The sequence below is a fragment of the Hemicordylus capensis genome, chromosome 5 (assembly GCF_027244095.1).
Source record: "Hemicordylus capensis ecotype Gifberg chromosome 5, rHemCap1.1.pri, whole genome shotgun sequence".
Lineage (NCBI taxonomy): Eukaryota > Metazoa > Chordata > Lepidosauria > Squamata > Cordylidae > Hemicordylus > Hemicordylus capensis.
In genome coordinates this window covers 121,875,855-121,986,118 of record NC_069661.1, presented here as the reverse complement: position 1 = coordinate 121,986,118, position 110,264 = coordinate 121,875,855, and the positions used below count along the sequence as shown (strand labels likewise).

Below are 110,264 nucleotides of genomic sequence, written 5' to 3'. Positions count from 1 at the left end.
CTAGATGGTGCAGGATCATACAGTGATCGAGAGTAGAGAGGCCTGTTCTAAAGCCTGCTTGTTCAATCCCAAGAATTTGATTTTCTGAAATCCATGCCTCAAGCTTATCCAAAACATACAGAGCATATAATTTGCCAACCACTGACAACAAACTAATGGGTCGATAATTGGATGGATCTGAATGGGAACCATTTTTTAATATGGGAACAACTATTGCTGTTTTCCATTACTCTGGTGCAACACCTAAACTATTAATAGATGTAAATAAATTAGCTAGAACTAAAGCCCACCATTCTATATTGGCTTTTAATAGTTCAGGAAGAAGAAGATCAGGACCAGGAGCTTTTCCATTTTTAAGGCGACCTATTAAATCCATTATTTCAGCAGGAGTAACAGGAGGCCAATGGGGCAACTCCCCAGAGGGGGAACAAAGATCTGGCTAGGCTGGGCATCATTATAGACAGCAAAAAAGTGAGATTCCCACGATCTAGCCGGAATTCTACAAGGCATATTAACCCGGCCGGTTGCCAAAACCAATCTCCAAAAAGTGTGGCTATCTTTATTAGTAGTAGCCATAATAAGCTTGTTCCAGACATTTCGTAATGCTGGTTGTTTAGCATATTTAAGACTACTTTTGTATGCCTTTTTAATCTGATAGTAGATTGGTGGGACTATTTGTTCTTTACCCAATCTATATTCTCTATAGATACTCAGCAGTTGTTTGCATAATGCCCTGCAACACAGAACAAACCAGTTAGCATCTGACATCCACTGCAGGGGGCATGATCATATGTGGAAATGGGGCCATATGGCCCCATTCACAAAGCGCTTCAGCCAGCACTGGGTTTGTAGCCTAGCTGGGAGCACCTTTACCTGCCTCGAAAGGCAGAGAGACATGTTCCCAGTCAGTCTGGGAACCTAATGCTTGCTGAAGCATCTCACAAACATAGCCACGCGACCCCATTTGTGAGAAGCTTCAGCCAGTGCTGGGATACCAACCTGGGTGGGAATGCATCTCTCTGCCTTGAAAGGCAGGGAAAGGTACCCCCAGCCAGGCTGTAAACCTAGCACTGACTGAAGTGCCTTGTGAATGGGGCTGTGTAGCCCTGTTTCCACATATGGCCATTCTCCGTCCCCAGTGTCTGACATCAGACACAGAAGGTGTGGCTAGGGCACCTAGGGGTAGGGTTACCAACATTGTGTTGACTGAATTTGGGACACAAGTGGAGGGGGTGTCTTGGGGGTGGGGTCATCTAGGGGGCAGGGCTTAGCCCCATGCAGGAACTCTGCATAGATGAGTTCTGCCTCCTGTAGGAAGGGAGACCGCTGGGTCTCTTCCTGCCCCAACCCCACCCCCCGTGGCAAGCTAGTTTGCTTGCTATGGCTCTCATAAACAGCAGTCGCAGGAGAGGGATGGCATTTAAGCTGAGCCCCTGGTGTGGACCTGTTGGGGTGCCACCATCCCTCCTGCCTCTGCCCCAGTGACACAACCCAGTGACACAACTCCTCCCCCCACTGCCCACCCCACCTGGCAGGCTGCAGAAGACCGTCCCACCAGCTCAGAATCTGGGCCAGCAGCACCCTGCAGGAAGGCCAGACAGGGACTCGGTGAGGGAGAAAGGGAGCAGGGAGGTGAAGAGAAAATGGAGATCACTGTGGGGCACCTGGGCACCTCCACGGGGGCACCTCCCTCCCTCTCACCAAGAGGCTCTTCCTACCATTCCTGCCCCTAATCGGCTAGCCTCCTTGCCCATCAGCCTGCTCGCCCACCCACCCTCATAGGGCACAAGTCAAAATGCAGGAGAAATGGAGTCTCAGATGGGATGACCATTTCCGCCCCCCCCCCCCCGGAAAAAGGGACATCCCATGTAATGTGGTACTGTTGGCATTGCTGGCAGGTTGCACCCATGCCACCGCCAGCTTCCTATGCACCTGGCTGTAAGTGATGTTCTTTCTAATAAAGAGGATTGTCCATCACTTCCATCAGCCTTGTCTGTGAGGTCAAGGCAAGATCAAGTTTCTCTCTGGAGATCAGACTCCCTTCCCTCTTTTCTCTTAGTATGCATGCAGGAAAGTCTCGAACTGTTTCATTTATTTCCAGCATTCAGTATGACAGAATCTCCTCAGATTCTGATTGTTTGTTTTGGTCCAGAATATTGGGAACATCCCTTTCTCACTTTATAAAGGCAGCCGTACTTAAAGTCCGCCACCTGAAATGTTTGCTGTTTTGCACAATTTGTATTTTTGTTGTTCTCCCTTACCCCATCACAAATCTCTGAATCCTCAGAGTGAGATGGCATGGAAAGCCCTATCAATTGTTGCCATTGGCTATGCTTGGTGGTACCTTCGTTCGATAAGCAAATAGTTTTTCATGGATTGCCTCTTTCCAGGGTTGCTGCATAGTAGCCACTTGTAAACTTTCTTTCACTAATCTGTTCATTCTTCCCACTAGGCCATTCCGGGATGTAGCAAAGTTGGAGTGGGCCCAGAGAAAAGGTTTTAAAATGCCGCCCCCCCCCCCACAAGCTCAGCTCATGAAGTAAAGAAATCTTGAATGAGGCTGAATAGTGGTTAACAAAACATAGTAAAATTCATAGATAGATAGATATACAGATACACACACACACCCCTTTGCCAAAATAGAACATCATCCTAAATTATTTTTTAAAAGGTTTTGTAAATTGTGGACAATGCAAGTCATTTAATGGTACTAGAGAAAGACATGCTGTTCTGGTAGCTCCAGGTCTTAACACTCACATCAATTTTGGAGGATGAATACAACTGAAGGAAGCCCGGGCGGGTGCGCGGGTGCCTCTGGGGGGCCCCACAAGGCAGTGGGCCTCCAGACAACTGTCTCCCCTTGCCCTATTATAGTTACGCCCCTGAAGCCATTCTCTCAGGGATGGTACAAGGAAGGAGTCTTGTGTTTGATCCCATGGTTATAAAAGTACTGTTCCATTTCAAATGAGGTAAGCTGTGTCCCATTGTTAGTCATTAGTTTTTAGGGAAACCTTCTCTCACAAAAACTGCAGCCATGAAATGGATCACCTTGTTTGTAATAATGTTGTCAGCAAATGAAACTTTTGGCCACCTGGAATAGTAAACCACCATCACTATAACAAATCTTTGTTTAGTGGGTTGGTTATCAAAAGGCCACATTATATCCAGAGCAAGCTTTTCCATTGAGATACTCTATTGGAGTCAAGGGAGTGGTAAAAGTTGTCTGCGATTCATCAGATACAGCACAAGCCATACAGTGCCAAATTACGTTTTCAATGTGTTTAACAATACCTGGCCACCAAAAACTTCCTCTGATTTGCCTTTTAGTCAAGCACATGCCCAGGTGGCCTTCATGGGCAATCTTGATCACTTTTGTTTGTAAGGAGGTTGGCACCACCAAATGATCAGTCCTCTGAAGCAGCTCATTGAGAAAAGGCAGCTCACTCACTACGTGCATGTATGGTTGAAGATGTTCAGGTAACTTGTTTTTACATGGCCAACCATTAGTTATTGTTTAAGTTCAGTAAGCACTTGATCAGCACTGAGGGCCATAAGTCTGGAGATCCATTTGGCTATTCTTAGGGTTGTGCGACTTGATCCCCGAGTACTAAATAAAGCAGATCGGGGTTTATGGTCTGACCTAGGGATGTGCATAAAACCGGTTCTCCCGGTTCGGTTCGGGTCCGAACCGGGTCCGGACCGGACCGGGGTGGTTCGGTTTTGGTTTTGCCAGACCACCCCCCCGGTCCGGTTCGGTTTCGAACCGGTTCGGATCCGAACCGAACCGGTTCGGATCACAAAAAGTGGCTGGTTTTGAAGGGGACATTGTGTTCTACCTGCCACCCAAATTTCAAGTCGATTGGACCTTCCTCTGATTTTTTACAAATTTTTTTCAAAAAATAAATTTTTGCCCATAACTCACAATGTGGAGCCCTTAGGGGCAAAAAAGCTGGGGTGGGTGGTAGCCACCCATGGGTGTCCTCCACCCCAAAAATCCCAAGGCAATTGGTGGCTCCTAGTATTATTGGTGAATTTCTGAAGAAAATTTTTTTCCCATTGGCTAGAATGGGGGTTCGGGGCTGCCCCAGACCCACCTCTGTGGGGTGGCAGCACCCCCAAAGTGGGTCCGGGGCCATGGCAAAAATGCCCTCAGTCCCTCCCAGCAATCCCCGTAGAGATAGGAGTGATGGTTCTGTTGTTTTTCTGAGGTATTCTGAGTGTAGATTCTATGATAGCTTATGAGATTTCCAATGAGACACCATGAATCCACTCTCATTTGCTATCACAGAATCCACACTCACTCAGAACACCTCAGAAAAACAACAGAACCATCACTCCTATCTCTACGGGGATTGCTGGGAGGGACTGAGGGCATTTTTGCCATGGCCCCGGACCCACTTTGGCGGTGCTGCCACCCCACAGAGGCGGGTCTGGGGCAGCCCCGAACCCCCATTCTAGCCAATGGAAAAAAAGTTTTTCTTCAGAAATTCACCAATAATACTAGGAGCAACCCAACAATTGCCACCCCATCTTTTTGGCCCCTCTCTCTGGGCGCCCTAACACGTAACACCTAGTCAGTCCATCTTAATGCCTACCTACTACCACCACTCCTATCCAAGCAAGTAAGAGGAGGACACTCAGAGAGACAACACCCACTCTCTGATCTAACAAAAAGGCCACTGCTGTGCTGCCTGCCAGCACAGCAGCAGCAGCGGAGCAGCACACTAAGCACAAGAGCAGCACACACAGAGAAGAAGCAGGAGGCGGAGCAGCAGAGCAGCAGACCTGCCGCTCTGCATGATGGGTGACGTGATGCCCAAAGGAACCACCGCCTCACTCAGTGCCTGCCACTGACTAGGCCCGACAGACAGAAGCCAGCCAACCTGCTCTGCTCTGCTCTGATGCTCCCCATGGATGATGCACACACACCCTACATCTGCATCCCAATGACCAGACCAGACCAGACCAAGTGCGCAGAGTCAGCACAGGCCAGCAGCCACCAGCCCAGCAACAACAACAGCTACTACTGCTACCACCACAACCAGTGTTGCCGCTACAATAACATTCCCAGTCCAGTCACGCGCGCCACAGCCTGAGCCTAGCACACAGCCAACAGCTGCTGCCAGCCAGTGCCTGGCAAGCCCAGCCAACATGAGGAGGAGAGAGCTAACAAGTAGACGGCGCACGCACATCACCAACCCATCACGACGGCGCAACTGCAAGGGGAGAGGGCACAATTACAGGCAGGAGGAGGAGGAGGAGGAGGAGGCGGGCGAGGCAATCCTAGCACAGATTTGAAAGTTTAAAATCCACCAGGACATCTTCTAGAATCTAGACTTCTGTTTTTTCTACCACCAGCTGTAGTGTCTAGTTAGTCAGTGTGCTGTGCAGCTGAGCTGAGCTGAGCTGAGCTGCATGTGAGGAAGGGTGATTGTAGCTAGTTCTTTAGTTTCAGCAGACTGAGCATTGAGCATGGGCAGTGGCCTTGGGAAGCAACACAATTACACGACACTCACCTGCTGCTGCTGGTTCTAGAAGTTGCCTCTTCTCGTCTTCACCTCTTCGTGTGTGTGTGTGTGTGTGTGCAGTGAGTGCATGCCTTTTGCCTTGCTGGAAAGAAATGCTTCTCTGGTCCACCACCACATATCTGCTCAAGGACACAGAGGCCCAAGGCAGAGGTGGTGGTGGCACCAGTGTGAGTGCATGTGTGCTGGTGGTGTTTGCCACCACAGGTGTTTTGTGTGTGTATGTGTGCGCTGCTAGCTAGGAGGGGGGAGGGAGGCAGGGAGGGAGGCTGGGAGGCAGGGGGGAGGAAAGGGGAGGGGGAGAGGGATGTAGAGGGGATTGAAGGGGGGAGGGTCCGGCTCAGAGTTGGTCAGCCACATATTTGTGCACACACGTGCTCACGTGTGTGCTTCGGTGGGAGAGACCAGACTCTCATCATCTGCCAGACCGGGGTTGGGGGCAGGTGAGGCGGTGGTGGGCTGGAAGGGAGGGAGGATGGAAGGTGGTGAAGAGGAAGGGGAGAGGATGAGAGGGGAAGGATGGAGGGAGGCATGGGGGGGAGGAAAAAAAACATGTAGACAGACACACACCACACTACACACAGAAAGCATCCACACACAGAGACAGTGCTAGGCATCCATTCACACAGACAGACAGACAGACAGACAGACACACAACAGGAAGAGACAGACTGAGCCTGCACCACACACACACACACAGACCCAATTCCCCCCCTGCACAGTTATCAATCAATATGTTGTGTTGGCAGCCAGTTCATTGCTATTCTGATGGTTTTGGGTTTTTTGCCATCAGCCAACATCAACAGTGACCACAATCAAGATGAACATAAGATGATAATAATTCATTCGTTTCATTTCAAAAAATCACCCAATCATCTTCTCCATGTAAACCAAGCCCCCCACACATGATTTCTGGTGACATTTTCAATAAAATCAATTCATTTGGCATTCATCATTTTGTTCTCCCTTTGTCACCTTTTTTTCTTTCTTTTGCATAATTTTGAGGCTTGATTTTGACATGGGGTTTTTTAAGAAAAAATTATTTACATGTTTATTTACATACAGTATTTACATATCTACACTGCATTTTTGAACGTATACCCGCCGCTGCCGCTAAGTCTAGTACTCCGTGGGCTGTGCTACTTTGGGGGGGTGTGCCGTGCCCACGCCAGGTCCCCAAATGCTGACAGGTGGATAGATAAAGGGCCTGTGCTGGTCAGCATTGGGTTTCTTTTTAGGTGGGCGTGGGCATTGTAAACATCTGGCCAGTCGCAGCACTACAACTACTACTACAACTGCATCTCTGTGTGGGCACACTACACGCTGCGACTGGCTGGCACGGCTCAGCATCTGTCACGTCAGCTCAGCTAGAGGTGGAAGGGGGGAGGGTAGGGATAAGCACAGAGTTCGAGCCAGGCAGGTGACCAACCATGGGGCAACCCACGGTAATCACTCGCCCGTCTCAAACTGCAGCTTGGGGTAGCCCAACAGGGGGAGGTTCACCTTAAGGAAGACCAGCTGCTCCACCAGACCAGGGTCCAAGCGGGAGCGAGAGGGTGTCACCACGTCCCCGGCACGTGAAAACACCCGCTCGCTCTGGACACTGGTTGGGGGGCAGGAGAGGAGGCGCATAGCCACCACCGCCAGGTCCGGCCAGACTTGGCGGCGGCTCGCCCAGAACTGTGCGCAGTCCACGCCGTCTCCCTCCACAGGCTCCTCCAAGTACTGCGCAACGCATTGCTCAGCACTGGAGGGGGGCCTGGCAGGTCGAGCCTCCCGCATACCAGGCATGGCGCCATAGCAGAACCGCTGAAACCACTGGGCGGATCTCGAGTCGGTAGCAAATGGCTGCTGTGATGGCGCCGCCTGGGATGCCGCGCTGCTGGACTGGGAAGAGGGAGGGGAAGGGGAAGCTGACGCCGGCTGGCCGCCCATGCTGCTGCTGGGTGCGGGTTGGGCCGCGAGGGCTGCCCCCGCACCACTACCAACACCCTGGTCTCTGCGGGCCCTAGCGGCCTCCTCCTCCCTAACCTTCTCGACCAGGATGCCCTTCCACCTGGGCAAGTCGTCGGCACTCACGGCATTGCCCTTGAGGGCTGGGTGACAGAGACAAGCGAGGACATACTCCTCCCTGTCTCCCAGCACATCAACGAGCCGCTTGTCAACCCCAGACCTCAGCCTCCCAGCCAGAGCACGACCCTCTGGCGTGGTCAGAGAGATATGGAGTCCACCCATCAGCTTCTCGAGACCAACAGCTGTGGGCAGCGCCTGGCTCAAGGGAGTGGTGTCGCCACACAAGCCCTTCGTGGCAAGCTGGAAGGGCTCGAGTGCCGACACCGCCTCGGACATCTGCTTCCACTCTGCGTTCGAGAAGTCGCAGACATCCAAGGACTCGTCCCTCGCCAGGGCGACAAGGGCTCTCTCCTGCTCCAACAGGCGCTGGAACAGGAGGAAGGTGGAGTTCCACCGCGTCTCCACATCCGTAGGGATGAGATGGCGAGGAAGGCCAAGGTCATCCTGCTTCTGGCGAAGCAGTCTCCTGGACTTCTCGCTGCGGTGGAAGTGGGCGGCCAGCTTGCGGGACTTATCCACAAGCGTAGCCGTGGCAGCAACAGCACCTGCGATGGGGCGGGCCCCCTTCTCCTGGGACGCCCTCAGCTCCTTAAGGCCAAGGGCGTCCCTGACGGTCAGATGGAGCGTGTGTGCCATACACCGTATGTTCACACAGTCCATGACTGTCTCGACAGCGGCGGTAACGTTGGCTCCATTGTCGGTGACAATGAAGCCGCGGGAGAGGTGTGGACACCCGCCAATCCACTCCTCTATCTGGCGGTCGAGTACGGCCGCCACCTCCTCCGCGGTGTGCCTCGTGTCCATCGTCTCCACGTGCAGGACGGCCCACCTGTGCCGTAGTGCATCGGGAGCCGCGCCGGACCCGGAAGCATCGCCCGCGGAGGTCCCCTCACTCTCCGGTCCCCACCAGTGGGCAGTGAGGGCCAGGAAAGAAGCGTGCATCCCACTGACACTGGTCCAGAGGTCAGTCGTGAAATGCACGCTTGTCCCGGCCGGAGCTGCACGCAGCTCGGCCGACACGAGCTCCCTGCACCGGCGGTACAGGGAGGGGACCACGTTCCGGCTGAACGTCGTCCTTGAGGGGATGACGTATTCGGGAGCCAGGTATTGGAGAATACGGCGGAAGCCGTTGTTCTCAACCACCTGAAACGGCTGGTCATCGGTGGAAATCATCTCCCCTATGAGGCGGGTGAGGTGATGATGGTCCACGCGAACAATACGCTGGCTGCCCGAGGACTGCGTCCACCGCTGGACGGGCAGTGTAGCCTGCCTGCTGGCTGGCACACTGCCGCTGCCCGCCCTAGTGGCAGATGCACAAGGCGCACTAGCGCTGCCAGCCTGTCCCCTGAGACCTGGGTGGTGACGCTCTAGGTGTCTCCACATAGGCGTCGTACCCAGGTGCGCAGGGTCCCTTCCACGGCTGACAAGCATCCTGCAGTGGACACAGCGGGCGTGGAATGGGGCATCTTGAGGGACCTCAAAATGCACCCATGCACCACTGCCCTTGGCCTCCTGCGCCCTGGGCGCCGTCCTAGGCCGTTTCTCGCAGGGTGGCTGCAGTCCTGGGGGGGGGCGGCCGCCGCTGCCTGCCCACTGCTGCCACCCAACCCACCCCTTCCGCCCTCCACAGCGGAGGAAGGGCCCGGCTCAACTGGCATCGGAGAGGCAGGCCTCTCCTCCACCACCTCGCCAGACCGCTCCCCACCAGAGTGTCGGGCTTCACGAGGGGGGGCCCCACTGAGCGGCGAAAGGATAGGGGGAAGGGGCCCCAGAGGGAGGGAGAACCTGGCTGCATCGCTGCCAGCCGCACGGTCCTCACCGCCCTCTACCTGCTCTTCCAACTCCACAGTCTCCTCCACCTCAACAACTGGCGGTAGCTCAGCAGCACCTGGTGCCGCCGGCGAGGAGGGACCCGCCACAGCCCTAACAGTGCCTCTGCCTCTGCCGCGATTGGCGGCAGCAGGCGTGGGGAACTGAATCCTGCGCACCAAAGATGGGGCCGGAGCAAAGAATTCTCCAATGGGGAGAACTGGGGTGTCCTCAGGCTCCCCGCGTCCTCTCCCTCCCCATGCCGCAGGCGCACCCCGCACCTGGCCTCTCCCACCTCTGCCTGCCAGCCTTGAGCGAGCCCTGCCCGCCACACGGCGCTCAGACATGCTGCTAGGTCAGAAGGAGGGAGACTTTAGGAGGAAGGCCAGACAGGGTCAAAAAAATAATTTGGAGGGGCTTAGGGGCCAAAAAAAAGGCAGCTGATTTGGAGGCGGCGGGGGGGAAGTTTGTTTTCAAAAAAGGAAGCCAATTGGGGGGAAAGGAAGACTTTTTGATATGGGGGGGAAGCCAATCGAAGTGAGGGGGAGGGTGTCCTTTTTGAATTTGGGAGTCAACCACCAAGCCAATTGGGGAGATGGGTCTGGGAGGGTTTTTTTTTAGAAAAATAGGGGGTTAAAGGGTGGAACCCCGGTGTGGGAGGGTGGCACGGGCAGTTGGGTGGAGTAGTTGTGGTGTGGGTGGCAAGTTTTTAGCTTTTTTTGGGGGGGAGAGTGGATGGGGGGAGGGCACAGCACCTACCGGGGGTGGGGGAGGGATGCAGTCAACGCTTGGGAACCTGCAGATCAAAGGAGGAAACCCTTATTTAGTGAACTGGAACACAAAGTGTGGGTTCTGGGGGGTGGTTCTCAAGTAATGCTCCTGTGGGGGGAGCATCAAACTCAATGCAGCCTATTTAGTGACTCTAAATTGCACACAACCAAAACCAGAACCCAGTCACACCAACACAGAGGTTGAACCCACCCACTCTGTGACTCTGCCTGCCCAATGCCATGGCAAGCAAGCAGCAGCAAACACTTGATGGCAGCCTCATGGATTGAACATCATGATCATCATCATACGTGTGTATTGGCCCAGCATGTAGTGGCAGCATCAGAGCCCAGCCAGGACCCCACTCAGACTGCCCCAGAGGCAAGGAAGCACTCTGGCATGGCATGGGCCCAGCATGTAGTGGCAGCATCAGAGCCCAGCCAGGACCCCACTCAGACTGCCCCAGAGGCAAGGAAGCACTCTGGCATGGCATGGGCCCAGCATGTAGTGGCAGCATCGCATCAGAACCCTGGACCCCACTCAGACTGCCCCAGAGGCAAGGAAGCACTCTGGAAGGCACCTGTTCAAAAACCAACTGCAAGACGCATGCAATGCAACGCAACACACAGCAGCAATTTCTTTACTGGGCATGGGCATGAAGACACAAGTTTTACAACAGTACATCTCCTCTCCAAGGTTCCCTCCCTCCTCCCCACACCCAAATGCATTTCAGAATAGGGGTGTCCCTATTTAAAACCGCCAGCTAGGGAGAGAAAGGGGCAACAAAAGGTGCACAATCGCACACGCACTAACCCCTCTTCTTCCGGTCCTTCTCCTGCCACTCACTGCTGGTCACGGATTCGCCGCCGCCAGCCAGCCACCCTGGGCTGAGACACAGCAGGGCGGCCGCACGAGGCACACAGGCAACCGGGGTAGTTCAACAACGATGGAGGGGCAGAAGTGAGGAGACAACACTATTTGTGTCGCTCAACTCACCCCCAAGCAGAGACAAAATCAACCAAAAACTATAAAAAGAAAAAAAAACCCGATGGCAGCCGCCAGGTGGGTAGGCTACTGTGTGCGGCTGCAGCTGTGGGAGAGGAGGTGGAAAGTGAAGGGGAGCAGAGAGAGAAAAGACTAAGAGAGAGAGAAAAGAGAGGGGGGGCAGGGACAAAGAGAAAGAGAGGAGAGAGAGAGAAAAGAAAGAGAGAGAGAGGAGAAAGAGAGATGATAGAGAGAAAGAGGAGAGAGGAGAAGCGCAGCGCAGCAGGGAGGGGGGATTCAGGTGTGGGGGGAGGACACAGCAGTAGCAGCGGTCCAAAGAGGTGGGGGGAGCAGAGAGGGTGTGTGTGGTTGGGGGCTAGTGTGTGGCAGGGGGCCTGGGGTAAGTGGAGAGAGTCGGGGGCAAGGAGGAAAAGAGGTGGGGTGGGGGGAGCAGAGAGGGTGTGTGTGGTTGGGGGCTAGTGTGTGGCAGGGGGCCTGGGGTAAGTGGAGAGAGTCGGGGGCAAGGAGAAAAAGAGGTGGGGTGGGGGGAGCAGAGAGGGTGTGTGTGGTTGGGGGCTAGTGTGTGGCAGGGGGCCTGGGGTAAGTGGAGAGAGTCGGGGGCAAGGAGGAAAAGAGGTGGGGTGGGGGGAGCAGAGAGGGTGTGTGTGGTTGGGGGCTAGTGTGTGGCAGGGGGCCTGGGGTAAGTGGAGAGAGTCGGGGGCAAGGAGAAAAAGAGGTGGGGTGGGGGGAGCAGAGAGGGTGTGTGTGGTTGGGGGCTAGTGTGTGGCAGGGGGCCTGGGGTAAGTGGAGAGAGTCGGGGGCAAGGAGAAAAAGAGGTGGGGTGGGGGGAGCAGAGAGGGTGTGTGTGGTTGGGGCTAGTGTGTGGCAGGGGGCCTGGGGTAAGTGGAGAGAGTCGGGGGCAAGGAGGAAAAGAGGTGGGGTGGGGGGAGCAGAGAGGGTGTGTGTGGTTGGGGGCTAGTGTGTGGCAGGGGGCCTGGGGTAAGTGGAGAGAGTCGGGGGCAAGGAGAAAAAGAGGTGGGGTGGGGGGAGCAGAGAGGGTGTGTGTGGTTGGGGGCTAGTGTGTGGCAGAGGGGTGTTGGGGGGAAGGGGAGGGGGCAACAACAAACAGCAAAGGAGAAACTGGAACAACTCGGGCAGCAGCAGCGATTAGGCTGGATGGGGTGGTTGGGGGAGGAGCTGGGCCTGGGCTAGGGTAGGGTCTGGGAGGAGGGAGGGGGGGGCAGGCAGGGGGGGGAGGAGGAGGAGGAGGGTAGCAAAATATATAAAGCAATATATATCAAGAGAACACAAGCCAGAAGTTTAAAAAAAAAATTAAAAGAAAGACTATAACCAGCAGAAAAAACTTGGGGGTGGGGGTGTGGGGAGGGGGAACCAAACACAGACTCTGAGGGGGGCCACTAAGTGAACAGAGACAATGAAACCACAATTGCTGCAAATTAATAATAGCAAATGAATAAGTGGAACCAAGCAAAGAAAACTGGACTCGGTTTGGCAGCAGCAAACTTGGGAGAAGGCTGGATGGGGTGGGGTTGGGGTGGGGTGTGGTTGGACTTGGAGGGGCAAGTTTGGAGCAGGGAACCAAAACTGATTATATGGGACAACAAGAAACAACAACAGAATCCTCTGGGGGTGGGGGGGAGGGATTCAGGGAACCAACTCGCAGGGCAGCAGCAGTCAGCAGAAACAAACAAAATGGTACAATTTAAGCAAAACCAGCAAGCAATATATAACTGAAACCAATGGAATGCAATGTGAAAATCAAAAAGTTGGACAACAACAAGGCAGGACAAAGAGCAATAATTAATGGAAGAAGATTTAAAGCAATGAGGATGCAGTGGGTGGGAGTGGGGGAGGGGGAGGGTAGGCCCAAAGGATGAGAAGGGAAAGGGGGGGGAGGGGGGGAGAAAAGCAGACAGACAAGGAACAGGGAAAATTGGGGGAAATTAAGAAGAAAGTAAAGTGAAGTAACACACAGTATACAGACAAGAGACAGACAGAGAGAGGAGACACACAGAGAGTCACAAAGGGCAGGTGGACAAAGGATTAGACAGAGCACACACAGAGAGACACAGGACACAGTCAGGACTCACAGAGACACCAGAGCAGCCAGCAAAGGGCAAGCAGGTCTCAGAGATGATCCCACAACTGCAGCCAAGAGAAGTTTCCAGAGAAGAGGCTTGGGTTTATATAGGTTTGAAATTCCCTCCTTTGGGAGCCCCCACCTTTGCACTCCCCCCACGGCCAACAGGGTGCCAGCTCTCAACAGTGCAACAGCCAAGCAGCCTACCAGACCAAAGGACTCATTCTGGCCAATCAAGGATCAATAGCGCAGCCAATACAATGCCTGGAAATAGCATCACAAAATGGATGCAAGGAGGAGCAAAAGTTTCGGGAAGGAGACACAAAATGGAGGACACACTTTAAAGAGACACTGAGTGAGACTCAATTTCATTCCCGAACCGGTTCGGGAAACCCGAGCCGGTTCGGTACCGAACCGGCTCGAATTCGGTCCGGCTCGGTCCCCGGGAGGGCCCGATTCGGTCCGGGATCGAGCCGCCGGATCCGGACCGGTTCGGACGAACCGGTCCGGATCCGAACCGAACCGCACATCCCTAGTCTGACCATAGAATTTTCTGCCTCACAAATAAGTCTTGAAGTACCTCACTGCCCAGAAACAGGCTAGAATTTCTTTTTCAGTGCCACAATAAATCTCTGCCCCACTTTTTTGAACCTGTCGCAAGTGACCTTCCATGCAGGGCATGTAGAAAATTGGCTTTGTGGGTAGAGTGTCCACATTGGTAGCTCCTCCTTTCCTGTGCTGCCACTTCCTGGGGCAGTGCCATATGAGAAGATTGGGATAGGAAGGATTTAGACTGAACAGCCTGGATTTCAGGAGGCTGGGTTCGGAGTACCAAAGAGAGCAATTTGGCACAGTGAAAAGCATTTTCTAGACTCCTAGCCATCTCTAGAACTTGATCCAAGATAAGTTTCTGCTCCAGCAGCAGTTTTTCATGCAGTTTGGAGCAGTTTGTTTTCATGTCATTGGTAAAGTTGGCAAATTTACAGGTTACACTTAAGGGATGCAATGCTGTGACATACTGATCAATAGATTCACCAGGTAGTTGGGATTTAGAAGAGAACTTGCAATGTTCAGCAATCACATTCAAAGTTGGGTTGAAATGATCATCTAAGGCTTGAAAAACAGCTTCATAAAAATTGGCATCCCCTTCCAAGTTGGCAGGAAAGTGTGCGGTGCGTGCCCATGCGTTTTGGCCTTCAGGGCCCAGGCAGTGAAGCAATATAGCCTTTTGCTTTGCTGGAGTAAAAGCAGGGGTCTGTATGATGAGGTAATTGTAGAAACAGGAACTTAGGGAAGAGCTTGTCCTTGGGTGGACAAGAAAAAAGGTGGCGGTGGGATTTGAGCCATATTACAGTGAGCCTCCTGTGAACAAGAGGCCAGGACTGAGAAGGAAAAAGTACCTTCAGGGGTTATGCAGAACAGGAAGCTGGAGAAACAATCAGCAGTAGTGATAGGAAAGCAGTGTAGGAATGTAGGCCCAGTAATGCAGTGAAATACGGTTGCAGGAACACGCACAAACTTTATAGGCTCACACGCTTAGCTGGTTCAAAATCTCATTGCCAAATGTTTTCCAGCAGCTTTCCTCATCAACACAAAGTAATCTTATGTAGATTTAACTAAGGGTTTGTTTAGAACTCCTTTTTCTCCTTTCTTTCCCTTTTCCTTTCTGATTCTACCCCACACACTCTCTGACAGGATCCCCACTGGGACAAATTTAACAGCAAAACATAAAATATTACTAGATAGAATTCAACAGTCATGAAAGGGCTTTTACAACTTAGCCCCCAAGGACAGTTGAAGGAATCCTTGGTGCCCTACTCTGACCAGTCTGTAAAGCACTTTGCAGATAAAATTGTTCAAATTCATTCTGAATTGGGCTCCACCTATATAAGGTCAGTCTATCTATGGCACCCTCTTGTCATGTTTATATAGATATTTTTCAGTTTCCTGCTGCGGAGTGCCACTGCAGCAGGACACTGAGGCAAGTGGCAGATGAGGAGGTATGGATTTGCTCTCCTCCATTTTAAAAGGGTGCCGGGGCTATGCTACAAATCACTGACTGAATAGGTTTTGTGCGCATCTCTACTTGTAGGCTGCCACAAGTGTTCCTCTTGTTTCCCATGGTTTTTTGTCTCTCAATGAAATTGCTGGGTCAGGTCATCTGGAAATTTGAGTTGAGATATGTTGAGTATATCTCAACTGACTATGTTGATGACATCCAGGTTTTCCATCAGATCCTAGGGAGACGGTGGAGATACTTAACTGATATCTGAAATCAGTGATGGATGTGGGTGAACCAAGTTCTGTTGACGGGGGGTGGGGGATCAGTTCAGGGTTAAATGTAGAGCCTGTTTAGGACAGTTATGTACTTCATTCTCAGGTACATTTAAACTTAGGCCATCTGCCAAAGATTTCCCCTGCCTCAGCTCTGTCTCTGTATAATATTTCTGCCAGTGGGCACCAACAGCAGTACACTGGGTGGCTAAACAAAATTGGACAGGAAAACTATCCTGCTAGGGTCTTTTTTGGGCAGTTTTTCTAAACTTCACTTTCGAACTAATTTGCAAGGTCTTCAAGTGGAATATGGTACAGTTGGAAGAACTTGGGTAGACATTTGGATCCTTGGCCATTTGGCAGATACACGATACCATCCTCCTTCCACCATGGTGCTCACTGGATGACCTTGGGCCAGTCACACACTCTCAGCCTAACCAGACTTACAGGATTGTTGTGAGGATAAAATGGCAGGAGAAGAGAAGCATGTACCTTGCAGTAGGTCTATGGCGGAAGGGTGGAATATAAATTTAATAAATACATAAAGGTGATTTTTTTTTAGTTCTTTATTCTAAAATTCACCATTGTACAAATAAAGTGGTGCAAAATATAAAAATGGTGTATTTTTTAAATATAAAAATAGACATCTAGATAAACAAATTTACAAATTGCACTGTTAACGTTTTAAATATTTTACACAGATAAGTATCATCTTGTTGCCTGAGCCACTTACTGGTACTGTTAACTTCTTGCTAGGTACTCTTAGCCTCACTGTACCATTCCACTACCCTAATAAGAAGTGCCCTTTTCTAAATATTATCAATCTTTGAGAGCTTCCAATTATGAAAAGAAAAATGAAATTCTTACCTGGTGCACTTTTTGTAGTAGATAGAGCATCAGTTAGGTTCCATCTTCTAGGGTTTCTGGAAAGGCAAAACTAAAGACCTTTCCTGGGGAGAGGGACCTTTCCCTAGAATCCCAGATTGGCAACAAAGGTTTAAATAACTGGTCATAAATGAGAGCAAAAGTCAATAGGAAAAAGCAGCCAGGATACTCCTTACAAACAGCAGGGAAGGGACAGAACCCGGACAGTTCAACAAGAGAAGAAAACAAAAACAAAACCATAAAGGGAGACAGCTCTTGAAGATTCACAATGCTACATAGGGTAGGCAGAATAGTATCCTATCCACTAGAATTTAGGCCTGCTAAATTTAGCCCCCGTTCTAGCCCTGCACTAGAACGGAAATTCACTAGGTGTTTTAGATTGTGGCCCTTTACGGATAGGGAAGCAATTTTATTATTTTTTTCTATATACCGCTTTGAGAATTTTGTTGAAAAGTGGTATATAAATACTACTAGTACATAGTAGTAGTTGGTAAGAATTTCATCTCCCTTTCTAGACATCCTTATAGATAGACTATAATTCAATATCAGGATGTTAAAAAGCAGTACATCCTAGGAGACACAAATATTCTCTTGCCTAAATACCCTGGTGGGGATGGAATCCTAGATTTGGGCCCTGCACCAAAAAGGGCCTCAGCAGATGCAAATGTATCAATTTTGTAATACTTCCTAAAGTGTTCTGTATTATTGTTCTGCAAATCCTTTCAGGGGAGCGCTCTCAGAAAGCTGCAAGAGGAGCTGTCGCTCCAACACGATGAACCAAAATGCTCTCAGAAACTGACAAATTGGAGAAGTAGGAGGTTAGGGCTATCTTTTCATTATGCTATCTAGGATGTGTGGCAGTGGCCATGTTTGGACCCAAAACAGTGGTGGAAAGAAGCAGACTGTTATGCTGCCTGTGAGGTTTAGTATGGTCTACTCAGAATTTAAGAGCTTGGCAGACATGTAGGGAATGCCACTCTAGTGAGGGGTCTAGCCAGATAACTCTATTTCTGAAAAATACAAACCTCTCAATCCACAGCAGGTCAAACTTTGAAATATTTTGTGTAGTTATTATGCCTATGAGAAACAGATTCTTTCGAGTTAAAGCCCTTAAAGATATCACTGCCAAAGTCTCAAAGGAGAAGTGAGGCACACCACACTCAGAATCCATGAAGGAACTCAGTGAATAGACGCAACATGAAAAAGCCCTGGGGGATTCTCCAAAGAGAGGATGAGTGGAGAGTGTGTGACCTTCTCTGTTAAAAGGGCCTAAGCACGCTGAAACTTTTCTTTACAGTGTTAGGTCTAAGGCTAGAGTCCAAGCCATCTTGCAGAAATAATAGAATGTCCTGAATGGTAGCTTCAAGGACAACATAACTCAAATATTAGCACCACAAAACAAAGCCTTCCTTGTCGTGTTATAAACTCAAAATGGAAGACTTACATAAAGGTAGGAGGGTGGAGATCAGTGATTATCTTTGCATTCTAGTCAGTCAGAACAGCCAAGGCTGCTGTGTGTCCTCAGGGTTGTGAAGTGCAGCTCATTTTGCTATGTAAACCACTTTGAGATAATTGTATTGGTTAAAAACTATTACATAAACAAAAATATCTGTTGTGAGCACAACTTTGTATGGTCCCATGATAAGAGAGCTTTGAGTATTGGTCCCCAGACAAGTCCACAACATTAGAGACTGGAGAAGCCTTTAGGGAAGCCTAGATTGAGGGATTTAATCTCATGGCTATCTGGTGTTACAACAAAAGCAATGAGATCCGCAGAAGCCTAGAGTGTTACCATGCTCAAAGAAAGTACCCCATGCTGGAGCAGACTGGCAAAAGAATGAAAGCATGAGGACCTGTTCCCCATGACTGGTCTATACTAGGGATGTGATAACCTTCAAGAGGATGAACTCTGTCTGCCAGAATATCTATGGAACTCCCAGATGCAGGGTGGGTTTCAGAGCACTTTTTTGAAAATGGATTCTGGACTGCAGTTTTCACATCCTAAGACTCTGATTGAAGGTGAGTGAGTGGGCTAGCAGGGCATACAGGCGGCAGCAGACAGAAACCTGTTGAGCCTCTTGAGATCCAAGATTGTTCTGGTGTTGCCCATCTTCTTCAGAGGGCTGATGACAACAGAAAACATTCCTCAGAAATGTATTCTGCTTGGAGTGTACTCTCTACTGTTTTGTCTTAACTCTTTCTTTTCTTCTTCTGCTGCTGCTGTTGGTCTGTAGAGCTCAACAGCAAATCATGCATCTCAGAAACAAGACAGGAAGACGACAAGGATTCTAAGAGAAGATCCCTGCTCCTAGAAAAGATATTTCATCCTATCCTCTGGTCTAAGCAGATGGGTCCTAACTCAATGTTGACTGAAACTTGCCTACATGGGAAGAGCACAAAAAAACTCTATGAGAGGAGAGAATTGCTAGTTAGATTACAGATATTAACACTTTTTGAGAACTGGAGCCTGGCTACATGTTACATTCATCATGTAACAAATAGTCACATGTAAGCCAGACTCTGGCTGCTGAGAATTCTGAAGGCTCCTCCAGAAATAGGCAGAGAAATCTGACCAGCTTTCTTTATCAACCTCTGCTGCTTTCTCCATTAGCAGCTAATTGTCCCTAGGGATTAAGAGGCAGAGGAACAGGAAGAATATATTGATAAAGGAGAGATGTGCAGAAGGAGCACACGCCCGCGAGCACAGTTCTACAATTCCCTGCAGCTTGCTGCGCCTGCCGGGTTTAAGCAGTCAGCGCCCGGCACATGCAGCTACATTTGCCCTGATGAATGTAATCTGTAACTGAGCTCTTGGGCAATCTGGCATTACCTAGGCAATTCCAAGATATTTTGGAATCTGAAGCAAAAAATCCAAATGGCACTTTCCACACACAAAGGGCACAATCCAACAGGAAGTTCTTCTGTGCAAAGCCTCATTGAAATGAACAGGAGTTGCACACAAGCACTATTGTGTTCTCGGTGGATTTTGCCCCATGGATTAGATCTGCATGTCTCCTGCACCGTTGCCCAACATCTGCAGCTTGACCTAGATCAGGAAGTCCCCATTTGGAATCTCACCTCTGCCATGAACTCACTAGACAGGCCCTCTCTCTCAGCTGGTCACCCATCTGGAATATGGAAATAATATTGATCTACCTTAGCAAATAATTGTAAGGACTGCAAGCTATGTGAAGCACTTTGAATACTTTGAAATGCAATATAGATGTTCATTATTTATTACTATTATCCTTATTGAAACATCTCTGTCAAGTACAACCTTCCTAAAAGCTAACAAAACAGTACTTCTCACTGGCCCAACTCACTCTCATTCTGTAAAGTCTTCATAGCTAATCCCCAGAGGGTCACACTGGAGAAGAATGGCCCTTCATTATTTCTGTATTCAGCAGAAGATCCGCGACTGCTCAGTTCGCCACTACAATTGCTGCCCAGTGTGGTTGCGGAGGAGCGAATCATGGGAATCCCATCAGACTGCAGAGGCTCTTCTGCAAGTGATGTCTCTGCTTCTCTATAAGGGCGTGGTCGATTAGGTCTTTGCTGAGATTTGCAGAGTTTAACAGGATCCAAACTCAATTTCTTTTGATTTGTACCATCATTCTGTTGCACTGTCGGCTGCACCTTGCGAAATGTTGCCCCAGGACCGTCAAATTCACTGCTTGGGTTTCCAGTTGAGTGGATGGGAAACTTCACAGACACCGGTAATAAAGTTACTGATATTTCTTGGGCAAATGAATCTGAACCCTGGGATTTTTCAAGGTCAGGGATTTCCACTGCCTGGGTAAACTCATCTAGAGTATTTGTACCTTCAATATCAGCTTTACAATGGATTTTTTTGTGTCGGCGTAAAACAGCAGAACGGCTGAAGCATTTATTACAGGTCTCACAGGTATATGGCTTTTCCCCAGTATGAGTCCGAATGTGTCTTCGTAAGTCACCAGACCCTGCAAAGCATTTTTCTATAACAAGAAAAGAAGATATCTAGATATTGTTTCTTTCAACAAAAACCAGCTGATTGCACACGGGTTTTGGATAAGTAATTACCAGTCAAATATGTAACTGCTAGTTTTTGTTCGAGTTTGCTGACATCTATGGGAAATATTCATTGCCACTGGAAAGTGATGAAGAGTACCTATTCTCTATGTCTAACAAGACAAAATTTCAGTTTGTCTAGGCCTTATACTAAACTTAATGAAACCCTTTTACAAGCTGTTTGAAAGCAGTGAAAGTTGCTATAATAGGCATTTTCTAAAACAAAGCAATATTATACAGAAGAAACTCGTTAATTGCGGACCTAGTATTCACAACTTTACATATCTGCAGCCAGGTAATTGCCACCCGATCTCAGTATACACTGAGCTATTATTTATTTATTTATTTGATTTTATATACTGCCTGACTCCAAAGGCTCTAGGCGGTTCACAAAAATAAATACAATAAAAATATTTTTAAAACATTCAGAGAGTACTAAAAGCCTGGCTTAAAAAATGTGTCTTAGGGGCTCTTTTGGAGGCTGGTGAAGATGTTAAACCACGAATGTCTATAGGGAGTGCATTCCATAGCCCAGGAGCGACTACAGAGAAGGGTAGCTCCTGAGTCACTGCAGACAAGCTGGCGGCCTACGGAGATGGACCTCTCTCAATTATCTTAATGAGCAGTGGGGATTATGCAGAAGGCAGGACTTGGGTAACGTGGTCCTAAGCTGTTTAGGGCTTTAAAGGTAATTACCGGCACTTTGTATTTTGCCAAGAAAATTATTGGTGGCCTATGCAATTGCTTTTAAACAGGCATAATATGGTCTCTCCAAGACACCCCAGAGACCAGTCTAGCTGCTGCATTCTGAACCAACTGAGGTTTCTGAACTACATACAAAGGCAGCCTCCTGTAGAGCACACTGCAGTATTCAAGTCTAGAGAACAGCCCTGCTGGATCAGGCACAAGGCCCATCTAGTCCAGCATCCTGTTTCACACACTGGCCCACCAGATGCCTCTGGGAAGCCCACAGGCAAGAGGTATGTGCATGCCCTCTCTCTTGCTGTTGCTCCCCTGCAACTGGTATTGAGAGGCATCATGCCTCTGACGCTGGAGATCGCCCACAGCCATCAGACTAGTAGCCATTGATAGACCTGTCCACCATGAATCTGTCTAAACCCCTTTTAAAGCCATCGAAGCTGGTGGCCATCACCACATCCCATGGCAAGGAATTCCATAGATTAATTATGTGCTGTGTGAAAAAGTACTTCCACTTGTCGATCCTAAATTTCCCAACCTCCAGTTTCATGGGGTGACCCCTGGTTTTAGTGTTGTGAGAAAGGGAGAAAAATTTATCTCTGTCTACCCTCTCCACGCCATGCATAATTTTATACACTTCGATCATGTCTCCCCTTAGTCACCTCTTTTCCAAGGTAAAGTGACCAAGATGCTGTAGCCTAGCCTCATAAGGAAGGTGTTCCAGGCCCCTGATCATTTTGGTTGCCCTCTTCTGCATCTTTTCCAGTTCTACAATATCCTTCTTAAGATACAGTGACCAAAGCTGTACGCAGTACTCCAGATGTGGCAGCACCATATATTTGTATAAGGATATTATAATGTTAGCATTTTTATTTTCAATCCCCCTCCTAATGATTCCTAGCATGGAATTAGCTTTTTTCACAGCTGCCGCACACTGAGACAACACTTTAAATTAGCTGTCTACCATGACCCCAAGATCTCTCTCCAGGTCAGTCACCGACAGCTCAGATCCCATCAGCATATATGTGAAGTTGGCGTTTTTTGCCCCAATGTGCATCACTTTACACTTGGTTACAGAGGTTACCAGATAATGCACCACAGTTCTGTGATCACTATCTTCAAGGAACATACACAGCTGTCATATCAACCCAAGTAGATAGAAAGTGCTTCTGGCCTTAGCCTCAGCCTGAGAAATCAGTGAGGCCTAGGTCCAGGAGCACTCTCAAGCGACGTACATGTTCCTTTGTGGGGAGTGCAACCCCATCCAGAACAGGAAGATCCATCATGTCCCTCAAAGTATGACTCCTTACCATGAGTACCTTCTGTCATGCTTGGATTCGGTTTCAATTTATTATCCCTCATCTAGTCCATTACTGCCTGTACACAGGCATTTGGTGGGGCTCACCAGCATATTGATAACACCCTGCTCCAAATCTCATGATGATATCACCCAGTGTTTTCATGTAAATGTTAAAAGCATCTGAGATAGGATGGAACCCTGAGGAACACCATACAATAGCTCTCATTTCAGAGAGCAACTATCTCTGAACAATACCATCTGGAATCCACCAGAGAGATAGGAATGCAAAGCAGTGCCACCTATTCCCAAATTCCACAGGCAATCCGGAAAGATATCATGGTTGATAGTATTGAAAGCCGTGGAAAGGTCCAAAAAAACTAACAGAGTCACACCCTCTGTCCATTCCTGGGCAGAGATCATCCATCAGAACAACCAAGGCTGTCTCTACTCCATAGCCTGCCCTAAAGCCAGTTTGAAACTGATCTAGATAATCAGTATCATCCAAAACTGCCTGGCACTTTAAAGCATTTAATGGGTTAGGCATTTAAGGGGTTAAGACTCGTATATCCGCAGGTTGGGGATGGGTGGAAATGATCTATGAGGTCATTTCCACCCGCCATTTTGTGCTTTAAAAAAAATTCCTGGACAGCTGGGGACACACCAAGCACAGTAGGAAATTCCTCCAATGTTCCCCATTTCCAGTCTATTTTTCATCCTGTTTTCACCAGCCCCTTTGCACCGTTTTTGCCAGCCCTTTTGCCCTGCTGCCTCAGGAACTTAACCCCCAATTCCCATTGCCCTAAGGCCCCATTATCCGTGGATAGTTTCACTATCTGTGCCCCCACCCCCGGTGGAATGCAACCCCCACAGATAACAGGGTTCTCCTGTACAATCTTCTCTCTCAAATACAGCAGCCACAGGACCAATGAAATTATTTTTAACTGGTTTTAATTTTGCTTTAATGGGCGATTTACTTGCTTTTATCTGTTTTTATATTTGTGAACTGTCTAGAGCCATCTTGGTGAGGTGGTATAAAAATCTATTAAATAAATGATGGTTTCAGGTTTTAATCTTATTTATTAATTATTTCTCTATGTAAACCACTTTGGAAACTTTTGTAGAAATGTGGTATATAAATATTTGTTGTTGTTAATCAGCATGGACAGTGGCTGAACATTTTAGGCTAGATGAGTTTTTGTGCTAAACTTCAACCTAAACAGAACATCTGCTTGACTGTGCCACCCATAGGCTAAGCTTAAACAGAAAGGGCATGAGGGGGAATTTTACATGTAAACCATGATCACATTTAATCATTTGTGAACTTTAATGTTGTTCAGTTCACGGTATATGGGTCTTGCTTGGATTATTTACTGCTGTGCTGCCCATTAATTCTATGCTTGTAGGAACTCCCCCCCTCCCCACCGCTTCTTCTCTTCCCCTTGACTTATTACTTAGCTGAATAATGTATTCCGTCTTCCAGTTAGAGTACTGTTGGATATCTGTATCCTATCGAATACTGAATTATTTTCAGTAGCACAGCCCAGTGTTTTGAAAACATGACCATCTAATGTGGTTGATATCATTTTAGGTGAAACATTTCATCACAGAGCAAAATTCATGAACGTGTTGGTGGTGGGAAACTTCAATTTGGTCATCTTGATTTCACCGGCCATAAAACCCCAAAGAGCAAGAAATAAGAACATGACATGCATCTGTTAGGATGTGTGGGTGTTAATCTAAGCAAGAACTTACCACAAGCTGAGCAACTGTATGGTCTCTCTCCTGTGTGTCTGATCCTGTGCTTTACTAATTTCCGAGGTAAGTTAAATGACTTTCCACACTCATCACAGGTGAACACTTTTTCTACTGTATGGTTCTTCTTGTGTTCCTTTAAATTACTGAAGTTACTAAATCCTGGAATGATGCAACAGAAATAGGATCAAGATGATCATTCATGGAAAGGAAACCACAAAAGCACTCTACTATGCTGAAATAAGAGGGTGTGGGCCAAATTACTGCCAGAACTGGCCATTCTCACATTGTGCCAATGATGCAGAGGATGGTCAAGATCGCATCACGCCATTAACCATTATCAGTTTGATGCAATGGGATGGGAGGTACTTTCCTTAAGTAAGAGTCTGTTTCTGTGAAGAGAGCAGTTGCCTTCAAGCAGCCACAGCAGTGACGTTTCAAAACATTGCCTTTCCTTCCACTGTTCTGCCCTAGAATACACCAGAGGCAGGAAGCAACAGCATGAGTCAGTGGCCAGCAGTGCTTTCTATCAGCTTCGGCTGATTCGCCAGCTATGTCCATTTCTAGAGATAAGATGACCTTAAAAAAGTGGTGCATATGCTGGTAACATCCAGACTTGGCTACTGCAATACGCTCTGCATTGAGCTGTCTTTGTATGTAGTTCAGAAACCGTAGTTAGTACAGAATGCAGCAGCCAGGTTGGTCTCTGAGGTTGCCCGAAGAAATCACATGACACCCATTTTAAAAGAACTACACTGGATGCCAATAAGTTTCCGGGCAAAATACAAAGTGCCTGGGGTCGTACAAATGGCTTGGGTCCAAGGTATTTAAGAGAACTCCTTCTACTTCATCAACTCCGCTACCTACTAAGATCATCTGGGGAGGTTTGGTTGCGGTTGCCACCAGCTCAATTGGTGGCAACTTGAAACTGGGCCTTTTCTAGAGTTGCCCTGGCACTCTGGAATGCGCTTCCTAATGAAATTAGATTTTCCCCTTCTCTGAATGTTTTTAAGAAGGACTTGAAAACATACCTGTTTAGTCAGGCTTTTAGTTTATAGTTTTAAAGCTTCCAGTTTTCATGTTTTTATCTGTATTTTAAAATCGTTTTAATTGCGTCAATGTTCTAATGGTTTTTTAGATTGTGCACCGCCCTGGGACTTTTTTGTATGGGGCAATATAGAAATATAAGAAATGATGATTATTATTATGGGTCCTTCTCCTGGTGCATTACTGGGGGGAAATGGTTGCACCCTATAGATACAGGGTTTGGCCATTCCCCCACCAGTAACACATCAGGAAAAGGACCCAGTGTCATGATGTTGCTTCTAAGGGCAGTACAGTGGAGGAAAAGGTGACAATGTGAAAGGCCACGGCTGCAGCTGCCAGAAGGCAGCCACTTTCTTCACAGCAACTGGCTCTTCACTTAAGATAAGCCCCACCCTCACTCTCTGATCCTGTTCAATACCATACAGATATGATGTGGTATGGCATTGAATCAGCTGCTGATACGGGAGTAATTCTCCGGAAAAGTTTCCAGAGAAAACTGTTCCAGTAGGGCTAGCATTGCCTTGAACCTGATTATTGGTTTGATAATAATCAATAATCATAGCCCTATGATAATAATCATTAATCATAGATTCATTCCTTTCCCTACACAGTAGCGAGACAGAGACAAGCCCAGGCAAACATCATCTATATCTGGGGCTGTGGGGCACAGCATGTCCTGCAACAAACTGTTGGTACTATAGCTCTTAGACAGAGAACAAGATACCTCAGGTTTTAGCTCCTCATCATGGACTGATGCATCTTCTCCTACCAGAGGCAGCAACATTGCCAACTGTTGCCAGGCAGCTGGACTGTGCCATCTCCAAAATCCAGGTATGGCTGGGCAGGACATCCATGCTGCTCCCTACAGTGCTACATGTCATAGTGGGGATGTGGATTAGGCCTGTAGGACATCTGTTTTTAAATCCTGAGGAATGTTTAACTCCCACTTACCTCGGCCACAAATATCACACAGATGAGGTTTTTCTCCAGTGTGAATAATAATATGGCGCTGGACATCTCCAGATGCAGCAAACCTGCAACAGTATTTGAAAGCTAATTCAAAGTCCTGTTGTAAACCTTTTAATCTGAACAAATGAGTCCCAGTACGTAAATTTAAGAGCCACAATGTGATCACCTGCACTGCCAGTGGGCTGTGACCCAATGCAAATAGTATGGAGGCCCTAATTTATGAACCAGCAGCTCCATATGGGGGCTATCCAAAAGGCTCCTACCATCCATGTAACTGCCCCTGCTTTTTTAAGCAATATGAATGACAAAGGCCATGTAGACAGCCCACATGTGGAAATGCCAGTTCATACAACTGATGCTTCCTATATGACTACTACCATGCTGTGAGTCTGCCAGTAGCCTGGCACACTCCCATGACTGACTGCACAGGATTCTTAAGTGTATGAATCAGGCTGTGTGTCACAGAGGCAACTTCTACACTCAGCACTTGCCCTAGGAGTGTGCAAAAAACCAGTTTTCCCAGTTTGGTTCGAATTCAAACTGGACCAGCTCGGCGCCCCAGCTCAGATCAAATTCAAGCTGGTTTTGGGCCAGTTCAAAGCCCCCACTGCACAGTAAAACTGCTTGAAAATTCATACCCACAGTGGAAGCTGCGGGGTGTAGCTCTTCTGACCTCCACCAGCCTCCCCACAAGTCCCAAGAGCTGGTCCTGGCCTGCTTTGATCCATTTCGGGCCTCTGTGCATGAGAGGAGGCCATTTGTTTGACCTCCATGCATGTGAATTGGCCATTTCTGTGACTCAGGTCACACAAATGGCCTGTGGGTATACATGGAAGTCAAACAAATGGCCTCCATGCACGCACAGGGCCTGAAACAGGCCAAAAAAGGCCCAGACCACTCCTGGACCAGCCCTCAGGACTCATGGAGAGGCCAGCAGGGATCAAAGGAACCACCATCACTGCGGCCACTGTGAGTACAAATTTTAAAACAATTTTAATGCACAGTAGGGGCCCGGCTCGATCTAGAACTGAACTGGGTCTGATTTGGTTCTAGGTCGAGCCTTCAAACCAAGCTGGTTCGAATTCAAACTGGCTCTAACTCGAGCAGGGGTATAACTATAATAGGGTAAGGGGAGACAGTTGTCTGGAGGTCCTCTGCCTTGGGGGGCCCCTCAGAGGCAAGTCACATGACTGACTCCCCCAGCTGCACACCCACCCAGGCTTCCTTCAGTTGTATTCATCCTCCAAAATTGATGTAGGTGTTAAGACATGGAGCTACCAGAACAACATGTCTTTCTCTAGTACCATGCTTTTTGTTACCACTATTCAGCCTCATTTAAGATTTCTTTACTTCATGAGCTGAGCTTCAGTGATGGGGCGGGGGGGCACATTTTAAAATCTTGTCTCTGGGCCCACTCCAACCTTGCTACACCTCTGAACTCAAGCCAGTTTGTACATCCCTAACTTGCTCATTACAACAGAATCTGGAACAAATGGTTACAGTTCTGAAATATGAACACAATCTAATACCAGATGTTGCCAAAAACCTCCTTCAGTTTCAAAAAGTCAAAACCATGATTCACTTCCATAATAAAGCATTTATTTCTACCACGGTGTTAAATAGAAATATATTAAAAATAAATAAAGGTCTTATTTATTACTCAGACTATCACTTAACCTGAATAAAATTTTAAATGATGTTTGTGTATGAACTGAACTGGTCCTTCAATTTCAGTCTTACTGACAAAATGCAGCATTAACAATAGTACAAAGGTACAGTTAATAAAAAAGAAGAGAAAAAGATGCAGGGATTTCTGTTGATTTGGCAAAAAATGTATAAACTACGACATATATACATCATTTAGACAGAAAGCACATAAAAGCTGAAATCTAACAGAAAAAGTAAACCTGCAGAATTATAAGGAAATGCCTTCCTTCTTTGGTTATCTTGACATACAAGGACTAATGGCCTGTAACTTTTTTAAGGAGCACTAAGCATAGATCTCAAAAGATGCCAAAATTCATTTGGTTTTTCAGTTACATTCACTGTTTTGAAGTTAACAATGTTTAAGTATCTTGAGGAAAATCTAAGGCAATCTTTATAATTAATCCTTGAACATGTGCGTCCCAGTACCCAGCGGATTGGCTGGGAGGCAGAGGCGCCAGATTGGCTGGGAGGCGGGCGCTCACAAGCAGCAGGAGGCCATTGAGCTACTGCCAGGGAAAATGGCAGTGGCGGCCTGCATGCCCGCTGGGGTCAGGGAGCGGCTGGGCCGCCAGGAAGAGGAGGCAGCGGCCAGAGGGGACAGAAAAACTGGCAGGAGGCAGAAGAAACCACAGGGTGGGGAGAGGAGCGGGCCGGGTGGGCGTCAGAGATGCCCGCCAGAAGACAGAGTCAGGAAAAAGGGGCTGAAGGGTGGGGGAAGAGTTGAACTAGGGGCGCAGACTCTATGCACCCGGTCAGCTAGTTCTGTATATTTTCAGAATTTAATTTTGGCTCATTTAAAGTAGATGAATATCAATACAACAATTAAGTCAAGTTAATATATTTTGCGAACTTGTAATAGCTAACTATTGTCCTAACAATAAACCACACTTGGGACTTGATGCTTTTGCTTTTGTTTGTTTTTTGTGTTTAAGACTGTGAGCTCCTTGGAAACAACACTATTACAAAATCCTGTAAGCCACTCTAAGTCTATATATAAATCTACTAAATAAATAAAACTATGGTTATAGTTTCTACTACTCAGTTTATAGTACAGAAAAACCTCCATATTCACAGGGGTTCCATTCTATTCTACAATTGCGGATATGGAATCTGCGAATATTGGACCACTGGGGCAATGGTGGGTTAGGTTTCCAGAGGTGGCAGAGGAGATGGTTACTTTTTAAACTGCCACTATGTGGGGAGATGGCTCCGGAGACAGCCACAGCATTCAGGATGGCAGCAGAGGCAGCAGCGGGGACGCCTTCTCCCTCCCAAATTGTGGCCACAGAGGCAGCACTGGTACCTTTTTAAAATGCCGCAGCAGGGATGGCTGCGGAGGTGGCTGAAGCATTCATGGTGTCAGCAGCAGCAGAAGAAGAGACTCCTCCCTCCCTCTCAAATGACCACGCGGGCCGGTCTGCAGCATGCTCAGAGAGGCCCAAAATGGGGCGCAGACTGACCCATGTGATCATTTGTGGGGAGGGAGAAGGAGTCTCTGCTGCTGCCTCCACCATCCCCAGGATGACAGAGGCAGCAGCAAGGGAGGCACAGACGTGAAACACAGAACAGCCGGATGTTAGAAAGGCAAGCGAAAGAGAGGCCTGGCATTCCACTGAAAACTTTGGCACGTACTTTAAAGGCAATTAACGGTAATTAAGTTTATGAGGCAACATTTTCTATAGAGGAGTGGAGTACAAATCAAGTCTGAATTTTCTAAAACCCTTCAACATCCCGGAAAGTGATGGAAAGTATAGGTTTTGAAGAATAGGTAACTAATCCATGGCATGCACTTGGAAATTATATTGTTAGATTAGTTAACTTTAATCATGGTTAATTATTACAATAACTAACTTGCATTGACTATTTATTATCTTCTGCTACCTTGCAATGGGAATGTAAACATTTATAGTTAGCGCAGTTATTCACTGAAAGTCAAGTCGTAAGTCAAACCCTGTAAGAAAAATATGCTTCTTTCTAAAAACCCTTTCATCTCTGCTGTGATATTAATGTTTAATCTCTGGTAAAACATGGAATATGCCATATCCCCAAATTTGCTGAAAAAGAACTTTCAAATGTCATTTCTTCCTTCCTTTCCATTAGTAGCTTTGTGTCTATTAAGCTGTGTATTACCTCACAAAAGAAGCTGTCCTCTCCCTTCAGAACTGTCATAACACCACCTTCACTGAGGTTTTGCAATATGTAAATGAATTAAATTTAAAAGAATGATAATATGGTTAAAAGCTAGACTAATTTTTAGAATGTAAACTAACTAGAGATGGGAATTGAGGTGGTGCAGTATATACATCCATAAGATAAAGTGACACCAATGCTTTTGAATAAAAATGGCATTTGTTATGGGGCAAATCCCATTCCAGGAGCAGAGTGTATGGAGAGACTGTTATAGTGAGCTGAATTTTCTTTTATTTTGATTCTGCAAATCCTTGAAGAGCCTTTTGACCTGTTGGATTACTGACTTTGCTGGCAGCTGTACCTTGCACTGTTCGGTTTTCATTGTAGTGCTAATCCCTGCTAATTTGGCAAAGAGGCACCTTTTAACATGGTGATTCTCTTTATTTAGCAGGGGGAGAGTAATTGGCTCTATCCACCCCCAGCACAGTACCTCCACTGACTGTTGCTGGGGTCTATCTTGTGTTTCTTTTTAGATTGTGAGCCATTTGGGGACAGGGATCCAACTCATTTATTTATTATTTCTCTGTGTAAACCTCCCTGAGCCATTTTTGGAAGGGCGGTATAGAAATTGAATAAATAAATAATAAATAAATAATAATAGTGCTGCCCTGGCCTGCTGATATACCAGTTTTCCACCCTGGCATACATGAAGTCAAGACAGACAAACAACCCAACCCCCTGGGATATATATATTTTGGTCTAACAGACTCTAGAAAAGTTAATGTAATATGTTTAAAAACACACACACACTGTTCTAATTGTACAGTTTCACAGCAATGCAAACCTTTTCCCGCAGATTTCACATATGTAAGGTTTTTCACCAGAATGTCGACGTAAATGAGTCTGAAGATTGCCTGCCTGCAAAGATAAGGAAAGTTTCAACACAGTTGAACTACCCAAATAGATCACATTGATAAAAGCTTATGATGGTAGGAGTAAGGACTTCGCTTTTCTTCCCATTGCACTTGAAAAATAAAGTTTCCCACTATCAGAAGGCTACCATTTAAGCATGCTACCATTTAAGCTAGATATTGGTAACTTTGCATGGACCACAAAAGTTACCACAGTTTCCTATGAAAGCCCACTTGCCAGTAAAAGGGGGAAATCCCCTTGCTATGTTCTTAGCTGAGCAGGCCTGAGCTTGTCTGAAGCTGTGAACCTTCAGAAGAATGGAACACAAGGGGCTTCCTAATCCTCCCCCATGCTTGAAAAGTCTTTGCAGGCAGTTCTGTGCTCTTTGCCTCCCTACTGGTGCCAGGAGAAGGGTCAACCCAAAGGGATAGTGGCAAGGGGAGAGTGGTCTCTTTGTACCAGTGTTAAGAGTCCTGAGGCTAACTCTATTCTCTGCCTTGCATTTTTCTCAAGAGACTGAGCTCCAAGGGCAACAAACCAGATGCGCCTTTCAACATCTCATTTGGCACTTTCATTTAGGAGCTCTGAGGGAATCCAGATTCTGATTGCAGCGGGGGGCGGATTCAACTCTTTTCCTGGCCACAGTCTAGATCTGTACTGGGAAGCCCACAGCTAGTTGACCTGCGAGTAACTAGCTATGGAGAATGAATCCAGACAGGGGCCATGCTGGGGGGAAATCATTAAATCCCCCCTTGCTCCTTGCCATGGTCCTGATCTGGATTGGGCTAGTATTTACCAATAGCAACACCTATGTCTAATCTGGCCTAAGAGAGCACTGCCTTGCTCCCAACCGTTATGCCCAAAGAATATTCAAAGTCTGCATGGAAGCCATTACAGAGGTGCAGATATCCCTCTAAGCATTTTAGGAACCGTCCCACAACCTTTTGCTGAATTTCCTCTTGCCAAACATAATAACCCATATATTTAAAAATACAAAACATATTTTTCTCCTCCCAAAAATTTCCTTTGTCTTTCTTCTCCCCACAAAAATTTTAAGAGTTGCTCCTCAACCTCCGTCTGCACTCCTGATTATCGTGCTGCCTCTCTCACAGACTTTCTAGTGAAAGGCATTGCCTGAAGTGTAGCACTACACGTCTTTTACTTAGCCTGTCTACAAAAAAGTTAATTACATATTTTGGAGCAAACAATAAGAATAAAGAGAATATTTTTTATAAATGAAAAATTAGTTCTAGCTCAAGCTGTACTTTATGGAGCTAATATTTTGCAAACGTGAATATCTTGGATGATTGATGCTCTTGATAAAATAAAAAAATAAACTCAAGAAAGAAGCACTTGAGAGGATAATTTTTTCAACGCTTTTCTCAATGAAAGAGATGAAAAGCATTCCTTAAGAAGTTCTATCTTATTCTATAGTTTCTACACAGCAGTGCCAAGAAATCCTACCTGTATTGCAATGGACTGTGAAAAAGAAGTAGACAGTTCCAGATGTCTGGACAGCATATAAGCAAATTAGACTCAAACACAAAAGAACACTTAAAAAATATTCAAAATTCCTACCTGTGAGAAACATTTCCCACAAACGTTACATTCAAATGGCTTCTCGCCTAAAAGAAGAAGCAATAATGTTTTGCACTTCTAACAGTTGCACAACTTTTAAACTTACATAAAAGAGTGGAAAACCAGTAACTATCAAAAGATAGTCTGTTAAGCTTATTTGCTTAAGTGTCTGAAGATCAACGTTCCCTAACATAGTCATCAGTTTAATAATCACGCTGACTGAAATCTATATACCCATTTACTCCACAGGGACTTCAGTGAAGGCCACTGAACAGCTTCAGGGACATTCCCAAATGAATTGTTTGCCTGATTTGAGGCTGATTTCTATGCAACACTAACTAGGCAGTAGGTGACAAGATCCCTCTGTTAAATGAAGGAGGTTGTTCCCCCTGCCCTGGCATATTTTATATACCCTGTTTACTCAACAAAGAGGCATCTTTTCAAGTGGTGGCTCTCTTATGTTTATCAGGGGGACAGCAATGGTTCTTATGCTATTCTCTCGGTGCTTTTGCTCATGGTTGCCTTGTATTTTGCTTTAGATTGCGAGACTTCTTCTTTTTGCTATGTGAGCTGCCTTGAGAACATTTTTTTTGTTAGAAAGCAGCATATAAATATTCTAAACAAATAATAAGCAATAGCATACATTTATTAGCCTGTCCGTTCAAATGAAGTGAATGGGAAATCCATTACGAGCAAGAGGGCACTGTGTATATGGACAGGTAGATAAACTGATAAGCTTTAACTGGTAGATAAAGCAATTAACATTTCAGTTGATTAATCAGTGAGAGCCCATTTTAATCAATGAGGTCAAATGTCAACAGGGCTCCAAATTAATACATTTATCTTTTATGGTGATTTTAGTTCTGGAATATTCTGTAATGGAATGAAAAGAAAAATATTAAGAATAGGCTTTCCTTTTAACAAGGAGCTTATTTTAATAATAAATGTATTTTATGTATGCATCTTATTATTTATTTACTTTTCTATGAGTCATTTTGAGAACTTTTTGCTGAAAAGCACTATATACATATTTTTAAAAAATATGTTTTTACACTTATATCCTGCTTTTCCTCCGAGGAGCTCAGAGTGGTGTACATGGTTATTTTTATCCTCACAACAACCCTGTGAGGTAGGTTAGGCTGAGAGATACATGACTGGCCCAGAGTCACCCAGTGAGTTTCATGGTTAAATGGGAATTTGAATTCAAGTCTTCCCGGTCCTAGTCCAACACTCTAACCACTACACTATGCTGGCTCTCTATTATTTGTAAGTAACGGTAACAGTAGTTTAATCATTTGCCTTCTGATATACTAGTTTTTAAAATTGTTTGATAGCCCTAATCAGTTTCATATACACGGAGCGTAATACATGCAGAGTTGAGCACTTTTAAATCCCCTTGACTTCAATGAGTAATAGGCAGCCCCTGCTAACTGGGCAAAGAGGCACCTTTTACCGTGGTGATTCTCTTTATTTAGCAGGGGGAGAGTAACTGGCCCTATCCACCCCCAGCACAGTACTTCCAGTGACTGTTGCTAGTGTCTATCTTGTTTTTAGTTTTTAGAATGTGAGCCCTTTGGGGACAGGGAGCCATCTTATTTATTTATTATTTCTCTGTGTAAACCTCCCTGAGCCATTTTTGGAAGGGCGGTATAGAAATCGAATTAATAATAATAATAATGATATAAGCACATGCCTAATTTGTACACTGAAATCAATGAGATTTAAAAGTGCTTTACTTTGGCTAGATCATTTTCACTGTTTTTCAAGTCTGCTGTGTTTCACAAAACAAAAATATAGCCCCTAGCCTAGTAAAATATTAATTTAACACTTATAGTGATATATAGCATTCCGAATCTACATTACTCCTCTTCACAACAGCCTGGTAATATACCCTGAGGCAGATCTATATTGCTTTTTCACTAATGCTTGTCAGGTGACATGGAGTGTGATCCCCAAAGTAAATTCCACTGCTTTCAATGGGACTTACTTCCAAGTAGACTGTGGTCTTAGGCTGCCCAGCAAATCCACTGCTAAACTAAGATTTGTAGACAGGTCCCTCAGAGGCCTAAAACCATCCTGTGCAAGATCCTTTTAAGTTCACTGTAGATGTGATGAAATGTAATCATATTGAACATGATGGGTAAAGGAAAAAAACAGAAGGCAAGATCTTTAACAAACCACTTTGCTTTCCTTTCAAATATCTACTAATGTAAATGCCAGTTGCAGAACAACCACTGTATTGCTTTTATAAGCAATACAGATAACTTTGTAGCAAATAATACAAACGTATTTTGCTGGTCATACAGAAAGTTGTGGCAAAGACCCTTGGTAACTGGACAGAGGGGCACCTTTTAAATTGGTGACTCTCAGATTTAGCAGTGGGATTACAATTGTCCATATTCAGCCCAGCACAGCATTTCTCCAGTGGCTGCTGACAGTGTCTCGTGTTTCTTTTGTATTCTGAGCCCTTTCGGGACAGGTAACGATCTTATTCCTTCTTCTATATGAACTGCATTGAGAACTCTTTGTATAATAATAGGAGTCAGAGAGCTGGATGTTTTGAGAAGTGTAGCGATTGTCCATTGTCAGAGGAACTATTTCCAACCCTTATGCATATGTACAGCTTTAAGTACATTCACCTGGAGAAAAATTACCTAAAGATCACAGAATCTGATTACCACAACAATAGACTAGCCTACAGAAACATTATTTAGAGCAAAACAGCATTGCTGTTGTATTTTATCAATTCTACATTCTTAGAACACACCGGCCCAAATGTTGCACAGCATAAAGCAGGTGGTGCTGATACACCTGTGTTGCTGAGGCCTCATACAGAAGCACCAGCAGGGTTGCACTTTTGCGCAAAGTATAAACACAGTACCTTGATTAGCACACCTGAACTCCAGAAGCGCTACTTAGATAGGAAAACCGTCACTTGACCATCAATAATGTAAGTAACTCTTTCGGAGTGTGGGTGTGCTAATCACAGTATTTGCACTCTTGTGCAAAAATGCAACACCACCAGAACTTCATTACAAGGTTCTAGCAGTGTGGGTGGATTGTCCCTGCCTGCGTTATGATATACAAAATGTGGGCCATTACATTTTATATTAGAGAGGTTTTGTCTATTTATTGTTTATCTATACTGGTGATTTGAGTACAGATAGGCCTTATTTGATCATAATCCTCACCCTGTTTTGGAAAAAAGTCACAGCAAGGCGGGGTGTGTGTGTGGACAGGAGGTGGAATCTGTATTCCCACAACACATTTATTGTAGAGAGATACTTGAATACAATATGAAAATCTGCAAGTAGAGAAATTAAGTCTTACAAAAATACATGGCTTTAACATAAGAACAGCCCTGCTGGATCAGGCCCAAGGCCTACCTAGTCCAGCATCCTGTTTCATACAGTGGCCCACCAGATGCCTCTGAGAAGCCCACAGGCAAGAGGAGAGGGCATGCCCTTTCTCCTGCTGTTGCTCCCCTTCAGCTGGCATTTAGAGGCCCGCTCTGAGGCTGGAGGCCTAATTTTGTACCTAAGTGAATCTCTAATTCACAATTGTCAAATGTAAGGCCCAGCAACTATTATCAATGTATCCTGGGTTCCCAGTGCAGCCCACAGCACCCTTAAGCCATCTCATACCAATTACTGAGCCATCTTCAGGGCTAGGAAGTGATGCTCACAGCCCAAAAAGGCCTGACTCAGGATCAACTCTCCTGACGTTGAGCTCCAAGAATACCCCTCATCATCCTATCTCAGTCTGTCTTTCAGATCTTGTCTCTCAAGGTCTTTTCACAGAACACCCACTGCCTCCACTTGCCATCTTTCCTTTTTCTCTCGGACAATTAATCTTCCTGCAGCTTTCAAATTCTCACCATATAAGCCTCCTCCCCACATGCAACTAATTGCCCTCCAAAATCCACTTGCATGCCCTTTCCACACAAAGCAAGCATGTGAGGAGGGGGCTTAGATGGTAGGCGTCCTAGTGAAGGGATCTTGAGAGGCAAGATATGAAAGAGATTGAGACAAGATGGTGAAGGGTATTTCCAGAAGCTTACATACAGCCCAATAATTGCCACCCCTGGCAATTATTTGACAATTAACTGGCAATTTTTGGTGGAATTGTTTATATGCGACCCAGACATCTGCTGGATAAGGAGTTCGGCGCCCCAACCTAACAATGTGTATTGCCTTTCCTATAACTGTTGAAATGTACATTCAAATGACATGTCAATCATTATTAATTATTATTTTATTATTATTATTACATTTTATATCCTGCTCTTCCTCCAAGGAGCCCAGAGCAGTGTACTACATACTTGAGTTTCTCCTCACAACAACCCTGTGAAGTAGGTTAGGCTGAGAGAGAGTGACTGGCCCAGAGTCACCCAGCTAGTATCATGGCTGAATGGGGATTTGAACTCGGGTCTTCCCAGTCCTAGTCCAGCACTCTAACCACTACACCACGCTGGCTCTTTCATATATACTATACATACATTTTTATGACACAAGAAATTAAGATGTGATTAAACTGACTTTTTTCTTAGAACAACAGACACTCTTGCAATATCACAAACTGGTTTGAAATTCTCCTCAGTTTCCAAAGCAGTTTACCATGTGACAATGGAGAGGTACTATGCTGTTCAAAAAACAGAAAGCTCTCTTGCGTATTCTTTTGATACAGGCCTACATATTTACACATTCATCTTAACCAGGAAAAACACACACACTTTGATTCTCAATTCAGACATTGCAACAGAAAACCTGGTTGAAGAAGCCTCTGGTTTGGCATAATTATGTCTGAACCGACAAAATATGGTTTATGATTAATCAGGAAACCAGAATCAGAAATCATAGTCTGAAATGGGTTTGCAAACCATGGTTTGTGTCAACTGTGATTTGGCATAGTGTCTCAATTGACAAACCATAGTAGCAGCCTTAGCTCCATCTAAACATTCCTGCTGAGTGCTAGGCCAACAGGAAATGAGAGCAGACAAGCAGCTCTGAACGTGAGTTTGCAAGGAAGTTTGGAATTTCAAATCATCGTTTGGCTTCTAACATCATCTTTCAACTGGCTAAATCATAGAAGTATCTTTCTGAAACCAGAATGCTAAACAAAATATGCTTTTCAGCTGTTAAGATTAGATTCTTTCATTTCATAATTAAGTAGCTAACTTGTAAATGTTAAATACTTGTACCTGTATGAGACCTTATGTGGAGCTCCAAATTGCTTGGATGTTTAAAAGCTTTTCCGCATAATGCACAAGGGTATTGCCTATCCGCAAGGAAAATCTGTGACTGGCTATCTGGCTCAGAAGGTTCCTGAGATGGCTCAAGGTCAACATTTTGCTCCAAGCACTCTGAATGGACGAAATCATCAACTTCTTTCCCTTCAACAGCACCTATATCTGTCCTCTTCATGCTGCTTCCTCTGTCCAACTCAGTTTCCCTTGCAACATCCCCATCAGCAGTTTTATGTACAGAAGATTGTTCAGAAGACTTTTGAGACCTTAGGAAATTGAGTTTTTTTAGGTGTACTGCCTTTTTAAGCCTCATCTGTTTGGCTGGTTGTAAAGCTGTGTCTTCTGACTCCTGATACTCAGGACATTCACTTAAGGGCTGAACTAGAAAGTTCGGTGGTAAGTGATCGGGTGATTCCAAAATACATTCAGAGTGACTGGTGGTGCACGAAGCATTCTCAACTGCATTTTGTTCTGTTGAGGTACTGAAAGCAAAGGATGTCTCTGGTGATTCCTTGTCGCTAGGACAAGCTGTTTGCTTATAGGACTGTTTGCTGTAAAAGTTACGCAATTTGTAGTAACAATTTGGCTGTTTAAATGGGAGATCAGTGCAACTAGCAGCAAGGGAATCCTGTTTGTGTTTGTTTACATCACCAGATGAGAGCTGAAGTGCAACAGGCCGTGGCCCATGTAAATGATGGTCATCCAACATTTTACAAGGCTGTACAGCTGAGGAACATGTGTGCAGTAAATTAGTACCATAACTCTCACAGTTAGCATCTGTAGCCAAAGTATTTTGCAATGAGAAAGCATTGTTACAAGGCATACTGGCTGGCTGCTCGACAGCTGTGGAGGATTTTAAAAATGAGCGACACATGTTCAAGACATTCTGCACTTGAAGACACTGTGCAATAGCCAACAGGGTTTGTATGTTGTCCTGATTGAGATCGAGATGAGACGTGTACATATAGTCCAAAATCTGGCCTATGCCACTTACATTTTTAATATCCAAATGAAATACATCATTCTTCTGACCTGAAGAATTCTGAAAGAGGGTCCTGGGGAGAGAAAAAGGACAACTCTTTTCAGTATACAAGTGTGTAAAACAGCTAATCTTGAAACACATTTTTAAAAATTACTTATTGCTATACATTAATCACTGACATGCATTACTTATAAGGACAGTTGCTATAGTGGTGTGAACATAAGAACAGCCCCGCTGGATTAGGCCCAAGGCCTTTCTAGTCCAGCATCCTATTTCACAGAGTGGTCTATCAGATGCCTCTGAGAAACCCACAGGCAAGATGGGAGGGCATGCCCTCTCTCCTGCTGTTGCTTCCCTGCAAATGGTATTCAGAGGTATCTTGCCTCTGAAGCTGGTGGTGGCCTACAGCCACCAGACTAGTAGCCATTGATAGACCTGTCCTATGAATTTGTCTAAGCGCCTTATAAATTCAGACAACACATGGAACTATGGTTTAATCCTGGCTCTGCTCTGCTCGATGTTCATGAGAGTTGCACTTGTGTGCTCCTTCCCCCTAGAAATGCTGGCTACAATCAACCAGGATTTGCTAGGTTTGGACATCACAGCATCTCCCAGCTTGCCCTAAACAGAAAACCGAAACTAAAAACGTTGTCCCCTTGCATGCAAAGGGAGCGAACATCATGCAGATCCATTATTACATTCTGGATCAATGGCTATTCAAGTCTGGATTTCCAAAAACAATCACTTTTGAACCATGGCTTTCAACTTTTTTTTGCATCAGAGCAGTTAAGGCAATGTTGTTGTTTGTTTCTAATTCCGTCTGTACAGAATTAGGCTACAATACACAAACCAGAGAAATGCCAAGTCTTAAATGAGACTTCAGTGAGACAAATTCAAGTAAAGTGGCTTGATTAAAAGCCTTGACTTGCTCTTTCACAGAACTGCATGCATTTCTCTTAATGATGTACAGACTATATACACATTTTTGTCTATAGTCATGTAATAAACAAAACAGAACAAGATCTAAATCATGGAAAAAATAGCTGGGGAAATTTCAGGCTCTTGGTACAAACACATATCGAATGGCCAGTGCTGAAAGCATATTGTACTATTATTCTTCAATTACACCATGCACATGCAAAAAGGGTACCGGGACAGAATCCCACATCCTTAGAATCTCAATTTACAATTAAAAAGAAACCAAGTTTAAAGCCCTTAAACAATGCTAAAATGGGCTTAAAAGTGTTCAGGCAATGACTACTGAGATCTCAGTAATCCAGGTAGGAACTCCAATGTATGGAGCAAATTTTCCAGATATAAGAAGGCAAGACTTTTGGATCCTGCATCACTTTTACCTTGGCTGGCCAAGGCAGAACAAATATACGCAAAACTTGAAAATATCTGCTATTTGCATAATGTATTCAGGTCTTAGAATTCTACTTTCTCCCCTGAATTTTTGCTTTGTTAGCAAAGAGTGCACAAAATGGGAATAAGTTTAAACTTCACTATATTACTGCCACTTTTACAGTAGCTACTTTGAAACTGCCTATAAACTTACAAGCCATACAGCTTTTCAGCCTCCTGCATTGTCCACCTTTTTAAAGTACAAGTGGGGCCCCACAACAAAATGTAGTGTATCTCCAGTCCCTAAAATACAAATTTCTGAACAAGGATCCAGCCAGCCTGGAACAGGAGCAATGTAGTTCTGTTCCGGCCTGGTGAGAAGTGTGGGGAGGTTCTTAAAAGGGGGGAAAGGAGGATTCCTTTTTGTTTTCCTGCCCTCTTAAAACCTTCCTCTGCAATGTACTATAGCGCTGAAAGGCTCCAACTGAGGGCTAGTTGTCATCCTGAACACTTTATTGAAGGGCTGCACAACTTCAACCCTCCAGCTGTTGTTGGACTACAACTCCCATCATCCCAAGCTCTTGCCTGCTGAGGATGATGGGAGTTATAGTCTAACCACTAGAGGGTTGAAGTTGTGCAGCCCTGCTTTATTTGTGGAGGGTGACTTGTTGAGAAAAGGAAATCATTTATCCTTCCCTCCCTCCTAAAAACTTCCCGTGTAGTGTAGGAACAAAAATGTTTCTATCTCATGGGATGCATTCCTCCAATCCTAATGCCTACCTCCAGGACATATGATAAGCTGTTAGGGGCTTAAGCCTCTGTCCTCTTATTTTTTTCTTCTTCAAGCCATCTTGCTGAAATACTAGCTGACTTCTTGCACAATGAACTGGCTCAAGCAATGAGCAGTCACACCTAGATATCTTTAACCTGCAGCCAACACAAAGGTTACTTCACGGCTTGATGGGAACATATAAGAACTGAGGTGTTTTGCACATCATGGCTTATTCTACTACGATAATGGAAGTGAAGAAAGCATATTCTATGCCACTATAATACCTGCATAGTCTTATCCAGTAGAACACTTCTGGGTAATTAAGGTTTAATACATCACAGCCTTACTTCAGTGAAAAGTTTGGAACTTTTGGTAGCCACTTTGACACTTCTGCCAAGTACTTTGCAGATAAAATTACTCACATTCTGATTTGGACTTCAGAGTCAAGAGCAGAGGTATCCAGGTCCTACTCTGGTCAAGTATTGTTGGATGAGTTTCAGTTCTTGATATCCAATTATGTGGACAGGATACTTGAATCTGTGTGGTGCATGAATTATTTGCTTGACCCATACCCACTGTGCTTGACCCATACTCATTGTCTGAACAAATCAAGATAAATTGATAGTCATTTTCAAACAAAATGGTCAAGGATGTTGTGGTCAAGCAACTCCAAGGCCTCCTGGGTGAAATGGATTACCTAGATCCATTCCAATCTGGATTCAGGCCAGAGCTCAGGATCAAGTCTGCCTTGGTCACCCTAGTTGATGCCCTTTGACTGGGAGACTGGAATTCCATTGACCATGGTATCCCTCTAGACCAGGGGTGGGGAACCTTGGCACTCCAGCTGTTGTTGAACTACAACTCCCATCATCCCCAGCCACAATTGGCTGGGGATGGTGGGAGTTGTAGTTCAAAAACAGCTGGAGGGCCAAGGGGTGGGGATGGTGGGAGTTGTAGTTCAAAAACAGCTGGAGTGCCAAGGTTCCCCACCCCTGCTCTAGACTGACAGAGCTGATGCTATAAAGCTGCAATCCTTATCTTTCAGGGTAATTCAGGAGGTGGTGCTCAGGGACTGTTCTTCTGGATGGGAGCTCTCTTGCAGGTCTGAGGCTTTTATACAGCTCTTGCAATGCAGTTCATATTTATTCAGAAGTAAACCTCAGTTATTCTAATTAGACTTCCTTCCAAGAACGTATGCAAAGATTGGGACCCAAAATGCATTGTTTACCACTTTCACCGACATATTTTTACAAACATACCTGAAATATTGGCTGAAGGCAGCTAACACATTTTTATGTGCTTTAAAACAAACCCCTTTGACCACCAACATGCAATCACAGAGAAGGCCTTGAATGCGCTGCTCATGGAGCTGCTGAAGGAGATGACAGCTGTGGCTGGCAACAGCATCCATACTAGAATATGCTTTAGTTACCTACAATAACAAAAGATAAAACATCTCAGGGAAGTAGAGCTTGATTTATATATTATACAGTAGTCACTGGGGAAAACAATGTATAACTAGATTGCTCACATACAAAAAGAGCTATAAGACCACTCATAAAACAATTTATTAAATCAAAGCTTTTAAATGTTGCCTATTTTGCAGCACATACATACAGATGCCAGCATTTTAAACCCCTGGCATGGAGATTGACAGATGGAAAAGATTCTTAAGCAAATGGGTACTTTCCCTTACCACACTGATAACAAGAAAGTTATACAGCATCTTAAGAGCCTGTATTAACCATTTCCGACACATCATATGCGGGTCTTAATTGCAGCTGTACAGAATTTGGCCACCAGATGCGAGACATCAGTATACTTATCAGAAAGAAATAAGTTTATATAAAACTCATCAGAACTATTTGGATATCTAAAAACAAGAGGAGCAATAAATCTAAGATGCAGATCACGATAAAATGAGCAATACAAAAGCACATGACCTACTGTTTCAACATCGCCATTCCCACAAGGACACAATCTCTCCAAAAAAGGAACCCTCCTAAATCAGTCCTCGAATACCACAGAGGGCAACACATCCATCCGGGCTAGCATCAGGGCTCTTCTGCAGATTGGATATGTCAGATTATACAGATAGTTGGCTGGTTTTTGCAAGTTCCAAACCACCTGTAGCTTGATGCCGGACCTAAATCTATCTGGTGTCCCATATTGCTAATACACTACTTAAGGATCACTCTGGCATTATCATAGCCCAGGGAGAGTAGAAATTTTAATGGCAGTCCATATATACTTTTAATTTTTCAGTGATTAAGAGGGTCCAATCAGAAAGGTGTTCATCCTTAAAGATTAAGGGAGCTAAGCCAGAAATTTAAAATATAAATCCAGGCAGAGGACTCCAAGTTTAACAAACCAGCTTCCAATCGCAGCTTGACATTTGTCACATAACAGGGGGTTGAAAAAATAGCCATGAGAAATTTGGACTGGATCCTTTCAAGTGGACAAAAATCACGATATATGCAAATCTGTGAGCCATAAAGAAGCTGTGAGATTACCTTAGTTAGAAAGATCTTAATGGCAGTTGGAACATATCTGCCCCCTGCCAAAAAGAAGAATCTCAAAATTGCAGTAGTAGACCTCAGAGCATTTGTTACGGTGGCCTTAGTTTGCTCTTTCCAGCTTCCTGTCGCCTGGAAGATGACCCCCAAATATTTATATTGCAATATCTGTGCTACATCAACCCTGTTAATTTGCCATTTATGCATAATAGGTTTCTTGGCAAACATTATGACCTTAGTCTTCTGGTAATTGATGGAGAGCAGGTTTTCATGACAATAGTCAGCCAAAACTCTCAGCATTTTTCTCATCCCCACCAGAGACTGTGAAAGAAGCACGGCATCATCTGCATAGAGAATAGCTAGATATCTACTGCTCAGTTTTGGTGGGTGAAATTCCAAATTAGAAAGTCTGTCCACCATATCATTAATATAGAAGTTAAACAGTAGTGGAGCTAATATACAGCTCTGCCGGACCTCCTTTTCCGCTCTAATGGGATTTGTGGAGCCCTGTGGAGGGGTTTTCTCCCGTGGTTCTCAAGCAGAAGTTCCAATATAGAGTCCTCCACTGCTGCTCCTTTTGTGCAGTTGGGAAAGTAGGTTCTGATGTTCACAGACTGCATTGAGACTGATTAGGGTGTTTAAAAACCAGTGTATGGACTTTCAATGAATTGTTCATGGCTGGGGCACCATATGCCGTCCCCAATTCATAAACAATTCAAATATACACTCAATCAAATATACATTCCTATAACCCGAACATCTAGGAACTCTAACATCTAGGCTAAATCCATAAGTGCAATATATGTGCAGATAAATTTTGCAAAGGACTTGAGTGTTCAGGTTGAGGAGGGAATTCAATAAAAGGAAGAAAGGACAAAATAAAACATGTTCATGATCGGACATAATCTATGTCTATTTCTCCCCACCACCCATTTTCTTTTGTACAAGAGGGCAAAAAGAAAATGGAGGGAAAGGAGCATCTGAACTGATGTCAGTGTTCGATACCAGGGGTCTCTGCTGGCATCTAATGGCAAAACTACAAAGTTGAGAACGCTGCAAATCTCAAAGTTCTGGATCTGGGGCGTGACGTCTTAATGAGGGGTCATGGAGTAAAAAAGGGGCAGTTCTCCCACAGGAAAACCTGGGGATGCTCACAGACAGAACAAGAAGGGCATCCAATCTCGCTAGCATTGATCAGAAGGCTGCACAGTCCAGGTGGAATGGCTTTGTCAGTGTGGGGAGATGGGTGGCCTGCTAGGTTCTTCAGGGTTGGTGGGCCTCGCTGATCCCACTGGATGCCTGCTAGTTCAAGTTGGTTAAGAGGGTCACAATAGAAGATGGGCAGTGGGCTGTCTGTCTGAACTTGTCCTGTCTGAACTGCCAGTCTGTAGTGGACCCCATTTGGCTTCAAGTATCCCTTCCCTCTCAAAATGAGAATGGTTCACACAGTTCTCGGGGAGCCGGGTGCATGCCCTCTGTGTCAGTAAATTATAGGAGCAAAGAATGTTCAAACGGCCAGGGGTCCCGCACCCATCAGGAGGAAATGAGCAAGTCTCATTGGGAACGGAGAGTAAGGCTGAGAAATGTCCTTCTCTCAGTTGTCTGTAAATGTCACTACTCATCTCTCTGCTGGTCATTGCCTCTCACCAGACTGTACAAAAGGGGGAACAGGGGAGCTCTAGTAAGTGGGTAAAGGGGAGAAGGTGCAGAGGAATAGAGGGAATAACCAGGAGGAGTAACTCTTAAAAGGAAAGCGATGTGCAGATATCTGAAAAGAAAGCAGTGGGGGTTGCCCATCGCTGTGGGGCCCTCTGTTTCCTCAGTCTAGCTGACCTTCGGATGCCAGTGTCTAGAAGGCTTTGACTAAATGCATCCTGTGCTGGAACAGCTGGAGCTGAGATATTGGCTTGAGATATTTGGTGATGTGCTGTGCCAAGTTCTCCTCCTGCCTTCCTGGAGTCCAAGGGCTTAGTGCTGCTAGTGTCAACTGGACTAACTTGGCTCCTGTGATCTCTGGTTCAGCAAAATGTGCCCAAAGGTCCTGGCTGCATTCCGGCAAGGGAGTGCATGCCTTCTTAACAAAATGTTCAGACAGCAAAAGATGAGTGGAGGTTCTTCTTACTGAGCTCCTCCTGGATCAACAGGTCTTTTATTAACTATAGAACAGTCATTTTCTTCAAAGGTCTCTGGAATGGATCCTTCTGGTTTGCTTTTCTCCTCTGCTAATTTAGTGACTTCATCTCTCTGACATAACTCTCTTGGACAAAGCATAATCTGGCTGGTGTTGTATCTAAGGGGTTTTGCCTTCACTCTTGTATTTCTTAAATAGCTGCTTCCTGCAGCGGTATTCAATTGTACTACTACCAACCTATCAACCCCCTGTCGTGGTTGAACTTGGGCCATTTCAACTTCTCCAAACTCTATTCCTACCAGTCTGTCAGGTGGTGATTCCCACCCCTCTGCCATGGTTGGAATGTAACCAACCTTTTGTGTGCACCCATGACTTAGCTAGTCCATCTGACTGCAATACTAGCAAACTCTCTGCTGCAACGATTCCTCAGTGACAAGGGCTACTCCCGTCTCTGCTTCTGCGGAAGCCAGCTTAGTTTCTCCACAGTCAAACTCTGGACAGACCTCAGGAACCTAGCTCTTCCAGGATTCCTCCTCCTGTGCTGTCAAGGCAGAGACATCTTGGCTGGCGTGCCAAGCTCCTATCAATTTCTCTTTCTCTGCTGATGTGGCAGAGGAAGCTATTGTGAGGCAGCAACTGCCATCAGTCTTGGCCATGGGCAGGTAGAGCAAGTGGTAAGGAGATTGCGGCTGGCAGTACTCCAATACATCCTGTTTCCTAGGCTCCTCTATACCATTGGCGATCCCTTCCTCTGCCTGTGAAAAGACTGGGTACTGCTGCTGTGCAGGTACCCTGGGGCACACTATCTCCAATAATAAGACCTCCTTTACTTCTCCCCCATCTCAATCTTCAGTATTCTTTGTCCATTCTGATCCCAAGAAATTTCTTTCCCCAATAAGCTCCAAGTTTCTTGGTCCTGGTCACTATTCTGTCCAGATTTGGGCCTCCCTATTATGTCTGCAATATGGGCGGCGATGGCAAGAAGGCGACTGAGTTCTGGAGGGGCTGGCCATTGCCGTCACTTGCTATAGGTATGAGACTGGTACCAGTATAGTTCCTGGCAGAGGTACTGTCTGGATCCCATACTGCACTGTCTGGGTTGGTTGGAATGGTGGTGAGGGTGGGGTAAGCAGAGGTGAGGGCGCAGCTACTGGAACGGTGGCAATGGCTGCCACAGGCCGCTGGCCTCTGTCCCTCCCTTGGCTATTCAGAGCTGTGGTGAGCCCATCTAGCCAGCAATGGAACTCTCTCATGGACTCTTGCAAGTCTTGTTCCTCAGCTCTGGTGGCATCCTTAACTGCCTGCAGGAACCTCCTCTCTGGATAGCCTTCTGGGGGAAACCGAATCTGGCGCTGAACTGGGCAACAAGCCAGTTCTCCTTGACCCGGTGCCAGAGATCTGCTGTGTCTGCCCCATTCCACCTATCCATGTCCTCCCCATAATCGAGCAGTGAAAAACAAAGCTCGGTCCTTTTGGACATTGGTTTTTGTTGGTGCTTTCCCTGCTTATTAAAGCCTTTGCTTACTTTCTGTTTTGGAGAAATTCCTCCCCTGTTACTGTAGCTTATAGTTTCAGAGACTGCTACCATCTTGTGTTTGGCAAGCTTTTCTGTTCCCTCTGGATCAAAACCATGGGCAGTCATTCGCTGAGTGACTAACATGACTAACATGGTTTCAGAAGTCATCAGCTCATTCTTTCTTAGGAGGTCCAATTTATCCCTATACCAGGGTAGAAGACCCCGTAAAAGAGCCTTTAGGTCACTGTACATCAGCAAGACTAGTGACTCCCTGTGGCACAGTCAGTAAACGGGCCAAAAATCTTCCCATGGCTACTCTGAAGAAGAAGCTGACTAGATTATCCCCTTTCCTCTGCTTAGCAGTCACTGCCTGTTCCTGCATCGCCCCAACTGGTAGTATTACTGAGCATATGGCCCGGCATGCATTCCATAAGTCTATAATACCTATCTGGTTAACCCATGTTACATGAAGGTTGAACTTTTGGAGGAGCCTGGCCTGTAATCTTGCAGCAGCAGCGGCATGTATCAGAGTTCTCATCTCATCTATAGTTAGCCTCATATCTGCTTAGAGCCAGACAAGCCCAACCAGCTATTCAACAATGGTGTCTGCATTAAAAAATGGCAAGGTCTTTGTCAACTCCTTGGCTTATACCAGGTCCATATTCTCTATAGTGGTAGAAGTTCCTTCCTCCAAGCCATTCACATTCCTCTTTGTAGTTATGGAGGAAGTGATCGCTGCCACTGGTTTGGCCTCCACAAGAATAGCTGATTCCCTGACTGGTTCTTCTATGGCTAATATTGCTTCCCAGCTGGTATCAACATCCTCATCTGTTATACTGGTCTTTTGCTCTAATTGCCTTTTTAACTGCTGGATCTGGGGCTGACACTTACATGGCTTTTCTATTTGTGGCTCAGGTTTTGAGAGCTCTTTAATAAGGTATCTGTATCCAGGGATGGCTGAATTCTTTTTCTCTAGTTCTGCCACTTCCTCAGTTAGGAGCTGGATAGCAATGTCTAGACTCTGAACATGATCTCTACAGCTATAGGTAGACTCCTCCAGCTGCTTTAAAGCAAGGGATTCCTTTGTCTTTGCATGGTGCACCTCATCATGGGTCACATCTAGCTCTCTCTGCAGAACGGCCATGCGGGCTTCTGAGTCTAAAGTCATGCTTTTAACCTGTGCTATTAAATCCTCATTCTTTTCTGTTAGAGTCTTACATTTTCATTGCCTTAAATCAGCCTGCTCTCCCTGTTTATCATTCCACAATCCTGAAGAGGGTTTATCCATTTGTCTTTATCCTTGGGAGCAACCTTAATACAAACTCTCTCAAAAAATGTCTTGCAATCCTCAAGAGTGTTGACCCCTCGCCGCTTTCCCCCCTCCAGCGCTCCAGTTTTGGGTAAAGATTTTGGGGCAGCAGCCCGCCCCTGTCCCCTTGTTGTCTGCCAAAAGCTGATGTACCTTCCATGCATGTGCCCACCGCTGACGTGCGTGCGCCGCCAACGCATGCATGCCCACTGCACATGTCACTGTGATGTGCACGGTGGGCACATGCACGTCAGCAGTGGGCACATGCGTGGAAGGTACTTCCACTTTTGGCAGACAACAAGGGGGCAGGGGCGGCAGGGAGGAACACTGCCGCCCTGAAATCTTTACCCAAAACTAGAGCGCCGGAGGGGGGAAAGTGGTGGGAGGGGTAAGTACAACCCCCCACCCTTAAAGTGACCCCCCCACCCGGCGTCGGACCACACCTCTGTGGTCCATGCACATCACCTCCCCAGCCTTGCCTCATAAGGAAGGTGTTCTATGTCTCTGATCATCTTGGTTGCCCTCTTCTGCATCCCCAAAACAAATCTGCATCTCTTAGCTTTTCAGATGGGCATTCTTTCTCGTCCACAGAGTTTCTGGTGCCTTGCCTCAAAGAATGTTAAAAGTCAAAGGTGTTAAGAAGGAAGAGCCTAAGCTATGTGTGTGAGAAGCAATTAAATCACTTCTTGTGTATATCTACCCAGTGTGCAATTCCAAAACATTCCAAAGTAACAGCAAGAGGATATATGTGTGAGACTAGTAATCAATGCATCTAATTCAACACTGCAGATATTGACATCACCCACCTTAAGTGGCACAGCAGAGAAATGCTTGACTAACAAGCAGAAGGTTGCCGGTTCAAACCTATATTGGTCAGCAGCGATATAGGAAGATGCTGAAAGGCGTCATCTCATACTGCGCAGGAGGAGGCAATAATGGTAAACCCCTCCTGTATTCTACCAAAGAAAACCACAGGGCTCTGTGGGTGCCAGGAGTCAAAATTGACTTGACGGCACACTTCACACTTTAAATATTGAAATCACTAGAGAACAAGGCAGAAACAATTTGGCTTGTTCCTTACAGAAATGACCAGGTTTGATAATTGTAAGGTTCTCAGCCTCCTAAATGTTTTGGGTTTTAATCTCTGGTTTATTTTTAAATTGTTAAATTGTTTTAAGTTTTTTGTATATGCTTTTAACTGGTTTTATGCTATTGTTAACTGCCCAGAGACGAAAGTTTGGGGCGGTGTACAAATTTGATAAATAAATAAAGCAACATTTTGCCAGAGGAAATGCGATCTTATCCCTGGTGCCTCTTCAGGCTGTAAAAACACTGATCAGCCATTCTTTCCTGTCTCATATGACTGTTTAGTTTACTCAGAGTTCAGGCATCAATTGATTTCTTAATAAAGTAGAATCAGACACAGGTCTTGATTTCACGTAATTTTGTATTTGTATCTCCGGGCCCAGTGTGGTAGCCAGGGTGGCCACAACAATAGCTCTACTTATATTTGAGTCATTGTGATCCAACAGGGAGGGAGGGGGGAAGTAGAGCTCATACGTCACTACCTTAAATTGAGCCCAGAAACGAGTAACCAGTGAATATGGCATAGAAATGTAGTTGCATATTCAAACCTCCAAACCTCAGTTAAAATGTGGTAACTGCATTTTGGACCTGAAGTTTTCAGATTATCTTAAAAGGCTTTAAACCTTTAAAAGCTGCTTATTGGCAGCCCATAAATACTCAGGATGTAGAGCCCACCACAACCACCTAATGGCGCAGTGGGGAAATGACTTGCCTAGCAAGCTAGAGGTTGCTGGTTTGAATCCCCGGTGGTATTTTTCCCAGACTATGGGAAACATCTAAATCGGGCAGCATCGATATAGGGGGATGCTGAAAGACACCATCTCATACTGCACGGGAGAAGACAATGGTAAACCACTCCTGTATTCTACCAAATAAAACCACAGGAGTCGCCAGGAGTCAACACCAACTCGATGGCACATCTTTACCTTTAGAGCCCACCACAATAGCTATGGTGTAGTTTGGAGCTATAGTTTGTGCCAGCATCTTCCTGGAATAGGATTGAAACCCCGCACCTCTTGGTTTCTGGGGAAATAACACAATTTCAAGTAAATTTCCTTTATCCTCAGTTAGCGGTCATCGCCCCAGATGATTCTGATCCAAAATAGTGTGGGTGTTTCTCCACAACAGTTTGTCTTGTACTTAGAGTGGGGGGTTTGGACACCTATATCTCTTAGCTTTAAGGACAGTACTCCTGATCATTGGGCTAGAAAGGAGGACCAACTCAGGGAACCTGGGAAGAGTCGACGGATGTTTCCTATCTTTATGCCTCTCACCAGTAAAGATTCAAAAAGGCAATGGTAACAGAATGGGTAGACTGTTGTCTGTGGGCTGGGGCTCTTTTCGGAAGACTGAATGCTGCCTTTATGTTTCACCATTATTAATAAGGATGCCCCATCAGTGCCATGATGCAACTCTACTGCTGCCAAGGTGTTACTAGAATGCAGCACTGTGGTGAGTGGCACTATGATTCAAGGTATGGGCATTGCCATGGCTGATGTGGCCACTGCTGACAGAAGCATGGGCTGCCCTCAGCACTTTGATTGGTGGAGGTGCTGCTCTGTCGCGGGGCTGGCTTTCTTTAACACTTATTTGTGACAAAAGCACTCTGGACATGCACTGGGTCCTTCAGTCCATTAAATTTTTAAAAGCCAATTCACTTTACAACTGCACACAATCAGAGGCACTTTCTCCTTTGCGGGGGGGGAAGAAAACCCCCTCAGTTGGTACCCTAAGAAAACAATACCCTGCAGAACCTTAGAGGCACACAACCTCAGCCTGAGGTGCCAATGTTTGAGAACTAAAGTTGGCAATCCTGTGTTCACATGAACGTGCAACACAGCAGCAAATAGAAAGGTTTACCTGCTGTGCTAAACCTCAAGTTATGAGACAACCACAAGGACACAACAGGAAAAATGGGTTGGGGGGAGGGAGGAAGAGAGAGAGAGCGCGCGCATCATAAAAACACAGGGAACAAAAACATGTTTAGTATTCCTGCTCCTGTACCTTTAACAGCAGCCAGACATACTTCTTCCTTTTTTCCTTTTGTGTCCTTCGTATTAGATGTTAAGCCACTGTAGCGGGGACCTGCGCATTCTGCCCTTCCTACAGCACTTTAGAGTATTATAAGGGAATAACAACAATACATAGGCAAAGCTTTCCCAAGCCCTGAGCGTAAGCAGGTATATATAGGAGTCAGTCCCATGAAGTTCGGTCACTGTCAGACTTAGGCTATAATCCTAAATAAACTTACCAGGCATTAAGTCCCCTTAAATTCCATGAGACACACTGGTGAGTAAACATCAGGCTTTTGTGTCAGGTAATTGCTGGTCCTGCTACTCCAGGAACTCCACGAGCAGAACATGGAATGGAACAGAAGCTGGCTAAAGCGCTCCACCGTCATTCATTTGTGGACCAGGGGCAGCAACCTGCCAGCTTCTTCCAGTTCTTTTCCCCTTTCCTATCCTCCTCAAGGTAACATCTGTTCACAGGCATCAGGCCCCAAGCAAGCGTCGTTCTCGGGAAGTCTGCCCTTTCGTGTTGCGTCACTGCAGCTGCTCATGTAAACCGGTGAGCGCTTGAATTTGGTGCGAGCTTCGCATCACTTTTGAGGCCTGCTGCAGGGGCGTGTGAGAGAAAGAAAGGAAAAGAAATAGATCAGCAAGGAGGAGCGGCCGTAGTGGAACTGTTATTACGGATGCAGTTGAGAGCCGAAAGGTAAAGCCGGTTACCCGCAGCACCGTGCGGCGTGCGCTTCCGCACGACACTCTGTGGCAATACGCAGGCCCAGTGGCCACTAAGGAGTTGCAATGCATAGAGATAATAACATGCAAGAGTAGCGCAACGGATTTTCGGGCTACAGATGGACGGGTTTAGATTAGAAGATATGTTTAGTCTCCGTGGAGCGGAAGTGAGAGCTGCCCCTAGAAACCTAATCATAAATCAAGATGTTTAGCAAAAGATAACTGCAAAGCTCTAAGTCAGGTATATTGTTGCTGTTGTTATAATTATTTCTAGAAAATATTATTTTTGATTTTTGTTTAGTTTTTTAAAATTCCAAAAATATTTAAAAGGAGCAATAGAATCTGAGGACTATGGGGAATGTTTCGCTGGAAATGTAAAGCAGCCACCGACAGAAAATGACCAGGTAGATGGGTTGTTGGTGCTTCCACCGCAGGCATTTTAAAACGCTGTTTACTACTGAGCTCAAACTACGGATGTATAGGGTTTTGTTTGTTTGTTTTGAGGTAAATAAAATGAGGAGGGCTCCAGCATTTTAAAAAAATAATATGTTGAGATAATGGACTACATTGAAGGGTTCTCATACACTACTGTCAGACCCACCCGGCAACTCTGGACTATTTGACAGAACTGCGATAACCCCCTTTAAAAAGCAAACAAACCACATTTTCCACGCAAAACAAAACCTGAACTAGAACGAGTAGGAACTCCATTCTTTGTTGCTACCTTGTATTTCTCGGCGGAGACAGGTACGCAAAAATCTTGAATTTTTCTATTGTTACTGATGGGCAGTTCTCAAAAAAAATTATTGCGAAAGAACCAGGAATGTTCGTACACAGAGAATGTGCGCGTCACTCTTAGATATTCCTATCTCTATGTAGTCCTTCAACCGATGGGTGGCACTGCAGCCGCTTCCGGCCGGTATCGCACGTTGGAGGAAGAAGAAGGAGAAGAATTATTGGGGACGGGACGGTTGAACGGCGAGAGCCGGCACCGGTGTGGTTGTAGCTGGCTGTATGTGAACGTGGCTATCTGTTGTTAAGGTGACCCGTCCTTCGCTGCTTTCCCTTCTCGCCACTCTCTCTTTCGCACTCCCCGCACATACGAGCGTCCCCGTTTTCTTCTGTGCAATCTTGGTGTGTATGTAGCAGCAGTTTAGCGGGGGCGGAGTTGCCCTCTCGTTGGGCTGAGCGCCTCAGAGAGTTGAAAGCTGACAAACGGAGGAACTTTTAAACATAATGGGTTGTTCGCGTACAGAATTCCGCGCTACTAGCTTCGTTGGCTTTAAAATTGAAATTACCTTGGACAGATTCATGAGCTGCATACAGGGCTATTCATCCGCAGTTGGCTATGGTGCCTAAGTGGAACCTCAGTATTCAAAGGCAGTCTGTCTTTTGATTTTCAACAAAAGTCCCCATCTCCAGCGTCCTGATCCCCATCCTTATCCTCCAGTCTGGGAATGAGGAATGGGCTTGTGGGCTCTGTTCTCAACTGCTACAGGGAGGACTGTGAATAGATCCAGGCAGGCAGGCTTGTAGACAGCTGAGGAAAGTTGGACGTTCAACGTATGCTGAGTTTTTTATATATATAAAGCTTTAAAGTTGAAATTACAAATTCATGAGTTACAGGGCTATTCATCTGCAGTTGGCTATGGTGCCTAAGTGGAGCCTCAGTATTCAAAGGCAGTCTTTGGATTTAGATTACCATCTAAAGGATATTACCATCATTTCCTGTTGGTGAACTTTCAGATTATCTAGCTGGCTGCTTTTGAGCAGTTCTTAACCAGCTGGACCCTCTTCTGCTCCAACAAGGCATTTTAATTATGCTTTTTGAATGAGTGAATAATGTTTATTACCATAATGGTTTGTACTTTTAGAGTGTTACAGATATTGCCCTTACCTCAGATCTTCCAGTCCAAATACATTGCAGGGTTTCTGAACTGTTTCATAGGGCCTCTTGTAGGGTCTTTCTATCATCCCTGCTCCATCCAGGGATGTGCTTTATTGGCTACTGGTGAAAAACCAATAAGACATCTTGCAGGATGAGTGGTGAAATTTGCCTGCTTTGAGACAAATTTCTCTTTGTTTCAAGGAAGGTATTCTTTTTTTCTGAAAGAGGAACAAATGAAAGGAGGGCTTAGAATACGCCCAGTCTGAAAAGCAAGACCCAGTGACTTCAGAGTGCAAGAAAGTGTGATTACAGCCTCTGTCTTTTACCATTACCAGTTCATCCCCAGAAAACTTTCTTTCAACTCAAAGTGCATTTTATATTCACCATAAATATACCACCTTGGGATTCCTTAACATCAATGGCCCTGAATGCGTAATAATTTTAAATTTAAGAGGTCTGAATATCTTTATGTAGTTCTTTTTTAAAGCAATAAAAATTCTCTTTTCTTTTTAATTTCTAGCATTCTTTGAAAGAGCAGCAATTCTAGCAGCCTTTGAAGAAACAGAAATGGTGGTTTTTACATGTAATGCATGTGGAGAATCTGTGAAGAAGGGACAGGTAGAAAAGCATGTAAATATGTGCCGGAACTGTCAATGCCTTTCTTGTATGGATTGTGGCAAAGATTTCTGGTAGGTAGACCAGAGTGTTCACTATTTGGAAAATAAGCTAGTTTATTACTCATTTCATCGTGGGGCTGTTCAGCTATTCTTCAAACATAGTTTTACTCATGTGTCATGCTCTTGTATTTAAAAGAGGATTTCCATGGGTAGATTTATGCCCCATTTGCCATATGTAGCATACTAGTATTATTGCACAAAGTGTTTCATAGTTTTTAACTTCTGTGCTGCCTCGTCGTATGCACTTTGATGCATCTAATCCCATTTAAACAGATGGGTATAAAGCACACCTAACTCTGTAGTTCGGCTTTAGTCTCCCAGTACCACTGTGAAATGTGTTACGCTGTTTCTCAGGTATCTGTAGTGAACTTCAAAAGCAATCATTTGAACTTGGGTATCTGCGTTGATTCTTGGATGCACCACTGTGGGTCAACAGAGTTCATAAACATTTTCAGGATTGAAACAGTGTAGTGTATGTGAGAGTGTTTATTGTTCAGTGGTAGAATACATGTTTCACATGCAGAAAGTTCCAGATTCAGTAAATGCTGCTGCTGTAGCAGCAGCACTAATAATACATACTTTTATTTGTTAGTTGCCCCATAACAAATTGTTTTCTGGGCAGCTCACAACAGAGGATTTAAAACAAGCAATAAAAACACATAACAGACAAAAAAGAAGAAAATACAAAAATACAGTACAAAACAGCTTAAAAACTCATTTTAAAATTAGTTTAAAATGAGCTCAAATCTGAAAAACCAAAATTTAAACGGCCTGGGTGAACAAAATGATTGTCTAAAAGAACAAAGTGACGAAGCCAGACTTATCTCATTGGGGAGGCTATTTCATAAATGGTGTGCAACCACCAAAAAGGCCTTCTGCTCGGTAGCCACTTGTCTCAATTTATTTGGCAGGGTGCTATCTTTAGTTAAAGAAATCTCAAACAGTAGCTCTGGGAAAGAATCATGGTTGAGATGCTGGGGAGTCTCTGCCAGTAGTTTTCCAAAGGCATTTCTGGTTTATATCAAGCTGACCAAGAGGTTCATAGCTGAAAGCATCCTGTTCTTGAAATGCTGTGCTAAAATGTAATCTATCTGAATCAATGGTTGTTTACATTTACTCTTTTTAAGGGGTGATGACTATAAATGCCATGTGAAATGCATAAGTGAAGACCAGAAGTATGGTGGCAAGGGTTATGAAGTCAAAACTGCCAAAGGGGATGTCAAACAGCAGGAATGGATTCAGGTAAAGAAGATTTACCTGAACGATTCAGGTGTGTGTGAGAGAGACAGACAGACACATGGTAACACTGCATCTGGTTTTAGCTAAATGTAAGTTACTTTTTCACAAACTGCCTCCAAGACAACTTACGTCCAGAATTAAAACAAGACTAAAATACAAAATAAAACAGATTCAATTTTTTTAAGGACAATAGCTTCAAGATTTTATAATGATATCCTCCAAAAGCTTGTGAGAATGGGACACCTTTCATCTGGCACCTGAAGCATAGCAGTCTGGGCATTAGGTGCCATATGTTCCATAATCAAAACAAAATCATGGAATGTGTTTCATCATCAAGGCAGAATTACAGGGAGAACCCTAACTGTGGTGGCCACCACAACTCCAAAAAAAGGACACATGGAATTGGGCCTCAGTTCATGGGCTTGTGCTCATGGGTTGGCAGTCCTTCAGATACACTCATCCCAGGCCATCTAGAGCTTTAAGATTAAAACCAGCAATAAGACAAACTTCACATGATCTCCTTAATATGTAAAAGATATTGAAATGACTTACACATTTCCGCACAAAACATGTAAGCTAAACAAAACCAAGCAAATGTTTCAGTGTAATACACCATACTCGGTGCTCCATTTAGCATGCCAGCTGAAGGCACTTAAATACAGAGGCTGAGAACCGAAAGCAACAAACAGATAAGACATGAAAGAGGATCGAGCAGACATTTTGCAGAGAAGATAACTCACGGAAAGAGTTAATAACTTCTCTGCAAAAGGTCTGCTCCTCTCTCGTGTTATCTGTTGTTTGCTGCTTTTTGTTCTCAGCTACTGTATTCTTTTGAGGAAGTGTCCATTTAAAATAAAAAATGATAGGAGGTTTGTTATCAAACCTCTCCCAATATCAGTTTTAGTTCTGAGCACCCCAGAGCCCTGTAGGCAGAGGAAACGGACAGCTGTGGGACTCTAGCATTTTGGTTACAAGTGTTCATACTATATCTGGTCTGACTGCATCAAAACTTTCTGTTTAAGAATGTTGGAATACTCTGGTAAAATTATGTCTGCTTATTCCTTGCAGAAGATTCATGACACAATACAGAAAACAAGCATTAACCCCAAAGTTCGAGACATTTTAGAACAAATGTACGCCTATGACAATATTCCAAGAAAAAAGGGCAAATTTCAGGTACGTTGTTTAGGGGTAAACCAATTGGGCACTTGATTGCCCTACTTTCAAACTGTTCGGGAAACCTTTAGTTCATTCATAAGAAGTTCAATAATGATAGATCAGTTTTTCTAGAAATAATCAAACTGTCCTGGGCTGAGTGCTCTCACCTCAGAATAGTCATAGGAACATAGGCAGTTGCCATATACCGAGTCAGACCATTGATCCATCTAGCTCAGTACTGTCTGCATAGACTGGCAGCGGCTTCTTCAAGGTTGCAGGCAGGAATCTCTCTCAGCCCTATCTTGGAGATGCCAGGGAGGGAACTTGGAACTTTCTGCATGCAAGCATGCAGGTGCTCTTCCCAGAGCAGCCTCATCCCCTGAGGGGAATATCTTACAGTGCTCACGTGTGGTCTCCCATTCAAATGCAACCAGAGTGGACCCAGCTTAGCAAAGGGGACAGTTCTTGCTTGCTACCACAAGATCAGCTCTCCTCCCTAAGACCAAGTCTGCCTTGTCCTACCAAGTGGTAAGGAGAATGTTATCACATGTTGTGCAGTTATGACATGATAAAATGATGATCTGTAACTACCCAAATTTTGTATTTCTCATGACCAAGTATTATGTTTTGGGTGACACACTTAGTTCACACAGGGCAACAATGTGACCTCATAGTGTTACGAGGTCTTAAGAGCGGTGTGGAACAGGCAGCCACAATGTGGCCGTGCTGGAAAGGGAAAGAGGATGGAGATGTGACATTGAAAACAAAGAGTTGCTTTCTTGAGGGGTAATAGGAAATGAAAAAGTGGTTGGTTAGGCATGCTACCAAGTTGTGATACTAGGAAGGGGGATAGAGGCTTTAAGGGTGAAAGAAAAGAGGCGTTTTTCATGGCTACCTGAATCTAGCTGTGAGAGATCCTTCTCTCCAGGGAGCTCAAGTATAAAGCGAGCTCATTGGCACACCTGGGATGGCAAATGCAAAAGCAAAATGGCAAAAGCCTTAACTCCAATGCAAGGACACCCTAGGCAGAATGCGGACTTACAAGAGGGCTAGGTGGAAGCAAAATTATTTGGAGGGATGGGGCCGTGAGTGGGGAGCAAAGATGTTGATCAACACTCACTCCAAAACTAATTGCCTTGAAAAACAAACGTTTCCAATTGAATATTAATTAAGATGGGAGTGGGGGGACACCAGAAGCTTCCTGGCAAGATAATTAGAGTCATTTTCTGGCCACTTGTAATCTGCCTCCCCACATCAGTGGTGTTTGATCAATATAACTGCTGTTACCAGGTTAGAAAGGCAGAACATAAAAGCAATCTAGCAATGCTACTCTCCTGTTTCCTAGACATTGGAGATATCCCAGATTTTGGAGCTATATTCACACTTTATGTTCAACACAAGCAAAGATCTGCGCACACAGAGTTATCCTCACATTTTGTTCAACACAAATATAGTAGTATACTTTCACTCTGTAACCTACATTTGAGAGAGCCTGTGCCTTGGTTTGCTTTTAAAATGGAGGCAGATACAGTCACTGAAACACAAGCATGTACAGACTAGGGATGTGCACGAAAATCTTCGGCGCCAACAGGGGTAGCACTTTAAGGGCGGTGGAGGGTGTATTCACCCCTCCCGCCACATTTCCCCTGCCGGCGTGCTGTTGATTTTAAGCCCCTCGGGGCGGCAGCATTCCTCCCTGCTGCCCCGTTTCCCCCGTCGGCTGGAAGTCGCGAGCGCATGTGCGCCCATCGTGTGCGCGCGTTTTTCTGCTGTGTGCACACGCACGACAGGCGCACGTGCGCTCGCGACTTCCAACCACTTCCGGCTGACGGGGGAAATGGGGCGGCAGGGAGGAACGCTGCCGCCCCGAGGGGCTTAAAATCAACAGCGCGGCGGGAGGGGTGAGTACACCCTCCCCCGCCCTTAAAGTGCTACCCCCATCGGCGTTTCGGCGCCGAAACTGCCCCGAGCGCCGAAATGTTTCGGAGGCCTTCATAATGGCTTCCGAAACATTTCGGGCACAAGCCTAGTACAGACACTTGTGCACCTATAGGCCCATACAATGTAATATCTGTATAGGGCATGGGTAACCAGCTGGTGTGCGACATCACATGACTTTTGCTAGGCACAGTAGAGGGGGATATTGTGCACAGCCACAACTCTGCCTTTCGCTGTTATTTCTGAAGAAACGGGCTTGTGCACAGTGATCCAGTTACTTGTCCAGTTATCATTGCATATTTGGCAGTTCTGCTGAACTGACTGAGCATTGCAAAGGTAAATGATCAGCTTTATCAGGAAGTGAGCCTGCATTGTTTCAAAATAGAATTTCTGTGTTTTTCCACCTCAACAGAATTGGATGGCGAACAGTTTGAAAATACATAGTGCTGCTCTACAGGACCAGGTGTGGGATATCTTTTCAGAAGCTACCAAGAAGGTACGTGAATTGAACACTCCTGCAGAAGGAATTTTTTTTAACGTAGCTGGGAAAAGATATTGTTTAAATACTAAGAACATAAGAACAGCCCTGCTGGATCGGGCCCAAGGCCCAAGTGATGTGCTTGCATACTGGGCTGACCTTTTAATTTGGATTTTAGACATAGCCTTTCCAGAACAATCAAAATAATTGTGTGGATAAACACTGGGTTTAATAAAAGGTGAACTAGAAACATGACACAATTTTTTTGTAAAATGCCTCAATAGATGAATATATTATTCATCTATATATTATATTATTCATATATTATTCATATAATATATTATTCATCTATATATTATATATATATATATTATATTATATATAATATAATATATAATAGATGAATATAAATAGATGAATAGTAGAGTAAGAGCATCATGGTGATTTTGAATGTGAGCCAGAAGTTTGTGGTTCAAGTTTCACATAAGCTACAAACACACTGAGCAGCTTTAGAGGCTCACTACCTCTTCAGTTTTTGTGTATATGTGTATTTAAATAAAGCTGTTTTGAGAAGAGGCAAACGAGTGGAGAAGTGCCTAACCCTGCTGTTTCCCTGCTCCAAATCTTCTCCTGTACATGGTTTCAAATATGTGTGCACCCTTTGAAACAAACATCTGCAATTTGAGGTTCTTTCTTTATATCTGGTGAACTGCTGAATCCTTCCCCCACATCTTGCCCCTGAGAAGCCTTATGTTGGTGGAGTTTGAGCCCCTTTTTGCCTTCTCAATCTAAAGGAACTGATTGAAGCACAAGAGAAGCCACATGAGACCATTGGAAAGCACTCTTCAAAAAGTCAGGTTATGCCAACCCCACTGGAAGATAATGTGATAGAAATGGAGAAACCTGCAAAGAAAAAGAGCAAAAGGGAACGGAAGGAAGAGAGACAAAATAGCAAAAAGACCAAAAAGAAGAGGTTACAAACTGAACAAGACAGCTTAGAGATTGTAAAAAGTAAAAAGTCTAAGAGAGAAGAACCGGAGGATGAGAATGGTAAAATTTCCAAAAAAAATAATTTGAAAATATCAAAGAAGCAACAAGCGATTGATTTAGTTGAATTGGAAATGAATGGAAATGGCCTTCATACAGAAGAACCAAGGACCAAATCAAATGCAAAGAAGCGCAAGCGCAAGCTTTCAGAAGGTACAAAACTGACATGTTATACTTTTACCACGTTAACATTTTAAAGCAAAGGATAGAATAACTTTTTTTAATTGCTAAATATAAATTCTAAATAAAGTAAATCAGGGTTGAGAGGAGATACTGAGGTGAGGATGAGTGATGACTTACTGACGGACAGAACAGCCTTTTGTTATAGGAACAGCAAGCCTCTCCTGATTTTTTCCTATCATAAGTAGTGGTGTGCATGGTCCGGATGCAGCTTGGTCCGGCACTTGCGGGGGTGTGACTTTAAGGGGGAGGGTGGTAGTACTCCCCCCCCCCCGCCGCTCTTCCCCCTCCGGCGCTGGTGCATTTAAGAAGCTTCTTGGGGCGGCAGAGTTCCTCTCTGCCGCCCCTGCCCCCGTCGTTGTTCATTAATGCCTGCAATGCCGAAGAGCTGGCGGAGCGCATGGGCCTTTTACGGTGCGTGCGCCCGCAGCGTAGATTAGCGCGCGCGCCACGAAGGGCACATGCGCTCCGCTAGCTCTTCGGCATTGCAGGCATTAATGAACAACGACGGGGGCAGGGGCGGCAGAGAGGAACTCTGCCGCCCCAAGAAGCTTCTTAAATGCACCAGCGCCGGAGGGGGAAGAGCGGCGGGGGTGTGTGTGTGTTAAGTACTACCACCACCCCCTCAAAGTCACACCCCCCCGCCCTTCCAAACTGCCGGAATTCCGGACCGGTCCAGCGGCGTTCCATATGGCCCCTGAACCGAACCACGCACACCACTAATCATAAGAAGTGTTTATGAATAGTTCAGCAGAGCAAGACCTCTGCTTCACTCGACAAGTACAGAGTTTAGCTTTAATTATGTGTTTCTCTTTTGATAGGCCTAAAGCAAGAGACCTTAACTGGGGTCCATGGGATAGGTCTAGAGTGGTCTGTGGAAAATTAAACATACGATTAAAGAGAGCTCCCCAAAAACATTTATAATCAAATGTAGTACAACTTTTATTTTTCTTGAATTTTATTCCCATAATTTTCACCAGAAATGTCGCATTGGTTTAAACGCTGCAGTAAAGGGAAAAAGTTGAAAATTTTCAGAAAGCCCATGTAAAGAGGGGGACATCATGCATTTTGTTGTTGTTGTGGGAGCACTTTTCCAGCTTGTTCCAAATTCCCACATAAATGCCGTGTCGGCATAAACAACTTTTAAAACTGTACCTGCTGTGGCGTTTCTGCCGAAAATTATGGTATACCTTCATTGCTGAAACACCAGAATGAGTGCAGGAGGCTCTAATGTTCCCAGCCTTTCCCAGAAAAGGCCATGAAAAGGGCCTAGAGCTGCCTCTCAGCAGTGTTCCCTCTAATTTTTGTCATGAGTGAGTGGAAAGAGTTTTGTTCTGGGTGGCAGTATCAAGGCAGTGTGCGCATGTCTCTCTTTCTTACATATAGAAGAAAAGAATGTGCTGTGCTTTGCGTGGTGCACAATTTTTTTTTAATCTCCCTCATCCACCCACCCCCTCCCCCCGCCTACCATGGTGGCACTACTATGGAGCAAATGTGAGACATTATCATCATCATCATGTTTACATTTATAAAGCACCTTAATTTATTAAGCACTGTACAATAGCATATTTTAAAAGACAATCACAAAGTCACAATTTAAAACTCATCAAAACAATAAGAAAAGGGTATAGACAGGGAAGAGGGATGAAAGCAAAAGGAAGCATAGGAGAATTATTCAGAACTAGAAACTATAAATGCTTAAGAATGTATTTACTGGATCTTTGTCCTGCATTTTTGTCATGCTGGAGTGCATGCATGGGATTCCCAGCTCACAAAAGAATGTGTGCCACACTCTAAGGTGTTATTTATTAAATATCTCAAGGAAACATCCAAATAGAAACTTTTTTAAGGACAGCTTTTAGCTGTCGGATCAGCAGCTGAGGGATGATAGCCCGCCCCCATCTGAGACTGCTATAAAAAATAATAAGATCCTATCTAAAGTGTTTGGAGAGGGAATAATTGTTGTTTTTTAATTTAAAAGATGCTCTCTCTTTTCCTCTATTAATCATTCTGATTTTTTTTAATCCCTAATGTAAGCACTTCACAAATCATCATACTAAATGGCTGACAACAGCCTTTAGTAATGTGTAATAGGGATGCGCATGGAACCACGCCGGGGGGGGGGGCTCGAAGATGGGGTGGTGGTGTACTTAACCCTCCTGCCACTTTCCCCCTGCCGATGTCCATTTTTTTCCAAAGCCCATTGGGGTGGCAGTTTACCTCCCTGCTGCTCCATTGCCCCCATTGTCCAGATATGACCAGAAATCCCCGACGCACATCGTGCATGTGCCAGTGTGTCGGAGACTTCTGGTCATATCCAGACAATGGGGTGGCAGGAAGGTACGCTGCCGCCCTGATGGGCTTAGAAAAAAACAGATGCTGGTGGGGGGAACGTGGCAGGAGGGGTAAGTGCACCCACCCTCACTCTTAAAGTTAGACACGCACCCTGTTGAACTGGCAGAACCACCGGTTCTTCGGTTCTTCTCCGGTTCCGTGCACATCACTAATGTGTAATGCAGACTAAAATATTCTATATTTTGTTACCCTTCCCTCATAGAGTTCAGCTGCCTGGGACAGGCTGAGCCAGACTATGCTGCATGTTTTCCTGACTAACATCCCCTCTCAAAGCAGCATTTGGTTGCCTGCTTAATGCAGCTCTCCTATTGCAGCCTCAGGTGAACTTAAAAATGACACAATACTCCCAGCTTTGGGACAGGCTTGGCTTGATGAGGGTTGGGGGTGGTGGTGCAGGCTTTTATGAGGAAGGGGGAAGAAAGATGGAACAGCTCGGGAGCTTTTCCCCGACTGCTCACTTTTCAGGCAGCTATCGGCTGTCCTTGCCTCCCGGGACCTCCACATGGCTCAGGAGCTTCTCCCGCTCTCCTACTCGCTTCTCCGGCAGGCAGCTATCGGCTGCCCTTGCCTCCTGACTCTGAGCCCTCCATGTGGCTCACTTCTCCCTGCCTCCTCCACATGGCTCGAGAGCTTCATTCGTTGACCACGAATGCAGCTCTCAGCTGCCCTTGCTTCCTTCCTCTAGCTTCATCTGCAGATCTCTCTGCAGCTGGAACTGGAGGAGGCGGCAGTGGCAGCGTCCTGGCCAGGGAGAGGGGAAAACGTAGTGGTGGCGGGAGCAGAAGAGACTGAGCCTCTGCCAGAAACTGATGCGTGGGGGGCTGGAGGAAGGTGCGCGCGCACACCTTAGAAGGAAGGCTGCCTCTCAGTAATTTGCTTCTTTGGTGCCAATGCTTGCTTGCTCTAGTTCTAGAGTCCTATTGAATTATCACAGGCATTCAGCTTACTGCTGCTTACTTTTCAGTTGTCCCCCTCCCCCATCTCTCCTTTCTCCATCCTTTCCCAACCTAGCTCCTCCCTTCCCAAAGAAGTTCTTGAAAATGTTCCTCTTATTTTTCCTGGAGCCTTATACAAATATAATATAAATGGGATGGGGGACCATGGGTAATCCTTGTGGTACAAAAGAGTTGAGAACCCCTGGCCTAAACTCTGTTGGTAGATTAATGGTGTTTGCTTCCTAATGGTTCTCCTGCGCTTGACTTTCTTGTCACTGTGTTCTCCCCCTCTCCCCACCCTTGTAAACTTAGATGAATCTCACATGGTACAAAAAAGAATGAATACTGCAGTAAGTGAAGAAAATGAGGATGAACATCAAGGTAATTTTAACTTGGAAGTTTAGCTGTATCTAATTGTAAGCTAAAGTTATTTATACGGACAATAACATAAGAGCTCAGCCAATTTGTAATGTGTTTTAGTGTTATTGTTAATGTTAAAGTTGTTAAGGTGTAGGGGAGAGTGTAAACAGGTTTAAGCATTGTTTCACTTTCATATACTGGTTTATCATAGGTCTCCTATTTTCCCCTTTCTCTCTCCCTTATCTTTCCTCCCTGTCATCGCCTTCACTAACTAGTTCAGATTGGGTTTTTTTTTTAACAGTAAACGTATGGGCAGGATCCATTGTTTCCTATTCCATAAATTATGGTGTCGTATGTTTTCAAATATTGTCTATAAATAACTAATGTGGCTTTTTTCAGTCTATTACAGGGCTGCACAACTTGGGCCCTCCTGCTGCTGTTGTACTACAACTCCCATCATCCCTGACTACTGGCCACTATGGCCAGTAATCTTGTATGAAGGGGGGAGTTGTTCAACATTTGCAGGAGGGCCAATGTTGTGCAACCCTGTTCTGTTATGATTGTAGAGTATAATTTTGAGTGTGATGTATCTATAGGTCATTGCATCTATTGTAATTGGTACTTCGTTATTTGTATTTATAGATAGCAAAAATTCCCCTTGAAAAATAGGAAATATAGAAGCATATTGAAGTAGATGCCAATCTACACAGCTGTTTTATTTCTGTGTTCCCTGCTAGCTGAAAACAAGAAAGGCACCTTTTAAGAAGTGGTGATTCTCTGTGTGTAGCAGGGGAAGAGCAACTGGCCTTATCCATCCCCAGCACAGCATCCCTCCAGTGGCTGTTGCTGGTGTCTGTCCTACTTTTCTTTTTTAGATTGACCGAGCCCTTTGGGGATAGGGAGCCATTTTATTTATTTATATTTATGTAAACTGCTTTGGGAACTTTTATTGAAAAGTGGTATACAAATATTTGTCATATTCATGTTCGGTCCAGATGTTACCACTTAGCAGCTGCTCAGACATAGGGGCTAATGGTTGACTTATGTATTCTGTAAGGTTTTACAAATATTTTCTTCTTATGCCAGAAGAGTATTGCTTCTTTTACAGCAACAATCAATTGCAATACCTGCAGCTGTTAGAATATTCTCAGAGTAGCAACTTGTGTAGCAAGCAAGTAGCTAAGCTGATCATAGCATTTGAAATTGGTGGTAGATTTCAGTAGTAACTTTCTCCCAAACGTATAGAGGTCCTGACTAAATTTACTTGAGGGAGTCCAATTAAAATTAAAAGGACAAGTCAGGCATGCCTATCTTATTATTTTAATTTCAAGTGGGATTTCCACAAGTAAATTTAGTCAGGTTGTCAGACAGCATCTTTTTTTATTTGTACCTTGACTGACAGACTAAAGTACTCATGGGACAAGTTAGTTATAGTCATGACTTGTCTCAACTTGTCTCAACTTCATTTGAACTACTCATGTGTAATTTAGCCTGATATCGTCCCTAACCTGAATTTTACAGGTAAATTCAGTTGGAAAGGAACCATAAAAGCTGTTCTGAAGCAGGCACCTGACAACGAAATAGCAATTAAAAAACTAAGGAAAAAGGTATGTTGAAGCACCTTAAAAAAACACTGCGGGGGACACTGGGGGGGGGTGTCAAACTACATAAATGTCAATCTACAGATACACTTTCATTTTCTGATATAATTGCCATATAGTTATCACTTTAAAGATAATTCCTAAGCTGTATCAAGAGTACAGGTGCTTCCTGAAGCTTCTCTCCCTAACTGAGGATGAAGAGCCCATCCAGTTGAAAAAAGATCAGCTCTAGGAGCTGAACACAATCTGTACCATAGACCCTTGCCTTGCATCAGGGAACATTCTCAAAGGCTTAGAAAAGGGTTGAAGCCAAGTGGGCATGCTGTTCTTTTCACATTTTAAAATAAATACCACAAACAATAACCAAGAGGAGTGTCATTTCTCTACTATGGGTAAGAGTGCTTAGAGGAAGAAAGAGAGAGTGCTTCCAGGCAAAAGGAGGGGGCGGGGCAGCTTGTAGAGTTGGGGGGGAAAGCAAGGAAAGGAATGGAGAGAGAGAGAGAATTGAACAATACTTATAAAAAACAAAATAAAAAGAGAGCAATTGAAGAAGATAATGTATGCCATGAGGCAAAGAAGAAAGGAAGCTGAAGCAATAGTTTAATGTACAGTGGAGTACATTATCCTGCATCCTGCCCTCCCTCAGAGAAGCATTAATGATCTTAACAAGGCCCTCTCCAATAACTTCACTGCTAGATCTTATAAGCCATGTTGGGCAAGGGTTGAGAGAACAGGTGGTAAGGCGCAGTGTACCAAGTATCTTGTCCACATCCTCGGGAATCACAAACTGAAACTGATCCAATTTAACCACAGGCTGCACACCTCCCAATAGACTCTGCAGTAACTGTAGAGTCTAGTTCAGCTCGAATACAAGACATGTTATTTGTGAAAAACTCATTAAAATGTCACAATGGGTAACTGATGGATCCAAATACTTATTCAGGGGGCATATACCTGCCTTCTCACAACCCTAGACAATTCCACTGATGTGAGCTTTCAGAAGCAATATGGGCAGAAAAAAACTGCTTCTTTGCTGCATGCATTGCCAGAGCATAGATTTTCAAATGCACTCTGTTTTGAAATCTGTAATCTAGATTCGCGCTGAGTCTTTCTGCGCTGTAGTTGTAGTTGTTCTGTATACCAAGTGGCTAATTTAGAAGCGAGTCAGAGAGGGCACTTAGGAGCAATCATGTCTGTTGCCCTAGTGAGTTCATTATTCCAAGTCTGAACCAGGCATCAACAGAATCGCTGGCAGAACCAACCTTCTAAGGCTTCTTGGAATCCTATGGGATCCAAAAGCCTTTTTGGGCGGACCATCCTAATATGTCCTTTACCCCTGTGGAGGAGGGTTGAAACTGTTGAGTCCAACCTTAACCAGATGGTGGTCCATCCATGACAAGGGAAATCACAGGAGTCACCCACGGAACACCTTCCTGATCATAGCGAAAAACCAAACCGCGAGTGTGACCAGCAATGTGCGTTGATCCTGAAACCACCTGGGATAGGCCCATAGTTGTCATTGCCACTATGAACTCCTGAGCTGATCCTGACAACTTGGTTCCAAAGTGAACATTATAGTCCCCCAGAACTATTAGTCTGGGAGACTCCAACACAAGCTCTGCAACCAAGTCAGCCAGCTCAGTTAAGGACTCTGTTGGGCAGCAAGATGAACGGTGCACCAACAGAAGTACCAGTCTATCTTTAGTCTTGAAGGTACACACTTGGACGTAGGTGCACACATTCAATATAGGCCAATTTCATGACAGGAACCTTGGTAAGGGAGATATTATTCTTATAGACCACAGCCACTCCTCCTCCCCACCCACATCCTCTCACCTGCTCTGTAACATTGGCTAAAATACAAAATAAGTATTTGGTATTTTTGTATTAATATTGGCTAAAATGCAAAATATGATATAATGAAGTTCTCACATTACATTAGTCACTGTGAAATTAGCAGTTACACCAATGCATTCTTTGCCTTTATGTGTTTGATATTTGTAAACAGCAGCCAAAGGGTGTCCCCCTCCCAGTGCAAATAGCCATTGAGGAGTGGGATTTTCATTGGGGCAATGACATGGTGTGAAAAGGATTGAGAAAAATTTCACCCTCACCCCATGATCCTGGTTACTCTCCCCCTCCCCCTCAGTTTTCCTGCACAACCAATCAATTGATCAATCAATCTTTATTACGGTCTTTGACCAGCATAAAGTAGTGCCATCACCCCATACATGAGTAGAACTTACACTCAGGCAGGCTAGGATTGATTCCAATCTAAGCAAAGTGCATGTATGTATAAGTGAATTACTAACCACAGTGAGACTGAGCTTTCTTTTAAGCATGTAAATCCCTTAGATTTCCATGGGGCTTGCTTTAAAGTATGACACTTCAGATTGCAGCCTTTAGCCCAAAGTCTTTTTTTTTTAACTAAAAGCTTCATATGGATTGTTCATAAACATCCTTTCTACCATATATAGCCCCAATGGCAGCTCGCAACCATTCCTAACAGAAATAGAAGGCAAGACCAGCAGCCGACGGCAAATAAGCAACACAGAGTTAACGTTGGTCAAATGCTGCCCAAAACTTGCACAAATAGGTTTGCTAGCTTTTGGGCAGCAGGTATAATGTAGGCACCTGACAAATATGGATGAGGAAGGCATTCCAAAGGCTGGATGCCACCACTGAAAAGGACCCACCCAATGGTTGTGCATTGCATTGTGCCAATAATCTGACCTGACGTGATATATGCTCTATTGGGCAATTTTTCATTAGACCATATCCAGTGAAAAATCTGCCTGATAAAATGATATAGTTCAATATAATACAATATTGAACTGCATCAGTGGTGAGGAGACCTTACCTGATTGTTCCACAGTGAGCTCCCTTCCTGTCTCATAAGAAATGTTCAATCCTATCAGCAAGCAGTAACTTTTCAAAATGTTGCTTTTCTCCCTGGAAACTGGCACACAATGCCCTGGGAAGGGAAACACTGTCATGAAAGGGAGCCTGCTGCTCACTTATCAGGTAAGGCTCCCACCAATACACTGAACCAATACGATCTCGTGGTTTGATTCAATGCACTCAATTCTATGCATCAGTTTGGCAATGCACATAATCGGGATTAGGTTGAATTTAATCCAGTCTTCTTTTTTTGTTTATATACAGCCCTAGTAGTCATTCCCTTCCCCTCTAAAGGTGGGGACACCTAAAGTAAGACCTGCACTGAAGGTCTCGGCATACAAGCAGGTTGTTAGGAAACAGGTGTTTGATTCAAATCCCGTGATCCTAGGTGATATAGAACTTTAAGGGTAAAAACCAACACTTTGAATTATTTTATCAAGCTATTGATACAGTCCAGAAGTTGTGCTTAAACTGATTTTAGAACAGCATGAAAGGCTTTCAATGTGACATGTATATTTCTCTCTCTTTATTGTGTAGGTTTTAGCCCAGTATTATGCAGTTGCGGGTGATCATCATAAATCTGAAGAGGACATTTTGGCCTTATTTAATAAGAAAGTAAACAGTAATCCTAAATTTAGGGTTTTAAAGGAAAAGGTTAAACTTTTAAAATAGCTTTGTTATGCTCAAATGATCTGATTTTGTATAGCATGGCCAGTTTTGCTATCATATGTTAAAATAGTTTTTATTTGTTTTTGTGAGTTCCTTGATTCCACCTGCCATTTGTATTTTAAAAAATTAAACATTTTTATCTTTTAGAAAAAAAATGTGTATTTTGTAAAGTGCCCCTCAAACCCTCGATACATATTCTTTGAGTTGTGTTTAGACTGCAGTTGGCAAGGAACTACTGTCAGAAAAGCTAAAGCTCAGAAGGAACCAAGGCTGGTAAGGGATGCGCAGGAAAAAGGGGCTCTTCTAAGGTATGCCCAGAGAAAACGGTTCAGTAAGGACGGTGAGATATTGATGGGTGACAGAGGCAAGATGAGCTACTCCACTCCTATTTTGCCCCAAAGGAGAATTGAGCAATCTCACAAAAGCAGTGTGAGGACTGATATGGAGTTTGCCAGGAAACACCTATCTACTCAAATGAGTTTAGGTATTTAGTCAGATGAATTGCATCCTAGGATATAAAAATAACTTGCCGATGTGCTCTCAAAACCGCTGCCTGTCTGTCATTGAAAAATCCTGGAGAATGGGTGAGGGTGCCACACAACTGGAGACTGGTACGATATCAGCCTCCTTCAGAAAGGAGGATCTGCAGAACTACAGACCACTCAGTCCGACTTCAGTAGCTGGCAGGATACTAGAATATAGATTCAGGCAATGTGGAAATATCCTGATAATGCAGTGATTATTAGAAACTAGCATGGATTTACCAAGAATGAATCCTGCCAAAGGGATCTTATATCTTGTGTTCTGGTTGCTAGCTTAGTTGGTTGTGGGAATGCTGTGGATATAATTCATCTTAGTTCTGCAAAGCATTTGACAAAATTCCCAATGATATTTTGCTTAGCAAACTGGTCAAATGCAGGCTAGATTATAATACTGTCAGGTAGATCCACAACTCATTTGTAAACTGTACTCCTAGTATTCATCAGTGGCTCCTCATCATATTGGAGGGAGAGTTAGAGTGGGGTGCTGCAGGGCTATGGTATGGGCCTTCAACATATTTCCCGGCTACACAGATGAAGGGTTAAAGGGAATCCTTATCAAGTTTCCAGATAACACAGAATTGCAAGGAATAGTTAATGCCTCAGAATACATTAATAAAATTCAAAATGACTTTGATTGTTTCAGCCCAGTTCTTCTGATCTAACATGAAATTCAACAAATTTCTGCATGTAGGAAAAATAAATCAAATACACAAATAGGATTGGAGATACTGTGCTTAGTAATTCTACATGTGCAAAGGATCTTGGTCAAATCACAAGCTAAAAATGAGTCAGCAGTGTGATGTAGCTGCAAAAAAAGATTAATGCAATTTTTATACTTCATTAATAGAATCATAGTTTCCAAGTCACAAAAAATATTTTCTTCATATTCCCATTAATTTGGATTCACATAGGAACACTTGAAGAGCATCAGTTACAGGTAAACAACCTGTTTATCGTCTTCGTTGCCCCTCTGCATTCACACTAATGGAAATGTGCTGGCACATACCAACCATAACTTCCAACTCACAAGAAGTAATATTAATATATTCACTTTATTCCACAGACCTAATCTGGAGTTGTTGTCAACTTCTAGACACTGCACTTTAAAGCATATTTAGGGAAACGGATTCGGAGGAGAGCAATTAAAATGATTAAGGGTCTGGAAAAGAAGCCTTATGAGGAAAGGTTAAATGAACTAGGTATGATTAGCCTGGAGGAAAGAAGACAGATGCAGAGTGGGTGGGGAAGGGAGTGTTATGACAGCACTCTTCAGATGCCTGAAGGGCACTTATAGTGTGCCACAGTTCTGTGTTATCCTCTATGCTTCAGCATCTGTTTGAAGCCACTGAATGAGGTCATCTGATTTGGAATGAGGTGCCATCAATATCCTGATGTCACTCAACTCTTTTTCATCAGATTCAGATGAAGCTATCAAGGTGCTGAGTTGATGGCCAGATTTAGAATATTTTTCCCAAGCAATCTCATATGCCTCCTTGACACCAGTTGAAAAATCTTATTTTCCCAGTTTTAAGACTTTTCCTCTTTACTGAGAGGTTTTCCCAGTTTTGAGACTTTTTTTCTCTTTACTGAGAGGTTCACCTATTTGTTTAATTTGATTTTTTGCATTATTTTATTGCTTTTTCTTTTTATTAGTTTTTAAAGCCACTTTGGGACATCCTCAGAGCTGAAGAGTGGAATATTAAATTGTTTAAATAATATATGCCTCCACTTATTGCACTCATTTAAAATGCCCACCCCATTGGGGGGTGGCAATAATAGTCCCAATATATTAAAAAGTCAGCTGGAGTGATCTGACAATTACAGACCTATAAGTCTCATGAGTTTGATTAGTAAAATATATGCTAAACACTTAGAGATTAAGTTGGTGGACTGGGTTGAGGATAAGAACATTCTTGCAGTCAAACAGGCTGGCTTTCAGGTAGGCCACTCTACCACGGAACATACTTTGACCCTCAATTATCTTGTTGAAAAATACATGGCTAATTTGGGTGCAGCACTTTACACTGCATTCATAGACCTGAAATCAGTGTTGGACTCCATCTCAAGAGATAGGCTCTGGCAAAAATAAATAGATTTGGAAATTGATAAGAGATTATTACTATTAATTTATTATATGAGAAGTCTCGATTGCAAGTCTGTTGTAATCAGTATGTTCACTTATCATCATATGTTCCAACTAACAAAGGAGCTGTGTCTCAAATACTGTTATTAGAAGGGAGGTAGGTCTGGTCAGAACTGAATCATGTTACTGGAGATCAATCATACCCTATTGGTTAAAATTGTTATTTACAAAAGTTGGCTTAGTATATTTAATTTTGGAAAACTCTTTTAACTCCAAATGGAAATTGGAAATTACAAAAAAATTATTAATATACGGATTTTCTCAAGATGATCTTATTAGATTAGGCTTCGACCAGGTCAGAAGAACTATTGTGCAACGTATCCAGGACATGAAATTGCAGGTGGAACACGCAAAGTTACTGAGTGACATTTACATAGGAAGTCAGGGCACTGAGCTTAGGCCTGCTACATATTTATGTAGTATCTTAATATCAAAGTTTAGACAAGCTCTACATTTGCCCGTGGAAATGCTCTTCCAACAGCCGTACTCCATGGGAGATTCCAGGGTACACCATATGCATTAAGATTATGCCCCTGTGGATCTGGTAATGTTGAAACAACTGCTCATGTTCTCTTGTATTGTGATTTATACAGGGACATAAGATGCCAATTAATTGCCCCACTTTGATCAATTTTCCAGGTCGTGGAGATGATTTTTATTTAAACTATTTGCTTACTAACTCTAACCCGGATGTCATCCATATTGTGGTCAAATATTGCTATATAATATGCCAAATGCATATTAATGTAGTCTGATTTTATATTATTATCTTATTCTTTTTATTCATTTTATTATTTGTTGTATCGCTGGTCTACGACCAAAATAAAGTTTTACTTACTTACTCATTTAAAATGCACCCAAGAAATATATTAGGTCATTCACACAATCAGAAATGGTGTTCTATCTAGGTTTGGTTGTGTGGAAGCAAGGTAGGAGTAAACCTGGGTAGAAGTGATTGTGTGGAAGCAAGTGAGGACCTGGGTAGCTTTTCCTCCTACCTGCTTCCACACAATCACTTCTACCCAGGTTTTCCTCCAACTTTGCTTTCACATGACCAAAAATTGGGAGCACACACTGCTCTCAAACCTAGGTGGAACACCGTTTCTGATTCTGCGAATGACCTCAATGTTTGCCCAGGTTTAGGAACATATCATGATCTCAGTTATTCTATCTTATGGATGCACAGGAAGGCCCAATTTAGATGCTTGGCAGCCCATGTGATCACTTACAGCAGAGATTCCACAGAGATGCTAATAGTATGAACTCAAGTATGTAGTACACCGCTCTGGACTCCTTGGAGGAAGAGCGGGATATAAATGTAGATAATAAAATAATAATAATCCTCGCAGCTCAGGTGGAAGAGGAATGCTGCAAGTCCATCAAACAGTAGAGGAGGAGAAAAGAGGCCTTGAAGAATATATCAAGGACAGTGAAGAAGATGCACTTCAAATGGTCAATAATGCGAAACTATTCAACACCAATGAAACAAAGCAGGCCTACAAGAAAGAACAAGTCAAGAACCAAGCAGAAAAATGGAAAAATAAGCCCCTGCATGGTCAATATTTGCACAATATAAGTGGAAAATCAGACATTACCAAGATCTGGCAATGGCTTAAGAATGGCAACTTGAAGAAAGAAACAGAGGGTTTAATACTGGCTGCACAAGAACAGGCACTAAGAACAAATGCAATAAGAGCAAAAGTAGAAAAATCCACCACAAACAGCAAGTGCCGCCTTTGTAAAGAAGCAGATGAAACCGTGGACCACCTAATCAGCTGTTGTAAAAAGATCGCACAGACTGACTACAAACAAAGGCATGACAAGGTAGCAGGGATGATACACTGGAACATCTGCAAAAAATACAAGCTACCTGTAGCCAAAGATTGGTGGGACCATAAAGTTGGAAAATTTGTAGAAAACGAAGATGCAAAAATATTATGGGACTTCAGACTACAAACAGACAAACATCTGCCACACAATACACCAGATAGAACTGTAGTCGAGAAGAAAGAAAAACAAGTCAAAATAATCGACATCGCAATACCAGGGGATAGCAGAATAGAAGAAAAAGAAATAGAAAAAATCATCAAATACAAAGATCTACAAATTGAAATTGAAAGGCTGTGGCAGAAAAAGACCAAAATAATCCCAGTGGTAATTGGCACCCTGGGTGCAGTTCCAAAAGACCTTGAAGAGCACCTCAACACCATAGGGGTCACAGAAATCACCATCAGCCAGTTACAAAAAGCAGCTTTACTGGGAACAGCCTATATTCTGCAACGATATCTATAACAATTGACAATAAAATTCAGCCATCCCAGGTCCTTGGGAAGGACTCGATGTCTGGATAAAACAAACCAGTCAATAACACCTGTCTGACTGTGTAAACAAGAAATAATAATAATAATATGGGGGCTATACAAGATAGCAGCTATTGTGTAAACCCAAATCATGCACACAATTCCAGTTAGGCCTTAAGCCTGTTGGATATTGAGGATAAAATCATCCTTTCTTTCCTTTAGTCATTTTGTCAGCAATGCCATAGAAACTGATTACTTTATTACCTGTTCCCTTTTTATCTGAAATGCAATGTTTTTCAAGATGCGTCAACCAGATGTTTTATGATTAAGTAGCTATCTGAGCTTGCTGGTTGATCTCTGTTCTCAAATAAAAAGGAAAAAAATTATATCCACAAAAAAGTGTTAATTAGTTGTGTATCTAATATAACAAAAAGAGGAACAATAGAAGGTTTTACATAGCAGCTGGTTTTCTATTAATGCAGGGATTCCCAAAAGTTTAAGAGTTAGGAGATGGTTTACTCCATTCACTGGCTGACTTACATTCAGACTAATTTGCTCAAAAGCAGTCTTATTGACACTAATGGGGCAATTTTACTTGTCCCATTTATTTCAGTGGGAAATTAGTACTCAGTGCTAATTTTCTGAAGTTTGTTAGTCAGGCTTAGGAGAGGGGTATCCTGAACTTCTGCACATTGCCAGCCTAATCAGGAATACAGGAGGAGGGTCTTCACCCTCCTCCCCACCGCTTCTGCAGCAGACACAACACAGGACACATCAGCTTCAAGCCAGACGGGGAGCAAATAGCTCAGCTGCAGCATGGGGAAGCAGGAGGGCTCTGAGTACCCCCTGGAAGCCCTTCGGGTACCCCATGGGTATTTGTATCCCCTGTTGGGTACCCATGCCATAAAACATAATGAGATCCATTTTCTTAATTTGTAGTAATTCAAAACATTTATTTCACCAAACCCATTAAAAGTCCTCTTAGACAGACTATCGAAAGGGACCTTTCACAAAGAAATTGAGTCAATGCGGGCTTCCCTATTAGCATATCTCCAGTTACAAATCTGGGAATGGGGGGAAGAACTAATGATATAAAAATACAAAACTAATTAAAAGTTTTAAAAAACATATACAATAAAACCATAAAATACAAAGCTGCAGTAACAATAACAACAAAAACACTCATCTAAAAGCCGGGGTTAAAAAATGAGATTTCACTTGCTTTCTGGAAACTGATGGAGACTGAGGAGTGAATGCCCACTGAAAGCATTCCAAAGTCGGGGTCAATCACTGAGAAGGCCCTGTCCCACATGCACGACACCCAAGACTCCCTCATTGTCACCACACAACATGCTGGAGGCTCGGCTGGTATGCTTATAATGCCTGTTCTAGTACAAATGGAGCAAGAAAACTCTGAGAAACCGTGGGAGGTCAGGTGAAATATTATTTTTATTTTATTTTATTAATTCGATTTCTATACTGCCCTTCCAAAAATGGCTCAGGGCAGTTTACACATAGAAATAATAAATAAATAAGATGGCTCCCTGTCCCCAAAGGGCTCACAATCTAAAAAGAAACATAAGACAGACACCAGCAACAGTCACTGGAGGTACTGTGCTGGGGGTGGACAGGGCCAATTACTCTCCTGCTGCTAAATAAAGAGAATCACCATGTTAAAAGGGGCCTCTTTGCCCAGTTAGCAATATGACAGAATGCTGTTTGATCTCTCCACCCCTAATACACAAGAACTCCTGTGCCTGTGTAATTTCTTTTTCCACCCTTTTATCTCCTTCCAGTGAAAACTAATTATCCCACCTGGTGCTATTTTCTCAGTGCAGCCAAACAAGGTATGTGGTACAGGTCGCCAGCATTTCCGATGGGTTATACCTAGTGACCAGTGGATACAAAGACCCAATACATTGTTTCTCTCAGATATTTTAAAGCTGCAACATCCTTCTTTACCAAAAAAAGAAACCAGAGAGCAAATATTAAACTTATTCAAGGTAAGATTTAAAAGGCTATATTGTTCTATACATTGGGCTGCAGTCACAGGTTATCAGATCTCACAATAAATATATTCAACATTTAGCCCTTCTCCCAATTAAGCTTTCGAAGAAGAAGAAGAAAAACCCTACACACAGAACAAGTCTTCTAAGTTTCTTTTCTGCTCTGCCAGCCAAGGAGAGCATATTAAGTTTCCTATTAGTACTTTAACAGGAAATGTTACTTTATATTTCAAGTTCAACGTTCAGCCGGAGCAGAAGACATTTGCCGAGGAGCTTCTCTCCTTGTGCTTGCTAAGGAGGACCAGCGAGGAGGAATTTTAACCCTCTTTATATTCTGCTAGAAGATACATTAAATGAAGACATCATAGAAGTTTCTGATCAATTCACTTTAAAGCCAGGCTTCCCCCCGCCAACATTTTGGGAGTCCTCAAGCAGGTAGTTGTTCCAAGAAGTCTGCACAAAGAGTGAGTGAGAGAATGATATGCATTTCTAATGCACTGTGAGGAGCCTGGCATTTCATTGTATATTAATAGGGATGCTGTGGAGCTGGCCTCTCCTAAGACAGTGCCAGGGCTGAAGGGAAGAGGCAGTATATTTCTGATGCTAACCCCTCCCTGAGCCAGTTTTGGAATAGGAAAGAGGAAAAACAGCTACTGAATGAAGTTAAGCATTTCTCATCCTCGCCTCAGGGCCTGGAGCCCATTTTCTGTTTGGGGGAATAGAGGACTGGGCCAGCTTTGGAAAAGGTGCCTTGGGTGGGATAGTGATGATTTATTACAGTCAGCATTGTGTAGTGGTTAGAGTGCTGGACTAGGACCAGGGAGACCCGAGTTCAAATCCCCATTCAGCCATGAGACTTGCTGGGTGACTCTGGGCCAGTCACTTCTCTCTCAACCTAACCTACTTCACTGGGTTGTTGTGAGGGGAAACTTAAGTATGTAGTACACTGTCTGGGCTCCTTGGAGGAAGAACGGGATATAAAGTGTCAAAAATAAATAAATAAATAAATAAATATTGTTGTTATTATTTATTTATTATATTTTATTTAAAGGCAAGATATGTCTGCCCTTGGCCCTTGCTCTACACGTGAAAAAGGCTTAAATGGATGGGAGGGTGACAGGAGAAGTAGCAATGTGAGACTGAGGAAATATCAGTCTGTCTTTCCCACCTATCAAATTTCACAGATGTCAGCTAGAAGTTTTCCTTCCCTCCAAGTGTGACACTGCACTGCTTGCCTTTCCCCCTCTCTTTTGCTGTGCATGCAACTAAATGCATAAGGTGCTTGTCTGAAGGAAAGAACTCCAGTTGGAAATCTACAGAGATGTTTAAAACCTTATGGACAGAGACTTCTGTACTTGGACAGAAATGAGACATTCATTCATTCATTCATTCATTTATGATCTATGATCTATGGATCTATGGATAAGATCATTGCTATAGCAATTTTTTCGATAAGTAACAAAGTAAAGTGTGCCATTGAGTCGGTGTCGACTCCTGGCAACCCCAGAGCCCTGTGGTTGTCTTTGGTAGAATACAGGGAGGGGTTTACCATTGCCTTCTCCCGCACAGTATGAGGTGATGCCTTTCAGCATCTTCCTTTATCACTGCTGCCTGATAAAGGTGTTTCCCATAGTCTGGGAAGCATACTAGCGGGGATTTGAACCGGCAACCTCTGGCTTGCTAATCAAGTCATTTCCTGTAGCAGCTGTTAAAATCAGAGTTAAGTATGAGCAATCTGATTCTGTTCTTTGTTGAGGCACTCATTCAAATTAATTATAACAAACAGTGTACAGTATGTATATATTGTCTCTGGTCCACCTAAAACTGATTTTTATAACGCAATGAATGCCTGCAAAATAGCTGTTTTTGGCTTGAATTCTTGGATATATTCTCATTTGTGGTGAGCAATGTTTTGTGACAACCTGTGGTTTTAAGCAAAATTGAACTGACTGAAATGAAATCATTTCCCTATCTATTTCAAGGTGCTTTCTTTCCTGCCTATATACATGCAACCTAGAATGACAGTGTATGCTTTTAAAAAAAATACCCTCCTTACCTTTGACATTAGTCATTAAAGCAAACAAATTGTTGCGAACATAGAAAGTAATTTAAAGCCAATCCACCAAACTATGGGGAAAGATAATATCAAGTGTCATATGATACAAAGTAATTGCTGTCCCAGAGCATGCTATTGTATTCATTTGTGTGTATTATTGCAGAGGCACAAATGTGAATGTCTTCCTCTATTGCACAATATCTACTACTATGAGCAAAACACTGTAGCCTTGAGCCTAAAAAAGTATTAACCATTTGCAACATTATCTGAATCACCACCACACTCAATCAATTATTTAATATGGTGATCATGAGGGGAGAAGTCTTTTGAATAACCAAGGACAAAACTTGGTTACCAGGAATCAGTATGATGCTCTCAGGAGTAATAGTGCTTTCCAGTTGACTAGGGATGTGCAGAATGTTTCGGCAGCAAAACGTTTTGACACTAAATGGACCATTTTGAGTGTTTCCAGCTTGGAACAGAACACCTTTTAGATAAAGGGCCTGTTTCGAGCTCAGAGCAGAACAAGATTGAAAAGTTTTGATGTTTCGAGTGCCATTTGGGAAGCCTGTTTCCCCCTCGATGATTGGTTTTTTGACACTGGCTTATGATTGGCTTGAGATCTCCTTGCTTCTTGGTTGGCTTTGTTATCATACAAATCAAATGTTGTCATGGGCAACTGTGCCCCCATTGGCTGGGGGGAGGAAGGTGGGAGCACAAGAGGAGGGAATGTTCAGAATGGGAGGCAGAAAGTTCTTCTACTGTGCCTCCCTTGAAGAAGAGGACACATCAGGACAGGAGATGAGGAAGGTTTTATTTTGTGGGTTGTACTCCCCACCACCACTGCATGGAGTATAATGTGCTGTGCTATTGCTGCTATCACCATCTGGTTTTGCTGGATCTCAGATAGACAAAGGCAAAACGTGGGTGCCTTCCTTCCTTGAGTTGTGGTTTGTTTCATTTGTGAGATAGTATTGTGGTGAGAAATGGAGAATGGCAGCTCTGTGTGTGTGTGTGTGTGTGTGTTTTATTTCTTGCTGATTGCTAGGGATGTGAACGGAACTGGGAGGGGCCGGTCCGAAGGTGGGGGTGGAAAAACTTTAAGGGTGGGAAAGGGTGCACTTACCCATCCCTCCGCTTTCCCCCTGCCAGTGCTGGGTTTGTAAAGACTCCATCAGGGCAACAGCATACCTCCCTGCCACCCCATTCCCTCCTTGGCTGGAAGTGCCAGGTGCGCATGCACTGTGCATGAGCGGGCGTGGCGTGTGTGCACACACACCCAATGCTTCTAGCCTCGAGACGGGCCAGTCCAAGTACACACCGGTTCACATATCCCTAAACCCAGGATTTCCTGGTCAGTGTTCACACATACTCCCACCCCAAATCAACTCAAAGGGTGGGACAAATGAAGTCTCTTCACACAATCATCATAATCTTGGTTAGAGGCAAGCAAACCTGAGTTGGATGCTTGTGTGAACCAGCACCAATTCCTCAAGTCCTGGCTGTCTGAAAGTGGGTAACCCTGAGCTTGTCCCTTGATCTTAACCCGGGTTAGGTGGTCAGAGGAGTTCTCTAACCCAGGCTTACTGCTTGTGTTTCTTCCTGCATCCAAGCCCACCACTTGACTGGCACCCCTCCCTCTTCTGCTGCAGTACCCCAGAGTCCTGAGGCTAGAGCAGATCTCCAGGAAGGGTTGTGCTGCCCTGCAGAGAATTCCAGTTTCCAAGGTGGCAGCATCCCGGGCAACATCACATCACTTGTGCTGGCCATGCACACAGACCTCGCCATCCATTCCTTGGCAAATTAAAGGGCCAGGGCCCCCTCAATATGGTGAGGAGCACATGTGAGGGGAAGAAGCAGTTGCCCACTGCAGGATACCCCATTGACCCCGAGGGCAGCTGCAATGGTTGGGGGGCCAAAACTGGGTGGGCCAGGTGCAACCATACAGACATGTCATGGGGCAGCCAGCATGGCAATCCAGGAGCCCTGTTGCTCCCATGCCCCACTGCATTGAAGTTTATGCAGAGGAGATGCCCAAGCAGAGGAGAGGCTCCTCCTGCAGAAGAGATGCCCTAGCAAATTGCCATTTGCAGTCATGAAAAATTCCTGGCAGAACTGCCAGGTTCAAGGCTGGAGTGTACACAGAGAAAACTTGCCATGTCGCTTGCCATGGTGCGGTGACCTGTCAGCAGCCACAGTACAAGCCCCCTTAATGCCCACACAGGGCAGTGCTGCCCTATGGGCAAAGCCTGCATGCACTTCCCCTCATGCAGAAGCAGTAGGAGAGATGGTGCACCAAGTGGCAGGTTGCCCTGAATGGCCACAGAGCCTACCATGATCAGTGCCAAAGCACCCCAAGGAAGCATTCCAGGAAGCACTGGCATTCGCAGCTCATGTTTATGCTGGCAGGTGCATGGGGCCGCCACTCCTGCACACACAACAGCATCCTGTGTGTGCTGCGCCAGTATGGTGTAGTGGTTAGAGTGTTGGACTAGGACCAGGAAGACCCGAATTCAAGTCCCCATTCAGCCATGAAGCTCACTGGGTGACTCTGGGCCAGTCATGTCTCTCTCAGCCTAACCTACCTCACAGGGTTGTTGTGAGGATAAACATAATCATGTGCACCACTCTGGGCTCCTTGGAGGAAAAGTGGGACATCAATCAATCAATCAATCAATCAATCATGGGAAACTAGTGGAAACACAACCCTTATCACCTGTTCCTAAACTCTGGAATGTGGGAAACATCCCCCATTCAGTGGAACATTCGGTGGTGCCACAGAAGAGGTCTGAGCAGCCCAATGCCAGAAGGCAGATCAAACCCATTCACCAGCACACAGAGGCCAGCCAACCACCCCATCAGTTCCTTTCCAAGATGGCTGAAGAAACATCCCGGGGCAATCACTCTTGGACAGTTTCCTGGTTACTGACCAGCCCTGATGCCGAATAAATGCTTTCCCCTTATCATGGGGCTGCTACTTGTGTGCTCACCTTCAGCTGCTGGGGTGGGGGGCAGTCGGTGCTGGCGGGACTGCTGGACATCTCTCATGGCTCTGCAGCCCCATTGGAGATGTTGCAAATGAGGATCATCAATGGGCTGGATGCCTGGCAGCAGCTGGATGCCTGGCCGTGCCTCCTTATAGCTACCTGTGCAGCTGTATCTGGGGACTGTCCCCTTTCCTAGGCATCTCCAGGGGCTGCAGGTGAATAGAGCCGACTATGAGCCACTGCCAGATACCTCCATGCCACTGGCTGGGGTACTGTGCAGCAGCCATGCAGAGAGGTGGTGGACAAGGGAGGATGGGAGGATCCACTAGTTGGGCAAGGGGGCATGGGGAGGTATGTGCCTCCTTCAAACATTGTGAAAATGGTGCAGGTATGGAAAAGTTGCTTAAAGGTGTGTGTGGGGGGGAGGGATGAGGCCACAGTGGAAGTCAAATTAATTTGAAAAGCAGCCACCTATGTGCAGGGTGAGCAGGGTGCAAGATGTTGTGGATGGCCCCCCTGCCAGTCCCCCATGGTGGGTGGGTGGGGAGTGGTTTCCAACAGAGCTTCTTGGAGGTGTAAGCCAGCACCAACCCATTCCTATGCCAGAGGCCCCACCATGGTGCACAGGCAGCGCGGTGTAGTGGTTAGAGTGCTGGACTAGGACCGGGGAGACCCGAGTTCAGATCTCCATTCAGCCATGAGACTAGCTGGGTGACTCTGGGCCAGTCACTTCTCTCTCAGCCTAACCTACTTCACAGGGTTGTTGTGAAAGAGAAACTCAAGTATGTAGTACACCGCTCTGGGCTCCTTGGAGGAAGAGCGGGATATAAATGTAGTAGTAGTAGTAATAGTAATAGTAATAATAATAATAATAATAATAATAATTAATAATTAATAATATCCGAGGGGGTGCTGGGGGAGGGGGCTTGCATTTGCCTACTCCTACCCAGGTGTGCTGTGTGTGTGGACTCTGATCGGACTGGTAGGCTGCCTCCCTGGCGATAGTGCTGCTCACCCACCCAGCCACTTCCACCCCTTGAGCAGAGGTGGCTCAGAGTTCAGAGTGGAGTTTGCAATCTCTTTTGCCATCAGGAGTACACCTAAAGGGTTAAGGGCTGTCTCCAGGGGCCGCACCTGTCAGCATGCTGCCGGACAGGGCTACAGTGTTGACTGCAGCATCCCATGGTGTGATGGATGTTTTAGGAAACTCATCATCATCATTATTACATTACATTTTATCACATTACATTATTATTACATTATGTATCATGGCAGCACGTGGCCCTTTCTTGCCCAATCACAGGGAAGCTGCTGATGTCATGGGGGTTTACCAGCTTACTAGTGGTGTAATGCATGCTGGGATAGCGGGGCTGTACCTGGAGGACCTTCTGCAGTAGGGTAGGGCTTGCTACAGAGTCCAGGCATTAACGGTGTGCGGCCCCTCCTCATCTGCTAACCCTAACTGCACTTCCATTCATTTATCCCTCATGAGATAATCACTTGCCTGTTCTTCAAACAAACCCAAAATGATGGTGTGTAGGGCTTTATGGACTGCTGAAGTTTAAACCTATGATGCCCAGTTATTTCTATTGCTGCATTTAACAGCATGTTGCTATCATCTGAGGTTCTGTAATCAGTTTAACTGTGCCTTCAGTACACATGGGAAGCTTTTAAAGTTAATTGTTCTTTGAACTCTCAGGTAATTAATCTCAGGTCAACCTATTTATGCTGTCTAATTTAGATAGCATGGGAAACATATAGAGAGAGGAATATTCAACTTGCAACTGCACTGGCAATGGAACTTAGGGATATCCAATTGCAATGTCATTAATAACAGTTGCAAACTATAAAGGATTAAAGCCTTACAGTGTAACAAAGCATCACAGCTGGGTAATAACACAAAAAAATGCAGTCTTCTAGCCATGTTGCAGCTATATGTTATTTAAGCCCCTTTCTCTCTTCATTCTAATCTGTCAGTTGTATTTCAAGACCATTTATTAAGGGTTTCTTCTTTCTGCTTTTCCCTAGTCTATCTTTTACACACACATTCTTCAGACATCTTCTTTGGTTCTGGATTCTCCTCTCTGTAACCCTTTCCTCCGCTGATTTTAACTGGCTGTCATAGTGGGTATTTCTGTACACCAAGAGGCTCCAAAGGTGGACTGATTGTTGGTTTTTAATTGTGTAATTCTGTCCATTTAGGACATTGTCACTGATACCCCAGTAAACAAAACCTAAAAATAACAGGACATGAGCATACATGGTTTGGCCTCAGTTAACTCTTCTTCTTTTTAAGTGCCAAGGTTCAAATGTATCGCATTGGGGGAACAAAGATGTAACCCTCACATAGCTGACTCGCAAATCACCCACCATTTGAGTGAAATGTATTCTTCTAGGACCTGATTTGCCTCAGCATGTTTTGTTTGGTTGACCTATGGGGCTAGGGCACATTCTAATTTCACCATAATGGCAAATTTGCAGCAGCAGCAGCAAACCAACATTTTTACCTCTTAGTGGGGACTATTCGTACGATCACAAAAATCGGGCTAGGAAAATTTTTGTGATCATAAGAACCACTGGGCTCGCAGCCGAGCCCAGTGGTTCTGGAGCGGCTAACCTGCTCCTGTAGCCCGCCCCTTAACCCGGGTTTGCGGAGCGAGTGCTCTGCAAACCCGGGCTATCTGCTCATGAGTAGCCGTGCCGTGGCTCTGTGCTGTGGCTACTCGTGAGTAGACCCCTGGCCAGGAGGCTTAAAAGCAGCCTCCCGGCTCGGGGGTCTCCCCAGTATGCCCTGAGCCCTCGCGCAGGGCATACTGGGGCTTCAAGAGGCCACGTGGCCCCCGAGCTCCTAAGCTCCCCAGCCTCCGCTGGCTCCGTCTCTGAGCCGGCCATCGTGTGGGTGGCCGATCTGGCTGCCCAGGTCTCCCTGCCCACTCGTGAGCGGGGAGAGCGGGCTTAGCCCGCACTTCCCGCTCAGCGCCCTAAACCGGGTCTCACTGATCGTGAGACCCGGTCCAGTATCTAGCAATGTTATCTGTCCTCAGTGTCACCCCCTCAATATGTTTGTTCAAATGACCTATGGGTCAGGGTGCATTTCAAGTTCACCATAATTGTTCTGGAAACTTTGGAAAGCTTTGGAAAAATATCTGTATTTCTTCCCCTTAGCATCTAACAATGTTATCTGACCTCTGGACACAAGTCATATTTATCACCAGTTCTCAGGAGGAAGGCGTCTCTTGTCTTTTTACTTGCCTGTCTCCAGAATGCAGGGACTCCTAGGGACCAGGGGCAAGATCCCTCCCTGGCAAGAATGGGGTCACCCCAAAAACTTTGCAGACTCTTTCTGTCCCTGTTGTTCAACAAGGCATTTCATAATCATTTGTGGGCCTCTGCTTTTAGTCTTGGTTTTCTGGGCCCTTCCAACATGAAGCCTATTTGGCAAGGATTACAAAATTTGGCAAGGATTACAAACTTACAGGGACAGAATTACTGACATAGCCTATATGAAGTGCTCTGAATAATTTAAAGAGCTATAAAATCCTAAGTATATAATAACTATACTTTATCATGAATGAAGCTGGTGTTGTTCAAAGAGCAATGAGCAGCTTGTAAGCCATAAGTATAATGCCAGCTCAGTGCATTGGGGCTGTTCCAGTCTTCTTTGCCATTGTAGTCCCTCTCTCCCATCTCCTGAAAAGCCATTCCTGAAGATCAGACAGAGAACCTGCCTGAGCAATGGAACAAGAAAGGCTGCAGTTGAAAAAGGAAAAGGGCAACCTCTCCCCACCCAAACAGAAGAGTTTCTGCTCTCACACAGAGCTGTTGGGATCCTGGCCAATATGTGGGAATGGAGCTATCAGAGAATGATTTGGATTCAAAAGTGCCCTCCCTCTCTGATTCCCTATTGTTGCCTCCACAAGCCTCTGAGCCACCTCCTGTATTATGCCAATGATTATTCACATAATACATGCGAAGAGTTTAAAATACTTTAAAGTGCTATAAAATGAGAAGTATTATTAGAATAAGTATATGTTTAAAGTCTGTACCCAGGTTACCCTTTAATTGATTTTCCCCAGACACTTCCTTAAACTCAGAGCCTTTGTTTCTTTTCACGGGTACACCCTTTTTGGTTAAGCCATTTGAGAAACTGCCTGTCCTTTCCTTGTCTTTCACCATAACATACACATTTGGTTCCTTTTGGCAGTTCTAGCTGATATTCTGAAGCTATGACAGTTGATAAAAAGGGAGAGACAGCCAACATTTGATAAACAGTAATAAGGTTCTTTGTGTTGTGCTAAGTAAATATCTCAGACAAGAATAAGGTATTACTGGAGCAGATACTGAAAAGGGTACTAAAAACAGCAGCCCCCCTGCCGTGTCTCCTAACATCTAGGGCTATTCAATGTGTTGCATGACATCATAGGGGTATGAGTCATTTCACCCCATGCATTTCATTGGCTTAACTGGGGGAAATAATATATTATGTAATATCACATTTTTTAAAAAACACTCTCTACCAGGGAAAGGGGGGGATATAAGATGTGTGGGTGCCATTTTGGGTGGCATAACCACATTACTTATTTATTTTATTTTATTTAACATATTTGTATACCGCCCAAAATGCAAGTCTCTGGGCGGTTTACAACAAAACAAATTTTTTAAAAAGTTAAAACATGACAACAATTTAAAATTTAAAAGGTTAAAACTATTACAAATCAAACAATTAAAACAGAATCTCATTAAAAGCCTGGGTGAACAAATGTGTCTTGACGGCCTTTTTAAAAGTTGTAAGAGATGGGGAGGCTCTTATCTCAGCAGGAAGCGTGTTCCAAAGCCTTGGGGCAGCAATGGAGAAGGCCCGTCCCTAAGTAGCCACCAGATCAGCTGGTGGCAATTGCAAAGGAACCTCTCCTGATGATCTCAATGGGCGGTGTGGTTCATAGCGAAGAAGATGTTCTCTTATATACCCAGGGCCCAAGCTGTTTAGGGCCTTATCGGTTATAACCAAGACCTTGTATTTTGCTCAGAAACCAGTGTAGACCTTTTAAGATAGGAGTGATATGGTCTCTCTGAGATGACCCAAAGACCAACCTGGCTGCCGTATTCTGGACCAACTGCAGTTTCTGGACTACGTACAAAGGCAACCCCACATAGAGCACATTGCAGTAGTCAAGTATGGAGGTGACCAGCAGATGTACTACTGTTCTGAGGTCATTTATCTTAAGAAACGGACACATCTGGTGTATCAGCCAAAGCTGATAAAAGGCACCTCTGGCTACTGCCTCAACCTGGGACACCAGGTTCATGATTATGTCAATCTGGCTACCCACTATTGGAAACAGAATGCTAGAGAGGATAGATTGGGGGCTTGCTGCTTCAGGACAGTTATTTTCAAAAATAATACTAGATATTTCAAGCATACTCACTGATGAATAAAGGAACACCTAGCGGCTATTCTCATGACCAGGAGAAATCGGACTAAGGGAGTCTAGCCTGATTTCTCCTGGTCGTCTGCTGCCACGGGAGCTGCGCGGCTCCCAGCATCAAACCCTGTGTGTGTCACAGCAACACACAAGGAGACCCCCACGGGGAGGCTGAAACAAGCTCCCAGTCTCAGGGGTCTCCCCAGGATGCTCCACACACTTGCATGGGGCATCCTGGGACTTCCGGGGGCCACACGGCCCCGATGCCTGCAGCCCCCACCAGCTCTGTGATGGAGGCAGTAGTCGTGTGGGCAGCCGATCCAGCCACCCAGGCCTTGGAGGATGCTTGTGTGTGGGGAGAGCGGGCTAAGCCTGCTCTCCCCACACATACCCTCCTGGCACTTCACACGGGTCGTGTGAAGCACCTCCTAGCCTACCATATATGAAAGGGAGAGGGAGATGTAATGTCCTTCAACATCATGTTTGGAGAGCTTGGCAAACAGCTTCTGATATGTATTTGTATGCATGGTATGCACCACCACACATACAGATGCCCATTCAGGGGTTGTTATAATAAGAGCAAAAGCTCTTTCTTGTTTCAGTTTTTATTCTGTCACATACTGCATAATCATGACTTTATACTCCATGTAAATTAATCCAGAATAATTACCATAGACTGGCCCTGTACTAACAGAAATCACAAACACAAATTATAAGCCCTGTCCATAAGCATTCATTAAAATGGTTTAAACATTTATCCTTTACCCAAACTGACATCATTTATGATGGTGAAATGGTGTCAAATGGTAAATGAAACAAACTTTTTGAATTTGACTTAATTCTGACACTAATAAAGCCTGAAATGATCATGACCTCCACCTTAAGCAATACCTTGGAGTGTGACTCTGAGGAGAATGGCCGGCCCCAGCCCCTGACTGGAGCCTGGCCGGCCAGCCGGCCAGGAGACCCCAGAGCCAGAAACCCTAGAGCTGGAAATCTTAGAGCCAGCCCTCACTGAGGTCTGAGTCCCTTGAATAACCAGCCCCTACCACATCAAGAACCTTGTGCAACCCTAAGCCTCCATACCAGCATCAGCAATAAGCCAAGAGGGATATGATGGAGAGGAGGAAGAGTGTGAGACTCCAGGCCAGAAAACTGTTCACTCTCTAGACAAGGAGGGTTCATCTGAGTCAGGAACCCATTAAGATCTCATGCCACCTCTGGCTCCTGTCTTGAAGCTTTGCAGAGTTCTGCAAGCCTGCCTTGCCTTGCCACCTATTAGACCGAATGGATTCTTGTCTTTGGGACAGGATGAGACAAAAACACACATTTAACCATTGGGTTAACCATTGGGTTCTCTAGAAGAGATAAAGAGGTCTTCATTTGCCCCCAGTACCCTTAGGCCTATGGGTACATATGGCAGCAGAATGAGGTGGTGGATTCCTGAAATGAACCATACCACTTGAGACTGCAGATGGAGAAATTGCACGTTTGAGTGTTTCCCCATGCAAAACAAACATACAGAGACTCCCCCCAAAAAGCCTTCCTTGCAAGAAGTATACTAGTGCTTCAGGCAATGGACTGGCTAGAGTCTTTCTGATGTTAGTTTTTTACATGCAGGAAGGCTGTGATAGTTGGCAACAGTTCCAGTCCTGTCAATCATCTTTTAAAGCCCAAGGAACCACCCTCCAGGTGGGATTCCTAAGGGAGGGGCTTTAGAATGGAGCAGAGAGTGGCAGCTGAACTTCCTTTCTGTAAGCTCTGAGGGAGAGTTAGATAGGGACAGACAGGGCTAGAGAGAGGATCTCTAGAGAGATAGAGTCTGTTCTGGAACTGATGGGGAGGGACTGGGTCAAGGGAGGGAGCGGGTAGGACATGATCTGTGTCTATAGGTGATAGGCGATCCAACTGTGGCTACCTCGGTCATATTGTTTATCCATCTGTCCATGTTCACTGTGTAGAACGTCTGCCAGTGGGTGGAATCTGTGTGTCTTACACTGTAGTCACTGTTGTTATAGAAAACATTACGAGTGTGAGCTCTGCTTTGGTAGATAAAAACCTTTAAGCTGCTTGTAAGTAAATACACCTGTTTTAGTTTTATTTAAAAGTCCATCCTGTGTCCAGTTATAATTTCTTCTCACACAGTTCTTTGGGGATTAAAAGTGGTGGCAGCAAAAGCTAGATAAAGTGAAGTAGATATAAAATACATCAGTGATATTGGTCCACATAAGTATACGGTTAAGTTTTGGATACAGACTGCTCCTCCCACCCCTTAGCAGTGTCTCAGGCTTATGGGCAGGGTGCCACTTGTCACAGAGGTTATTCTTTTAAATGGCCCTATCCATCTGCATGCTAAATAAAGTGATTATTACTTCAGGGTTCTGCTCTCTTATACAGCGGAAGGTGTTGATGAAGCTTCATTCAGTACATGTCATATTCATGATGAACTGTCTGTCTCAGTTATGAAATGAGAGCAAAAACTGGACTGAGAGGTGTCAAGACAATGTCCTCATCTTCTCCAGCAATTAGCCATTCATTTGACTGACAGTAAGGCTATCCACACAAGTGGGTGGGTGGGGTAGGGGCAAGGCAGGGTCCAACTCCCTCTCCGCAGATGACCAAGCAAATGCTGCATGGACCAAGATGACCAAGCAAATGCTGCATGGACCAAGATGACCAAGAAAATGCTGAGTGTGAGCATGGCTCACACTCCCGGATGGTCTGCGTTGCTCCAAGCAGCATGGATCTCTGGAGGCCAGGACAACGTGCCTCCAGATATCCCACAATGCATTGTGAGATGAGCATGGTGCATTGGGGGATACCCCTGTGAGATGGGCACTCTAGGTGTCCATCTCTGTGTATGCTTGTGCTGCGTTCAGCCCAAGCATACACATGATCCTGTACCTGGGGTATGGGTGCACTTGTGCCCTTTAATCCAGGTAAATGCCTGGGTACCAAACTTGGACTTGTGGGGGAGGGAGAGTCAGGATTTGATTTGATACTGGCACTGCACACAAGCAGCCCTACTCTGCTTACCTAACCTGGGCATCCCTAACCTGGCTGGCTGCTTGTGTGAGTAGCCGATATGTGTTGAAAACGGACCATTAAGACTTAGATTCAAATGCCTACTGAGCCATAAAACTCATTGATCTAGGTTCCATGGCTGGGTTCAGATATAATGGGAAACCATGGTTTTCCATTAGGAAAAAAAGCCTAAGGAAGCTTCAGGCTGCTGAAGTTTTATATCCAGGCTTGTTTTAAAATCTAGTTCATTAACAAACCACAGCTCCCTGGGGATGAAAAAACAATCTTATACCTTAAGAACAAACTTTGGTTTGTTCTTAAAAACAAGAACATTGTTTCTTACGCTACCTTACGCTTATGGTGGGAAACCATTGTGTCCCATTACATTTCAATCTGACTTCTCCCTCAGCCTAATCTGCCCCATAAGGTTTTTGTGGTGATAAAACAGAAAAACTCCATGGCTGTCCTGATGAATATGATGAATTCCTTTGAGCTAGCCCATTTCTCATTTGTGAGCCAGGATTCTAGACATCTGTAGGACTGTACTACTGGGATTATATGGAAACGATCTGGCCTCTCCCTGCAAATGTTGTAGTATTTTTCCACGTAAGGGAAAATTATGGCTGCACCACTCCTCTTTTACAGAAAAACATTTTAAAGGCAATTGAGGTAATTCCTGGCAACTAGGTGAATGATTGCTACAGTGAAATCGAATCCTTCCTCCATTCAGCAATATTTTTTCCACAGAATTGTGCAAGTACTCTTCAGGCTTTGTTACTCAGCAAAATAAAATTGCCATGTGTGACCATTGGTAACCTCTATTTAAGCATAATAACCACTTTTCCTCATTTTTCTTCGTCACCCACAAATAGATTTTTGGATCTCAGAGTTTGACATGAAGTTTCAAGGTTTTAGCCTTCTTCTCTGGGAGAAAGAGTTAAATCCCAGGATGAAGGTCAAAAGCAAGGGGCTTCCTCCTGCTATTTAAAAATTTGAGCCATTTCCTCAGGGGTGTAGCTATGATTGGAAAAGGTGGGATAAATGTGCCTGGGTCCTGAGAGAGGAAGGGGGTGCTGTGTGGGGAGTGTATAATATTATTTGCATACAAGAAAGAGAAAGGACATGACTGAGAATATTTTGTTTTTCACCATTTCTTTACCATTCTTCTGCAGCAAAGACATGGGGTGGGAAGGAGTGGGGCCTGGGGTCCATCTTCACTTCTTGTTCCAAGACCTCTCCAACCTACCTTTCTCTGCATTTCCTTCTTCTAAACTTTCTTCCTGTCTTCATATCTTTCTTTTTCTGTATGAAAAGAGACTTGAGGAGTGGGCACCAATATAGACATACTAGATTTACTGAATAACATATGGGAAAGAAGGTGACAATTCTGTGCTGGGGTATAAGCTAGACTAGAAGGAAAAGCTTAAATTATTTTATTTTGATTGCCCAACTCTGCTCTTGCAACATGAACTCTTAGGCTCCACACACTGAGCCTCAGGACATAAGGAGTCTGGGGTTGCTCCTGTATGCAATTCTGCTCCTCAGAAAATCTGATGGCAGCTGTGGCAAGGAACCCTTTTGTATACCTTTGGCTAGTGGGCCAATTGCAGCCTTTCTTGGAGACAGCAGGTCTGGCCAATTGCATTCATGCCTTGGTCACATCTCACTTAGATTACTACAACACACAGGCTGCCCTTGAAAAGTATTCAGAAACTTCAACTGGTCTAGAATACTACAGCCAGATTACTGGTGGGGGTCTCTTATGGGGGGCATATTATTCCATTTTATTTAATCTGCATTGGTTTCACATCTGTTTCTGGGTGTAATTAAATACACTTGAAGTGTTTGTACAAACACATGGCACTAGCTAGTTGTGCTAAGTCTAGAGCTTGCATTCCGGACAAGTGTTGCACTAGCACAAACATGTTTGTACATATGCAACAAGGTTCACAACCTGTGGCGCACCTCACCTGTTTAGCCAAATTATGCAATAGTGCAAGAACACAACTTCAAGCATAACTTTGTGCAGCTGTGCAGTGTCCTTGCACTAAAGCAACTTCGTGCATCATGCAAGCATTTTGTTAGGATGAATGCCAGCCTTTGATTGCTGTCTAGGAGGCTGGGCATGGGGTATTTTAGGGATCACCTACTGCTAGGGAATTCTAACCACACAGTGCAATCTTTCAAGGAGACCCTGCTCCATCTGCCAACTCTAAAGAAGTTCATTTGGTAATGAGGCTCTGGAACTCCCTCCCCCAGGAGGCGCATACGACTCCATCCCTCTTGGTCTTTCTGAGAATTGTAAACACTTGGCTTAGAGATTCCAATGCTAAAACAATGTATTTATGTTATCCTAGAGTTCATACAATGAACTCAACATACAACACTGTTCATACAATGAGGTCGTTCACACAATCAAAAACTGCTTTCTACCTGGGTTTGGGTTGGGAGCTCCCAATTTCTGGTTGTATGGAAGCAAGGTAAGAGGAAAACCTGGGGAGAAGTGATTGTGTGGAAGCAAGGTAGGAGGAAAAGCTATCCAGGTGTTCGTCCTACCTTGCTTCCACACAGTCACTTCTACCCAGGTTTTCCTCCTGCCTTGCTTCCACACAACTGAAAATTGGGAGCACACACAGCTCCCAAACCCAGGCAGAACACAGCTTTCGATTGTGTGAATGACCTCATTATTGTCTCCCCCCAGATTGTACATCACCTTAAGTGGTGCAGTAGGGAAAGGCTTGACTAACAAGCAGAAGGTTGCTGGTTCGAATCCCCACTGGTACCATATTGGGCAGCAGCAATATAGGAAAAGGCTGAAAGGCATCAGCTCATACTGTGTGGGAGGAGGCAATGGTAAAACTCTCCTGTATTCTACCAAAGACTACCACAGGGCTCTGTGGGCACCAGAAGTTGAAATTGACTTGACAGCACCCTTTACCTTTACCAGATTGTACCTGGGAAGAGAAGGAGAAGCAGACTTTGGGTTTACATGATGGGACTTACACACACCCTCTTTTTCCTTTCCTCCTCTCACTACAGAGAGGATGAACAACTGAACCCAGAGATCTTCTGTTTATTTGAACACAGGATTTCTCCTGATCTTGGAAGATTAGCTATCCAGAAGTGACTGAGAGAAATACAAAGGGGAAGGGAAGAAGCCTGCATGCCCAAATTCTCTTTCCACATGGATCCTAAAAGGAAGATCTTTCTGAACAATCCTGTAGATGATATTATCAGCTACATTCCAGAAAGACCACAAGTATTAAGTGTTGTGCTCCCCTTACAAATACATCCAGATATCATTTCTATTAGTACCACTTCTTGTTTAGAGGGTATATACATGTTGGAGCAAATAAGCTCAACGAAACGATCTCTCTCTATAGTTCTTTTAGGCGTATCTTTCACTAATCCCATGTGTGGCAGCTCTCATGAGAGTTCGTGAACAGCTGCCGGATAGTGACAGGGATGGGCGGGAGGAAAGAAAATTGTGGCGGCAGCTGGGCCAGGGGCCCGGGGGTGTGTGGAGATGGTGGCAAATGGCAGCAGTAGGCAGGCAGAGAAAACGGCGGGGGCAGGCAGAAGAAGGCGGTGGAGGCCAGGCGGGAAGAAAGAAAGGTTGTGTCTGGAAGCCTTTGTAATCTAACATGGAGTAATGTAATTGCTGTTATCAGAAATCTCCAGTTGTGACAGGGGAATCTGATCCTCATACTCTCGGACTCACATTTGGCTTAACAAGCTAGCTATGATATAAAACTTGGGATGAGTTTCATTCCTCTCCCCCTCTCCCCACATCAAATCATGTGCACACTTGATAATGCAAAAGAGATAAAATATTTTCACTATATCCTTTTACCTATAACTGTATTTTAACTGAATTTTGTTTGGCATAGGAAGTTTTGTGCCAAACCTTTGGCCCAGCCTTAATTGCACGGCTTTCTATAACATTCACTGGGACTTTGTCATGATTAATTTTTTCTCATTTGTGCCGACTGAGGATTCATTTTAAATAATTCTTTCTTGACTGCCCTTGTATCAGAGCCAGGATGAGGGGTAGGTGTGTGAGGCAACTGCCTTGAGCCCAGCACACAAAGGGATGCAGCAAATGACAGCTGTAACTACTAAGTGTTATACTTCGTAAAGCAATTTTTAACATCAGAATATTCCTCCCTCTGTAGCATATATATGGCAATGCTACAAGTCATAGGCATTAAAAAGAAGGCCCAAATACTTCCAGTGGATGGTACCCCACAAATATTTGGTGATTTGCAGTGTGTGAGGGGGGGAGAGGGGTTGCCTGAATCATTACAAAACATGGACAGATATAGATACAGTGTGAAACTAGAATACCACTCTCCTTTCAACAGCAATTCACTGTGTGGTACCATCTACAGCCTGAAATGTGTACATGATCCTGCTCCTCAGGAAAGCTATAAATATGTTTATGGCAGGAAGGGATAGCAGTACCCTGTAATATATAGGACTCATTCAACTACCCAGAAGTAAGACAGGAACCAGAGGTTCCTGGAAAATGCACGCTCCCAGCGGACATATTGTCTGAACCTGTCAATCTCTGGTTCCCACACAGGTTCTCGACTGTTGCCTGAGATTCTCCACCCAACATCAAATGTTGATGACAAGTTGGGCAGAGCATCTTGGGCAGAAGTCAGGAACCAGTGCTGGGACTGGAGGCAAAATGGTGTACTTCATACTTTCATTGGGGGATTAATGTTCAAACTTTGCCTTGGAGGCACAAATGCCTTCTCCTGGCTCTGCCTTAGAAACTAGTGGATCCAGATGGTTCTTGGGGAGTTTCCTGCTGCCATGACTAGTGGTCCCGTTGAAGCATCTGCCAATCTGTAGAATGGGGGAGTGGTTTGAGCAGTGACATGATTGCTTTTGAGTTGTCCCTCCCACTCTCTTCCACTTCCTGGTTTCTGGAGAGCTGGAAGTAATGAATGGCAGTGATGATGGCTACAGCGTGATAGGAAATGTTTCCACCACCGTTGCATCTCATCACAATTTTCCAAGTAACGAGAGGCCTTTTAAATCTTGGCTTTCAGGGTGCTATGGAAGGCTCCTGTGTGCTACTGACCTGCAACCAATTTGCAAGGCACTTTGTGAATAAAGGTGTTTGTATCCACTTTGAACTTGAATCAACATTGAGAGCAGTACCAGGAGATTCTTTGGCGTCTGCTTTTCCTATTTCTATGGATAATTTTGAGTGTTATTTATTTATTTATTTATTTATTTATTTATTTATTTATTTATTTATTTTATCACTCAAACTTCTATACCACCCAAACTTTCATCTCTGGGCGGTTAACATCTATATACTTATTTCTTGTAGATGGGCCATGTGCGGCGACGTGCTAGGAAGGAGGCGATTGGCTGAGTTTGCAAGCAGAAGCACCTGATTGGGCAGTGGGGATTCCATATCAGAGGCGTAACTAAGGAAAATGGCGCCTAGGGCAAGCACTGAAATTGCGCCCCCCGCCGCCCAAACATCTGGCACGCATCTTTCAGGTTTCAGTTCTCAGGTGTCAAGTACAATATCACACATTTTCATTGAACAAAATGTTTTTCACTTACTAGCACTGATTTACAAATATGTTTAGGATGCTACTTCCAGCACAACACAAAATACTTTATAAAGTTATCCTCTAGCCCATGAAACATGCCACTTCTTTGGACACTTAAATCACCTTCCCTATTGTTTAATTTCCAGAGGAAAAGGGGATATATCCAGAGGCACATTACAATCAAATTTTAAAGTATGAATTTGGTAGCACTTATTTTCATTGTAGCATAAGTTAAGGTTGCAAACTACTTCTTCAGAAGTATTTACTACTTCAGATGGCAAAAAATTGACATAGAACCCTACAACAGCTTATGCAGTATTCAAAATCAGTTATCTGAATGCATTCTTTGAAAATCATAACACAAGACTACCACTGCTATCCAAGCACATTATTATAATAGCACAAAACCAACCGTCCCCTTACACTGCTGGAGAAGCTTCATTATTACTATGGATACTACTCATAAAGCAGCATGTAGCACCTTAAAGACTAACAGATTTACGGTAGCGTGAGCTTTCATGGACAAGAGCCCACTTTGTCAGCTGCACAAAAACTCCGTGCCACAATAAATCTGTTAAAGATCCCACAAGACAGTTAGTAGTAGGAGTAATGAATTTCACATCCCACATATCTGAGAAAGGTGGAGAAGGACATGACGAATTTCCGGAAGAGTGCCTTTCTTCTTAGAAAGCAAGCAAAAGTGCAAAGATCTTATCTGGAAAATGACTCATGAAAGTCACAGTCCCAACCTCTGCAGTAACCAAAGCTGAGCGATTCTCAAGTATCTATGCATTTGGTATTGTATTGTTTCCCATCACTGTGTACATGCTTTGCTATTTGCTGCATGGGACCGAAATACACCAAACAATATTATTTTTACATTTTACAATAGACATGTGGTCTATGATTTCTGTGGAAAGAGTTGAGAGGAACCTCACACTACCCTCGGCTATTTGGTTAAAACTTGTTTCCTCCTTGGCTCGCTTCTCCTGAGTTTTTGCTTATGCATCAGGAGGTGTTGGAGAAAACACATTTCCAAGGGTCACTTTTCCATGAGACTAAATATGTAGGGGGCAGCACGAGAAGCCAACTAACACGCCAGAGTTTTAAGGGGCTAGCTGTTCTGCTTTGCTTCGGAAGGCAGCAACCTTTTCGAATGGTCCTTCGGGCCTTCTCCAATCACCACCCCGCTCCAGTGGCCGAATCCGTTCCCCGCGAGTTGTGCAGAACATCTTCCTCCTGGATCCCTTGTTACATAACTTACTCATCATGGAAACTTCCACTCTCCGTGCATCGCACCCGCAACTATGCCAGAGACATTTTTAAAAGCACAGATTTTTGTCAACAACTAAGCCCTGCTGCGCACAGCCATCAAGCCCTTTAGCAATAGCAATAGCAATAGCACTTACATTTATATACCGCTCTATAGCCGGAGCTCTCTAAGCGGTTTACAATGATTTAGCATATTGCCCCCAACATTCTGGGTACTCATTTTACCGACCTCGGAAAGATGGAAGGCTGAGTCAACCTTGAGCCCCTAGTCAGGATCGAACTTGTAACCTTCTGGTTACAGGGCGGCAGTTTTACCACTGCGCCACCAGGGGCTCCTTTAAAAATCCTTTAAAAACATGGATTTCAGTTTAAAAAACAAACAAACCCCAAATTAAGAAGCCCAGTGATTTAAGACTCGCCTCTGCCAAACGCTAGGCTGGAAAACCCCGCTCCCGCTCGACTGCTTGGAGATAAATTAAAATTAAAATAAAATAAATCAAGAGAGAAATCGTCTGCTTGCCCCCCCGCCCTTTCCATTATTGATCGAGACTAACATACAGATGATAGAAAGGTTACCTCGTTACTGAGGAGGGGACTCGGGAGGGAGAAGCAGGCACTTGGCAGGGAATTGACGCGATCACTTGGAAATCTGGCCCCCCTCTCGCCTCCCTCCCTCCTTCCCCAACAGCAGCAGCAGCAGCAGCCGCCCCACAACAACTGAGAGATTAGCTCCTGTCCGACGTCCGTGCCGTGCTGTCTTCCACCTCCTGCCTGTGCCTGGCTGCAGCCCCAGCCCCCAGCAACGCTCTCCTCCGCCGCACGCCACATGCAGAACAGAAGGCGAGCCGAGCTGGGAGGACGCCGACGGACGCACACGCATGCGCAGTGCGACTCGGCATGCTGGCCAAGTCGCGCGTGCGTGCGTGCGTGCGTGCGTGCGAGACCCGGCTAGGAGACCCAAGAAAGAAAGAACGCCGCCGACCAGCGCCTTAAGAGAAGCAGCTCCTGCTGTGTGGCAGCCGCCAAGATGGCAGGCCAACAAACAGGTCGCCCCTAAAGTGCGGGAAGCCTTCATCCGAGCCAGCAGCCAATCAGTGGAAATGCTGTACTCGCTCGCGCACGCTCTCTTTCTCTCTTTCCCGGCGGCACCTGTGTCTCCCAAGCCAGGCCAGCAAAGCAATGGGGGGGGGGGGCGTGGGCGCCACGCGGAAGGGACCGCTCGTGGGGGAGGGGGCACCGACGCGCTCCCTTGACTGCTCTGCTGAGCCAGAGACATGTTTATTTTTTAAAAAATATTTTTTAAAAAAAAAAAAAATTTGGATCGTCGGGGGTCATGGCGGCCCCCCCACGTGACCCGCAAAGATGGTGCGGGGGGCACGTGCCCCACCGCCCCCCTATCGTTACGCCTCTGTTCCATATGCAGAGTTTGCAACCAGAAGCACCTGACTGGGCAGTGGGGATTCAATATGCAGATAGGGAGAAGGAGCCTGTGAGAGCAGAATCATCATGGTGATTGGGCAGTGGGGATTCCCTATGCAGATAAGGAGGAGGGGCCTGTGATGGTTAAGGTCAATTGGAATGCAGCTGTTACTGGTCGGAAGATGTTCTTGATATAAAAGGATAGCAGGCAGGGGTCTGCAAAAAGGCAGGTTGTGAGGGAGGAAAGAGCCCCTTCTGCAGAAGGAGGATGCCGTTGTGTAAATGAACAAAATCTGTTAACTCAGGGAGGGAGGGAGAAAAAACGTGAAGGGAGGGGGAAGAAAGAGTGGAGAAGAGCGAGTGGAGGAGAGAGAAAGAGAAAAAGAAGGGAGGGAAAAGAGAGACAGAAGGAAGGGCAAGGGACAGGCCTGAGCCTGTCAGCAGCTTGAGGGGAATGAGTGGCCATGGCGGAACTGGCAGCAAGAAAGGGTCCAGGAACCACTGCTGCTATTTGGGGCTACTGAGGCCATTGTAAGAGGGAGGCAGTCAGGCAAGGGATGGGCCTGGGCCTGTCAGTGGCCTGAGGGGAACGAGCAGCCATGGTGGTGGCAGCAGTGAGGAACAGCCCAGTCAACCACTGCTGCTGCTCCTGAAGGGAGGAGCAGGAGCGGGGTTCAGGTGAAGGTAGGGAGGATAGGGGGCTGCAGCTTGGCCAATAGGTGGCAGCAGTGCTGCAGCCACGACCAAGAAGGGTGAGGAGGATGGAAGCAACGGGATGGAGGAGCAGGGGTGCAGACCAGGTAAGGGTGGGGAGATCTCTGAGGTGAGGAGAGCAATCAAGTACTAACACACAGATGCTCTAGAGCGTGCAAGAGTCCCAGCACTGAAGCAGAGAGAAATAATGGCAGCGGTCAGGATGCAGAGGTGGAGAGCCAGCAGGCGAAGCCCCACCGGCCAGAGGAGGTTGGTGGACGGCGGGTGAAGCCCCGCCAGCCAGGAAGAGGAGGCAGTGACGGGGAGAAATGATGGTGGTGGTGAGGAGGTGGGCAGACGGTGGGCAAAGCCCTACCAGCCGGGAGGAGAAGGTGGGAGGCGGTGGTGGGATGGCCTGGCCCTGGCCCTGGCCCGCTCAATGGAGAGAGCTGCGGGGGGAGAGCGAACAGGGGGGGGAGCGAGGGAGTGAGCTGAGGGGGGAGAGCAAGCGAGCGAGGTGATGGGAGAGAGCGAGCGAGCGAGCTGGGGGGGGAGTGAGCTGCGGGGGATGTCACAGTCTCAGTACACAACTGCACAGATCCTCAGCCCCACCTTGGAGATGCCAGGGAAGGAACTCGGAGCCTTGATGCTCTTCCCAGAGCGGCTCCATCCCCTAAGGGGAATATCTTACAGCGCTCACACTTCTAGTCTCCCTTTCGTATGCAACCAAGGCAGATCCTGCTTAGCTTAAGGGGACAAGTCATGCTTGCTACCACAAGACCAGCTTTCTTCCCAAAACCTCTCTTTTTGCCTCCCTTATTGTCACCTTGCATTTATTTTGCCAGAGTTTGTATACCTTTCTGTTCTCTTCATTTGAGCAGGCCTTCCAATTTCAGAAAGAAGTCTTCTTATCCTTTATGGCTTCCTTGACTTTACCTGTTAGCCATGCAGGCATCCTCCTGGACCTAGTGATACCTTTCCTCCTTTTTGGTATAGCAATAGCACTTAGCAATAGCACTTACATTTATATACCGCTCCATAGCCGGAGCTCTCTAAGCGGTTTACAATGATTTAGCATATTGCCCCCAACATTCTGGGTACTCATTTTACCGACCTCGGAAGGATGGAAGGCTGAGTCAACCTTGAGCCCCTGGTCAGGATTGAACTTGTAACCTTCTGGTTACAGGGCAGCAGTTTTACCACTGCGCCACCAGGGGCTCCTTTCTATATGGTATACATTCTAGCTGGGCTTCTAGTGTTGCGGTTTTGAGTAAACTCCATGTATTCTGGAGTGAACTGACTCTCCTGATTTTCCCTTTCAGTTTTCTTTTCACCATACTTCTCATTTTGGAGAATGTTCCTCTTCTGAAATTCAAAGTGTCTGTGTTAGACTTCCTTGGTGATTATCTTCTCACATATGTTGAATTTGATCGCACTATGGTCACTGTTCCTTAAGGGGTCCATGACACTGACGTCACACACCAGGTCCTGGATGCCATTCAGGATTAAGTCCAAGGTCACCTTCTCTCTGGTTGGTTCCAAGACCAACTGTTGTAGGGCATTCATTCAGTGTATCTAGAAATTTGACCTCTTTGTCATTACCTGAATGTCAGTCAGTCAAAATTTATTACGGTCTATGACCAGCACAACAATGGGGAGGGGAGGGAGGATACAATTAAAATATAAATAACAATTAAAACTGACTGTGAATTTACCCAGTCTATGTGTGGGCAATTGGTCACCCATTATTACTGCCCTGAGTCTCCTTGACACCTCCCTGATTTCCTCCTGCAACTCCCAGTCACTGTCGGCGTTTTGATCCGGAGGGTGATAGCACATCCCCACTAGCACATTTCCTTTCAGGTCTTGTATTGTCACCCAAAGGGTTTCTGTGAAGGACGCCAGTCCTCCTAGGTTTTCCAGATTTCTAACAAAGTGCTGGTCATTACCTATAAAGCCCTGAATGGCTTAGGTCCAGGGTACTTAAGAGACAAAGCCGCCTTTGTCATGAAACCTGTTGCCTATTAAGATCATCTGAGGAGGTCCAGTTATGGTTGCCTCCAGCTTGTCTGGTGGCAACCCGGGACCAGGCCTTCTCTGTGGCTGCCCCAGGGATTGGAACACACTCTGAGGCGCTTCACACGATTGCTGTGAAGCACCTCAATGAGGTCTGTGGGGAGAGCAGGCTTAGCCCGCTCTCCCCGCAGACAATCGGTGGTGGAGCCCTGGGCGGCCGGATCGGGTGCCCACACAACTGCTGGCTTCATCATGGAGCCGGCAGAGGCTGCGGGGATCGGGGGCCGTGCGCCCCCCAGAAGTCCCAGGATGCCCTGCGCGAGTGCGCGAGGCATCCTGGAGAGACTCCCGCGCCTAGGAGGCTGCTGGCAGCCTCCTGGCCAGCAGTCTACTCATGTGTCGCCGCACACACAAGCAAAGAAATGAGGTTAACAGAGTGCTCGCTCCGTTAACCTCATTTAGGGGGAGGGCATTTTAGGTGGGCTGGCCGCCTTGGGAGCACCGGGCTTGCCAGCGAGCCCGGTGGTTCCCACAACCCCTGGAAAGCGGGCTGAGCTCCCTTAGCCCGCTTTCCAGTGCTCATGGGAATAGCCTCTCTGTGTCAAAATAAGAGCTTCTCCATCTCTGATTGCTTTTAAAAAGACCCTTAAGACACCTGTTTTCTCAGGCTTTGGATTAAAACTAATTTTAAACTGTTTAATTCTTTTGCTTTCTGAAATTGTTTTGTTTTATTCGGTGAATTGTTTTGAATTGTTTTTATTCTGTGGAAGTATTTTAATTGTTGTAACTTGGATTATGAACACACACACACACAGTATATAAATATGATAAATAAAATAAAATAAATAAATATGAATAAGTAATATCAAACAACCAAGTAATGGACATACTGTACATGTGTGAATTGGCCCTATGTGATATACAAATGTGTACATATTGCTTATCTTTGTATGATTTAATTTATATCCCTGACATGCCACAATGAAAATATATTATGAAAACTGTTTTTATAGTTGTAGAACTATATCTGTGCTGTCTGTTACCAAAACTGTCTGTGAAAAATACCTTTTTAACGGCCTTATTATTTGGCAGCCTTGCACTCTTGTTAGCTTGGGATATATACTTTGCATAGCAGGGTCTGATGGTGGGTGGGGGGGAAACCTATTATCAGAGAACAAGAAAGAGCAGTTGAAACAATTGTTTGGACACTTGCTATTAACTTTGTACTGATCTACCCAAACAAGTTGGGTAGATCAGATTGTAATATTACACAATGACTCCTTTTCAGTGTTCCATACTGCATTTCTAATGTTGCCCTATTTAGTTTTTTAGCTGTTTTACCTCTTCATCTCTCTTCCTGTCTCTCCCCTCATCCTGTTCAGGTGTATACATGCTTATAGCTAGTACATTCCTTGCATCAAACACACCATTATATTTACTGTCCCCTCCTTAAGAGGTCAGTTCAGGGTTACAAAGTAATTTAATACACACATGAGAATTCTCACTTGAACTCAACAGGTTGTTTAATGTCTAACTTAGATTGGGTTGTAGCATCTGGTTGCATTTCAGCAGATGGTGTATTGATAAGCTACTGACTCTGTGAGCTTTCAACTGTTTGGTGATGTGGGGGGAACACACAAAGAGAACACATCAAGCAAGGCAAAACGAGTTCTTGTGTATGAGTAGATTATTTAACTGGCTGTCTCTCAGTCTAGGATCCACAATTATCACCCCTCCCCAAGATGCATAGTTGTACCATCTCAACATAAGGAAAGATGTACAACTCTTGCCTGGTGACTCACCTGCTCCAGCAAAGATAGTTGGTACAGTTAGTTCATATCATGAAGGTGGTGTGCAACTTGCCTTCCTGGTAGGAAAAAACAGAAGTCATGGATGCGAACTGTAGCAGCATCTGAACAGATAGCTGAATCATTCTTTGCAGTAAGGGAGAGGCTCGAGAGAAGGAAACCTGGGACAAAGACTATTAGCTAACTGAAGGGCTCAAAGAACTTGGCTTGCTCCCTCTAGTGAAACTGGCTAGCTCCAGGTTTCAAAGAAATATGTCCTCCATGGACTGCGCCCTACCTTGGTGAACTCCAAAAGACTAACTCCGTCATCACCACATGAAGGCTATGTGTACAGAGGTGGCCTAAGGATCAGAAGTGTGCCCTTGGGCCCTCAACAGCTGTCCAAATGTGTTGACCCCTGATGCCAGCCCTGGTGGGGGAAATGAGAATGGGGGTGATATTCTAACTCCAAACTCATGTTCAACCTGTATATCTGTAAATAAACCAAACATTACAAAGACACCATAAGCCTCCAGTGGTCTCTCCTCCAGAACAAGTCTGTGGGCTTTGTGGGCAATTCCAGAGGGAAAAAAGACTACATTAAAAAGTGCCACCACTGTGGCTGTTGGGAAGACAGCCGGTATCCATATAAAAGATGGACGGCAGCCTGCTGCTTGGTTTCAGCTAAGCCTCCTCGCAACCAATGCATCAAACCAATCTGGTATATCGGCTTGATTTGATGCATCCCCACAACTGCATTGTCAGCAAAATGCAATAATTACCATCAGATTGGAACCTATTCCAATTCTGATTCCACACCAAGCCAGCGTGGTGTAGTGGTTAGAGTGCTGGACTAGGACCAGGGAGACCCGAATTCAAATCCCCATTCAGCCATGAGTCTTGCTGGGTGATTCTGGGCCAGCCTGACGTACTTCACAAGGTTGTTGTGAGGAGAAACTTAACTATGTACACCATTCTGGGCTTCTTGGAGGAAGAGCAGAATATAAATGTAAAAAACAATAAATAAATTCCAATAATTTCCTTAGTGTACAGTGCTGTGGGAAATGACTAGACTAGCAAGCCAGAGGTTGCCAGTTCAAATCCCCGCTGGTATGTTTCCCAGGCTATGGGAAACACCTATATCGGACAGCAACGATATAGGAAGATGCTGAAAGGCATCCTCTCATACTGCGCGGGAGATGGCAATGGTAAACCCCTCCTATAGTCTATCAAAGACAACTACAGGGCTCTGTAGTCGCCAGGAGTCGACACTGACTCGACAGCACACTTTACCTTTACAGCCTTAGTTGTTGGAAAAGATATTGGTTGTTTAAGAAAACCGGACACACTGGTTTTCAACAACAAAAAAATTTCTTAAAGTGTTTTATATGGCAAAAGGAATGAGAAATAATTTCCTGTCCCAAAAGGGCTTGCAATCTTAAAAAACAACAACAACAAACATATAGGAGACTCCAGCAATAGCCACTGGGAAGGTCAGGACCCACACAAAATGATGGGATGCATAGAAACAGTTGCTTTGCCCCTGCTGTGTAGGAGACTTGCCACTTAGCTCCTCTTTGCCCAATGGTGCAGCAATAAAATAAACTGTGAGCCACAAAGCCTTCAGTTTAAATTGCACCTCAGCAATGATGAATTCATTGGGTGGTCTCAGACAACCCAGTAGCACCTCGCCTCCCATAAGCGAAATGGAGTTTATAATGTTGGCCCACTTTTTAGGATTCTTATAAGGATTACTCAGATAATGTCAGCAAAGAATTTAAACATTTGGAATGTGTTACATAGGTACTGTATCATTTAAACTGTCTGAATACTGAACCAAAACAATCTCTTTGTAAAAAGAATCCTTGCTCACACAAATATTTTCATTATTTAGACTGGCTATCATTTATTTACTCAATATACTAAATCAACATTCTGTCCTAATTTTGTTTCCTAAAGGACTGCCTGTGATCATGCGTAGAAAGTTTCTGTTACGAAGCGGGGAGACTCTGTAAAGAGTGAATAATATCAGGAGTCTACAAAAGCAGAGCATTATTGGTTTGGGTTTAAGATCAACAGGGAGGCAGGTGAAAAGCTCTTGTTTCATCTCTTTACACAATAGATGCTCTGTAAGTAAATGTTTTTAAGTGCTGTGTTTAAGCTTTTATTGTAACAAACATACATATTTAGTGAATGTTATGTAAAGGTAAAGTCATTTCATTTGAATAGCTTTCTCAAAAGAAGGGGATTATGATTTCTTTACAGTAATCTTCTGTACAAAAAAGCCCAGGTAGTTTCAATCAAAGGAAGTAAAACAAAAGGGACTTCTGTTTAAATGACACACAAAAGATGGTTCAGAAAACCTACTAGTAGGTCTGTTATTAAACTCCCACAAAACCGAGTGCTTCAAGCATTAAACAAATAACCGAGCACTGCTTTGGAGTTGCTTTTATTGAAGGGCTAGAATTGAGATAAAGGTAAAGTGTGCAGTCAAGTCGACTCTGACTGCTGGTGCACACAGAGCCCTGTTAATTTCTTTGGTAGAATACAGGAGGGGGTTCACCATTGCCTTCTCCTGTGCAGCATGAAATGATGCCTTTTTCAGCATCTTCCTATATTGCTGCTGCCTGATATAGTATCAGCGGGGATTCGAACCGGCAACTTTCTGCTTGTTAGTCAAGCATTTCCCCACTGGAGCCATGAATTTTGATCCTGAAACTAATCTGCCATTTGCAAATCAATCAGAATCAAGCCTCTCAGAAAAACAGGGCTGTGTACTTGTCACTGTAATTCCTCTGTGCTGTCATAGGAACATAGGAAACTGCCATATACTGAGTCAGACCATTGGTCAATCTAGCTCAGTATTGTCTTCACAGACTGGCAGCGGCTTCTCCAAGGTTGCAGGCAGGAATCTCTTTCAGCCCTATCTTGGAGAAGCCAGGGAGGGAACTTGGAACCTAGGTGTGCTTCCCAGAGCGGCACCATCCCCTGAGGGGAATATCTTCCAGTGCTCACACATCAAGTCTCCCATTCAGATGCAACCAGGGCAGACCCTGCTTAGCTATGGGGACAAGTCATGCTTGCTACCACAAGACCAGCTTTCCTCTCCCCTGTCACATAGGCAAGCAGGACCTGGTTTTTTCACAGCTCAAAGTTTCCTCTCCCATGGACAGCCTTCACAGCCCCTGACCCTACCATCCCACTCTGCATCTGGTTGGCAGCTTCCTCCTCTGGAAAACACCTCCAAGATGCTGCTGGGAAATGCACATGGCACAGAGGCTTCTTGGAGTAGTTGCTCTAGGTAGCACAACCGCTGCCATAGAATGAGCACTCTGTAAAACGCTTATGCACAGCAGTGACTTCTCCTCTGAGGCAACTTTTCAAAGAAAAGCTACTAATGTGTCTTAAAGAACCCCAGACACAACCTGATGCCCTTAGCAATGCTGTATATCGGCTGCCTCACTGTACCTCATGATAAGGCTGGTGCTCATTTTGACAGGAAGTGAAAATACAGGCACTCCATCGTGCAGATGCCAGTTATCTATTGTGTGTGTGTTGGTGGGTGAAGAATCTGAATATATGACAATGAACAACTTCTAAAGCAGCTTAGATGTGTGACTGCACAAGAGGAATCTAGAGCCACCACCCCACTTTCTCAGGGCTTACCTACTATTGCCCCTAGAGCTGAAGAGAGACCACAGAGATAGACCAAGTACTGGTTATTATTGTTGTACCCTATAAAAATGCAGGTCACAACCACATATCATGGGGAAATGGTTTTATGAGAACAGCCTGTTTGGGGGCTACAAGCAGCACTTCTTGGTGCTGCTTGGTTCAGAACTGCAGGCTTGCAGTCTCCATCTTGGCTATCTGGACTTGTGGAACTGTGAGGCTGACACATGCCCATATTTGGCAAACTCTCAGTTAGTCACTTGGCACAAGCAGCTTGGGGAAACTTTTCTCCAGGTCAGGTGTGACACACAACTAAAAGGTACGCCCTATGCCCCTCTCTGTTTGGCAATACAGAGAAGGATGCTAGCTGAGTAAGACACAGTTAAGGAGAAGGATTCTTTCTCAAGAGAATAGCGGAAACTCCTCTTGTTGTTGGCATAAAGGATTAGTTGAACTAATAATAACCACAAAAGGAGCTTAGATAAGGCAGTATCACTCCCTCTGCACTATCACAGCATTAATGCCCCAACTAGAGAAGAGGCTCATTAGTGTGAAAAGCATTCCAGTTTCCACACCCAGAAGGTCTTCCTGACCCATGAGATAAGCCTTTAGCACCCATTTACTCCATCCCATACAGGTTTTTCAAACCAGTTCATTCCATTGTCTTTCAAGACTGCACACACAGCATGTATTCTTTTGTTAACCAGGGATGGCAGCCCCTGCAACTAGGAGGTGTGACCCGTGTTTGGCCTGAAGGCATTTATTTGCCATTTTAACCCTGAGCCCCACTCAATGGTGTGCTCCTTTTTCGCACCGAACACCTGCGTGTGATTTGGCTCTGGCAATTCTATCTACCAACATTGCTCCAGCTTCATTTCCAGATCCTAGTTTGGAACTATCTCTTGATCCAAACCATGCACCACGCTTGGTTGCCTTAGAGAGCCAACCTCCCCTGGATGTTCCCTGGTACCCATCACTAGAGGCACTCTAATCCCTGGACCTTGGGGCCCTGGTCTGTGGCCTCCAAGGTCCAAATGGCCAGGTGGGCCTCCTGCTGCCACCTTGTGCCCACCTTGCCATGCCAAACCTACCTTTTTAAAAATTCCGCTGCCACACGGCTCAGGGGATGGCTACCGGGGGGTGAGCCGAGCAGTTGACCCCCCAGAGGCAGGGGCCAAAGCAACCTCTGGGCCTGTCTGTTCGGCCCAGTGGTTCTTGCTAACTGCTTAGGTGCATCTCGCAGTTAGCAAGAGCCACTGGGCTGAATGGACAGGCCCTTTGGTCACTCTGGCCACTCCAGCCATCGGGGAAGGGAGGATGGCCCGGCTAACCCCCTGGAAGGCACCCCTCAGCCGCGCAATGACTGAAATAAAAAACAAACAAACCAGAGGTTTGGCATGGCAGGAGGCCCCCAAAAGTAGGTTTCAGGGGGGTCGTAGGGGGCCTCATGGCGAGGGTGGTCCAGGCACCAAAATTACCTAGGTGTGCCCCTGCCCAACGCTTTCTTGGACACCTGGCATGCTTGCCTTTCCTCTACCCTGTCCTTCTGCTCGACCTCCAGCACTCCTCATCCTGCAAGGGTGACGGATACCCCAACGGAATTGAAAGAAGGCATACTAACAATCTCTCCCTCTCCCTCTCTTCCTTCCTAAATCTAAGCTATGCATTCCAGATCCTCTCTTTCTGGCAGCTTTACATAAGAACAGCCCTGCTGGATCAAGCCCAAAGCCTATCTAGTCTAGCATCCTGTTTCACACAGTGGCCCACCAGATGCCTCTGGGGCATGCCCTCTCTCTTGCTGTTGCTCCCCTGCAACTGGTATTGAGAGACATCGTGCCTGGTATTGAGAGACATCGTGCCTCTGAGGCTGGAGGTGGCCTATAGCCACCAGACTCTAGTAGCCATTGATAGACCTGTCCTAAACTGATTTAATAGCAGTTTGAAGCTAAAAAGGCCTCTTCATGAGTCTTTGATTTATATTGCTAGTTACAGTTTTATTGCCTTTATCAATTACCTAACTATCCTTTTCATTTCCTGTACCCCAATAATCCTTAAATAAATCTGATTGTACCATACCCCTATTATTTCAAGCCTTTATTTCTGGACCAAAGCTTTGCACAAATTGATACTGTAATAGACTGTTCACTGTAGTCTTGTTAATTCCCCACACAAGAAATTATGCCAGTGTTCCAGAACTGTTCCATTAACAATAGTTGTGTATCTTTCTTTACCTAAGGGTTGCACATTAACAGTCTGACTAATAATCAATAGACAGGACACAAATTAAGTTACTAATGACTAAATACCATTGAAATAAATGTAACAAGTTAATCATGATGTACTTAAGTACTATTAATTTAAATGGGACTTAGCAATGACTAATTTAGTTTGGATGCTACCCTTTGTCTAAACATTCTCCCTTGAACTTAATATTAAATTAACTTTCTCAAGGATTGTGAAGTTCTCTTTTCTTGACCAAAGGAGATAAGGAGGGAACCTGTCATTGGTGATTTGTCAGAAACCTTTGAGAGGAATTCTAACAGTATCCCAGGTCTTCACATATCTCTAGCATAACTTCTGTTGATATCATATATGAAAGAGTTTTAATGTTTTAATCGTTTAAAGGTAGCTGATTTTTAGAATTAAAAGAAAAACATTACTTACATATATTGTACACTCTGACTTTAAACCTACTGCCAGTTCCAAAGCCACACAACATCTCTATGTGTATCACATGCGTTTCATAAATCTTTGCCACACAAAATGACAAAGAAAGTAACATACATTAAAAGTTCCATATATGCATACATAATTTATTTTGCCTGAATAAGTAGCATCAGTGGAAAGCAACCTTTATAAGGAAGGAAATCATATTGACCAACAGCCAAACACAGTGAAACACTGTTGGTTCTGAATCACCAGTGGCACTGTGGGCATCTTTTTTTTTTTTTAAAAAAGGAGCCAATGGCCTTGTATAAGAGCACTCTTCTGCCAATACTTAAATTGGTGCTATTGCACTTCTGCAATGCAATAGAATTGCAATCGTGCAACCCTAACATAAGAGAGTGCTCTTTTTTTAGACCTATGCAGCAATGCAGGCAGTTCAGAACCATCTATATTTCACTGTGCAATATATTGGCATTGGCTGTAATTCACAGCTTGATGTTATACAGAGTTAGATATATTTAAAGCAGCTGAAAAACTAAATTTGCTCAATTAAGTGTACCTAACTCTGCAAAGGACTGGGTTGTTAGGTAACTACAGGCAGGTAATGCTCAGTCATGTTGTACTTGCACATAGTTAATGGAAATTGAGTAATGGAAAGAAAGATACCTGTTTAAAACATTCCTATTTGGTGATAAGAAACACTTATCACCAAAAGTAACCTTCTTTTGACATTTGAGAAAAATATAACCTGTGCCATTCTATTAAATGTTCTGTGACATATTATTGCTTTGTTTTGCCAAGTTCCACCCAAAAAATCTTTTCATAGTCCAAGCCACATATTTGTTTTTGGCTTTTCATGATCCTTTCCCATGGTTTCATCTTGGAAAAATACATTACACTGATTATAGAGTAAACATTTTCAATTACATAATGTGGATTTTAAAAAATTGGCATTGTTTGAACACCTTTTGAGGGAGTTTCAAATGAAATCAAAATATGAACTTTTGCTGACAGAAGAAAATGGAGATATAAGTTCAATGATGATAGCAT

The 110,264-nt window shown here is 44.8% G+C and overlaps 2 protein-coding genes and 1 long non-coding RNA gene across 8 annotated transcripts; 1 reads left to right on the top strand and 2 right to left on the bottom strand.

Moving 5' to 3' along the window:
• Positions 1-16,082: 16,082 nt before the first annotated feature.
• On the bottom strand, positions 16,083-53,036 carry ZBTB49 (zinc finger and BTB domain containing 49). 4 transcript variants are annotated; one of them, XM_053255966.1, is made up of 10 exons: positions 52,927-53,036; positions 51,713-52,076; positions 42,163-42,335; positions 37,761-38,860; positions 32,561-32,607; positions 30,915-30,988; positions 26,216-26,298; positions 24,218-24,379; positions 19,743-20,393; positions 16,083-18,799 (listed from the first exon to the last, which is right to left on the bottom strand). In XM_053255966.1, exons 3-10 carry the CDS (start codon positions 42,312-42,314, stop codon positions 18,774-18,776), a joined length of 2,295 nt encoding a protein of 764 aa, XP_053111941.1. In that variant the 5' UTR covers positions 42,315-42,335; positions 51,713-52,076; positions 52,927-53,036; the 3' UTR covers positions 16,083-18,773. The 4 variants fall into 4 exon arrangements, with proteins under 4 accessions (XP_053111941.1, XP_053111942.1, XP_053111943.1 ...); XM_053255967.1 differs by lacking the exon at positions 52,927-53,036 and adding an exon at positions 52,191-52,249; XM_053255968.1 differs by lacking the exons at positions 51,713-52,076; positions 52,927-53,036 and adding an exon at positions 51,466-51,557.
• Positions 52,302-69,783, top strand: LYAR (Ly1 antibody reactive). Of its 3 annotated transcripts, none has more exons than XM_053255972.1 (9): positions 52,302-52,443; positions 54,611-54,779; positions 55,895-56,009; positions 57,075-57,182; positions 59,515-59,598; positions 60,375-60,780; positions 64,410-64,478; positions 65,979-66,064; positions 69,497-69,783. In XM_053255972.1, exons 2-9 carry the CDS (start codon positions 54,658-54,660, stop codon positions 69,629-69,631), a joined length of 1,125 nt encoding a protein of 374 aa, XP_053111947.1. In that variant the 5' UTR covers positions 52,302-52,443; positions 54,611-54,657; the 3' UTR covers positions 69,632-69,783. The 3 variants fall into 3 exon arrangements, with proteins under 3 accessions (XP_053111947.1, XP_053111946.1, XP_053111945.1); XM_053255971.1 differs by lacking the exon at positions 52,302-52,443 and adding an exon at positions 53,082-53,214; XM_053255970.1 differs by lacking the exon at positions 52,302-52,443 and adding an exon at positions 53,086-53,243.
• Positions 69,784-89,173: 19,390 nt separating this feature from the next.
• LOC128328302 (uncharacterized) lies at positions 89,174-98,051 on the bottom strand. The gene is made up of 3 exons (XR_008309129.1): positions 97,537-98,051; positions 91,356-91,411; positions 89,174-89,263 (listed from the first exon to the last, which is right to left on the bottom strand). It is a non-coding gene; the product is annotated as an uncharacterized LOC128328302 (long non-coding RNA).
• Between the last annotated feature and the right edge of the window lie 12,213 nt (positions 98,052-110,264).

Excerpts from the sequence above, each read along its gene's own strand:
- ZBTB49 (XM_053255966.1), bottom strand. The coding sequence starts at position 42,314 with ATGGATGCTGTTGCCAGCCACAGCTGTCATCTCCTTCAGCAGCTCCAT. Across the intron at positions 32,608-37,760 it reads CCACATAAGGTCTCATACAG|GCGAGAAGCCATTTGAATGT; the intron begins GTACAAGTATTT and ends TTCTTCTTTTAG. Across the intron at positions 26,299-30,914 it reads TGTGAAATCTGCGGGAAAAG|GTTTGCTGCATCTGGAGATG; the intron begins GTTTGCATTGCT and ends ATACTGTTGCAG.
- LYAR (XM_053255972.1), top strand. The coding sequence starts at position 54,658 with ATGGTGGTTTTTACATGTAATGCATGTGGAGAATCTGTGAAGAAGGGA. Across the intron at positions 56,010-57,074 it reads AACAGCAGGAATGGATTCAG|AAGATTCATGACACAATACA; the intron begins GTAAAGAAGATT and ends TATTCCTTGCAG. Across the intron at positions 57,183-59,514 it reads GAAAAAAGGGCAAATTTCAG|AATTGGATGGCGAACAGTTT; the intron begins GTACGTTGTTTA and ends CCACCTCAACAG.